This window comes from Spermophilus citellus (assembly GCF_964194105.1).
Source record: "Spermophilus citellus genome assembly, chromosome: 18".
Classification (NCBI taxonomy): domain Eukaryota; kingdom Metazoa; phylum Chordata; class Mammalia; order Rodentia; family Sciuridae; genus Spermophilus; species Spermophilus citellus.
Window position 1 is genome coordinate 38,151,926 of NC_138200.1, and position 144,179 is coordinate 38,296,104.

Below are 144,179 nucleotides of genomic sequence, written 5' to 3' on the forward strand. Positions count from 1 at the left end.
TGAAGGGACTCAAGAAAGAGCCTGAGGACTGGTCATGAGCCAGCTTTCTCCTATCACCCTCAGCCAAGGCAAAGAAGAGACTCTATTGTCACTGGTAAGTGCCAGGCATTTCCAACCCCATCCCTGTCCCTCCTGTTCCTCTCCAAACACCTCCTGCCCTTTCCCTCTGCGTGTATAAATTCCTAGTAGTTGTTCATCTTTAAAGCCTGATCTCCTTTGCATCTTCATAGGAAAACCCAAGACTCAATCTATTTGCTGCTTTTCTCTCATCCTGAAGGCTTCCCGGAAAGGCACCAGGCTTTATTGACATCCCCCAAGAACCTGAGCTGGGCCTCTTCTCTGAGCACTGTCACAATGAAGCATCTTCCCGTCTCGGCTTCCTCATCTATCTGTTTCGAAGATGTGGCACCAGCCTCGAGCAGCAGCCTACAACAAGATTTTCTTCTCTGAAGCCTCTGGCTGGGCCACCTCCCTGTGTCACTATGGTGTTCGGACCCCTCCTTCCTGTATTCATCCCCCTCTCCCTGTGGAGATGACACTGAATCTTTCCCCCAAGTCTGGCACCTCATTCAGGCTCTCCCAGGGCTGTTGGCCTCTTATGTCCCCTCTGAAGGTTCCGCTCCTTGTTAACCATCACCCACAGGATGCAGACTGTGGAACGGGAGCTAGTTAGTGGAAACTGACTTCCTCTTTGGAGAAACCCTTTCCTGGGGTTGCCAATTTACTTCTATCTCTTGGGATCCATCCCTACCCGAGCACCTGAGCTCTTTGACTTGGGTCTATATTTTGTGCCAATTCTCTACATAATCGCCTTCAGTTCTGTCCTTCTGAGCCATCTTGCAAACTCCCCTGCTACTAGATTCCAGGATTGACACCCTACCAGGGACATCCTGGGGAGGGAGTTAAGAGAACAAGGCGTAGGGCCCCAGTACAGTGTCTTAGTCTTGTCTGCCAAGTGACTTGTCTCATCCCTTCTGTGCTACTTTAACAGATTACTTGAGATCTGATAATTTATAAAGAAAAGAGATTTATTTCTGACGGTTCTAGAGGCTGGGAAGACCAAGTTGAAGGGCTGCCTGCCAAGGGCCATGGCAGAAGGTGGAAGGGCAAAAGAACATGCAGAAAGAGTAATTAAGAGAGGACTGAACTCACTTACAATAACCCGCTCTTGGCATAACGAACCCGCCCCAGGATAACAACATAAATCCATTCATGGAGGCAGAACCTATAGGACTCAATTGCTTCTTAATTAAGAGGCCCCACCTCTCAAGGTGTAAGCTCAAGGTGCCTGCATTTCTTCATATACAGGATGGAGATGATAAAGGTACTGGCCTCTGCCTATTTATCTCAGCCTCTAGGGTCTCTGTGGTCTTCTCTTTGCCTCAGGATCTCAGTTGCCAGACTCAGTTGCTTGGTGTGACTTTTCCCTCCTGTCCTTCCCGGCCCTGGAATGTCACCCTCCTCAGGACAGAGACCTCTTCTCTTCCTCCCCAACATGCCTGGCAAATGGCTTGGCTGAGGGCAACTGCCCAGGAATAATCGAATTAGCTCAATCATGGTGACTAGCTCTTTCCTAGGATGGGGAGAGCTTTTTAGTCTCTTTATCTCCAAGAGTCTATTAGTACCGGCTCCCGTGACTTCCTATTTATGTGGGTATTCTTTAGTTGGTCTCCCATGCAAATGATAATAGTGAGTAAGTCATGAACCGACGTCGCCCACCCCCTTACAAAGCCAGTCAGGCACCAGAATGAAGCCTCCATCAGCCTGCCCCAGGTGGGAGCTGTCATCCATGAATTTTGAAAAATGTGTGCCATGTCCCTTCATCTTCAAGCTTTTCTGTGTCATGCTGCAATGTCCTCAGTCATGGGCTTGCTGGGGTCATGTGTTAGCTTTCATTAAGCCACACATATCCCTGCTGACATAACCATCCGAGAACTATGTGAGTGAGCCTGAGAGTGGCCCCTGACGTGCTGCTTGTACTTAGCTTTGTAACGGATGGCCAGGCCTCAGGATAAAGACAGCTGGGCTGCCCTGCAGTTGCTCAGGGTAATGTAACAGATTTCCCAAGAAGCAAATGCATCTACTGGCTGATTCTCCCTAAGAGTCAGTGTGGTGTGATGGAAGCAAGAGTAGGCTGGGCGAACGGCTCAGGGGTAGAGGGCTTACCCAGCATGCACAGGGCCCTGGGTTCCATCCTCCCCAGCCCCACATAGATTCATATACTTTCAAGTAACTCATACGTCTATTCTGCACATAGCCACAACTACTCTACCGTTCCCTTTTGTTTTACATCGGGTCTACCTCATTCATTCTGCTAGTCTGCTTTTCTCCTGAAAATATTTGGTTCTACAGCCAAAAGCTCAGTGCCTCCTCTGTAAATATGTCAACTCCTCACAGGGACAGACAACCATGGAGTGGAGTGCTGAAAGAGAGTTTAATGACGTTTTAGTTGTAGACCCACATTTCCAAGTGGGACTAGGTGGCCGAGAGAAGAAACGTGAAACCATCTCCGATGCACAGGTATCTGGGCATCTGTGTCCTTGTCATGTGGTCTCCCGGGAGGTGAAGTGTAAAGGCTACAGAATTATAAGAATCCTGGTAGCATTATTAGTTAAGGATGTGTTTTGGATACACAGGACCCAAGTGGCAGCGGTCATCCATGGGGGCTCTGCTTTGTCCTTGCTGAAGCTGAAGGACTTCTCAGATCACCGATCTCTGCAGATTTTGCTGAAGATCTTGGAATGGAGACGGAAGCAGGTTCAGGGTGCTCGGGTCTTCTTTTACACTCCCCCAAGCACATCTTGCCTCTTAGTCTTGCTCCTCTGCCTACCACCCATCAGGTCCGTCTCCTAACAGCACTTTGCATGAGCCTCTTCAGTCCCTTCCCTGGGTTTTTCAATCTTCTTTGCTTCTTCTGAGCTTTGCCACTCTCCCCTATTTCTCCCTTTGCCACTTAATACTATTTTTAAGTGTAAGGATAGAAATTTTGTTTGTGCTCAGCAAACTAAAGATTCTTCAGTTCCCATGGCCTATCTCCATAAATGGCAATGAAGGATTATAAATTACATCAACAAACTATTTTTGGTCCTCTAAACATATATGGTCTCTAATCTCCACCACAGCTTTTGAAATGAGATAGGTACAATTTGCACCTAATAAGTAGCAAAAGGAGCAGAATAGAATTAGGATCAGGGAGGTCAAATCACTTGTCCTAGGTGACACAGCTTGTAAGTGCTACATACAGACAGGATTTACTCAGTCCTCACTCAGATTCCTTACTCTTTACCAGCTGGGAACTGAGTTGATCAATTTGTTTGACGATTTCTAGAATCTTCCCTTAAAGGTTTATTGGGAACTAATAACTTAGCAATGGCAATTTTGGCTAAATACACTCTTCTAAAATAGAATTCACCTGCAGGATGGTTTTCTGTACTAAGAAGAAAACTCCTAACAATGATACTTTCCCCACTTTTTCTCCTCCTCCTCCTGGGAGTCCTATTATTATTCAAGACTATACATTGCAATTGACAGTGGTCTCTTTTCCTTACATCTTTAATTAGTACTGTCATTTTTAATCCACTGGAAAGAAGAGAGGGAGATTGAATGTCCCAGCAACAGATGTGTTCTTCTGAAACTTCAATTGTGACAAATTCATTAAAAAAAATGATAACTTTTTTTTTTTTTTTCCTATTTGCTCTAAGCAGAGAGCATTAGGATTCTTTTTCCTCTTTGGTGGCTAATTCGGTGCCATTTTTGGTTATCATGCGCAAGATGTTTTTAAACTGAGTTGTCAGATTGTTAAATGTCCTCACCATGGAGTGTTCCCGTAATTCAATCCCTCTGGATTGCTCAGAGTGTCTTAAATGTTTTGATTGCAAATACAGGAGGGAACTGGCCGGCCCCAACGGGTCTCCCCTGAAACCTTCTTATGGATAAATTTGCTGGGTGGCCTGAAATAGGTCAAAAGGTTTCGGTTCACAAGTAGAATTCTAGACATAATCACCCTGTGGATGCTGTAAATCAATCATAATTAATGCACTTGCCCGGTCCTGTCAGCTGATTGTTGCTAGAGGGCGAAATAAAGAGACCCTTTCTAATACAATTTGAAAAGAGATCAAATCTGTCATTTCGTGTAATAATTGAGCCAAATGAGAAAAGAGAGGGGTCAAAGTTCACCGGGTGACCTTATGTAAACCCAATAATACATAATTCATTTCCTTTATATGGAACTTATAAGCTGCTGTAAATTGTCAGGACAGAATCCCTGGCTTCTGCCAAACTCTCCTTGCTTATCCTGAAATGCAGCAGAGCTGCCCAAACTTCTAGGCAGCACATTCTCGCGGAATAATCCCCGAGCCTTCAACATGGACCGGTATTTAATTCATTCTCCCAAGCGTGTGAAGTTAATAACTGAATAAATCACTGGCAGCTCTCTCTGAATGATATAAAACCTGTAATTTATTTATTGAGTGTTACAAATACAGTTGAAACATGTTTTCATGCAAAATGCTTTCCCTCTTTTTAATATTATCTACAGGGAGGACCTGGGTTTGGAGTTCTGGGAGTGAGGGTTAGAAGACCGGGCACCTGAGACGGGTCCATTCTTGGCTTGGGAGCAGCGGTGATGGGAAATGAGGCCTCTTCCCAGCTGTGCAGCATCTGGGGTGGGGAGGAGTGGGACAGAAGGAAAAGGTGTTTGAGAAAACCTCCCAGCAGGGGCTGGGGCTTCCCAAGTTCACCAGGGCGCAGGACCCATGGAACCCAATACCTGCCAGAGCTTCGTCTCCAGACCCCTGGACGGGCGCCAGCCAGGACCCCTTGTTTTGAAAAAGTCTGCTGCATCAGAAGGTACTGTCAAAGCAGCTGTTCCTTCTCCCATTGTGGGTGACCCTCTGGGAAGGACGCGGGATGCCTTGGCTCCTATCAGCCCTGGTGAGTTCCGGCGCTGGCTCCTCCATCTCTGTGCGCACTGGGTGGAGACCCCCCAGGTCCAGGCCCCAGCGCGCTTTTTGGCACACACGACATCTGCACAACACTTGTCGTTCGTTATCTGATGCTCGAATCTTCTACAACACCATTTACTCTTTGGTTGTTTTTGTGACATATATTGCCCTGCACCACTAGTAGGTTGTTCTTCGTTAAATATAGATGCCCTCATATTATCCTTTTCTGCTGTTGGAAACTTTGGTGCCCTGTGAGAGGGCGGTATAAATGGGTCCAATCTTTCCAGAAAAAGGTTTGATGTTATGTAACAAGAAGGACATTTTACTTATTCCTTGACTTCCGAAGTTTCCATTTTTGATGATTTTTCTCAATGATGCTTAATTTTTCTTAAATATACATTATTGTGTGTGTGTGTGTGTGTGTGTGTGTGTGTGTGTGTACTTGTAATACATATGATATGTATCCTGATTCTAAAACCAAAAACAAACCAGTAAGGAATCATTAAATAAAACATGAAATTTGGGGGTGGTGGTGGCTGGGGTTATGGCTCAGTGGTAGAGCGCTTGCCTAGTATGTGTGAGGCACTGGGTTCCATCCTCAGCGCCACACATAGATAAATAAAATAAAATATCCATTGACAATATATATATATATACACACACATATAGATTAAAAAAAACCCATGAAGTTTCCAAAACAAAGGAACAGTCTACAAGTGTTACCAATGATGGCCTTAACCACATGGAAAGATACCTAACATGTTATTCACTGAAAAAACATGTCAAAATACACATTGAGAAGTTATGACTTTATTTTGTTCTTAAAATATCCTTTGCAATGACCAAAGAGAAGAAAAGTGAGCACTTAAGAGTTTGTCACAGAACAATGCTACAACACCAGGAAGAAAGGACAGTGATGGATGCGACAAGGAAACCCAGATTATAACTCAGAGAGCAGCTGGTTCGTGGGAAGGATGATAGGCTTAAAAATAAACCATGCTGCTGCTGAGCACAGTGGCCTGGGCCTGTGATCCAGGGGTGCAGAGGCTGAGGCAGGAGGATCACAAGTTCCAGGGTCACCTAGGCACTTGAGCAAGACCCCATCTCGAAATAAAAAATCAAAGGGCTGGGGATGCAGCTAAGTGGTAGAGCAACCCCAGGTTCAGTCCCCAGCACCACACACACACACACACACACACACGCACGCACACACACAAGCGAAAGATACTGGAATATCGATAACCTATAAAGAAAAAAAAACTACATAAAAATTCCAGGTTAAAAAGTTTTCAGTATATTTCTTATGGTTTGGATATGAGCTATCCCCCAAGAGCTCCGATAAAAGAGGCAAAATGATCAGATCATGAGAGTCATCACCTACTCGGTGCATCAATCCAATTGATGGGTTAATTATTTTTAGTGTTTCCCCCCCCCCCCCCCCCCCAGGGGGAGAGGGCTTGTGGCAGGGATTGAACTCAGGGGCATTATTACCACTGAGCCACACCCCCAGCCCTTTAATTTTTTTTTTTTTTTTAATTTTGAGACAGGGTCTCACTAAGTTGCTGAGTCTGGCCTTGAACTTGTATTTCTCCTTTCTCAGCTTCCTGAGTGGCTGGGATTATAGGTGGGCCTGCAGGCCTGGCTGATGGGTTAATAATTTGAATGGTTTACTGGGTGGGAACTGTAGGCAGGTGTCTGATGGCTGAAGGAAGTAGGTCTCCTGAGCGGGCTTTGGGGATCATGTAGTGTGTCCTTGGCTCCCCCCACTCTCTCTCTTCTTCCTGGCTCCCGTGAGCTGAGAAGCTTTCCTTTGCCACCTGCTGCCCCCCTGATGTTCTGCCCTCACCTCAGGCCTGAGCAATGGAGTCACCTAACTATGGACTCTGCCACCATGAACCCCAAATAAACTTCCTCCTCTGAGCTGTTCTTGTCAGGTCTTTTGGTCACAACAGTGAAAAGCTGGCTAGCACAATCTGTATTCTGTGTATGTTATTTGTGTGTATATGCACGGGTAAACACACTCCTACACACACACATACACACATATACATGGATAGGGTTACCAACATTGAAATTTAAATCTTCAGTATGCTGTAACATATCAGAAATAAGGCTAAGACAAGCACAGAATGTGCTCAGAGCTAGAGCCCTTGCTTAGCATTTGTGAGGCCCTGAGTTCCACTCACCATACAGGGAAAAAAAAAAAAGTTAAAACAACTCAATAGAAAAACATATCATAAAGAACACACTCTGACAATTCACAGAAATGCTTTGTGTGTACCTAGTTATCGACCCTGGATCACAACTGCTAGATTATATAGTAATTGCATGTCTAGTTTTTGCAGGAACTGCCAAACTGTCTATCAGAGCCACAGTTACACTTCACATTTGCACCAGCGATATAGAAATGGTTTGGTATCTCCGCATTCTTGCTGGTATTGGACATTGCCATCCTTTTAAAAATCATATTATTAGAGAGATGAGTAGCAGTATCTCACTGTGGGCTTCCTAATAGCTGATTATGTGGGCCACTCATGGGCTTATGTGCCTGTGTCCATCTTCTCTGGTCAAAGGCCTCTCACGTCTCTCGCTGATTTTCTAATTGGATTTTTTTAAAACTGTTGACTTTCTTTCTTTTTTTAAAAAATTTTAATATTTATTTATTTTTTAGTTTTTCGGGGGACACAACATCGAACCCGGGCCGCACGCATGCCAGGCGAGCGCGCTACCGCTTGAGCCACATCCCCAGCCCTAAACTGTTGACTTTCAAGAATACATTACGTAGTCTACATGATAGTGATTTGTCAGGTAGATGGTTTGCAAATATTTTCTCCCAGTCTGTAGCTTGTCTTTTCATCATCTTAGCAGGATCTTTTTCAGAATAAAATATTTCTTAGTTGGATGAAATCTAATTTCTGCTTTTTTGTCTTTCATGGTTCATTGCTTTGGGTATCAAATCTCAGGATGTTTTACCAAGGCATAGATCCCCCAAATGTACAGTGTACTTAAAAAAACCCAAACAACAACAACAACAACAACAACAACAAAAACTTTGTAGTTTTTCATTTACACTTAAGTGATTTATTGTTTTTATAAACTTATTAATTATTTATTAAGACAAAATTCACAAAACATAAAATTTACCACTTCTAATTCAGAGGGTTTTAATATATTTACAAGATTTTTCAATAATTTCTATCAAATTCTAGAACATTTTCATCACTCCAAAATAATTATACCCATTAGTAGTAACTCTCCATTTTCTTTATCTACTTCCTAGCAAATACTAATATGTTTCCTGTCTATGAATTTGAGAGAGGGTCTCAAATTCATAGACAGGAAAATGTATACTTTAAATAAATGGAATCATAAGATATGTGACCTTTGTGTCTGACTTCTTTCACTTAGTATAATGTTTTCAGTGATTATTCATATTCTAGCATGTATCAATATTTTGTCCTTTTTCATGGCCAAATGACATTCCAACCCCATGAATACATTACATTTGCTTGAACATTCATTGGTTGATGAACATTTAAGATGTTTCCACTTTTTTGTTTCCTAAGTAAGTCACTATGAACATTGTATACAAGTTTTTTTTTTAGTTTCTAGAAGTTTAATGTATTAAATGTACAATGATTTTGAAAACATTTAGATCTACATTTTTGCTATTCAGTAATTAGAAAGTAGAAGTTTTTCAATGGATAATGTCAAAAATCAATGTTTATTTTTATAGATCTCCTACTAGGTACTGATTAGTATATAGTAAGCTCTGTGCACAAATGAACTCATTTAATGTTTATAATAATTATAATGAGGAAATTGAAACACAAAAACCAAAGTGAGACAGATAGGATAGGGAAGCTAAGCAACCTCCATTTCTACAAAGTGAGAGAGTCCAAGCTATACTGAACCAGTCTTATTGTGGTGTCCGGGAGAGGGCCATCAAACTTATTCCATATGCTTAATACAGAACAGTATTTAAATACACATCCCTGTCCCTTGGAGAAGGAAGCATTGGTGGGTCTCTGCCCATCCAGAAGAGTCTCACCGAAAGGATTTTCATAAAAAGTAATTGGACACATTTTTTTTTTGCCTGTTTCATAATTATGTTACATTTATGTTTTTATTTATGGGTTACATTTCTAAAATTTTAGTCACATAGCAACTTAAGACATTAAGGACTAATGTAGCTTAGTTTAAAACGTTCCTTCTGTGACTCGTCAGCTAAGCATCAGGACTGGAGCAGACTAAACACCAACTAATGTGAGCAGAGAGCCTCTTTGGCATCTTACGTCTTCACAAAGCTCATCGAACTCTTTCAAAACACATCTTGATGTATACTTAAGAACCTACCACAAAATAGGAAAATATATATTTATTTGTTTACTGATTAGAGCTAAAATTCAGAGTATTTTGAATTTTTATGATTTTATAATGATGAAGAGTTTTAGGTTCTGGTTAAAGGGGGTAGGTTCTCTACCCCCTGTTTTGAAAGACAATCTCCTAATTTCAGGTCTCATATTCTTTTATTTATTTATTTACTTTTGCATTATGATTCTTCATACACTTTTTTTGTGTGAATATATGTTTGCAATCCTCTTGGGTCTACATCTAGACTCATTGCTGGATATCATATCATAGGATCATTCAATCTTTTGAAGATCCACCAAACTGTTTTCCACAATAAGAGCACCATTTTACATTCTCATGAAGAATGTGTCAGGGCTCTATTTTTTCGACATCCTTTCCAGCATGTGTTATTTTCTGATTACAAATGTTTAAATGGCCATCCTGGCAAACACGTGACGTCTCATCAGGGTGTTGACTAGCATGTTTCTACTGATGTGCTATTGAGCACCCTTTCATGCTCTTCAGTCATTTGTAAATCATCTTTGAAGTTTCCTCAAATCCTTTTTCCATTTTTAAAAGTTTCTTCTTTTTCTTCCTCCCCTCCTCTTCTTCCTCCTTCTCCTCCTCCTCCTCCCCCTCCTCCACTTCTTCCTCCTCCTCCTCCACTTCCTCCTCCTCCTCCCCTTTCTCCACTTCCTCCTCCTCCTCTCTCTCCTCCACTTCCTCCTCCTCCTCCTCCTTCTTCTTCCTTCTGTGTCATTTTGTTTTTTGTTAAGTTGGAAGAGCTCTTTAATATATTCTGGCTACTAGTTTGCTATCACATTTGTGATTAGAAAAATTTTCTCATCTTTTGGATTGTCTCTTCACTTTCTTGATAGTGTCCTTAGATAAATAAAAGTTTAAAAATTTGAAGAAATTCATTTTATCTATGTTTCCCCCTGCCAACTCTCTTGAGTTTTTGATGTTGCATTTAAGAAATTGTTGCCTGATCCAACAATACAAAGACACTTATGTTTTCATCTTTATCTCCAATGAGGAGGGAGGAGGAAGAGCGGATATTCAGTAGGTTAGACAAAGGGGAATGAAGAGAAGGGAGGGAGAATAAGAAGAGGAAAACAGTGGAGTGAATCAGAAATAATTTTCCTGGGTATTTATATGAATACACCATAGTGAATCCTACTAGCATGTACATCCATAAGAATGGGGTCCTAGCTAGAATAAGATAGATTTCATGCTTGTATTATATCAAAATGAATTCTACTGTCATATATAACAGCAAAAAAGAAATACAATAGGCTTTTATATATTACCATCATTTCCTACAAACTTGCAGAAAGCATATATTAGCTGTTATAGGTTTTTGTAGATTCTTCATGATTTTCTCTATATTAAAAAATCATTTCATTGACAAAGAGATAATTTTGTTTCTTCCATTCCAACTGGAATGCCTTTTATTTCTTCTACCTGCCTAATTGCCAGGATTTGAACTTCCAATACGATGTTGAGTAGAAGTCATAAGAGTGAATCAGCCTGTCTTGGTGCTGATCTTGGGGGTAAAATTTTACCAGCATCTATGATATCAGCTGCAGAGTTTTCATAGGTGGCTTTTATCAATCCTTTCCCTCTTTTTACTATTTTCATAAATTATGTCTTTATGCATTGTGTTCCCATCCTTAGATTATAAAACAATTGTGTTGTAAAGTTGTCTTTTAAGTCAGGTTAAAAAATAAAGAAATAATAAACAAAAATATATCCATTCTATCTTTATATTTATTTTTGTAGTTACTTTACCAGTGCTCCGTTTCCTGTGGATTTTATTAGATTTGATTTTGGTTAAATGATTTCTCCTGCCTTTTTTTTGGAGGGTGGGGTACCAGGGATTGAACTCAGGGACCCTCGACCTCTGAGCCACATCCCCAGCCCTATTTTGTATCTTATTTAGAAACAGAGTCTCACTGAGTTGCTCGGTGCCTCTCTTTTGCTGAGGCTGGCTTTGAACTCGCCATCCTCCTGCCTCAGCATCCCAAGGTACTGGGATTACAGGTGTGCACCACTATGCCTGGCCTGATTTCTTCTACTTTACTGTTCGTCTCAAAGTTGTTTTAGCTATTCTAATTTCTTTGAATTACCAGATAAATTTTAAAATAATCTGTCCATCTCTATAGAATCTATTGTTGCTTTTTTTAAAATGGAAATTAAGAATCTATGTATCAGTTTGTGGAGAACTGACACCTTCCCATGCATGTGCATAGTTTGTGTTGACTTAGATCTTCTTTGATTTCTTTTATTGGCATTTCATAGTTTTCAGCACTCAAGTCCTGTGCATATTTTTTAGATTTGCACTTAAACATTTAATTTATTTTTGAGCAATGGTAAATGGTACTGTATTTTTAATTTTGGTGTCCATTCATTTATTATAGTAAATAGAGATAGTTACTTTATGTGTTCACATGTTGTATCCTACAATGTTGCTGAATTTACTTACTGGTTATAGGAGATTATGTTGTTTTTTTTTTCTTTTTTGGTCAAATCATTGGAATTTTCTAGAAAGACATGCTATTTGCAGGGGGACAGTTTTGTTTCTTTCTTATATTTTTTTTTAATTTCCTTTTCTTGCCTTACCGCCTTAGCCCTCTGTTGCATGATAGTGGTAAGAGTGGACAGCTTGCCTGTTGTTCCTGATGAGGGGGAACACATCCAGTTATTCACAGTTACGTATAATGTGACATATGTAGGGTTTTTGCATATGTTTTTTGTCAGTTAAGGAAGTTCCCTCTGTTTCTAGTTTTATGAGAGGGTTTTTTTTTTTTTTTTTAAAGTCAGGAATGGGTATTGAATTTTGTTAAATACTTTCTTTTCTTTGACTGTTAAAACCATGTGAATTTTCTTCTTTGGATTTTTATTGCGGTGAATTTTGATTGATTTTCAAGAATAGAGCCAGATTTATTTCTCTGGAATAACCCCCAGTGGTATATATATATATATATATATATATATATATATATATATATATATATATATAATATATATATATGAATTTCATTTCTTAATATTCTTTTACTGATGTTTATATCTGTGTTCATAAGGGACACTAATCTGTAGTTTCTTGCTGTTTTACAGTCTTTGGTTTGGATATCAGGGCAAGACTAGCTTTATATGATGAATTAGGAAATGTTCCCTCTTTTTCTATTTGATTTTTTTTTTCTGGAAGAGATTGGGTAGAAATGGTGTTAATTCTTTAAATGTGAGTTAGAATTTTCCAGTGTAATTATCTGGTACTGAAGATTTCTTTCTTGGAAGCTTTTAAACTATTAATTCAATTTCCTCAATAGCAATAAATTTATTCAAATCATCTGTTTTGTATTGGATCACATGTGGTAGTTTATATTTTTGAGAACTTGCTCTATTTTATCAATGATGTCAAATTTATGTGAATAGAGATGGTTGTGGTATTTCCTTAATATCCCCTTGGGTTAGGCAATCTGAATGATATCCCCTGTTTCATTTCTGATTCTGGTAAATCTCTCTTTTTTTTCCCTTGGACAGTTCTGTTCTTTCACTTTCTCTCTTTCTTAGACAGTTTGTTAGAGGTTTATCAATTTTCTTAATCTTTTCAACGTATTTTGATATTTTTTTTTTTTTTTGTACTCAGGATTGAACCCAGTGGGCTTAACCACTAAGCTACATCCCCAGTTCTTTAAAATTTTATTTAGAGACAGGGTCTTGCTAAATTGGTGAGGCTGACTTTGAATTTGCCATCCTCCTGCCTCGGCCTCCCAAGGTCCTGGGATTATGAGAGAGGGCTGATCATGATTTTCAATAATATTCCTTTCTGTTTATAATTCCTTGATTCTGCTGTTATCTTTAATATTTCATTATGATGCTTTGGGTGTATTCTTTTCTTCTGATCCTTGAGGTGGGAGTTTAAATCATTTGCTTTAGACTTTTATTCATTTATTTTTCCTAATATATAAAATTCTGAAAAGTTCCCTCTCAATGCTGCTGTAACTTATTTCCACAAATTATGTTATGTTTTAGTTTTACTTAGTTCAATGTTTTTTTTTTTTTTTTTTAATTTCCCAGGAGAATTTTTCTTTGATTCATGGACTAATTAGAAAAGAAGTATATCTTTTAGCTTCCAAATGTTTCATGATTTTCACTTTTAATTTCCTGTTGTTGATTTCCAGTTTGATTTCATTGTGGCTGGAAAACATGCTTTGTATGATTTCAGTTTAATTTTTTTTTTTTTTTATAATTTAGGGTATCATTGATCTTGGTATGTATTTCACAGCCACTTAAAAAGAATGTGGATTGTTGTATAAGTACATATTGTATAAGATAGGGCTATTGGGCTATTGAGTTTTTATATTTTTTTCTTTCTTTCTTTCTTTTCTTTTTCTTTTTCCTTTTCTTTTTTTTTTTTTTTTTGTGCTTGGGATTTGAACCCAAGACCTCATGCAAGCCAGACAAGCACTTACCACTAAACCACACCCATCCCTTTTTTATATTCTTTCTGATTTCTGTTTAATTACTGATTTTTGAGAGAAAGATACTTGAGTCTCCAACTATTTTTATTTCTTTGTCTATTTCTCTTTTGAGTTTTTCAGATGTAGTCCACACATAATTTAGCTCTGATGCTAGGTGACATATTTAGCATAACTGAATCTTCTTAGTGGATTGACCCTCTTATCATTATACACTGCAATTCTCTATTTTTGATAATTTTCTTTGCTCGAAAGTCTAATTTACACAATATTAATACAGCTACTCTTCCTGTTTTTAATATTTGCATAATAGATTTTCCCATTAATTTAGATTATAATTGAAGTGAGCTCCTGTAGGCAGCATGGAATTTCACCATATTTCACAATCCACTCTGCCATCTCCGTCTTTTAATTGTTATTATTAGACCTTTTACAATTAGTGTAATTATTGACATGATAGGGGAATTGAAAAAAACAAGGTCTGTCTTTTCTGTTATTTTCGCTTATTCTATTTTTATTTCCTGTTTGACTTTTCATGTTTTCTTGTAGGTCACTTAAGCATTCTTTTTCAATTCTACTTTATCTAATATTTGAGTCTTTTTGTATAACACATTTAGTAGTTACTTTGAATATGATATTATATATACATGTGTAGAGTCCACTAATGTCCTTTTATCAATATGAGTGAACAATAAAAGTTTAAAACGTTTACCTCCATTTATGTCCCTTCACTCTCCTTATTTATAATTATGTTAAATATTTACATATATTGACCATGACATCAGACAGTGCCATAATCTATATTTATCATACACAATTTTGACAACTCAAAGGAGGAGACATCTATTGTAATTACCCAGATTTTTGTTTAATGTGTATTTGTTTCCCTCTCTTTGTTTCAGTATTTCTTCTATAATTTCCTTTCTGTCTAGCTATTCCTTTAGGATTGGTCTGCTTGTGACAAATTCTCTTAGCTTTTCTTTGTCTGAAAAGTCTTGATTTCTTCTCCATCACCAAGGGATATTTTTCATTAGATATAGAATCTTAGGTTGATGATTCTTTTCTATTTACCTGCTGAAAAATGTTTCACCATCCCTTTGTGGTTTCTGAAGACAAATCAGCTTCACCTAAATTGTTTTTTTTTTTTCTCTGTAGGTAAGATATTCTTTCACGGCATTCAAGATTTTTCTTGGCTTTAATTTTCTGAAGTTTAACTATGTTGTGTTTTGGTGCAGATTTCTTTGAGTTTAACAGAATCTATAGTTTACCTCTTTTGCCAGATTTGGAAATATTTGAGCTATTATTTCTTAAAATGCATTTCAGCCCTTCTATCTTTTTCCTATTCTTCAAGAACTTAGATGACATGAATGTTAGATTTTTTAAAAAGTAATTTCATTGCTTTCTGAGATTTTGTTTTTGTTTTTTAGTTTATTTTCTCTGTTTAGATTGGGCAATTTCTATTGTTCTGTATTTATTTATTTGTTGGTACTGGGGATTGAACCCAGGGGCATTAACCATGGAGCTATGTCCCCATCTCCTTCTCCCACCACCCCTTTTAAAAATTTTATTTAGAGACAGGGTCTTGCTAAATTGGTGAGGCTGGCTTTGAACTCACCATCCTCCTTCCTCAGCCTCCCCAGCTGCTGGAATTACAGGTAAGTGTCACCATGCCTGGCTATTGTCTTATGTTTTAATCAACTTATTCTTCCACCTATTCCCTTATTTTGTTATTGAGCCCATCTATTAACTTTCTCATTTTGATGATCATATTTTTCAATTTTAAAATTTCCATTTGTTTTTCTTATATATCTCCTGTCCTCACCCCACACTTGAGATTTTTCTTTTTTTGCTTATAATTTCTATTTTTTTAATAATAACTTTGAAGAATTTTTATAACTACTCAAAGCATGTAAAAAATCATGCTTGCTTAAAAACATTTGTCAGATAATTTTCTGACACCTTGGTATTGACATCTACTGATTACATTTTTAAAATACAATTTGAGACCTCTGTTCTTTGGTATGATAAGTGATTTTTGATTGAAACATGAAAATTGGGTGTATTGTGTGATAGATGTGTGGATATTGTTTGAACCTTCCATTCTACCTAGTTCCTCTGACATTGCTCTAGCAGAAGAAGGGATGCTACCTTGTTATCACCAGGTAGGAGTAAAAGTCCAGGCCCTCAGTGGCTGACACTGACCCCAGAGGTGGGAGGGAATTCTCCTCTCTGCAGAGTGAGGCAGTTCCAATTCTGTTAGACCTTCACTGATACCACGATGGCTGGATGGGTAGAAGTGCTCCGTCTCTGCTTCCCACAAGTTCTCCCCAGACATCAGGGTGGAGCTGGTTGGCCTTGTTACTACTAAACTGTGGTAAAAGTCCTTATTCTCCATGAGGTCTCCTTTGATACCATCCCAGAGGGAGTGAATGAATTTCCTTCTTCCTGCTGGGTGAAGACACAAGTCCAGGACCTCTGTGTGGTCTGCACTGACATTGTGGCAGAGTGGGAAAGAGGGTGGCCATTACCACCCACAAGGATTAAAAATCCTCTCTGCCTTCTTGATATTCTCTGACACCAGTCCTGTGTGAGTACTGGTCTGCCTCATTGAATCTACCCTTATTCCTCACTTAGTCCTTGCTGGTGTGGACAGGGTGGAGTCAACTGTTTTAATGGAGTATAGTGTTTATTATTTAAAAGTCGTTATCTTTGGGGCTGCCACTTTTCCTAATCCTTTGTATTGAAGTAGCAGACCGTTTATTATTTCATTTATTTTTATTTTTTTTTTTTAAGATCTGTGTCCCTTGGCCATTCCAGTGTGGTGGATTCATTAGCTTTGAGTCTGAAATACATGCGACAAAAAGGTGGCCACCATGTTGTTCCTTAGGTCCCAAAGTCTCTAACTGGTCTGGTTTTTTTTTTTTTTTCTTTAACTTTTACAAACTCCTCCTGTTGGTTTTGCTGAGGATGCCCAAGGTTTCTTTTCTTTTTTTTTTTTTTTCCCAAGGTTTCTTCAGATGCACTTAGCGACAGGAGGAACAGGTGAAAGTGTGTCTACTCCATCTTCTCTGCAGGAGGGATTTCCTAAAATTTACAAAAATGTATTTCAAATGTTATATAATACACATAAATACTTAAAAGTGAACAATGATCTAGGGGGGAGGGGCTGCTGCTAATTGGGGGAAAACAACAGAGTGGGAGACAGGAAGCCAGAGGGAAGGAGGAGCTGGTGAAGAGACATCCCATAACAGAAAAAATGGGCATCCCCTTGCCCCTCAAGACCCACTTTAACCTCACTTCTCACCCTTTTGCAGTAACGTAAGGTGACAGTAATAGTTGAAGCCATTGTATTATTTGGGAGTGACCCCTGACCCAGAGGTCAAGCTTTTTGCTTCTTGGTCTGATTAGGACATTCCATATTTTTTGAAGGAACTCATCTTCAGGCCTTTTCCATTAATTAGACCAGAACTAGCCGATCCCTGAGCAGGAAAAGCCCCGTGTTGAAGGCTCTCAAATCTCTCTTTGGAGATCGGGAAGTGAGATAAGGAAGGGAAGCTTTTAACAACATGACAGTCATCTTGCCAGCCCCAGAGAGGCATCGCTGTGCAACCTGAGAGGACTCCAGCCACATGAGAAAAGCAAACAAACACAAATACCTTTGTGATGCGTGGGTTTTATAAACTCTGATATCTTGATGGCTACTTGGCCTAGCCCTGGCTAGAGAGGACAGTGTTAAATTGCCTTCGATTCTTGGGCAACTTAACTTGTCATGTGAAGCCTGACTGCATCAGAGCCTTTGAAATCAGAGCAGGACATACAGGAAAAGTTGTCTTGGTCCAGGTTTGGTGAACTGTGAGCCAAAGGAAGCGGCCTGAGTTTTTCAATGAAGCTTCTCGAGGTGTGTGAGCTCTCAGCACAGCAGCAGTGTGGTGGGGCAGAAGAGCTGTGAAGTCGAGGGAAGTGAAGTCGGTGGCATCTCCCAGACCTAAGCCCCTTCCACAAGGAAGGTGGGGTGGGACAGAGGCGCACATGGCCTTTGGATAAACTCAGACATCTGCCACTGGCCAGCTAAGTGATACTGGAGAGTGACTCCCTGTCTCCAGCTTCAGTTTCTTCATCCATAAAATGGAAATAATAATGGACCTTGACTCACAGGTTTGGGTTAAAGTTTAAATAAGAGGGTCATCGCTTTATAAATAAATGTGAGTTTTCGATGAGTTTCGGTATTCTTTTTAACACTACTGATCTTATAGAATGTTTAAAGATAGAAAAAAGCCATTTCAGAATCGAATCTTTTCATCTCATTTTACAGCAGGTGTGGCTGAGACTTAAAGATGTTTCCCATTATTTCCCCCACAATAACCCAAGCTCAACAGACCTGGACAGCTCCCCAATGATACCAGTGCCTGAGCTCTGTGGTCCCCTCTTTCTGTGTTTTCACTTTCTCCACCAAATCTAAGTTATATTTTGCACTTGATGAAAATGTGATCTGCATTTTTGAGAGTTTTTTTTTTTTCAAAGCATGCATCTCAAAGACAGTTGTACCAAAGAAGGAAGAAGAAACAAGAAATGATAGCAATGGAGGAAAGAGAGGAAAAAACCCAGATGCAAACACCAGAAGCCACGTCCCAACACAGGGTCACGTGTCTTGTCACATAATCACACTGTGCCTAATGTCGGAGTCTTCTCTGTCTCCCAAGGTGAGCGATCCCAAGTGCATTCTAATGCATGTTTTATTTCTCCATTGATTTTAATTAAAAGGATATTGTCAAGGTTGCTAGGCATAAATATTGACTGATTTTGACATGACTGTTCCCCCAGAGGGTCAGGCTTGCTATTTCAAGGTTCTTGTGTCTCTTTCTTTCAGTTTCTTAGGTTTCCTTTTTGTTACATTGGCAATGTCGATGATGGAAATACTCAGAAATGCCTGAGACGCAAACCAGGTTGAAACTGAAAATAAAGGTCTGATAACTTGGAATAACTCTGAAATAAGATCTTGGGCACTGACTTAAAATGATCGTATACATGGTAAAATTTTCTGAATAATGATCTGATGCTTCAATTTGGTCAGTGTGTACATACGCTTATGTAGCTCCAAAACCCCAAATGGATGTGAATAGTGCTTTTTTTTAAAATATATTTTTTTTAGTTGTAGATGGACACAATACCTTTATTTTATTTGTTTATTTTTATGTGGTGCTGGGGTTCGAACCCAGTGCCTCACACATGCTAGGCAAGTGCTCTACCACTGAGCTACAACCCCGGCCCATAGTGCTTTTCATAAAGCCAAAAGGTATGATTATTTTTTTTTTTCAGTGCTGAAAATTGAACTCAAGATTTCATGCCTGTGTAGGCAAGTGCTCTACCACTGAGATACAACCCAACCCCCTGGAATGATATTTTAGAAGGTATTTTTACCAAAAGAGATTCTTATAGCCCATCCCTCCCAACCCATTCACCCCAGGACTGAGTTTCATCGTAATTTTAAGTGATCAGGCTGGTTCAGCTGCACCGTTTACATTTATATGCATCAGGAAAGTGGGAAGGCATAAGAGGAAGCTGGCACATGAGGGTTAATTCTAGCAGAGCCCATAGCAATAGGAGGTTAAAGAGGCCCAACTCCGTCACAGGAGGAGGTGGACTGCTGAGAACAAGTGGTGTGAAAGGCATTACGAACATTCTCGGCACAGAGAAATTGTCTTTTTCTTGTGGATAGTAGAAAATCAATACGGTTGTTTTCTGTTCAGTTTTCAAGGGCACACGTTGCTGTGACTTCAGGCTGGAGAAGTTCATAGGGTGGTTAACGAAATGTCAGTGGTGATTGAGCAGTTCAAGTAAAATTGACATCCTGGGCTCTCAGTCTACCCTCCACGAACTGGGGGCCACGGGGGAGGCAGCGCTTGTGGGCAGGCACGTCAAGCTAACAAGGAATTGCTGGCTCTGTACAACAGGTGGAAAAGGGAGACCCGTCGTCACCCTCCTTGGCATGGGCAGCTGCTTTAAGGAAGGGGGAAAGATTCTCTGATGGGCCACGGAGATGCTCAGAAACCCATAAAATATCAGATACCCTGTGAAGGTCTGGAACATTCCTTTCCAGATCTGATCCTGCAGCCTGAGGAATTTCTCTCTCAGCCACACAGACTCTTTAACTTCCTCCTACCCAGATACCTTTCTTTCCCTAATAGTTCCATGTCCTTTCTCCAACTGCTTTTCCTAGACTGCAGAAGGTCATTACTCAGTATTTCATAAGGTAAAGGCAGAGCCTCAAACCAAAAAGCCCACAGTTTAAAATCCTGGAGTAAAAAATAAATAAATAAAAAAAGAGAGAGAGAGCTCATGTATAATGGCATAATTTGGCATGAACATACTTTATATACAGAGTTACGAAAAGTTGTGCTGTGAATGGATAATTATGAATGTGATACATTCCACTATTGTCATGTATGTAAGAAATAAATAAAATAAAATAAAAATAAAATCCTGGAGTGGGCAGGAGGTAGGAAAATTTCTTAAATGGCTTCTCCAACCTGTACCCTCATTTTCTCCAACTGTGAAAGTTGTGATCATTTGTCCCCATCTTATAAGAATGTTGTGAGAATTAAATGGGATTACACACCTGGAGAATCTCATGCAGGGTGTTTTAAACTCCTCTTTTCCAAATGGGCCCTTCTGATAACTCTAAATTTCCAAGCATAACTTTCTCTTCATTAGGAATATAAGCTGATATGTGAACTTAGACTGAATGCTTGATGACAGCCCCCCTCCCCAAATGCTCTTCCTTAGTCATAAAGTATTATTAAAAAATTTATATAACTCACCCTCCTGGGAAACAGAGAATGGAGCCCTTTAACATACTGGTTCTTTGAAGTGTATTAATACCAAAGTGATAACTTTAATTATGGGGTCTTACCAGCTTGTCAGTCAAGTTAGAAAGATGTAGGAGACAGGAGACACGAGTTTCCCAAAGGCCCTCAAATCATCACCAGTAAACATCTTTATTGTCTCTATAGTACGTCAGGCTAACTGTGGTTAGAAAAATGGAATTATCTACTTTAAGCTGAAGATTTGGGCAATAGTTATATATTATATAGGACAGATTAACTAACTGCTATATACCACTCTACCTTCCAATACTTGTGGCTTAAAACAAAAGTCTATGTGTCTTGCTAATATTACGGTCCCATCAGGGTAGTGATGGAAGTAGGGCTGTGTTCCATGTGGTCATCTGGGGACCCAGGCCCTTTCCCTCTCTGGGTTCCCCTCCCCTCTATCCTGGCAGTCTTCTTCATTAATTGTGAGGTAAATGAGAATGAAAGTTTGCAGTAGGTAGTTTCATGGGCCATGTGTAGAAGTGGCCTGTGTACTTCTGCCCACATTGTATTGACCAGGACTCAGTCGCAGGCTATGTATGAGCACATACATACAATTCACAATAGCTAAACTATGGAATCAGCCTAGGTGTCCATCCATGGGAAAAGAATATGTGGTGTATACACACAATGGAGTTTTATTCAGCTATAAGGGAAAAAAAATTATATCATTTTCAGGAAAATGGATGGAACTCAAGATCATTATCCCCAGTGAAATAAGGTAAACTCAGAAGGTCAAGGGTCACATGTTTTCTCTCATATGAGAAAACTAAAGACAGGAAATAAAAAATATGTGGGGGGACTCTCATGAAAATCAAAGGGGACAAATAGAAGGAGAGAAGAAGAGGGAAGGGAAAGTGATAGAGGGATATCAGCCAAATTCTATTGTTATATTTTGTATATGTACAAATATGTAACAACAATGACACCATTATGTACAACTATAATGCACCAATAAAAAAAAATGTGAAACAAATTTTCCAAATGTGATGACTTGGCCTTGACTAGAAGGTGCCATTTTGCAGCAGCATGCTGTATACTCATACGTCTGTTTCTGGAGGAGCACTCATAAGTTTCTACACATTATATAATGGATGGTCAAGATTTTAATGCAAACTGGCTTCAACAGCAGGGTCTCTGCCTGGCACAAAATCCAAGACAAAAGATTCCCTTGGATCACCCGAAAGGCCAATAGAAGTAAGAGAGAAACAGAAGTTCAAAAATCACCTTTTTTGTCACAAATATCTTCTTCTTTAACCATTTTTCTGTGCATGTGACACTCCATCCTACCACCTGACCCCCTCCCCTCATGAAAACATTTTGGAAAGAAGAAATAGATGGAAGAGACCAGTCTTGAATGAAAATAAAGACATTCTCAAAAGACAACCTAAAGCAGAACCTCATTGCTGAAGCTCCTCTGATGTCTTCTTTTCTTACCAAGACACTGTAATTTAGTCAGGGAAGAAAAGCCCTGAGCAGTCTCCCTAACTTTTCTGTGGCTTACAAGCATTTCCTTTAGTTTTTTTTTTTTCCACTCTTGTTGGGTGTGGGGAGGGAGAAGGTTTATCTTTGGCTTTTCTGCAAACCCAATTTTCCGTGACTAAGAAAAGGGACATCAAAGGGCTCATTGAAATAGATAAAATGCCCCATCAAATAGCTCTAATAAAACAGCATCTTGATGGTTTTTGAGAAGATGGATCAGAAGCATATGGACTCAATTTCCCTTGGAAAAGCCTACTGGGAAAAGGAAAACCAAGTGGTGTGAGTAAAGTGTTTCAAGTATTTTATTCTATTTCTAATTCTGAAGCATAGCTCTAACTCTCTTTGTCAATTAAGAAAATCCATTGGGAGTTGATTCTAGCTCTGGGTCCAGATTAGATCTTCAATGCCCAAAGAGTCCAACAATATAGTGGGAGATCCAAAAGGATGATAACCTAGCTACCGAATACCTTTTAAAAAATCTCACTGCATTTTAATCTCCAAACCCAAGAACTTCATTTTGGTATGGAGAGTGAGGATGGAAGACAGGGGTGGGCTTGCTAAAAGGACACCGATTCTTCAGCTTGTAACCTCACGTTCGAAACCTTCCATCTTCAAATGTCCTGGTCAGCTCTGGAATGGTCACTAATCTTCACTCTTTCCCTTACAGTGGTTGATCATTCTTTTATTGGGTGTCCATTAGATAAGAAAGAAGTTTCAATAATCCAATCATTCTATATTAAAGGTCAGCCCAACCGTACATAACTTATCCCCACAGTTATCAATTGCTTTTTATGGAACAGCCTGACGAAAATCACTTGGCTAACTCGCCATCCATCCATCAGGGCTTAGATTCATCCGAGTAAATGCAGAGTTATGATTTAATTACTGAAAGGTTGAGTTCAAATGCAAGGGAATGAGACTTGTTTCTAGAATGACGGCTTGTTTTTCTCCGTTACTAATCATGAGCTTAATTTTTAATGGAAGAGCATTGCTAGCATAATTAACACCCAATTTACATGTGCATCCATAGAACCAATTAATTAAATTTTATTGATGTCTAGTTGCTCTTTAAAATGCCTTCCAAATGCCTCCAAATTGATTTTAAACTGTTGGTCGTCGAAGTCAGTTGACACTTTTCTTGGGTTTATGAAATACTAACCTCTCCATTCATTAAAATATGCTTTATCTACTCGAAGCATTCCATAATTTGCTAAAGATATTTTGCCTGGAGAGTTCAGTGTGCTCCAATAGTAACATCAGTTTTAGCAGTGCTTGAAACAAACTCTACCGTCCTTGGGGACCACAGTGAGGTGGCCACGTGGATCTCAACATGAAGAAAGGAAGCATGCTTTCCACAACCAGAACAGAGACTCAAAGTCCCCTGGAAAAGACAGAGAAGGTTCCTGAGCAGCTGAATGAGATTGTAAGTCAGTGGGGATGCCAACACATCTAAAGAAAAAGTCTTTCACTCCTAAAAGGCTGAGCAGCAAGGCAGCTTTAAACAAGAAGGTCCTAGAGTGTAATTTATGTTGCAAAGACTTGCATATCCATACACTGTGGGGCTAAACGCGAGCATTTTGACTTTCAGTGCCTTAGGAATGATAGTCACTGCTGAAAATGAAACTCTTTGGCAGTCTCAAACCAATGCCAATAAATGTTGAATTGATACAAATCCTCCCCTTACACTCACCAAGAAGTCTCCCAACAGATCTTCCATATTTTGACATGCATACATTAAGAGAGAAGAAATGAGCAGGCTACAACTACTCCAAGTGTTTTTGAGTCTCAGCCAGAGTCATTTTAATACTAAATTAATCAAAATGCATTGGGATTAATTAAAACATATTAAGCTTGTAAAGTATGACCAGATATCTTCGACAGCCCCTCTCCCTGTGAGCCCTCCATATAAAACCTTAAGTGTGACTCTGATCTGATCCTTTCCTCCACTCTCATAAACTTATCAAGTTACTATGATGTCCTGCCTTGGCTACAGCGAATGGCTTCTAATAGTTGGACCCCCTCCATCCTGAATGCCACCTGTCTGTTCTCTGTTTGGGGGTAAAAAGATCCTGTGGACTGCCAACCTCTCCTCCCCACCTGAATGTTCACATATGCTCACATAATTATTTCATGACTTCTAATGCTCTCATTTTCAATATAACCCTTCTCAACATGCCAAGGAGGCCTGACTTACCCACCCATCCCCAGCTCCACATCACATGCCCTCTCGGCACCAGCCATACTGGGTCTTTTTCAATGCCCCGTGTAGGACAAACTCCCAATTACTATGGAGCCCGACAGGCATACTTTTTAAAAAGTTATGAACAAGGTTCTTATACAAAGTTAAATAAAGATTTACTTAATTCATTACTGAGAGAACCAACAAGATACGGAGTTTGGGAATTAAGCATTTATCAGCCTTGGAAAAAGAAAGTTGGAATAAGATTGCTAGTTTAGATACAAAAGTGGTTAACGGACACAGCACAATGAAATTAACCTTGAATTCTTTTTCCTACCAGCAGAAATCATTTGCATCTGGCCCAGACCCAAAAAAAAAAAAAAAATCCCCAAGTTAACTGTAACTTTCCAGAGCCTGAGCCCTAATCAATAATAAAGAATATGGCAAACAAAGGTAGGGTCACCTAGAACAGAGGTTGGCAAACCCTACAACAAGTAAACTGTGGCCTGCTTTTGTATAGTTTGAGAATGAAGTTCTTTTGTTTTTGTTTTTCATTTTTAAAGGGTTGTAGAAACCATGCCTCCAAACAAACAAAAAGAATACATGACACTATCCATGAACCAATTTTAAAACAAAACTTAAAATATAAATGGCCCAATTTAAAAACAAAGCTTAGAATATTTATTATCTGGGCCTTTATTAAAAACGTTTGCTGGCTTTGCCCTGGAAAATTAAAACAATTCTCTGCTGGGGCCTTTTGACAACAATCCATTGTGAATTTGAAAGCCAAACAGCCATCCTTTGCCTTATTTCCAAATTTTTGAATATTAGAAAAAAAATAAGCTTTCAGTGATATACTTTCTGCTTAGAATGTTCTTCCTTTCCTTTCCGATTTCGGCTCCAAGGTCATTTCCTCAAAACATCCTTCCCTGACTTGCCTGACTGAGCCGTATTCCTTTATGATTTTGCTGTTTTGGCAACACAAAACAAAACTCTCTGCAACAGCACCTGTCGTTGGGAGAGTTCTGTTTGTAGGGCCATTTGACTAATACGGCATACTCCCCTGGTGAAGGTCTCTTTTGTTTTCTCTCATATCTCTAGTGCCTAGCATGCATGGTACCTGCTTGTCGGTTGTACGCAGATACTCAACGAATAACATAAAATAATGAAGAAATGTTTAACATTCTCACAGAACCAATTAGCTGGTGTGTACCTCTCCATGTATCAGTGAGCATGACTCAATTTCTTACCTGAGAACCCCCTAGATATTTATGGGTGTGATTTGATAGGCTTTGAAATAGAAGATTAGAGAAGGATTCTGTAAAATAGTTGGGTATTACCCAGTGAATTCTCCCTCTGTCCCAGCCATCTTCACATAGGCTTAGATGATTGGCAGTTTTCCCCTACAAACTGCTGATGGTTATAATTGGGCGAAGGTATGAGCTGGGATTTGATGGAGGGAACTTTTATGGTATGATTTTGCTACTATTTTATAAAAGAGAAACAGCATCCCTTATTAAGCTGTGACTAGGAAGTATTATCCAGTGCACTAAGAAGCTCTGGCCTGGAAATGAAAATTGCACAGGTTAATAGGGAGACTTCCAGGAGTTGTTCCACCATAAGGACACGTGTGCACGTCTTTCGGGCCATTCTGAAGGCAAAGCTGATGCTTGTAATAGGGTCCCACTTCACCATGAGATGATTTAGAACTTTGGGTAAAGCTACTGGAATGTAAGTTGGCTTCCTTTGGCTTAGCACTAGGTATCATTCTGAACTTGATAAATTTCCAGAGACTTGAGAGTTTCCTCTGATGTTATATTTGGGAGGTCAAAGACCAATGAAGTTTGATAAGCTCATGGGATTTGGAGGTGAGAGGTCTCTATTGAGAAATTCTGTGGCTTCAATGGTTAGCTCATGTTGGCGACTAGAGGATGGTGACAGCATCAGGAACTTCTGCTGAAAGTGAAGTTTAGTTGGGAGACTGCGACTAAATCCACGAATCCCTTGAAAATCTCCCTAAGGAACCATTGCATTGCTTTGCTGAGTCGATAGCTCTTTTATTTAGCTTTTTCACTGCTGTGACTAAAAGAACCTTCTCAGAACAACTGTAAAGGAGGAAAGGTTTATTTAGGGGCTCATAGGACTTAGTCCACAGAAGACCAGCACCATTCCTGTTGGGCTCAAGGTAAGGCAGAACATCATGGCAGAAGAGTGTGGCAGAAGGAAGCAGCTCACATGGTGATCAGAAGGCAGAGACAGAGACTCCACTTGCCAGACATAAATATACCCCAAAGCCACACCTACCTCCTCACATCCAAACTATAATGATGGCCAAAGGAAGAAGGAGCTTGTGTGACTCAGTTGTGGGTTTTGACTCCAAAACACAAGAAAGACATAGAAATAAGATGGTGAAGACAAACAGCTTGCAGTATGATAAATCTGGTTGTATTCCTGCTTCTCATACTGTGATGTTGGACAAGATACACTTTGAGGTTTGGTTTTATAATTTGTAAAATAGACATGATCATAGCACCATTACAATATCATTGCAAATATTTATGGAAATAATTATGTAAGGCACCTGACTATAAGTATGTTTCATTAAGCTCTTATTATGTGTTTTCCCTTGTATTCCTGACTTTAATAAATAAAAAAAAATCAACATACTAAGTGAAGATACGAATATGACAAGAAAGAAAATTTTATTAATAGCATTAAGGATGGTACTATGGGAAAGTTTGAATTTAAAACTGTTTCCAAAGCCATTCCTCTTGTGCTGAATCATACAACCACTTAAGAAATATCAGTGTATTTCTTTTTTAACCCTTTATCTTAAAAAGCATGTGTTCTGGAATCTCAGCCCTAGAACGAGTTGGCTTGCTACCTAGACTCATTTCTAGCAAGTCCCCAGGGACCACTCGTGGAGAAGCTTTGCCCTAGGATATGGTGGAGCAAAAGTGCAGGAACCTGGGCCCCTGAGTGACTGTGTGGAGCAGAGCGACTCATAATATGAGATGATCAACTCTCCTGTGGACTTTCATGTGAGAGAATAAATATGTCTTCTTTAAGCTACCAAATATGGAGGTCTTCTTTTGTGTTGTTTTTTCCAATATTTTGTCCCAATTCTACCTCAGATTTAAAACCAGGTTAAGTTCTACCTTCTCTGATTGAATCCCAACACTGAACTTTTCTCTTCATTGAACTTCTGTCCCACCTGGGGTCTGCATCACCAGATTCACTAGTTTCTTCTCCCATTGTTCTAAAAATGTTAACATAATTCTTAAATATAATTTTCCTACATCTTTCACTCTGTTCAGCACAATTCTAAGCATATGGTAGCTGGCCCGTAAATTGTTATCAATTAATATTTTAGTAAATTGAGAATTCTTATATATATGAAGCATTTTTTTTGTGTACCAGGAATTGAACTTAGGGATGTTCAATCACTAAGCCATATCCTCAGTCCATTTTTATTTTTATTTTTTTGTTTTGAGACCCGGTCTTGCTAAGTTGCTTAGAACCTCACTGAATTGCTGACTCTTTCTTTGAACTTGCAATCATCCTGTTTCAGCCTCCAGAGCCACTGGGATCACTGGTATGTGCTGGTTATGTGCACCCAGCAACAAATAATTAAAAAAAAATAGGTTCATAGAACTCACTAAAACTACCTTGAATCATAATGTGAGCTTCCTTTAATGACTCAGAGAGCAAGAAATAAAAGTGTTTTGTTTTTATTTTATATGGCATCTAATTTTTTATGCCTTGCCTTTCCAATGCACAAACTGGTGATGAGAACCCTCCTCAGGATATACATACATACTATGTTCCTATTTGGATGACAACTGGCCTTGAGATAAACCTCCACTTATTAGTGTGAGAATATACACACATTTCCCATGCATGGTTACACATAGACCCTTTGTATAACTGTACTTAACTTCAAAGGCTCCAATTGTTAGAGTTGGAAAAAGAACTTTCAACCTCCTATTTGAATTGACTCTGATTTTAATCTGCAGAACATTAGCCCAACATAATGGAAGTTCTGGTTAGTAGAACATCATCCCCTTTCCATGAGGGATACATTGTTGGAGTCCGTCATTATCGTAAATATAATCTCACAATACTTTTCATGGTAAAGGAGACAAATATTATTTCATGATAAAGTAGACTATGTAAGTCTGTTTTAGTCCGTTTTTCCATCCCTGTGACCAAAAGACCTGAGAGGAACAACAGAGAAGAGAAAAAGCTAATTTGGGCTCAGGGTTCAATCTATGATTGGCTGACTTCATAGGTCTGGGCCCAAGGTGAGGCAGAACCTCAAGGGGGAAAGACGTGGTAGAAGAAAGCAACTTGGAATGTGACAGACGGGAAGCAGAAAAAGAGTTCCATTCACCAGGGACAAAAATAAATGCCAAAGACACACCTCCAGTGACCTATGACCCCCAGCCACACCATAGGTGCATACAATATGAGCTTCGAAAATGCTTCTCATCTTAATGCATAAAATTTCATGTGTGAATAGAAGCACACAGACTGAACGCCCCACTCCGCTGTACTCTCAGAACCAAGCATCATGAGATGTGCCCTGAAAGTGGTTGGGGTCAGTGCAGACATGGAAGTCTGACAACCAGGGTTCAGATCTTCGCTGTGTGATCGTGAACAAGTTTCTTAACTTGGGTTTCTCGGTTTTCTTCATCTCATGGACATAATGTGGCACAGCAAGGGTGCCTACCTCATGGGGGTGATGGAGAGCAATAAAGGAGTTAATATATTAAAAAGCTTTTAAAAGAGTGTTTGGCATATGTAAACTGTGAGGCAGGAGGAAGTACCAGGAAGTCAATATTTGTTGAATGAATTAGCCATCACCCTGCTTTTAATAGCAAAACAGAAATAGGTGGAGAGAGGGAGGGAGAGAATGTTGTCAGCAGAGTCTCAGTGGCTGAGCAAACCAAAAGTCTTTCCTTAAGTGAAGTCCTAGGGTCACCCCCAAACATTCTATTCCTTCCCTTCCCGAGGTGGATGGTATGGAGAGGAGGAGGCATAGGTCTGGGTGAGCATGCACTTGTGTGTGTAAAAAGTAGGGCCTAAAAATGGTTGCTGAAATATGAAAGAAGCTCCTTATTTTTCGACACATTATTTGGCTGGAGCTTTGGGGAGACTTTTATCACGACAAGCTGGGTTCAAGGAGATTTGTGGGTTGTGAGTACTCAGGACACAGAGGGCAGATGCGAAAGGCGTTGCTCCTCTGGGGTCCATCTTGCTGGTGATCCTTTTTGGCAGGAGCCCATGGACGGCACAGGGAACATATTGACCAGCCAACCATGGGAAATATATCAAGATTTATCATCTCTTGGAGTAAAAATTGACCCCAATTTAACCTCTATTAATATTTATTTCTCAGGTCAATAAATCTAGAATTTGTCTTAGTGAAAGTCAATATCAGTTGAATTCTGCCTACTCTTCTTAGGGGGCAAAGAAGAAAAGGGAACTGTAATTTTAAAATGTTATAAATAACATAGTAAAAGCACATACAAAATCCCCCAAGGATGGGAGAAGGGACACAACATTTCGGCCACTTCTAATCTTAAAACAAATAGGAAGAAAAAATAGATAGTCAACCTCGGAAGTAATCTGTCTTGATTCCCATCAACACTTGTGGTGGAATGAAAGTTCCCCAACCTGAAAGAAGAGATGGGGGGCTCATGTTCCAGTCTCAGATAACCTTGAGCCCTTCCTTTCACTTTTCTGAACCTATGTTTCCTAAACTTGAAAAAAAAATACACATTTCTACCTATAATATTTTGTTCACTATTTTCAATTTCAGCTGTATTATACTAAGTAGTCAACGTTTCTTTGCATACATTTTTGCTGCCCTTACTGGAAAAAATAAAATTATTTCATGATATATTTTATAGAAAACAAAAATAATATTAATTAAGGTTTGATATGCAAAACAAGCACATCTTTCTCCCATCCTTCCTTTACACTACTTTATGTCCCTAAAATGCTTTGTGTTGGGGGCGTAGCTAGAGCTCAACTACCATGTATTTAGTGCAAGGCTTTCAGGCCTCTTGCCAACATGCAAAACCCTCTCTACCTTTCTTCCCTTACCTCGACTTATTTTCCTAGTCTCCTGGAGTGTAAATTTTGTCCCCTTATATCTCAGACCTATTTGTGTTGTGATAACAGAATATCTGATGCTGGGTGATGTATAAAAAAAAAAAAGAGGTTTATTTGGCTCAAGATCCTACTGGCTGGAAAGTCCAAAGAGCATCTGACAAGATCCTTCCACAGCATGACAGATGGCATCATGTGGCAGAAGAGTATTAGAGAGAGAGAGAGAGGTGTCACATAGCTGAACAGGAAGCAAAAGACCAGGGAAGGGCTGTACTTGGTCTTTCATAATAACCTGCTTTCCTGGGAACTACCCCTTCTTTTGAGAACGACATTAATTCCTTCTGAAGGTTGTGCATGAGAGCCTAATTACCACCCTTAAAAGTCCCACCACAATATTATTACATTGAGCAGTTCAGCCTCAACATGAATTTTGGTGGAGACAAACCATACTAAGACCTTTGCACCCTGGGACCTCACTTCCTTCAGAGCATCACAGGGTGAATGTGGATTGGATCTCACATGTTGATTCCTAATTCCTACCCAGCCTACTGTCAAGAAACTCTTTGGGGCTGAAAGGTAAAAGAGTTTGAAAAATACATTGTAAATATAAAACATCAGATAGCTATGAGGACTTGCACTATCTTGAATTCTCTTGGATGAGACAGTGTGTTTCAGAACCTCTGAAACATTAAGCAAAATAAACCTCTTCCCCCTTTAATTGTTTTTCCTCAGGTATTTTGTTACAGCAATGAAAACCTGACTTACACACTTCTTTGCATGTACTTTGCTGTGCCACTTGGAAGTTTCTCCCACACAAGAGGAGGAGTATGTTTTACCAGCTTTGGCTCTTGGATTGGTCACATGACTAACTCCGGTGACAGCATAAGATAGAGGGATGTGGTACACCATTAGCCTCACTGTTTCCATTTGCTCTCTTTTACCTCTGCCAGAGCAATGAGAAGTGGACGCCTGGGTCAGCCAGGAGGAGAGGACGAGACACTTATGGAGAAAGTGGAGCAAATGTAGACACTTATGGAGCAAGAGCTACCTGTCGTTCATTAGTCTAGATCAGCTAAATCCCAAAGCCTGAGAAATACAGCTCAACTGTAAGGCGTTGAAGGAAGCGGGTGTTAATGATATAGCAATACTAATGATATAACAATAACATGACTGGTCATCATACTTATGTTGACTTGGACCACAATATCCAAGTATCAAACTTGGTAGCTGGAATGCAGATCAAGCAGACAGTTCTAGAATTGTAGTTTTTGGATAATGTGCTTAGAAGATCATGCCAGAAATGCACACAGACTTAGGAAGCTTTAGAGGCAAGTGGGGAGAGTCCTCACCTTCTCTCCTTCTCTTTATCTCTCCCCCTATACACATACAGATGCCTTAGGGATGGGTATTATGTAGCAAGATCCAGAGATGGAAAGTTTTAGTGGGACCCTGCATTACTCAACATGAAAACCAAATCTTTCCCATTAAGCAACTAAGGGAAAACAAATTGTGCTTTGCTATTTGTGTTTTTTTGTTGCATTTCTTGCCATTTGTGAGACTGAGCAAAGTTAATTTGACAGACATTTATTTATCTTCTGTAATGAAATTGAAAAGAATGATGTGAATCCCTTCCCGCAGGCCTCTGAGAACATCATTTTCTAAATGTGTTCTTTTTTTTTTTAATCACCTAAAATGTTTATCTGCCCCCGGGTTTTAAGACAGAAGACTTGAAATTCCAACACATCATACAGAAAAACTATAATAAATTCATTATTAATTGGAGCAGCAGGAAAGTCAATTACAGAAAAATACCCAATCTTTTTTTTTATCAACCTACTTATATTTCTTATTACCCTTCATCCAACATTTGTTTTCCAAACACAGATAATGTTAGAACTCATGCATTTAATTTAATTTTGTGGGTTCTCCTTTTTGTTTGGTTCTGAATGTATTTTTTAAAATATCTCTGACTTCCATTTAAACAGGTGACATTTTAAAATTGTAGAGCATTTTAATTTCACTGATGTTGCTATGACGATAGTGATGCTTCTGAAATGATTTCCTAATTTTCGGAGTTCAAAAGGTAAAAATTTAGGAATAAAGTCACTCAGTGATTGGAAGAATAGGACAATATCCAGACTAGAGATGACAACTGATACATCTCTTAGAAAGTGATGCTTATGTAGGTGAAGAGGTTAGAAAGTCCTCCAGCAGTAGGACTAAGCACAGCAAAAGAAAGGCCTCTTGTGAGACAGTGTGTGCTAGACAGAACTACCAAACTCCAACATGTTATGCACATGCAGAAAGACTTTTTACTGACAGCTGTTATCAAAAATCCCAGACTTGGCTTTTATTGGTTGGTCTTAGAGCACATGCTCCTCTCTCAGCCAATCAGTGGAAAGAGGATAAATAACTCTGATTGGCCAGTCCTAGGGGTTCAGGTTTTTTTTTTTTTTTTTTTGTTTTGTTTTTGTTTTTTTTTTTTTTTTTGAGGAAGAGGAGATCAGCTCTATCTGGGTTATGTATAGAAAGGGGTCAGTTTCTCAAAGAAAAACTATTATGAGAAATGGGCAGGCAGAAACTCCAGCTAATAGTTTTTTTGTTTTGTTTCCATTTTCTGGGTCTATAGGAAAACAACTACAACAAATTATATCACTATTTGAAGAATTCAGGCCCTCGGTGATAGATTTAATTATTGGTCTTATTTCCTCATTCCTCCAGGCTGTGAACCGAATGTTCGTGACCCCTCAAAATCCATATGTTGAAATCCAACCCCCCAAAAGTTATTATTAGAAAGGTGATAAGGTAATGAGGGTACAGCCCTCCTGATTGGAATTTGTGCCCTAATAAAAGAGATCCGAGAGAGATCCTTTGTCCTTCCTACTGTGTAGGGGCAAAGCAAGTCAGGGCTAACTCTGCACAAGATAGCAAATCTTGATTAGACACTGAATCTACATTGATCTTGGACTCAGAACCACAAGAAACAAATTTCTCCATCCAGTTTATGTTATTTGGTGATAGCAGCCAAATGGACTCAGACTTCCATAAGAGATTAGTGTATCTACAGTCTTGCTTGTACTCATGGTGGATAGACCACACATCCCAGCTTCTGAACCTTGGACTTGATTGTGAGATTTACTTTGACTGATGAGTCATTGGGAGGTGGGACATGGTGGAGATTTAAAAAGTGGCCATGTGTTTGGGTTTGGTCTCTTGACTTCTGCTACCACCATGTTGGCCCCCCAAGAGTGACAGACATGGGGAGCATACCGGAAACTGATTGATCACCTGGAACAAGGTTCAGCTAGCTTCAGACAGTATCAGCTGACCCCCAATTGAACCACAGAGGCATGAGTGAGAAGTGAAGTATTGTAAACTGCCAGTGAGAGTTTATGGCTGCTTGTTACAAAACAATATTTAAAAAGGACACCTTTCACTTAAATCTCACTATGTGGAGAAATGACAGATGGGAACACAGCTGGTTGTTTCTACTAGTTGCAATTACAGGAAAATCATCCATATTCTTTCTCCTTTGTTAGTCGGAACATCATCCACAAAGTGAATTAAAAATGATTTCACTGGGCATAGTGGCACATGCTTGTAATCCCAGTGGTTTGGGAGGCTGAGGCAGGAGGATAGCAAGTTCAAAGCCAGCCTCAGCAATTTAGTAAGTCCCTATCTCTAAATAAAATATTAAGAGAGCTGGGGATGTAGCTCAGTGGTTAAGCGCCCCTGGGTTCAATCTCTGGTACCAAAAAAAAAAAAAAAAAAAAAAAGATTTCTACTTTGGTTAGGTCATTTCTTACCACAATTCCCCCAAATTCGATCTTATTTTCATTGCTTCTCTTTTTATCAACTCGCCCCAAACTCTAAGCATCTTTAATTCATGTCCCAAAGTGTTTAACATTAAACATGGTGCTATAAATAATCCACCATTCTGAACAAGTTTAATAAGAATTACAACACTATTATTATGACTAAGTACACTTAGGCATTTACAAATTTGCCTTTAAATGGAGATTTATCAGGGGTTTCAGCTGCTCAGCGATGAAACAATATTAATGCCTCTGCGAAGACAAGTGAGTTAATCCAATCTTTCTATATGCTTGGACACTCTAACGATCTCAGTTTGGACAGCTGGGTTACAACGTACAGTAACTTCTCTGTTACATGGCAGGGCTGGGAGGATGGGCTGTTTTCATGTTTCCCTTTTGTATTATTATGCAGGGCTTTGGATTGTAGAGAAAGAACTACTGAGATAGGCTTCCCATTTATCCTGAGGTGCAGACATTCAAAGAAGGCAAGAAAAGGGGCACAGGCATGGTCCCTAAGGGAACATCATCTGGGCCCATGGTCCTGGCCTGACAAAGTGGTGTTTTCCTTGGTAAACTCATTTGGGAGGGAGGCAGAGTATTTACAGAGTGGATGTAGTAATCCAGCCCATCTGGGTTTGAATCTTACCTCCGAGCTGTGAGGGTCTGGGAGTTTACAAAATTTATTTACTTTTTTTTTTGGAAGGGGAGTTTACAAAATTTATTTACTTTTTTTAGGGGGGGTAGGAATCTACCTGGAATTGAACCCAGGAGTGCTTAACCACTGAGCCACATCCCCAGCCCTTTTTAATAGTTTATTTAGAGACAGAGACTGCTAAGTTGCATAGGGCCTCACTAAATTGCTGAGGCTGCCTTTGAACTCACAATCCTCCTGCCTCAGCCTCCCGAGCTGCTGGGATTACAGGCGTGTGCCATCGTGCTTGGCTATTTACACATATCATTTTATTCACTAATTCACTTATTTTGTTGTTGTTGTTGTTGTTACATTCCATAGAAGAAGAACCTGTCAGAAGGATTAAGAAGTCCTTGACTGATTGAGGAAATGGTCCTAAGTAAAACCTGAAAGGAGGTGAGGAACACAGGATGTGAAAGAGGAGAGAGCTGAGTGGGGTTGGAGTCTTAGGTAAGGTCTGAAGTTGGCCTGACCTGTGGGGGCCTCTGGAGCGCATGGTGTACCGTAGAGATGTCTTTGTTTTGGGGCAAAGAAACCTCTTTAAGAGGTGCTAGCCCTTGTTAAAAATTTCGATAAAATATACATAACATAAGATGTATCGTTTTAACATTGGAAGGTGTACAATTCAGTACCACAAAGTTGTGCAGTCATTACCACTATCTAATTCTAGAACCTCAAAAGGAAACCCTGTTCCTATTAGTGGTCAATCCCATTCCTCAGTCTCCCCAGGCCCTGGTAACCATTCATTTGTTTTATCTCTCTGTAGATTTACGTCTTCTGGAGATTTCATGTCCTTTGGAGTTTGGCTTCTTTCACTTAAAATGATGTTTTCAACATCATCCACATTGTTCCAGAACCTCATTCCTTTTTACGACTATAAAATATTCCACTGAATACATGTACTCTGTTTGGTTTACCTATCCGTCAGTTGAGGGACCCTTAGGTTGTTTCCATATGGTGAATAGTGCCTCTGTGAATATGTGTGTCCAAGTTTCTGTTTGGACACTTGTTCTCAGTTCTCTTAGGTATATCCATAGCCGTGGAATTGCTGACTCATAGGGTGATTCTATATTTAAGTTTTTGAGAAGCTGCCAAATTGTTTTCCACAGTGAATGTCCTGTTTTATTCTTCCAGGTCCCAGTTTCCTCTCATCCTTGCCAACACTTGTTACTATCATTTTTTTTTTATTATTGCAATCATCCAGAGGATGTGAGGAGGTTCCCATGGGGCACCAGTCTTTTGGACACTCGTATCATCATCAGTCTTTCGCTGCAGGCTGCCCTGGGGAGTTCAGTCTCCCAACTGAGGTGGATCCCTTTAACCAAGGAAGGGCTGCATCTAGGAGCAGTGAACAGACCCCACACATAGCCACTGTTAAAACATGTCTGCTACCTTCATTTGTTCAGGAGAGATTTCTTGAAAGTCTATGCTATGCTGGGCTAAGGATGCAAAATAGAGATTCTGTTTTACCAGAACTAATACCATACTGGATCATTTCAACACTGATCAGTTCTTAACCCCAAAGTAGAAAAGCAACTTTGGCAAATGTAGGGAAAAGATTTGACCTTGGCAGGATGGTGAAAGAAGTCTTCCATGAGGCAGTAGTGAGGGAGGATTGAGGTGTCTTCTGGACAATAAGTGCAATGGAACTTGCTGACAAAAGCAGGTCCAGGGAAGTATTGCAGAATGGAAAATCAATATGGGCACAGGTCTTGTGGTGGGAGGGAACATGGTAGGTTCTAGAATCTGACATTACCTGTGGCTGAGGAAGGGGATGGAGTGAGCAGCTGCTCCTCACTATACCTGGTGATATAGGTAGGGTCCATCCCTGTGGGAAGTGGATGTTTATTTTAAGAGTTGATTGGAGCCAGGTGTGGTGGTCCACGCTTGTAATCCCAGTGGCTTGGGAGTCTAAGACAGGAGGATCGTGAGTTCAAAGCCAGCCTCAGCAAAAGTGAGGTGCTAAACAACTCAGTGAGACCCTGTCTCTATAATAAAATACAAAATAGGGCTGGGGATGTGGCTCAGTGGTCCAGTGCCCCTGAATTCAATCCATGGTACCAAAAAAAAGAAGTGATTGGAAACCTTTGCAGGAAATTAGGCAGAGCTGGGATGTGGGAGACACCTGATCACCTGATAAATGTTTTTGAAAATGTCAGTCTGTCTTTTGTGTGAAGAAATGGATTAGGATTATAGGAAAAGAGGAATCTTCAAATTAAAGGCTCACACACATCGTAGGTTTTTTTAGGTTTTTTTTAGATTTTTTTTTCCCTTCTCTCTTGTGATGGTCTGAATATTTCCCTAACATGTTAAATTTTAATTTCCATTGTAACAGTATTAAGAGGCAGGACATTCACTATGAAGCTGTGAGACTCCTATTCTCTGGGGTGGGATTGCTGCCATTATAATGGAGTGTGTTTGATCCCTCCCACCTTGCTCTCCCTTTTAGCTCTTTGGCTACATGATTTTATAGCAAGAAGGACCCTGCCAAGTGTCAGAACCTTATTATTAGACTTCCCTGTCACCAGAACGGAAAGCCAATAAATTTCTGTTCATTATCAAGTACCCAGATTGTGGCATTCTGCTACAGTAACAGCACAAAATGGATTGAGACATCCTTAACACCACGAAAGTCAATTCTCTCCTTTGTGGCACACGCTGACTCTTCCCCGTGGTGGTTTGTTTCCTCATCTGCTGGTGGATTGTTCTGAGGTCACCTGTGGCAGGCGTTTTTATGCACAATAACCCTAAATGCCATGGACTGTGAAGTGTTCCTGTCAATGCTGATTTGTAAGCTTGAGGTTCCTGCATAGTATGGGAAGGAACTTGAGGTGGGCACTAGATAAGACCTCTTTTCTCTGAGTTCAGAACCAATTGACATAAACAGAGAAGTCACACAGTTTGACATTGACTTTGTCACTGCTGAAGTTGAACCTGAATAACATGGCTTAGCTGCATGAACCCAACGACAAGAGGCTTCCCAATGCCCATCTAGTCGTGGAGGATGGACTGCTACATTTCATCCACACATACTGACCCGACCTTCACTGCTAAGCTAAGTACAGAGTCAAGAGTAGGCAGGCCATGCTCTTCACAAGAAGAGAGGAAGAACATAAGAGCCAAAGTTGAAGTGAAAAATGTCCTGGGACCCAAGGGGGAGATGAGAGTGTTTCTTGAAAGATGTGAGATTGAACTGGGTTATGAATGACAGGTTGTTTATCAAAAGCCCACCTATTGAGTATTTCCCATGTGGGAGGTGACACTAGCAACAATGCTTACAGATTGACAGAGGAAGAGGTGGTGTCCCATGATGAGCTTATAGATTAGACAAAAGTACAGAGCCCTTTCTGATGTAAATACCAAGATAAATGGTAGCAAATTACTTCATGTGCTTGTTGGTGCTCTCTCCATATAACCTTGACACTCATCATTCCTGCTAACGATTTCTTGCTGGTGGCATCCCTCTGATGAAGGGAACAGCTGGGGGCTTGTCAAGGGCACACTGGAAGTGCCGGGCAATCGATGTCTCCAGGACCAGCCTTTAGCCAGTGGTGAATGGAAGTTGGTGGACATGCTCCGATCCGGGCTCCTCGGGTGAGTCAACTGTGGGTCGTGTTATCTATGTCAACACTGACCACGTAGTCCAGGGAATAGCCCCACACATCAGTGCCCTTTGGACTGGCTTGATTCCCCTCTTCTCTACTGGTGTTTCCAGAGAGCACCTCCCAAACTAAATACTTGACACCCATCCTTTATCCCTATTTCAAGATCTTTTCCTGTATCGGCCATTTCTTCTTCTGTGAAGTAAAAGTCCATATTTATATGACTTAGATCACAAGAGTTCATTGTGTGTGATCATAACTAAATATCAAGTCAGAAACATTCTCCAGTGGATATTTGTGTGATTATTCATCTATTGCATATTATTGATCCTTTATAATTGAGAAATGCTAGACATTAGGTTCAAAAAAAAATAAATAATAATAAACTGCCCAGGGAGAGTGCTCACTGAATATTATTTCAATATGAATATAATTCATGTCATTACTTTGACTGGAATAGCTTTTTTTTTTTTTTTCTAGAATAGTTTCACCTTTCTTCTATTGCATCCATTCTGATAGGTGGATGACAACCAGATGTACTATTGACTCAGCTGCCTTTCAAATGCCAAATACCACCCATAGGCTATCACAGGATGCTAACCTTGAACCAAAGTGCAAATCTTACCCAATTATGAAACCATATCGACTTGGTATTGACTACCCACTGCCACTGTGAGGTTGAGGTTAGGACTTGGGCAATCATCTGGGCAATTTCATTTGAGATCAACCTACTTTTGAAGAACAGATGAAGATCAATAACTTTGTGCAAGATACCCTTGGTTGGTGGTACCATTTTGTTTTCCTTTTGTGTTCTTCTCCATGTGCATACACATACATACATACACACGAACAACCACGACCATCAGTAGGTACTTATAAATATTCAAATTCTAGTAACCTGTGTTGGCCTTTTAATATTCTTTCCTAGTCTTTGGCTACAGACAAATCATTTTTATGTACTTTTTAAATTTTTCTGTATTTTATCCATTTCTTCTAACATTGCTTTCTTAGCACTTTGTTTTCACCAAGGTTTTGCCCAATGCTTTCGAGATATCAAGAATAGAATCTTCCAGGGGCTGGGGATGTGGCTCAAGTGGTAGCGCGCTCGCCTGGCATGCGTGCGGCCCGGGTTCGATCCTCAGCACCACATACCAACAAAGATGTTGTGTCCGCCGAGAACTAAAAAATAAATATTAAAAATTCTCTCTCTCTCTCTCTCTCTCTCTCTCTCTCTCTCTCTCTCTCTCTCTCCTCTCTCACTCTCTCTTTAAAAAAAAAAAAAAAAGAATAGAATCTTCCAGCTGGAATGAGTTTGTACTCTGCACGGAAACCACATTTGATGGAGCAAAGAAAGAGCTACTTTTAGCCTCTTGTATCTTCTCCCTTAAGTAATGAAGTCCTGGTTTTGCTGCTTCTTTCAGGAATTAATGTGTTTGGATAACTGTCTCAAGAGGGAGCCAGCCACAGGAGAGCAGGTGTGGGGGTCTTGGCACTTGGCAGAGATTAGTTTTATTTCTCATTTATTTGCTCCTTCCTTTCTTCACCCCATGATCACTAGATATCTGCTGGCCACCAGACAATGCTCATGTTGCTATCTGTAGGCAGGTGATGGAGGCCTAAGCTGGTGGATCAGGAAAAGATCCCAGAGATAAGTGATCAATAGAACCCCGGGTGAGGAGCCACATCTGTCTGTACCAGGTGAGCAGATAAGAATGAAGACTCAAAGTGAGTCCTGTCACCCAGTCAGGCCCACAGACAAAAACCAGAAAGGGAGGACATAAATGCAGAGCAGACATCCCCAGATCAAAGCAGGGGATGGCCAAGTACCAAGAGTAAACATTTAAGGCAATAAAGACAGGGACAGATCCTGAAAAGGACAGCAGAGTACCACACAGGCCCAACTGGGGTCTCTGTCTCTGGGGAACACAGTGGAATCTGTACCCTTTGTATCCAAGCTCTGGGGCTGGAAACTCTGAGAGGGACCATATCTAGTGATCATGGGGTGAGCCAGGCCACCTGGGCTTGAATTCCATGCGGAAGCTGAGCAACTTCAGGTAAGTTATCTAACCTCCTATGGCCACAATCTCTGGATCCATCAAATAACGATGACATTTAAGTGCTGAGCTCATAGGGTTGTCACGAGGCCCACATGAGTTCATACTTGTAAAGTCCTTAAAACCGTGCCTGGCACAAAGTGAGTGCTTATATACCTTATTAAATAGAGTTAATAGGGATTGGAGAAAGCATTACTTGATAATGACTTAATTCTTTTCTGTATCCATAACCACTATCATTTTTAGAGATTTACAAAGCCAAATGATACCAAGGTCTTTTTTTCTTCCTGATTATCTCACATGGTTCCAGTGATGGCTTCCTTCCCCACCGTGGTAACTGAAGTCGCCAGCCACCTTCCCCCATTAACAGGGTGTCCTCTTGGCTGGAAAGCCACGCTGAAGCATCTTCCAGGTGCTGGGCCAGGGACTCACCCCTCACACATATTTTTGGTCTGCTATGTATCCTTGAGTACTGGCATTGAATGACACCTTTCAGTTTCCCTAAAACAAACCAGACCTCTACCCTGTTAAATGCCAGCATAGTCTGGTTGGGAGTCACCTTCCACCCAGAAAGCCATATTCTACTCCAATCTGGCAAAACGTTGATATTTGATGCAACCACTCTCCCTGCTGCTGAGCTGTTCAGCAAGGCTTGTGCCATCCCGGCCAGAAGAAGATCATCTTGCATTTTTTAGTTGGCCTGCCGTGGTCACGTTGGTCAAACACAAGAGGCATGCCTTTCAAAGAGCAACCCGGATGTCCTATCTCCCTGGCCTTTCCTCATATCACAAGCCTGGGAAATCTTGTCATGTGTGCCCCATCTCCTTGGTTGAAGGCTGCACTCCAGGGATGATGCCATCCTCTCCGTGGTTAATAACCAGCCAGACAGAAAGACAGACTGCATGGCTGGTGAGGCCCAGGAGCGAGGATTTGGCAAGGACGAAGGAAGAGGGCACAGAGTCTACTTTCTTTCTTTTTCTTTTTCTTTTACAGAAAGACTCTTTGTTTTTGTCATTCTGTGCACGAGCTAAGCAGATTACAGTAAAGAGAAATGGGGGCAGGCCCAGGTATCTAGGAGATGGGCGAGAATTTGCATTCCAATTGTAGAACATGTCAAAAGGCTATTCTTCCTGCCTCCCTTGGAAGGTAGCAGTTCAGTTTGGGGGGCTATTTAAACAGGACCATATCTCTTCCCTCCAATTTGCTGGAGAGTTTCCAAGAGTGGCCCAGAGCATCCTGGAAGAAAAGGGCAACGGGCTTTGTGGAGGTAGATGTTTCCTGCCCCTGTAGCCCTTGAAGATTGAAAGCAGATCATGCTTCCTCCAGTTTTTAGGCTTTGCGTGTATTCAAAAAAGGAAGAAATGTCAAAAGACTATTGCAAAAACCCAAATTTCACATGTTAAATGTTGACTTCTGGCAAAATAATCCATTTGTGTGCACACACACACACACACACACATGCACAGGCACACAGCGAGGATGGTGTGTGTGTGTGTGTGTACGTGTATGTGACTTCATTCATGGATAATGTCCAAAATTTGTATCTGAGGAACAGGATGAAAATGAGGCTCTTGCTGATGGTTCTCATGCCTGCCCTCTCCCCACCCCCATCAGCATCAGGATGCTTCTCAGGGAGACTGTCTCCCCCTACCACAAAATACACCCCCTTGCATAACCTCATCCCTCCTATGCCCACCTCCCCAGAAAATACTGTATCTCAACCCCACCTTTTTTTCCTTTAAAAAACCACAAACCCCCAAGAGACTACACTTAAAATCAAAATATTCTCTGGGGGTTTAGAGTAAACCTGAAAATGGAAGCCTCTTTCCACCCATCTTCAAACACACACACACACACACACACACACACACACACACACACACACACGTGCACGGGCACGTTGAGACCCACCTCCAGCTCTCTGTCTGCAACGTCCCCTCTGCTGCCCCCTCCACACAGACTTATTTCATAAAAACGTCAGCTATTAAGTTAACATTATTTAAGGGGCTTTGGGTTTTAGTTCCTGAATGCAACCTAAGCTGGATCCGTAAAGGCCTGACATGAAGCCCCGGCTGTATAAAACATGATCCACAGAGGTACTAAATAAATAACCCGGCTGCAGGCTTCCAGGCCTCTCTATTTATCACTGCAGTAATGATAAGGATCTGATTTAGAGTGAACCCTACTGAGGGTCGAACCCGGCATAAGCTGTAATATGATCTGCAGGGGAGGGCTGATAACCCGAAACAATGTGAAGAAACCCTGTCAGATAAATAAAACAAACTGTCCATTAAATAGCGCTGTCAGGAAGAGAACCGGGAAGCCAAACAGAGCTAAATCCAATTCTTTTATAGCTGCACAAAGCGGGGGGACACCTGAACTAAGCTGGAGAAATAAGCTCACTTCCAATAGGTTCTGAGGGTAGAGGTTGGTGGGGGGAGGGCACAGTGATTTATGGAAATCATTCTGTAGGGAAAAGTTGCTCCTCTATCCAGGGCAAGCCCTGCACCTTCTCTGGGTCTTGGTCTGTCTGTCTATGCAAGGGGACCCATTGCATGGTCCAGAGACCACATATTTGTAGTTGTCCCTCTTTCAACTTTCTTGTGTACTTCTCCCAAATCCATACTGCATCTCACTGGAGACAGGACACAGAATCATCAGAGACAAAGATTCTCTTCTATTGAATGTGTTATAACTGTCTGCTGATCCCTGATCTCTCTCCTGGCCAGTGTCTCCCACTGGGAGTATCCCTGGCCTTTTTTGACAGGCACTCAGCTCCCCCTGAGGCTAAGGACAACCAAAAATGAATGGTCCCACACTTGAACAATAAAACCCTCTGATGCTTCTCATATGTGGACAACAGAGAGCTCATTCTGGGTCCTTGAAGAATGAGCAGACCAATTTGACCCTGAAAGTTATCAACATGACCAGTTGCGGTCTCTCGGCCCTAGGCCTCCTGAGATAGCCTGGAGTGTCTTTATTTTGGGAGGGCTCAGGTCCAGAGAGCAATGAGACCAACCTCTCCAACGGGAACAGAGGTTATTCTGGAAGGTCACCTTTGGTTCCCAGCGCTGGTTCTGAGCCACCAGTGATACCTCTGGAACAGGCATGTTCTAGGCGCTTATCCTGACAAGTGTGAGGGAATGGAGTAGGGATGTTTATTTTCATAGACAATTTCACTGGTGAATCTAGGACATTTTTCAAGTCACTGTTTTAACAAAAGTATGGCTGTTTCCTTCCTTTAAAGCTCTGGTTGCCAAACTTGCAGAATCACCTGGAAAGCTTTCCAAATTGTGACTCCTGTGTAACCAGTCTAGAAGAATGGGTTGACTTGGACTTAGTCCTTGCCAAATTTTTACATAACAGTATTGATTCAAGAAAACTACATGATGGGGCTGGGGATGTGGCTCAAGCGGTAGCGCGCTCGCCTGGCATGCGTGCGGCCCGGGTTCGATCCTCAGCACCACATACAAACAAAGATGTTGTGTCCGCCGAGAACTAAAAAATAAATATTAAAATTATTAAAATTCTCTCTCTCTCTTAAAAAAAAAGAAAAAGAAAACTACATGAAAAAGTGACCATGAAATTTGTGGTAAGTATACTGAAAGGTTTGAGGAATGGCACGAATTTTTCCTGCTTCCTGAATGTAGAGAAGGAGCTCTTGTATCTTTGCTATGCAATTGAATAAGTAGGTCTGCTTATCCATACATTTAGCAAAGTTGAGATACAGAAATGGAAAATCATTATCATCATAGACCTAAGGCCTGAATAAGATTCCAATGTCTCGTCTTTTTCTGGAAGATATTTCCATCAACTGTTTGTGCAGGATCTGAAGCCTAGTTTTCACATTCAAGCCATTCATTGTTGGACTGAAGTTAATTTTTTGAATCAGTTGCAGAAGGCTTTTTTTTTTTTTGCATTAAATTCTGTCTTTTTCTTTTACTTTGTGTGTATGAAATAATTCTCCTCCCACCTCAGGCAGGAAGCAGGTTCTGTGTTTCGTTGGATGGTTTGTGGCAGAATGCTCTCATTTCCCAAATCTCCTGCTTATTAAGGATCCTATGGTACAAAAATCAAGTGAATACCTTTAGACCAAAAAAGCACCCCCCAGAGACTTAGAAAAGAGCAGATGGAGGTTCAGAATAAAAACTAAAAGGATTACCAATACAGAAATGTAAAATATTTTGCTTCATAAGTTGTTTTTAAATAAAAAAGTCATATATACAGTCTTTAATTCAATTATAAATAAAATATTGACATTTTCAGTTTGAATAAAACTCAGAGAAGGAGGTTAGTATTATAAACGGAGATTAAAATTATAATGGAAAAATATGCTTTTTTATTTTAAGGGATTCCTTAAGTGAACAAAATGATTTAGATTCTTTCAAGTGAACAAAAAATACAACCTAAAGAAATTTAAGAGAAAGAAACTAAAATAAAGAATATATTGATTTATGGAAGTAGAAATTGTAGGAGTAGTATGACTTCAGGTACAACTTCATCCAGAGCATCAAGTGACATTATCAGGAATCTCTTTACTTCTCTCTGATTTAACTTCTGTGTTGATTTTACTTGTGAGGCAAATCCTCCTATGTGGTGGATCTCCCGACCTTCATCCTCCCACAATGGAAATTCTAGTACAGCCAAGATGTCTTCTTTTTTTTTGACTCATGTTGGGGTATGTGCCCATCCCTAAATCCATCATTATGTGCAATGGAATATGTTTATGGACCATCCCGGATGCAGGAAGGTAGGGTCCATCTCTCTGACTTACCTGGATAGATAGCAGAGATATAATGTCTCCCGTAATGGGGGAAAAAACTCAGGACTGTTAAAGAAAAAAAAAGGGGAAATTGATCCTGGTCAAGAATGAACAACAGATGTTTTCTACAAAGGGAGACAAGATGGATGTAGGGAAAGAAACCAAGTCCATTTTCTCTTTTCTGTCTCCCATTAGCATTCATTAAATAAAAGCAGGAAGTCAAAACAGTGAAATAAACACCAACTGAGAATAAAATCAAGGAAAGGACCCTTCTGTAATAATGAGAATTCTGACTTGATATTGTTTTCAAGAAAGCTCTTTTTGTCTTTTTTTTTTTCTTTTTTCTTTTAAGAACCTACTGTAACTCAGCTTGGCTAATAGAGTGTTTGCCTAGTACATTATGGAAGTCTTTTGGGAGACTAATGAATCAATTAGAATGATTTGTAATTAGCACACCAACCTAATGACAGGGTGTCTCTATATTGCTTGAAAATAGTTTGGTCTCTTAAGGGACATGCATGCCCCTCTTGTGAACTTATTTACGTTAATGATATGCTTACTAGTTTTTTAAAAAATTTCCAGAGAATAAATTTTTGCCCAGATTCTGTATGAAAGTCACAAACTCTGGATTATGTGATTTTGAATAATTGGTAAGTGTTCTGTTAATTAGAAAGATATCCTCCCCCCATCATAGAAAATTATCCACTATCACAAAGAAGCATTTTTGAAAATTCTGAATGGTAGGAAGAAATCCTGTCAGGATCCTGAAGTCAAACAGATCAGAAGCTAGAAACAGTGGAACTGCTCTTCCAAGGTGTTATTTCCTGTCATCCTAAGGATATTTACAAATGCATAATGATGTAAAATAACATCTTATTTTTTTCCCCCAAAAGGTTTGCAAAGTTGCTGGGAATTATTGACCTGTTTCAAAAGTTCTATAGACACCAATGGGCAGGTAGCCATTCATGACACACAACTTAATTATTTTTTTCAAATTTATAAAGCCAAATTTGGGAACAGTGGAAAACCATAAACATATAGCATTTGGGGCAACAATATAGTTTTTGAAGTCAGGTAGAACCTGGGTTCGTGTTCTCATTCCTTCCCTCTGATAGGTGGGGGATCTCAGGCAAGTTGCTTCTAACGTGTCAGAAAAATAGGCATGATGGTAATCATAGCATTTCATGAGGAAATATGGAGATGATAACATGGTGGGTGGGATGACATCATATTTAAGGTGCAAAGAGGTCTCCCTAACAGGGTAGGCAAAGGTTGAAGAGTATAGAATATACAAGAGGGGAAGTGTGTTTTCAGTCAAATCTTGTTTCTAGTGCCTCCTGAGAGTCAGTGATTTTTATTCCTTCACTCATTCATTTCCTTGCCCCATAGAGACTGGTGCTGATAGATACTAATTGAGCCCCTGCTCGACACTGGGAAGTCAGCAGAACTAACAAACTTATTTTCAATCTGTCACCATGTGTTTTGATTTTTGTCATAACTGACCAACCAAAATTGCAAATAAGTAAAAAAAGAAAACAACCACTTCATGATTGTGGTTAATAGATGGGTGATGTGCTTAACACAGGGGTTTGCTCGTTAGACAGATACAGCTCAGTACAAATAATGACTTCGGCCCATTGCAAATTATCATTGCATGATTGTTTTCAAAAGTACTATGATATTGTTGGGTGTATGAAGCGTAATTTGGTTCAGATCTGGGTCTGCCTTATAATAGCTGATGATCTTACACAAATTATCCGATATCTCTGAGTTTCAGTTTCCTCATCTATTAAATAAATGTAATATTAAGTGACATATTGTCTATAAAGTGGCTGGTGCGGCCCCTGAAATATAGGAAATGCTCACAGAATAACTGAAGCTTGTGTTATGATTTTAAGTGGACATAGTACTTTGATGTACGCAGTCTTATGCTCAGAGAATGACAGAATTGTCATTAATGTTGTCATTGCTAGCATCATTATACCTATATATAAAATGAGGAGGGTTTGGTGACTTCCCCAGATTATAGGGTAGTGACAAAGACAGTCCCCTTAGTCCTAGAAGGCATCACTGGTTGTACAAGTGATTCACAAAGTGATCCTTCAGCCTGAAGAGAACATCTCTTTGTGGACATTTGTACAAGGGATTCTACAGTGACCAGGACAGGTCTGAGTTGACTATTCTATATAAACATTTTGGCGGGAAACATAAACTAAAGAATCAAGCATAAGGCAAACTAAGGACCCAAGGCATGTCCCCCTGGGGACAGTCCCTGGTGTCAGGAAGAAAATCTCTGTCCCTGGGTTTCAACTTTAATCAGGTCAAAAACACATCATTGCTCCATCCAATACTCAAATAAATTTTCAGCCTTTCTTTTAGCATCATTTACATCATAGGCGTACTAACATATTTTCTTTTAAAAACTGTCGGAAAGATGTGGTTTTGAGAGAATAATCCCTGAAAGGGGTGGTGAGGTTTATCTTTTAACCAAACCTTGGCAGGGTGTGAGTTCAGCCTTAGCAGATCTTGTGATTTTTAAAAGAACTGGTAATCTGCATTTTTATATAAAATATACACAGTTTTAAGACAGAGACTTAAAACCAATACAAAACACGGCCATTGCCTAGATGAGATCTAGGGATTGCCATATGCAAATGCAGCCACAACCAGGGACATGATCCACTTCAGAGGTCAGGGATGAGCTCCAGGAACAAGTGACTTTTAGTCCACAACCAGATAAATAAGTAGGCACTTGGTAAAAGAAGACAGACAGGGAGCCACCTCCTATAGCTGGAGTATAGACTCTACGAACTGCTATATGGGGGAGGTGGGGAGAGGTTAGATCCTTCCAGAGATTTATGTGTCCTGTGAAGAACACTGAGGGATGGTGATGTGGGGGATCCAAAGAGTTCATTAAAAACATGGTGCCCTGATGGGAATTGAGTACAAGTGGCAAGAAGGGAACTAAGACATCGTTGCAGTGATTTAAGCAGATACTTCCTACTCTCGTCCCTATCTCCTTCCCTGTTGGGTGCAGTCCCAACCCTGTACCAAGCTAAGTTAATTTTCTGCTGTACTTTACAAAATTAAAGATGACTAACTTTGATCTCTATAAGAATATGAGAGATTTCCAACTTCTTTCAAATCCTGATGCCTCTGACCTAGTCTGCTCTCTGTTCAGTTCTCATTTACTTTTCTCGCTCTTTTCTCCTTGTATTTTCCTTTTACACCTAAATGCCCATTTCCAACTCTCATTGAATAAGAATTAGGAACAGGCTACATTAAAAAAAAAAAAGCTTATCAGTAAATCAAACCTTCTGGCAAGCATTAGGGTGGAGGTACCCAGTATCATTTTCTTTTATATCGACATAAGGAAACATTGTTTTTTCTCTCTCCTTTCTCACTGCTGACATATATTTTGAGAAACACAGCCCTCAGGTTGTTGTTCTGCACTCTCTGAAGTCACTGTGAATGGAATCAAACTAGTTTGATGGCAAACCACCATGAGAATTTAAACAACTTGGGTGAAGAGATATTGATATGCATTTTTTTTCCCTGTCATTGTAAGTTCCCTAAGGCCATTCACCATGATGGTGGAAACAGGTCATAGTTAACCCCATGGAACTGTGGGAAGTAGTGGTTAATCCCGTGGCATTGTGGGAACAGGTAGTGGTTAATCCCATGGAATGATGGAACCCATAGTGGTTCATTGCTAATTGTGGGCTCCGACTCTTCCAAATCCCAATGTAAAATCTGTGAGCGTGGAACCAATTCTCCTCACCCTACAATCAAAACTTCAAGATCATCCTGTTGACTCAATGACTTTAAAAGCGAATGGATGGACATGAACGAGGATATTAAGTATTAAAGAAACTGTCTTTCATTAATTTCAGCAAAGCAATGCTTTTAGTATAGGACGCAGTGTGCTGTATTTCACAGGGTTGTTTATTTAGATTCTTTGTGGACAGCTCAGTGGTGCTACCTTTCGAATCTTATTATTTTCATCACCCTTTATTTTTCTCTCCCCTTTTTTTGTTCTTACTTTCTGCTTTGGAAAACAGAACAAACCTCTACCCTAAAGAAGCTAAATGTCCGAACTTCTGTGCCTGTGGTTCGTGGCGGTGGGATTCGCATTCAGATGAATCACTTCATGTGGTGCCCGCCGGGTGACATCCATGTCGCTCTGTTTGCACCATCATGAGTTTTTTTCTGGTGAATCAGAGCCTGCATCTGGTCACTTTGCTGTTCCTCGACATTTTTTTTAAGATGGCAAATAAATCATTTCTTTCAGATTGGATAAAAAATGGCTGTGCTCTTTGGAAGTAGAAGACTTCTAGATAATTCCATGTTTGCACTATAAACTATACCAGTCAATTGTACATTCAAGTTTAGATTTGAGCCAGATTTATGCCCCTGAGAAAGTTCTATTTTTGCATGATTTAGACAAAAAAAATGTGTCTGAACAGCGTTACCCAGCCTAATTTATATGAAACTGGGATTCTGCCACCTGGAGTTTCGGGTCTGCTCTGTGAGACGTGTCTGGTATGTGACTAAAGGACCAAGTGAGGAGGAGGCGGTGGAGGGGGACGAGAGCCCCCTTGAAAGGGAAATGGCCACCCCTGCCAACTGAATGGGGCGTGCACGAGGGGCTGGAAGGGGGCCTGCGCATTGTGTTTTTATTATTGGCTCTTGTGTACAACCAGAAAGGCGCCCCCCTCCTCAGGGCATGCTTGGTTGCTATGATCTATTCCTGGAGGCTGGTGTGCATCCCAATGGCAGTCCCCCTCCTCGCCAGACAGGCTTGGGTTGCTACATCACCAAAGCCTGCAGCATTTTGATCCCAGACACTTGCAAATCCCACCTGCATCTGAGCCTGCGTGAGAAAGGAGACAGCTGAACAGGGTTCCCTGTCTCCACCCTCCAGTTGACCAATGATGCTCATCCCTTACCTGGGCAAGGGGTGGCCAAGCTGTTTTGGGTTTTCCTTGTTTTTGACTGTCAAAATCATCCTCTAAGCCTTCGGCTATGTTCAGGGGCCAGACTCATGAATCTCTTGGAGGCAAGGAAACTGTTTCCACGTCTGCACATTTCATAGCCATTGGGGGCTCTACAAAGGTTTGATAAGTATTTTTTTGAGCATTGAATTCATGTCAGGCTAGTCTGGGGATTCACTGCTGGGAATGGGGTATAATGATGAATAAGGCAAATACGATTCCTACTCCAAAGGAGTTTATAAGCTAAGAGAGCCGTAAATCCAACAATCACATAAAAAGTGTGTAACTCATGTGAAAAGTGCAGTCCATAATGGGACCTGCCTTGATGGGCAGAGGGGATGGGTTGAAGGGTTTCCTGAGGAGGGTCTCTTTGATCTGAGAACTGAGGGATGGACTCAGAAAACTGAAATGCCAGTCCTGGAAGAAAATAGGATGTCCCCTAGCTCAAGAGGGCTACCTTACAACCAGACTTGGGACAATGACTTGCCCAGGGACATTCGGCAGGCCGGTAACAGGGTTAGAGCAAGACCCTCCCTGCACTCAAGGAAAACGCTCAAACACAAAGGCTCTGCCTCAAAAGGGCTACTTAAAAGTTCATAACTTATTCTTCTGAGTTTTTGCTTCCTCATCTGTGGAGTGGGGGTTATAATAGCTGCTTCTACACACGGATGTTTTGAGACGTGATTAGGATAAATACATGATGTGTTTGAGCAAAAAAAAAAAAAGGTTAGTTATTACAACCATTTACTTCTATTTGATCTTTCGAAGCAACTCTATAGGGTTGAAAGAAAAAGAACTACTCCCTGATATCCACCCACAATCTTTTATTATAAACAGATGAAGAAAAAGCCACCAAGGTTTTCCAATCCTGCACAAGTGAATCTATTCAAAATATTTATTAAGTTCTTACTACAGCGAAGGCATTATCCAAAGTGAAAGAGAACTGGGAATGCAGTTCCTGACCTCAAGGTCAAATGGGCTCTCCCAGGAGAACCTGGGTTTCAGAGAATCAGCTGTGAGGGCTGGGACGTCACCTGGATTATCCACCTACTTCATAAACAGGGAATCTGAGGCCGGGAACAGGAGGTTGGGACTGGTGTTAGCACCTCAGACATTTTCCTGGAGACCCCAGGAAGCAAAATCTGCTGTTTCAATCTCCACCGACTCCACCTTGCAGAGTTGTCAAAAGGTACTTTGTGCATGCTTGGAGAAAGCTCTCCTCCCTGATGCTTCCCAGGAAGAGCAGGGAGGCTGAGCTCTTTCGGTAACCTTTGAGATAATGTTCTGAGTTCATCCACCCAGGGAAATGGTGGGTAGGTGAATTTTAATGTTTTTTTTTTTTTTTTTCTTTATGGATGTTTCTAAGTGCCTCCCAGCCTCCCTGTCCTAACTCAGGTGTCTTATAGAGTTACCAGCCCTTCCCCCACCTTGCAGAATGTGGTGGGTCTCTGGGCTTAATTATCACAAGTGGTACTTGCCCATATGGTTATAATGCATGTTTTATTCTCTTAAAGGAGGGCATGATGCAAAGACAGAGCTGCGTTGGGTACCTCCTGGTGAAACCCACTGCCTGAAAGAAACCACTTACAGACACCCATCTGGAGTCTCCCCAGCCAGATCTGACTTAGCCGACGGTTTGGGGGTGCTTATCATCTTTCTCCAGGCCACGATTGTTAATTTCCCAACAGCATGGCAAACACAACATTTTATTGATGATTGGTTTACTAATGAATTTTCAGCGGCTGGACTGAGGGGGAGCCCTCTTGGACTGAGGTGGTAGGGGTGCTGGTCAGCCCCCCAAGGGGCACAGTGCTCCTCGGAAGGGTCCTCTTGGGGAGCCACCCAGCCCCCTGACTCAGGGGCAGTGTTTGGAGATCCTGTTGAAATGGCTGAGAGCTGACTTCTGAGCCTGGGAGGGAGGGCTCCGGCTCCCTGTGTTGCTTTTGGGCAATTACTCTGGAAGTCCTTCCTGTAATTAACCCCAGCTTCTCCGACACTGCTATTTACACATCAGCCCTCCTCTAAATGCGGCTTCCTTGCCATTATTCCCTGGGAAGATGAGTCACCGTAGAAGATGCCTTATCTCCATGCAGTTTTAAAGTAGCTTTGGTCTCCCAGAGATATGTGTCAATGATATTTAGGACATTTTCAACCAGGCACTTCTTCCCCCGCCCTGTCTCCAACTTCTTTTTTTTTTAATAACATTTTCTTCCTTTCTACTTTTATATTTCTTCCTCTCCCTCCCATAGCCTTTCATGCATTCAGGATGTAAGAGAACCAGCATCAAAGCCCAGGGCCCAGCCGAGTCCCCTCCCCTGTGGTAAGTGTGCCCTTTCCCTGTCTGATCATTGACTCGTAACCACAGGGCTTCCCAGGCACAGGATGGGGAGAGGGAGGGCTGAATAAGCAGGGACCACGGTCTGCAGCCCCGGGGGGAGACAAAAGTTGAGGATTTGTTGAATTTTTACCCCCTTTGGGGATAATTGTTCAGGACGATGTGAGCTGACCCAGGTCTAGGGAGGAGGTGGGGGGAAGCCAGCCCCCACCCCTGCCCCATCCCCTGGGGAATCCAACCAAGTGAAACCCATCTGGTCAGCCTCCCAAATCTGAAGGCCAGGCCAGGCCAAAACAGACTCCCTGGGCAGCACCCGGGACTTTCAATGGCATTTACTTAATACTCCTGCCATGGAACACATATGTATTAGTTACCTACTAAGTGCTGAGCTTCAAGTTGACAAATGAAACCAGGGGCTTAAACCCTGTGGCAGTTAATGTCCTTGTCTTTCAAGACAGAATTTGCAGGCCAGAGACAGCTCGGAGCTCCCCCCTGGCCCAGGCCCTCCCTCCCCTCTGTCTCCATTATGGATGAATGGGGATCACATCTGTTTCTTTTCTTGTTGGAAACCAGGAGGCAAAGACCCTAAAATGGGGACAGACCAGCACACACCTGGGTGGTCTTTAAATTAGAACAAGTTTTTTTCCCCCCTCTGGAGAGTTCCTCATTGGGGCCCACAGTCTCCATACTTTCCCTTGCTCTCTGCCCCTGTGGGTTGGCAGAAATGGTGTGGTATAGGGACGCCTTCCGTACCATGTCCCCAGCAAGAGATTTCTCATTGGGCTCAGCAAGCCTGGCCTGGTTCACTAACCAAGCAAGGACAGAAGCCCAAGTCAGGTGGGAAAAATAGAAATAAAAAATAAAAATAAAAATAGAAATAGATTTTAGCATATAGGTAGGTTTTCTTGAAAATGAAATGGTTTATGTGATGGTTGGGTAACATTGTTATTTTATACCTGGGATCAGGAGCCAGACTGTGTGGGCTGAGATCTTGCTTTGTAGCTGTGTGGCTCTGGACATGGTGCCTTAGTTTCCTCATCTGTAAAATGGAGGTAATGAATGTTCCACCTCACAGGGTTGTTGGGAGGATAGTGAGTTAGCACACCAGGCTGGGCGTAGGCTCTGGCCCTTCGCTGGAGACATTCCAGGAGGGACTGTATCTGCCTTATTGGCCCTCACTAGGACACCTTTCTCAGAGTTGCCCCATGCACTGAGCAACCTGAACATCTGTGATTTCACTCAGCATTCCCTTTACCATTTACAATTGCAAAGTAAGAAATAAGATGCCCACCATGGGTCACTAGGAGTCACTAGGCTCAGGCCTTCTTTGGGTCCAGGGTTGCCAGGGAAGTATAAGGATACTCCAAATTTTGTGTGGGGACATACTTAAAAAAAATCATTGCTAACTGAAATTGAAATTGAAATTTAACTTGTTCTCTTGTATTTTTACTTGCTAAATCTGGCAACCCTACCCAGGGGACATTCTTCACTGGTGATTGGTTAGCTATCCTCTATCTGTAAAGTGACCAAAAGTGACCTAGGTTTCTGGAGCTGGCTCTGCTCAGGGATATTTAAAAGTTCCAAAGTAGATGGAAAGAGAAAGGGGTGTCAGTGAAAACTCTAGTCTTCCCTAGAGTTTTTATAAAGGTAATGAAAGAAAGTCACTCCAGAATATGCATTCAGGAGGCTTTGAGGATTTTTTTGGCTTCAGTGTAGTGTGTGTGTGTGTGTGTGTGTGTGTGTGTGTGAGAGAGAGAGAGAGAGAGAGAGAGAGAGAGAGAGAGAGAGAGAAAGAGAACATGAATATGAATTCAGAGACAGGGACCATTGGAGTCACCCACTAGTGGCTTCCATGCATCTGAGCTTAGATGAAGAGGCCCGTGAACTCTATGCTATATGACATATATGCCTTTCATTTTGGTATAAACATAAACAATGTCTAGTCAAATGGTTAAACTGTTTGGTACAATTCACAGAAGCTTTCCAAGTTCTTTTTTTGCTTAGTTAACTTTTTCTGAGCTACTGAAAGTTCTAATTCACTCATGAATAGGAGAGATTAAGCGGGGGAGGGTGAGGGGGGGGGCTGCTAGCATGTTTGTCCTTTAGAATTTGCCAAGGGAACCATCCAGGGAGCCTGGCCAGGCTTTTGTGTTTGTATTTGAGGGTCAGCTGATAAGAATTATTATTATTACCACGGTGAATAAAAAAATCAAAATTACCATCTTATGGATTTATTTAGAGTGTTCATTTTTATCAAAGATGCTTCCCACTGAGTGTAGCTGCAGTAAAAAAAAAAAAAAAAAACTGCTAAAAAAGTGTGTGTATGTGTGTGTATGTGTTTGTATGTGTGTGTGTGTGTGTGTCTTGTTCTTTTTTTTCCTCCAAAGAGAGTGATGAGTGAAATTAAGTCTCTGGCCACAACAGTAGTGTGATTCAGATCCCGGTATTTATAGAGGCAAATTAGCTGATGCACCAGCATACTAATGTGGCAGGCACCAGCCTGAAGGGGCCAGGGGGTCCCTGTAGGTGCCTGGAGCCCCCAGGAGGGGCCTTCAGGGTGGGGAAGTCCCTGGTCTATTGAAAAGTAAGTTTGTGTGATTCTAGTGTTTTCCAAATGTTCTTCTCGTCATTTGCAAAACTATGAAGAAATATATAGAAATAAATTCTCTCTTGGTTATAGGAATAAGTCCTCATCCAAGTACCCACAATAAATAAATAGCTACATAAAGACATAAATAAATGCGGTCATAATTTCTTATTAAGGTCTCTAGAAGAGAGGACTAGGAAATATTTCACTAAAATTAAGATTCCAGTCTCCGGGTAGAGTTACAGGAAGATATTTCAGCCACTAGTGCCTAATCTTCTCCAAAGCAGGCATGAGTTCCTTTGCCTATTAATTCCACGGCTTCCCTTTAAAAGAACAAGGGACTAAGTGGCAGGCTTAAGTTTGTGGTGTGGCAGGAAATCAGGGACAAACTCTGGGAGATTAAAGGAGCTGGGACTTAAGAGTAAAAATCTAATGGAAGTCACTTTTTCACCAAAGCTGTCTCCACCGCATGTGTGTGTGTGCCAAAGGGCCACCAATAACAGAATTTACATTTGCCCACTTTACCTGCAAGAAAAGTTGCTTCCTGTCCTTAATGAGATGGACAGTGCATCCTATTTTAAATTATGAAGCGGCTGGGTTTTTAAACATCCCCTTTCCTCCAATCACAACTTTTCTAGGATTTTGCAGTCCAGCTTTTGGGAGTAAGTTGCTTCAGTTCTGCTTCTAGGCATCGCGCCCCGCACCCCCATCACCTGCAGCTGGGTTGCCCCCTCCCCCACACCAGATTTCTTTCTTTCTTTTTTTTCACTTAATTACAAGGAGATGGGATCTCCTTCTGTCAACAAGTACCTGCTGGCTTGCCCTTTTCCCTCTTACCCAGGGCCCATCCTTTTTCTTCTTAAATCCTATTTAATTTTTTGCATTTCCTGATTTTTATCTTGGGAAAACAAAACCCAGCTGCAGTCAGTTAAGGAAACAGCTGAGGGATGCTGGCAGGTAGAGGCCTCGCAGGTTTCCAGCTTCCAATGGTGAGAACTGAAATGCAGCGCGGTGTCAGGTTGCGGTGACTTCTGCGTCTCACCCGTCTGCTCCCTGCTGCCTACGCGCGCGTGCGCATACGCACGCACGCACGCACACACAGACACACACCAGCGCGTGAGCATCCACACAGCACTTTTTCTCACCCTTTGCCCAGGGTCCCCCTTGCTTGCTACAGCTGTATTTCCAATCAGCAGAAGATACATCTTGCTTGCAGTCAACTCTCCTTCCCTCCGCGCATTCTTAACCTCCTATCTTATGCATGGATCACTGGTTAGCTTAGAAATGCGTGGACACAAAGGAGAGGCTGACATGGGAAGGCTGACGGCCGTAATGGCTGTTTATAAGCCTAATCCATCACGTTTAGTGGACACCTCCATTTTTGTCCCTCTGAAAAGGTATAAATAATAAAATGGGATAGCCCCAGCTCGGAGGTGCTTTGGTAAATATTTTTAACTATTTACAAGATCACACGAATAACAAAAGAAGCATCTGTACCATCCACAGAGGGGCCCTGGTCATTAAGAGAGTCCCAGATGGTTCCTACCATTCAACTGACAATAACATTTCTTGATGACAGAGCTTTTGTAACACGGGTTACATTTTTTTTTCCATATCACATTGTGATATTCTGATATATATATATATATATATTTTTTTTTGGTCATCACTGCCCCCAGCAACCCTTCTAAAGAAAATCTCTCCAAATAGCCATTCCCCCAAGGAAAGAATGAGACCTTGGAGGAACGTGGGCAAATGTATGTTTCAAAGCCCAATTTAGAGACAAGTCTGAACAGTTATGAAGTGGGGCCTTCTCAAAGGCCAAATATTGACATGGGCCCACTCATTCGGTGGCCGGGTTCAAGGGGAGCTGTGGGTAAACACCCCAGTTAAATCCTGAATATGCCATGCCAACTCACATTTAAATGTGTGAGTCTGCCTCATTTGGTCTGATTTTATCTTTTTCATGACAGGCATCAGCGGAGTGAGGGGGAAGGGCATCTGCAAACTCCAAGGGTAACTTTTCGAATCAAAGGTACTTCTCCTTGGAGGACCCTGTGCCTGACCACAGTAGGGTGGGAGTGAAAATAGACGAAAGTGCAGATGGTGGGTAGCTTTGGAAATCTTTCAGTCACTCAAGCTTCTCTCTCTCTCTCTTTCTGTTCTGTGCATGAACAAAACAGGGAGAAAGACTCTTCAGAAAGAATCTGCAGCCCCTACCTGCTTCAGAACTGCTGAATCAGGGGAGACCCAGTTTTGAGTCTTGACTTTAATCACACTAGCTGTGCTGCCCCTTTCCCAGGGCTTCTCTACTTTGGTCTTCCTTTCAAGCCATAACATGGGGCGATAAGGACAAGAACTTCCCCAGGGTAACTGTGAATTACAGCAGATGATATATTTAAAGCAGGCAACTAAATGTGCTATGAAGGCTGCTAAAATGAATACTAAGGAACCTACCCCAGAGAGATAAAATGCCTTGAAACTAGCACTGGCATCTGAAGTTTCCTTCAGGAAAACAAAACAATAACAAAAAGGGCAGCTGCTCTTCAGGTCTTTGAGAAACCCAAATGTTCATCTCTTGTCCAAAGGCTCTGTTTAATTTTGGAGTTCCCACTTTCCAAATTCGGTCAATAAAATTAACAGCCTCCTTTTGAGTGGAACATCACACCTCCAAATGAGCTCAAGCTGGCCGGTGATTGTCCTGGGGAATGTGAGGTTTACATTTCACAGCTCCTCGCCAAGGAATGAATGAATCGGAGCTCGTAAACAAACGATCCTTGGCTTCCCTTGTTCTGTGGCCCCCAACGTGGGGTGTGTGCAGCAAAGAAAAATATTTATCCTGTTTGTGTGGCGCTGGGTCCCTGAATGGCCCACCAATAAAACAATACCATAAAGGGCATTTCACAGCTGAGCTCGCAATTTAATAAACAGATGCAAACAGAAGGCCTTGGAGGTCAACAATTAAAAATAAACCAGCCTAGGGTTCTCCTTGGAATTCTCCTTCTATAAAGTAGGGAAGACCAGGCCCCTGCAGCTGTGGCCTGGAGGGTGAGGGGTGGGAAAGGTTTCCCAGCCCCTGGGAGCTCAGTGGGGTTGTACCTGTTCTAAGTGATTATTCCAACAACTGCCTTTCCAGCAAGAGAGGGAAACTCTCAAAGTAGATGCAATTCCCTAAGTGAGCTAAAAAAAGCCCAGAGGAACCTTCCTTGACAGCAAACACTAAATGTCAATCTCTGTTTTCTGCTACTAAAAGTAAATATCAGAGCAAATGATCTGAGTTAGTGGAGCAGCAAAGAATCACTCTGTACAGTGGGTTTGGAGTGAGTTTTATACTTATATTTGAACGTGTGTGTGTGTGTGTGTGTGTGTATTATATATGTTTGGACACAACAGAAAAGCCATTGAATAAAGGTGATCAGGGTCCCCTTCTAATTTCTTCCTGGACATCTCTAATCACTGCTTACAACAAGCCTGTCCACCCCATGGCTACACCTGTTGACTTCATCCAACTCTAGTCTGCCCATGTGACCTCAGGCTCTGTGTCACCTCTCCCTGCCTCAGTTTTTCTTCAGTTACACAAGGTAATAAAAGTACTTAACAGTTGTCCACATAGAGCTCTGGAGAGCTGGGCGCAGTGGCACACACCTGTAATCACAGCGGCTCCAGAGGCTGAGACAGGAGGATTGTGAGGTCACACCAGCCTCCGCAAAAGTAAGTAACTAAGTAACTCAGTAACTAAGTAACTCAGCACTAAGTAACTCAGCACTAAGTAACTCAGTGAGACCCTGTCTCTAAATAAAATACAAGCACTCAGTGCTTGAGTGCCCCTGAGTTCAATTCCCAATACAAAAAAAAAAAAAAAATAGGCTCTGGAGATAGTGTCTGACAAGAGCAGGGACTCAAAAATGTCAGCTCTTGGGCAGGGAGTGCAGCTCAGTGATAGAGTGCTGGCTTAGCATGTGTGAGGCCCTGGATTTGGTCCCTAGCACTGCAAAAGAAGAAAAAAAAAAAAGGATTCTTATTAGTAGCATCTGTGCGGTCCCAGGGGATCATGATTCCTGTGGGACGGATCGGTCCCCAGGGTAGGCTGTGCTCGCCTGATGTGGGAAGGTGTTGAAGCCTGTTGGCCTCCCATCCTGCCAGGCTTGCCCTCACCACGTCCCAGATACTACAACCTAATGCCTACAGCCTCCCACATTCCTCTGCAGATAAGAGGGGAAATGAAGGATGGGTTTCAAGATAACCGTTTGCTGTGGGGGGCAGACCTCCCACCAGGCCTGGCTTCTTTTGGCAGGCACAACAGGAGGAGCCCTGGGTCCTGGGGCAGGGTCCCGCCATGCGCTTCTATATCAGTGCTTGCACCCCAGAGTCACCCTGTGAGTGCCCAGCCCAGAGGGCCGCTGCCAGGGGTATGACTGACTCAGTGAGATGCTTCCCAGGGCAGCAGAGGCCATGAGCTCAAGAAATCATGGAAGCACTTGGCATTCGGGGGACTTGCCAGTAGACCAGGGGCTCCCCTGCTGCCTTGTGGCAGGGAGAGTGCCCAGGCTCATTTTGCCCAGGAATTTGGGTGTTGGGGCTGCTCCTCTCTTCTGGATGAGCTACTTTGCAATCTTGGGCTCAGATGTCTCCGCTGCTTTGTTTTCCCCGTAGAGATAAATAATTTTGGGAAATACAACTGGCACATTAAGGAGCAAGCTCAAGGATTAAACTTTCTCTCTTCTCTAGACGTCCAATATTTCCCTTCTCTGCTTCTATTTTATTAATAAAAGGGGAATCTTCTCCTAGGCATCTTTTCACCTAATTCTACAGCCTGCATGGGGCTGTGATTGACCTACTCTGACTAAAGAAGACCCAGACCGTCAGAGATGCAGCAGCTTCTTCCTAATCATCTCATGGCTCAACCTGTAAATTTCATTATTTTTTCCTACTGTTATCTAGAACCTATCTTAAAAAGCCAACTGCCCCCCCCCAAAAAAAAATCCAACTACAGTAATCCAGAACCATTAGACAGAAAAATGCCTCAAATATAAATGCACACTTTAAGTTACAAAGAAGCTTTCTGAATAATCGCCATCCAGATCAAGATCTAGAAAGTTCCATCTCCCCTGTTCTTTTCAGGAAACTCAGAATATATGGAGCCAGTAGGTTGGCATTTCTGATAATCCTTTCCTTCCCGAGTGTGATGATTTGACTCCCTGAGTACCTGTAACCAATACAGTTCAGTTTTGTCTCTTTCTGAACTTTACAACATTGACGTATACTGCAGTTACTCCTCTCCGTTTTTCTGCTTTTTCTCAATCCGAGGTCTGTAAGATTGATCCATGCTGCTGAGAGAACCTGTAGCCCATTCATCTTCTTTATTGCTGCAATGTATTCCACTTTGGAACTGTACCCTGATTGATTTCTCCACTCTAAGCTGCTTGGCATCTGCACTGTCTCCAAGTTCACTTGGGAGGTAGACTGCAGACATGCCTCACAGCCTCTTTATCCACACCCTCTGCCAGGTGGATCCGTTTGGCTAATAAAAAGAAGCCATGATGTGCCAGGTGTGAGCCAAGGTCAAGAGGTTTCATGTATTTCTGCCTATCTTCTCAGGCCTCTGTTATCACAAGGATAAGGACATGGGTACACAGGGCCACAAGAAAGAGGCTAAGAGACTGGGGCAGGGTTAGTGTGGGAAAGCTTGAGCAAGCCCAAGCAAGATGCACCGGATCCCACGATGAGTCACTGTTGCTGTACGCTGCCCATGCCTTGTGGTGGACTGCACATTATTTAGCAGTAGTAATGATACAAGCTGCCATAAGCCATATGCTTCTAAGTATCTGTGTCAAAGCTCACCATTTCTACTCAGGTATTTTCCAACTGCAAAACCCGAGTTCTTTCCATTGTATTGGACCCTAGACTTATTATTTTTTTGTGTGTGGGGGTGGGTACCAGGGATTGCACTCAACCACTGAGCCACATCCCCAATTTTGTATTTTATTTAGAGACAGGGTCTCACCGAGTTGCTTAGTGCCTCGCTTTTTGCAGAGGCTGGCTTTGAACTTGTAATCCTCCTGCCTCAGACTCTTGATGAGCTGGGGTTACAGGTGTGCACCATTGTGCTTGGTCCTGTTTTTATTATTATTATTGTTATTATTATTTGTTTGTTTTAACTTGTTTATCATTTATCTATTTATTTATTTATTCTACTTTTGAAAATTTCATCTCTTAAAAATCTCTTCTTAGGCTACCAGGATTACTTCGTCCTATGCTTTCGTGCTAGTCTTTTTATGTTTGCACTTCTGAATCCTGCTGCAAAAATTGTGGAATGATCTCATAGACTAGAGGTGTTCAGAAATCCAGGGTGATATCCTGGTTCAACTGGAATACAATGGTCTCACCTTGATGGCCCTGAGGACATCCTGAGTTCGCTCATAGACCCATTTTGTTTGGCCTGAAAAGTTGAAAATGTTTTGAGCCAGCTTGAACGTCGAAAACGAAAAGCAAAAACAAAACAGTAATTTTATGTATAAATACAGATTTTAAGCTTTCCTAGAGCCATAGGAATATTTGCTAATGCAGGCCTGATGATTCCTACATGCTAAATAGTGAGTGAGTCCAAGAAATTGTAGCCCTCTTTTGGAAGGGCCTTCAGTCCCCTCAATTCCCTGTTGACACCAATTCTGACTCTCATTTCATAGCCTGTATAATGTGATTTTCTAATGATAGGGAAGTATTCCTCTAAAAAACATGGAACCCTGAAAGAGACTGAAAGGGAGTTCTAATTTATTTTTTTAACCACTGAGGCTCTAATAAAAATCTTTAGTCAATGACGAATGTACATTACACCTTGTGACTCAGTTCTCAGTTTCAAAACCTCCAGTGACTCCCCATAGTCTATTGAATGAGGTCCAAATCCTTTAGAGGGCATTTGATCCCTTCACAGTCTCAATTTAAACTTCCTGGAAAGCGATGTCTCCCACCCTGTATATCTGTGAATTTTAGGCTCTAGAAACCCTGTGCACATGAATGAAAACTTCTGGAACTTCTGGATCCCATTCTTTATCTTACATCTTCTTCTTTTAGTCTATGCTGTTATCTCTCTCCTTTTTTGGGGGAGCAGGGGGTGTTACCATGGATGGAACTCAGAGTCACTCAAAGTCACTGAGGCTGACTTTGAACTCACGATCCTCCTGCCTCAGCCTCCCGAGCCACTGGGATTACAGGCGTGTGCCACTGCACCCGGCTGCTATTTTCTCTCCCTAAGATGTCTTTCCTTCTTTTCTTCCATTAAGTCTCACTATATTGGCCTGACTGGTTTTTTAACTTGTGGGTTCAAGTAAACCTCCTGCATCAGTCTCCCCCGGAAGCTGGGACTACAGGTACCTGCCACCACCCCTGGTATTTTCTTTAATCCTTAGCTGCTCATCTGCTAAGGATTAACCCAAATATGTCTTCCCATACAAAGACTTCTCTGGGTCCCGTAGTCACTGTCAATTTTTCTGAGTTCTATTGCATCTTAAAATGTTGTCATTTCAAGACATAATTCCTTCTGCCCTGATTTATTATCACACATAAAACAGCATCTTACTCTTAACCTCTTAATAAGTACTTTCTCCATGCCAGGCAATATGTCACATTGTCACATGCTTCCCATGTGGTTCATTAAACCTCACAGTTGCTCCCTAAGATAGCTCTGATCATTATTCCCATTTTACAGATGAGAAAACTGTGATCAGAGAAGCTCAAGGTCTTAGCTATATGGATCATATAACTGGGATATTCAACCTGGCATTTTGGCTTCAGACCCCAAGTGTCTGACAACTTATGCAAATCTGCCCCTCTAGCATCTCCTACCAGATGACCAGATAGGAACTGCATATCATTTACTTCTTTTTCCCATCTTAATACAATGCTTTGAACATAATCAGTAAACAAAGAGTGTTATTGGAGGGGCATCGAAAATGGTGATGAACTGTTTAACATCTCACTTTTCTCTTGAGAAACTGTTCTGCTGTATCTCCAAAGTCTTTGTTGGTCCTCCGGTGGTGTCCATCTGAGAAGCCTAGCCATTTCCTGCTTTCACTGGGTAGCACTGGCATTGGGCAAGTGGTCCGAGTTGAGCCACTCAGAGTACTTCTCTGGGACTTTTCTGTAACCCAGAAAAATGAGCAGTTTGTCATCGCTCATGGGAACGTTAAGACATCAAACATCAAAGTTCTCGGCTGGAGACAAGGACATCAGCCTGTAGATTGTCAAAATTACAAGAACAGGCAAAGAGAAGCTTAAGTATAGAATGAACAGAGATTCTAAACTGCATTCGCATCACTATTGATGATTGTTTTTGTTACTAAAATTTGTCTCTTTCCTTGATCTTCTCTCACGTGGGATGAGCAACTTTCCCTGGAGTCTTTGAGCCAACATTTTCCCCTGGGTGACTAAACAGCGTGAATTGCATGTCTGTTACCTCCACCCAAAATAGCTTTAATAAATATGGGCAGTAGTAGAGCACAGACCCAGATATAAAGAAAACGCATCATACGTTCATCTAAGACTACAAGTCCATGGTGCTTGGGAATTTAAAACATTGACTCAGGTGCTTTCTATCGATAAACTCACAAATGATGGTCCCATGCCTGGCACACAGAATGAATTCATTAATCTTTGCCAAACAAATGAATGGGATGCATGGATTATGGAACATTAACCTGCTGTAATGGAGGCACAGAGGATGACACTGGTAATTCTACTAAGCTGAGGGAGTTACAGATGGATGGTTCAGTAAGGGTTCCCAGAGGAGGATGTATTTGAGCCAAGCCTTAGTTAGTTGGTAGTAAAGGAAATTCAAGGTGGACATCCAGGCGGAGGGAAATGTTTCTATGACAGTGCCTAGAGAGCATGGTACATTCCAGAAGCCAGAGTAGCTCAAGGAGACTGGATTCTGGTGTTAGAGAAGGTTGGGGGGAAGAGGCGGGTGGGTGAGGTAGGTGGGACTGAGCCATGAAAATAGACAAGATTAAATATTTACATAAGCTCGTTAGTGACACTGTGTGTATATGACAAGTATGATTTAGTTGGAACCTCTAAGGTTTAAATACCTTAAGTGCAACGGTATCTTTTTGAAATTCGTTACATGACATTAATAGGCTCTTTCTCGGCTTCAGTGGTGATTATGTGCAAGATTTACTTCCATCCTTATCCCTGGAATCCAGGTCAGTCCATCCTGACCCCTATCCATCCTCTCACACCTTCCTTGGGAACTGAATATTGGCTGTTAGAACACTCCTGGGTGATTCCTCTCTAAAGGGAAGCAATCTTGCTTGCTTCCAAAGTTTTACCAGGGAAATTTTCATTATCAAGAAGATCAGTAAAAAAGGGCTTCTGATCAAAAAGCTGTTTTCTTCATCCTCTGCATTATCCATTAAATGCAATTCAACAAGAATTCTTTAAAAACTATAAAGAACCCTATAATATGGTAGGCCTATGCTAGGAGTATCTAAGATCTCCTAGTGCTCAGAGACAGAATCCCTTTCCCTAAAGAGCTCACAGATACATTGAGAAGGCAAGATCAATAGCATACACTTTGACAGAATCACTTGCTTTTCTAAAGTGTTTATAAAAGGTTCACAAGCACTTGTGTCTATATTCTTTCATCTAACCTCATCTGCACAGTAGATGGTATTAATGATTATTGTTGTACATTAGGTAGTGACTGAAGAGAGATGACTTTGGATCCAAATCCTTAATTTGATGTTTATTAACCTTTCAGTTATAGGCTAAGTTTTTCTGCAAATACAGAGAACCCTGGGCTCTCAGTGAATGAACAAAACAAAAGTTCATTTGTCTTGTGTCCACTGAGGGGTAGCTGTAGGCTCTGCTTCTTGGGTCCACACTATTAAGACTCAGGGTGATAGAGCAATCACCTTATCAAGTGTTGCTTACAGAAGGAAAGAGAGCTCACCCTTGACCTTGGGTGTGGTCACCTGACTTGTTTTGGCCAGTGAGATCTTAGGATACAGAATGAGCAGAGATTTGAAAGATGTTGTGTAGTTGGTTGAACGCTCATGAATATCCACCATCACTGTGAGAAAGACCTACCCAGACCAACTTGTGATACCTGGAGGACCATGCTGTTGGCCGACTCGCAGCCCACATGCTGATTCAGTGCTTATTGCTCTGTGAGATTTGGTGGTCCTGGGTTTATACAGCTCTAGCTAACTACTGGGGGAGATGTGGGACCAAACAGAGTCAAGGGCTGGAGAAGCCCACCAAAAGTCAGATTGAACTGTCTTTCCTGTTTTGCTCCAAGGTAGTTGGAGGATTGGCTAAACTTCCAGAACATTCTTTTAAGCATGAAAGAGACCCTCCTCAAAACAAAACAAAAACAAAAAGAGGTCAAAATGGCTGAGGATAATCCTAATGTTGTGCTTTGACAATGTATGGAACACTCCTATGTGCCAGGCTTCCTGGTGGAGGTGGATTGTCTGGTTGAGTTCAGGTATCCCCAGCCATCCTTCCCAGGCCCTGTGATCTTTTTGGAAAACTGTGAAGCCCAGAGGGGGCCCCTAAGCAGACTGTGTGTGCATTTTTTGGTTCCTGTCTAGACCATTCAGCCCAAAACTGAAATAGCTGAACTAAGCAAGGAGCTGAGCTGTCGGAAGCTGAAGTAGGGGAAAGGCAAGGCTTGGGGCTGGGGCTGGGGGGTTGCAGGGGACGGATGGAAAGTTAAAAATAGTGGGAAACACATTGCTTAATGGCCTGTAGATAAACAACGCAGTCCTTACAGAGTCTCTTCCCATGGCTCAAGTCATGGGCCTGGGGAGTGTGTGTTGGTTCTTCTGAGTAGGGAAGGGGTACTTACTTCCTGGCAAAAGTGAGGGTCGCACGTCCAACATCCTCTGGCTTCCTTGTTAAAAGGCCACAGCGGAGGTAGCATGGGACTCTGTCCATATCCAGAGAAGAATGTCAAGCCGGCTGATGAACACTGAGCTTCGGTGCTGTGTGTGTCAGGGGACAATGTGCGTTGTATGATTATATCCCCCTTCAACAACAGAGGCGTGTGCAAAGTACCCCCACTTCATCCCCAAGGACACCCAGGTTTGGGAAGCTAAATTGTTTCCTTAGGTAAATAGCTTGAAGGGTTAGAGTTAGGACTCAGGGTTTCCTGAATTTCATGACACGGTTAACATTTATACATTGAGAAACAATGCTTTTTAGCCCCTGAATAATTCCACGTGGAACATCTGTTTCTAAGGAATAAATCGGGAGAAAGTCTCCCAGCAGAAGGTAAGGCCACTGCTGGGATGAGGTGGAACTCAGCTGTGTTTCACTTCGCTTCGTCTAATGAGAGAATCTCTGAGTCACTGGTGACCAAGCCAAGTCTCATGTCTGACAGTTGTTTTAGGACAAAAGAGAGGAAGCAGGCTTCAGATGTGTCCCCAGCTCCTCCACATCCCAGGATCTGATGGACGAGGTGTGGGGACAGCCTTGGGACATTGAAGTGGCTCTGAGCACTGGCAGCCCCTTATTTTAGTGAGTGAGAAACTGAAGTCCAGGAGGGGAAGTGACTGCCCCCAGGTCCCTGAGGAGAAAGCAGGGGACCCCCACCCCAAAGCCAAGTGGCACCCACCGAGAGCAATGCTCTTTCTGATCATCACACTGGTCCCACCCTAGTTATTTCCCGGGTGTTATTCAAGGTGGGAGCTTATCCTGGGACTCTGTTCTTCCAGGGGCTCTCCATAATAAATGTCACTTTCTGGTTTTAAGGGAAGAGTTCCATGCAATTACATATTTATAAACTGGAACACTTTGTGCTGTTTCCTACCTTAACATCTCTTGGTTTTTTTGGGGGGAGGGGGTGGAATGAGGCTCACACCTTGACCACTGAAAAAATATCAAATCCAGAGCTATGGGACATCTAGAGCTTTGTCAACCAGAGTAAGCAAGAAAAAAAGAAACACATCCTTATTATTTTCAGTGGTGGTGAGGGAATTCTAAACATGTTTTTCCACACATGAGCTTTGCTGTGTTCTGTCTTTGTGAGTGCACACATGTGCGATGGTGAGGAGACCCACCATTTCTTGAACAGGTGTATTTTCTGCACAGCTCTAGTATGTGTAGGTATTGAAGAGACAGGATTTGTACCAGTTCCTTTTCTATTGCTATAATAAAATACTAGAGGCTGGATAACTTACAAAGAAAAGAGGTTTATATAGCTCACAGGTTTGAAGGTTCAAGGACATGTCGCTGACATTAACTTGGCTGTGGTGGGGACCTCATGGCAAATGGCATCACAGTGGCAGGAGCACATGTGAGGGAAAGATCACATGGCAAGACAGGAAGGCATAGATCAAGCTGCAGGGGTTGAGATCAAGCTTCTATAACAACTTGCTCACATAAGAACTAATTCAGGGATGTCATGAGAGCTTCCTTTAATTTTTTCAAGGGCACGTTCCACAGTATCCTAAGACAACCCACCCTCTCAGATGACCTCTTTAAGGTCCCATGAAGGTCCCTCTTAACCTTGCCACACTGGGACCAAGACACCAACAAATGAACCACTTTCCCTTTTCTTATATCAAACTATTGTGATAGTGCAGTGCATTCATGTTGAAGCCTGGCTTCCTCAAGACTCTTGCCTACAAGGACAGAAATGCTCAGACCAGCCCAAGTGTAACAGAGACATTATTGAAAGGATACAGGCAAACCAGAAGTCCTTTGTTCTTCTCTTTCTGCATATCATGGTGTTCTCTCTCTCTCTCTCTCTCTCTCTCTCTCTCTCTCTCTCTCTCTCTCTCTCTGTCATTTTCTTTCTGTAGACGATGTGTCAGACCATCCTCTCAGTTGCAAATATGAGATATGGACCTGTATCAGGAGGACCCTGGGCCGTGTCATTTTTCTTCCAGTCCAGGCCGATGGATTCACCGTGAAGCCAGGAACGAGGGAGTCCGCACTTCTCCTTGACATTCCTCAGGATTCCATTCTGGACCACCTCCTGCCAGTGCTTTTCGAATGTCCAGGCAAGCTGCCCTTGCAGAAGGAGAGAGAACTGGAGTGAGTAGAATGTTAAATTTGGGATGTTTCATTTCAGGCAAAAAGTTGATTTTATGATGAGCCGGTTATTTAGAAAGTGACAGCTTTGCCACTGGGAACTCTTCTCACCACTCTCCTATAATCTTAATTGCTAACGCTTTTCCCCTACATGCTCATTTAATCCTCATGGCAAGAGGGCATCACAGTTTTGGGCTTCCTCTTACAATCCAAGAAATGAGATGAGGTACAGGGAGTTTCCCCGATTTACCCAAGACAGACCTGGAATTTGAACTTTGACAGTTTAGCTTCAGACATGGTGCTTTTAATCACGCATCTGTAAGGATTCTGGGATACTAGTGTATTAGCTTTTTGCCTGGCATGTAGTAGCACTTTGTATATATTATCTCATTATCTCTACACAAAAACCATGACTTGTAGTCAAAATTAACCTCAACAGGTGAAAACTGAGGCTCAGTGAGGTTAGGTGACTGATCTCAAGTTGCAAAGCGAGGAGTGTGGACCATGCCTTTGGACTCAGCACAGAGTCTGGACTGGTGGCCACTGGGATTCACTTGTTTTAGCTTAATTCTGAACATTGGATACTGGAGTCCTAGCTGGGAATGTGCTAGGGAATGAATAGTAACGAAATAAAAAAAGAAAAGTTTGGCAGACTCAAAAAGAGCAAAGCAAAAACAGTTAAGTTTGGAGCAATTTTCTGCACAGAAAAAGGAAGACTTAACATACATGTAGAGCAAACCCTCCAAGTTCTTTACGACCTATCTGAAACGGATGCATCAGAGAGGAAAAAATCTGGTAGATATTGAGCAAGTTACAAGTTCCCAACAGCTGAAAAGAGTTCAACTTCAAACCGATCATTGTCAGAAAAGCAAATACAAATTTGCCCTGGGGCAAAAGTAACTTTCAGAAAATCAGGACGAGTAAGATGGACAGTAAGTTATGAACATAAAACTCTTTGTACCTGACCCAATTAACCCCAAGCCAAGGCAACCCCGTGCCTCTAAGCTATTCATTTAAGGGTTTTACGATTTATAGGCAGCCTTTCTCAGGGGAGGTCCCACCTGGCTCTGATTTCACGTTTCACAGCAGCACATGTGTAATCCTGCTGCGTCACAGATACTGACTGAGCCAAGACCAGAGAATGCACGTTTCACAGGATGGAGGGAGACCTAGGAGACCTGCTTCTTTCCGAGTGGAAGGGGAGGGCTGGGTAAGGGCTGTGCCCTGGAGCCTGTGGGTTTCCACTTCCTGGACAGGGTTACGGAGCTGGGGCTGCTCCACCCTCTGCCCTCAAGAGTTCGTTTGCTAATGGGGCAGGTAGTATCTTGTGAGCATCAGGCACAGATACAAAGTGAAGCCAAAGTCATGGTCATGACCTTCAAGGAGAGAGGAAGACCTGACCAGAGCATCCAGTCTGTTTTGTGGACAAAGATGGAGTCTAGGACAGGGAGGGCTTAACATCCTCTATTAGTTCTTCAGGCAGAATGTCACAGTGGACGAGGAGGATTTGTCACAGTATACGTGGATGAGCAGAGGAAGGTGACTTCTAAGAGGGTAGCAGGTGAAGGTTTCTCTACATATATAGATAGATAGATTGATTGATTGATTTATATGCATATAAATACATGATTATATTAGTATATACACATATATTCTAGTGCATATAATACATGTAGTTATATATATCACACACACACACACACAAACACACTAATTGTGATATTGCAAAAATGATATGTGATCTTCCTCCCTGTCATCTGGCACACATCTACTTAAATCCTTGGAATCTCTGGAGTGATGAGAACATCTTTGTCTTTTGGGGAGTAGGGTACCAGCGATTGAATTCAGGAGCACTCGACCACTGAGCCACAGGGTCTCACTGAGTTGCTTAGTGTCTCTCTGTTGCTGAGGCTGAGCTTTGAACTAGAGGTCCTTTTGTCTCAGCCTCTTGAGCCATTGGAAAGATTTGTACCTTAGTGAGTTGACTGATGGTGGGCAGCCCCTAGGTAGCTTCAGAATGGGGGCTGGTCACCAAGAAGACCAGGGTATGATTTGAAGGTTGGGACTTTTAGCCCTACCTTTCAAGTTCTTTGGAGGCCTGAAGGCTGATTTAGTCAAGCATGCCTATGTAATGAAGACTCATTAAAACCCAAAAGGACAGGGTTTGGAGTGCTACCTGGTAGCTGAACACATGCAGGTTAATTAGGGTGAAGCCCAGAATTGCCACATGCCTTGCCTGTGCATTTCTTCTTCTGGTCTGTTCACCTGGATCAAAGGTGTAGAGACTGAATATCACTTATGCTTGGGGCCAGTGGGTCAGATTTTTTTCAGATATTGGAATATCTGCATTTATATAATAAGAAATTTTGAGGGTAAGATCCAAGCCCAAACATAAAATTCAATTCTATTTCGTATGTACTTCAGACTCTTAGTATGGAGATAGACTCTGACCGGCTGAGGTCAGGGGTGGGATTTTCCATGGTGGTATCATGTTGGTGATCAGAAAATTTCAGATTTTGGAGCATTTTCAGATTAGGAATACTTAATCTATAATATTCAGTATACTAAATGGGCAAACATAAGTGTTTCTGGGATTCTGTGAGCTACTCTCGCAAATTAATTGAACGTGAGGAGTGGGCTGTGACACATTGATTTCTAGCCAGTCAAAAGCACAAGTAAGGCAACCCAGGGCTTACAGGTGGCATCAGAGGTGGAAGACAGTCTCCTGGGACTGAGTCCTTAGCCTGGGGGATGCGATGTTCTCTCCAGATAGCCCATGCCAGAGTTGTATTGAATTCGAGGACACGCAGAAGGTGTCTGCTGCAGAATTGTTTGTCATGTGGGGAGACAACTGGTATCCACATCTGGTACCTGGAACACTCTGTGTTGTATTGAGTGAATGAGTCTGAGGAGAATAGGAAATCTCTTTATATATATATATATATATATATATATACACACAGATATATTTATATAGATCTATATTTATCTTTCTTTATAAGTAAGTAGGGTGTGTGTGTGAATGCTTGTGCATGTGTGGTGAATAAAGATGGTCTCAAAATTTCAATGGTTTTACTTAGAATGCTTTTAACTTTAAAATGCTGAAAAAGCAATACTTTCGCAATGGAAATTGTACTTTGATTTTTGATCTTTTCCTGGGCTGAAAAATAGGCAATATAATACTCTCTTGTGATGCTCAACTATAGACCAATATAAGTGCACTGAGCATGTTTAAGGTAGGTGAGACTAAGCTCTGATGTTCTGTAGTTTAGTATACACACTTTCAATTTATGGTGAATCATAATCCCATCGTAAGTGTGTGTACACATACTTACATGTATGTGGAGAATATCCACCTTGTTAGTTGCACAGTTTTTCATTGCTTAACAATGGGGACATGGTCTTATGAATGTTGAGAGGTTAGTTTATTGTTGTGTGACCACCACAGGGTGTACTTGCATAACCTAAGCTGGCTACAACATCACCAGGTGATAGAGTCTTATGGGACCACTATTGTATATGTGGTCAGTTGTTAACTGAACCATCATCGTGCAATGCTTAACGTGTGTGTATGTGTTTGTATATGTCTATGTATGGATCTGTGTCTATATCTATATCTACATTTACATATACCATTGATTCTGTTTCCATGGAGAAAGCTGACTCATGCAGATTTTGGATTTGGGGCACACAGGGAGAAGGCCATTTGATGATTGTAGTTATGCTGCCACAAGCCAATGAACTACCAGAAGGTTGGAGAGAGAACTGGGACAGACCCTTCCCTTCATAGCTCTGTTGGGCCTATGTTGGGCTTCCAGACCTGTGAGAAGGTAAATTCCTGTTGTTCTAAGCCACGTCGATTGTAGCACTTTGTCACAGTAGTCCTAGGAAACTTATATAGATTCTGGTGCATTACTGAGATGGTAGTTGGGACCGTGGGGTTTGCAGAGAATTTGGAAAGGACTGGATTCACTTAAATTAACTTTGGTGTGCTCTGGGAAGGCATGGGAAAGGGCAAGGGTTAGGGTTCGGGTTAGGGAAAGGGGTGAGTAGGGGAGAATTAACCAGGTTTATGGCTTCCTCTATTCTGCTGCCTCTGAAGCCCTGTCCCCTCTGCCCCTCCATGCCGAGCTGCACATCAAGACCTGAGAATTTTATCTGTCTCAAGCCCAGAATTCTTTATCTTCTTCTCTGCTGAAAGTGCTTGAGTCAGTATTTGGGGCTGTGTGTAGTTATTTGAGAATCCAGGGTATTTATTTCTAACGTAGACCTGGCCACAGAGATTCAGGTCTCTGCCCTGGGGTTTACATGTGTTGGTAATCAGGTCCCCTTGGAGGCTCTTACAGAAAGAGAGAGCACCTTCAAGGTTTCTCTGCTGATTGGAATGCACCTGCCTCTTCTGCTCCTGAGTCAATCAATTCTTCTCCACACTGGCCACTGAGAACCACCACAAAACTCGCTGGAGCATTTTCTTGAATGCAGCCACAACAAACCAGCTAACATTTGGTTGGCACTTATCGTAGACTGATCACTGTGTTCAGCATTTCATAAGGATTCAATCCTCATGGCTAACACTTCACTGAGTCCACATATTACCCCTACTTCAGAAATGAGAAAATACTGACTGTCTGAGCCCTGCTGAATTTATTAGGTTCATCCTGTTGGGACATGGTAGATCCAGGGTTGGCCTCCAGGTCTACCTGGAGCAAAGCAAGCACTCTTAATCATCTTTATGTCCTCTCTCTCTCTCTTTCTCTCTCTCTCTTTATCTTCTTCTACACACACACACATACACACACACACACACACACACACACATACACACACATACACTCACATTCTCAAATAAACCCAAGGTAAATGGTTCAGTCTTTTGGGCTCCAGCATTTCCAAAATGGTGTGAGTCTAAATGTCCATGCTCCGTTTAAGCTGATCTTAGAATAATTGAATTTCCTCTACCATTGGGCACAGAGAGCGCTGTTAGAGACAGAACCTTTTTTTCCTTCTGCCACCTCCAGGTTTGTGCCCTTGCAGGCTTTTCTTCCATCCGTTGTTCTCCAAGAAGGACCCTTGCTGGGCTTCATGGTTTGGATTTCTCACTTTCTAGTCTCTATCATGGAGAGCTGGCTTTACCTCCCCCTGGTTTATAGTTTCCATCATGCTCCCTGGCACTTTTATTAGGGCTGTTGGGGATTGCCATCACCACCATACTGGGTTACAGAGGACAAGAGTTCAATTTTTTGAAACCTTTCTACCCATTCCCATGTCCTCTTTCCTAGCCTGGCTCAATATGGCCACCATGTGAAGTAGATCAACTGATCTTTGACCCTCCCTCCTCCTCCTCTGCTCTCACCTTTTCTAGTGTGTTTGTAGGTTCTGTGAGCAATCTGAGCTGGGGTTTCTCAATCTTGACACTGACTTGGAATGACCAGATAATTCTTTGCTGTGGGGGACTGTCTTATGCTCTGTAGTATGTTAGAAGCATCATTGGCTTCTACCCACGGAACACCAGTGGCATAAACCTGAGCTGTGACGATCAAAAATGTCTCTGGGAAGCAAATCCGTGCCTGGCTGAGAAGCGCTGGTCTAAGTCAATGTCCCCTCGTGCCTCTTTGCCTGTGCAAGATTCTCTTGCAGTAAGATTTAGTCACCTGTCCCTCTTCTGGCTAAGGTAAGGCCTGCTGAGGAGTTTGAATGAAAGATTTCAGCCAATGAAAAAAGGGGAAAATTTTTAATGACACATGGCTCCTTTTTTTCTCCCCTTGCCTTGATTACAAACAGGAGATGCTTGGATCTGTGAAAGTCTTATTGTGATCCCCAAACCCAGGGAAGAAAGGTTAATATTCAGAAGAAGATCTGGTAGACTGGGCTCATTGGTGTTGTAGAGACACCTCAATATCAAACCTGCAGTGGTTGTGCACACCTGTAATCCCAGCGGCTCCGGAGGCTGAGGCAGGAGGAGCTGAGTTCAAAGCCAGCCTCAGCAAAAGTGAGGCGCTAAGCAACTCAGTGAGACCCTGTCTCTAAATAAAATACAGAATAGGGCTGGGGATGTGGCTCAGTGGTCGAGTGCCCCTGAGTTCAATCCCTGGTACTCCCCCATCACCCCCTACAGACAAAAGAAAATCAAATCTGCAATCAGCAAATATACTTGCTGTGGACTTCGTTATGAGAAAATGTAGTAAGGCAAGGAGCCAGTATGGACAAATAATTCTGTGAAGGAGAACAAATGTGGAAGACCCACCCCATCTGATTTTGAGACTTTGTGAAACTATAATAACTCAGAGTATGAAAGGATAGAAATGCCAATGACTGAAACAGAATAAGGAGTCTGGAAATAGACCCCCACAAACAGAGTCGAGTGATTGTTGACCACAATACAAAGACAACTCCGTGGAGAAAGGATGGTGTTCACGACAAATAGCACTAGAACCTTTAGATGTTTGAATATAAGACAGTAATAAGTATAATGACAATGATAGTAATCAACCTTGACCTACACATTTCATACCTTATATAAAACTAAACAAAATAGAACATTAGAGACCTAAATGTAAAATATAGGAGAGATTTTGTGCAACATGGAGTTAAGCAAGGAACGTTTAAGAGAGAACAATGAACTCATGATATCTTAAAGAAACAACTCAGTAACCTTCAACCAGCAAATGGACAAACACAATGTGGTAAATCCACTCAAGGAAATGTAACTCAGTCGTGAAACGGGGATCGATCGAGCTCTTGAATGACACACCAACATAAATGCACCTTAAATGCATGAAGAAGCTGGACTCCAAAGATGATATACAAAGGGTGAGTCTCACCTTCTATCATTTTGTTCCAAAGTCAGTCAGGATGTGGGAAGAACCCAAGATGGAATGTAGCCTGTGACAAATGAATCAAACTTTGTCACAAATAAATAATAACCACATGGAAGGGAGTGGGGAAGAAAGGAGGGGGCGTAAGTAACTTTGGGAGAGAGGGTTGTGACTAGCTTCTGTGAGGCTAAAAGGAATTATACACAAACACTGTATTCAGCTGGATAATTTTTCCCCCCAGGGGAAGGGTGAGTGATTCTGAAACTACTTTATATGTCTACTCGGGTTGGAAGAAGAAGTAAATATTTTGTAGATAATGAAAAACAGGCTTATCATGGTCAGAGAAATAAATTACAACAGAGGAAGTGAGAAAAGCTAGAATAGATCCCGAAGTGCTTCAAGTCAGAGGTCATCAGTGTAAATTTATGATTTTGAAAACATACATGCAATAAGCTGGTTGCGGTGGCGCACGCCTATAACCCAGTGGCTCTGGAGGCTGAGGCAGGAGGATCTCGAGTTCAAAGATAGCCTCAGCCAAAGCGAGGTGCTAAACAACTCATTGAGACCTTGAGACCCTGTCCTTAAATAAAATACAAAATAGTGTTGGGGATGTGGGTTGATGGTTGAGTGTCTCTGAGTTCAATCCCTAGTACCCCCCCCCAAAAAAAAGCAATTGATAGATTTAAAAAAAGTAAATATGATAAATGTATATGTATGTGTTAGCATGCTTGCATAGACTTTCCTAGGTCCTTTTCTTTAGAAAGCATAAAACCACTAATACTCCAGTATAAGTGATCCTAACACCTAAATATCATGCCCCAATAAAATTAAAGGAACTGTGACTCTTTAGAAAAATGGTCGATGATAGGAAGGCTGAAGTAGATATAAGCCCGAGATGGACCCGAGTACCTGTTCTGCTCAAAAGTAGTCAGACCCAAGGAATAAATGTTAATGATCTGTTGCACAGTTTGGTGACCATAGTTATGAATAATGCATTGCATATTTCAAAATGGTAAAGAGAGTAAATTTAAATGCATTTAACCCACTCACATATGATGACAAGTAGGTGAGGTGGCAAACGTGTTACTCAGCTTGATTTAATCATTCCACAGTGTACATGAACATCAAAATATCACATTGCACTCATAAATGCACTCAATTATCATTTATCAATTGAAAGGCATTTAAAAGGGAGTATTTTTTTAAAAAGGCATACGTGCATGTTTAAAGAACATGATGCAACTTGAAAACATTCCCAATCACCTGTGCATTGGGAAAAACTGGAGCAATCAAATAAATCATAGGATTGCTATTACCTAGAGAGTAAAATAAATATCCTGAGTCCATGCTGATCAGTAAACCATTGAATGAGTAAAGAGATGGGGTGGAAAGGACAACACTGCTTTATAGAAGAATTCCAATTCCAAAATGAATTCCAATTCATAGGAAGAATGAAGAAAATTAAAAATCACCGTGAGATCACCATAACAATGATTACTGTGGACAAGATTCACCAATGGCAAAAGTTTCAGGAGAAATAGGATATTTCCTTAGTCCATCAAAACAATGTTTACTAATGGTAGCTTCACAATGGAGAAAGGCAGAGGTTGCCTCTTCCCCAAGTGACCAAGGTTAACATCACCAGTGACAGCACGTCATCATGTGCCGCTGATGTAGACAAAGCACTTTGTCTTTATGATATTTTCCCCAATAAAGTATAACTTTAGGCTAATCGTGGAAAAAGACCACACAGTCTCAAATTGGGGACCATTATACAAAATAACTGGCTGGTCCTTTTCAAACATTTCCAGACCATGAACTGCAAAAAAGGCTAAGTTGCTGTCCCAGACTGGAAAAGATGATATGGAAATTGAATGCAGTGTAGGATGCTGAATTGAATTTTGGGGTAGAAAAAGATTTAAGGGGAAAAAACTTGGAATTGTACATTCATGAACAATGTAAACCATATATATGTAGACACATGTATACATGTGTGTTAGCATGCACACACAGACTCACTGTGGTTCTGTAGATGGGAATTCTCTGTTCTGTGCTTGTTGTCTTTCTGCAAATCTAAAATAATCTCAAATAGTTTTGTTTTCTTAAGTGGCTATTAATTGATATTTGCTGCTTGCAAAAACATTCTGAAGTCATATAAAGATCTATCCCAGAGAATGAGAATGGTGGAAGATATACTCAAGTCACAACTAGTAAAAGAGAATTGGTGGGAAAATCCCATAGGAATGGTCAACCCAAACTCCCATTAGGGGATTCAAACGTTGCCTTAGAGTGCAAGAAGTCTTCTTTAAGCTTTTTCACATCTCCAAGTTGTGAATCATCGGTTGTATTTTGATGTAAGATGCACAGGTTTTGCAGCCAGCACCTACCACTAATTTCTAAAATATGGATTGCAATCTATTCTGAGAGGGGAAACGGTAAGCAGAGGGATATAAAATGCAAACAAATCTATAGTTTCCAAAGAGCCTAGGGAAGCTGCCAAAATTAAAGTTGTCAGAAAACAGTTTGCTAAATCTCTAAAGAAGTAGAAGAAAAAAAAGGTTATATTACAAATCCCATAAATATTCCAAGAGTGGTAGGTAAAGTGTGTTTAATGCTGATGAACAAAGTTTTAGCATGTATTGGAAAAACAGTTCCTAATATAAAATTACCGACGACTGGAAGTTATCTGCAAAATTTTATACCTAAGTACTTACAGATGTAATTTATTTTTCTGACAGCACCGCCTGTGTAATGAAAGTTGCTTTTAATAAAACATGAATGCAGTTAGGTTTTGCCAATTAGGTTCAGAGGAGTTGTAATCAGTCTGATTCAAGTTGATATGTAGCTCCTTAAATTCAGCACTGACCCAGAGAACGGTTTCAGTATTGCTAAAGTGTTTGTGAAAGATGAACTTCCAAAGTTCTGAGGGCCCTGACAGAAGGGAGGTGACCTTGGCTAACTCAGTACGCTCCCCAGTCCCAAAGGGTCTACACTGGTGTTTGCTGTGGTATGCCATGTGTTCTGGAATGAGTGCCAACCTTGGTGGCAAACTAAGATCATCCTCAATTTGCATTTATTCATGAAAACAAGGGCAAACACCTAATATATGCAAACATCTAATAGCCGCATATCAATTATCATTTATAAATCAATCAGCCAGAAAATAAATGTTTGTCTCTATTAATTCTGTCAGCATGCTTCTTGGTGCTGTGGGGGGAATTCAAAGACTTCATGAAGACACATCTTTTCCTTTAGAACACCTTAATAAATTATCATCAGGGGGAAAAAGAACACCCAACCCAATGCCCTTTTCTAGTATAGGATGAGAACATCTGTATTTTGAATTTTTCATTTGGGTGGCTGAATTGTATATTCAACAGATATTTATTGAGTCCCTATTATTTGCAAAACAGAGAGGACAAAGTAGTAAAAATATTATTGGACTCGGCCTGATTACTTGTCTTTTACCAGTTGCTCCAGTTTTCACATTTAAAAATAGCGATGATATTTCTTGCCCAGCCTGACTCATTGAGATGTTGGGAAAGCACAAGGTAATGGTTTCAACGTAAAGGGTTTTGAAGCTTTAAATGCACTGATGCAAATCCAAGTTACTGCTAAAGGGAGGGCCCCCGTTTTATGGACTCTTCTAAGTTGCTTGGGAAAAATGGCTCTAACCTCCTCCTAGGTTCTGGGTTTCCTGCAAGGTCATATATTAAAGGCATGATTTTGTGCCTGGCCTGGTGCAACATTCAGGTAAGATCATTCAGCTAATAAAAGTCAAGATAGGTGCCCATACCAGGTCTGTTATCCCAAGACAATACCTGTTCACCCACAAAGCCCATGAAAACTTGAAGCACTTAGAGAACATTCTACATGAATGAACAGCATAGACAGAAATGCCATGGGAATATCGAGGAGTTGCTTCCCCAGAGCTGCGGTTCAGGGCACACTTGTGTATACTTCCTTCCAAGTTCCAGGCTGCATAGAGCCAGCAAGAAAAGCTAGCATTTTTTGGGTATCTGCAGCTGGTACTCCCAGACAGGAACTGAAACACGCCTAATGGTGATTCATTCATTCCCAACCCAGTTTCTTCTTTCCTGTACCCTGGGGGTACTTCTAGGTTTCTGGCCTGAGACAGAAATTGTCGTGTGAAATAGACACACAAAACTATTTTGGTCTCAGCTATTTGGTCTCAGCCAAGGTCCCATTTCAAACCCATGTTCTCTCTGAAGGTTACTGGAATTCCAAAGCAGAAGAATAATTAAAAAAAAAAAAGGTTTTATTCCTTAATCCTAGCTCCAATTCTTGGTTTGGCTTTCAGAAACCTCAAGCAGATAATGGGGTGAAGAGATAGGAATCCGTTGACTTCCTGCTTAACCAGAGACAAAAGCAGTAAATACATTTACTTGTCCTTTATCCTGCTTGGTCAAAGCATTTTGAACCCTGCTGGAGTTGAAATGAAGAATTTTTCCAACTTGAAAAGCAATTTTTTGTTGTTGTTGTTGAATACATTTTTATAGGTTTGAAAATATACTTCCTGGTTAGTGGCTTTTGAGGGACAAGTTTATTAACAAAAGACAATGGAATATAGAAATATTCAAATTGGCATAAATAGAAACAGAGCTGGCATTAAGAAGAAGACAGTGAATTTTGAATGCTTTGTTCATTGTGGGGTATAATTTTCACATTAATTTTGATGTTTTAAATCATTGCATTTAAGTATGGGTGATCATAATCACTCAGTGTTTTGGTACCCACTTAAATTTTTGCATCTGAAGCAACTGCTTTACTGACTTTCACATAGTTTTGGCCCCGTGTAAGACATGCCTATGGCTCCACAAGGGACCTGAGGACTTCAGAAGAGTCCTGGTGGCCCCTGGTGGAGCCAACTCAAAAGAGGGCCTATTGGAGAGGAATATGCCCCTCATTTTCTCCTAACAACAATCAGAGCTCTACTTGGGTAGTGGAAAAGTGTCTCTCTGTGTGTCCTTTCCGGGTATAGAGGGTGAGATTATGCAATAGAAGCTCGGTGTGGGAGGTGCTAGAAGCCATAGGTCTTGAACTTTAACATGGAACCAAACATCAGGGCCTTGTCCAAAAAAAAAAAAAAAAATCCTGATGCGGCATGTAATGTGGTTTAGAGATGGGTTGAGTGTGTCTCCCAGAGTGTTCACACCCAGGTGTAGTCATGGTCCCCAGAGTGGTGACATTGCTGGGGGGAGTGTGAAATCTTTAAGAGATAGGCCCTAGTGGTAGGTGATTGGTCATTGATGGCACTGCCCACAGAGGGAAGTGTGTCAGCTCTGCTGAGAGGGCTGTAAAGAGCAAGATTAGCTCCTTCATGTGCTCCATCTTCTTGTCTTCCTTTCAATCTCTCCTTCTCACACACTCCTGCTTTTGTGATGCCATCTGCTAGAATATACTGTGCCTTGGGGGAGCCTTCCTGGAGTTTGCACAACGCTGTTTGGACTTTCAGCCTCCCAAACTATGAGCCAAATACACTTTTTTTCTTTGTAAGTTATCCAGCCTTAGGTATCCTGTTATAGTAAAGAAGAAAAGACAAAGTGAGCTTCATATTCTGCATTTATAGCAAGTTCCCAGATGATGCTAATGTTGTTGCTCCCTGGAACAGACTTTGAGTAGCAAGAAACTGCCAACTGGTGGGTCATGAGCTGGGTGTGTCTCCCATAGACATGGTTTTCTTGGCCTTAGAGTTTTTTTTTTCTTTTAAAAAAGGCCATTTTTTTTAAAGAGAGAGTGAGAGAGGAGAGAGAGAGAGAGAGAATTTTTAATATTTATTTTTTAGTTCTCGGCGGACACAACATCTTTGTTGGTATGTGGTGCTGAGGATCGAACCCGGGCCGCACGCATGCCAGGCGAGCGCGCTACCGCTTGAGCCACATCCCCAGCCCCAAAGGCCATTTTTTTTAACTTTTCCTTAAAAAAATCCATAATATCTGATAACCTTGGCTTAGAATTCTTGCATATAACAAAAACTAGAAGTAGGTGGGAATTTATCCCTTTAGATAGAAAATGGATCCTTCATTTAACAACCTTCCCCACCATACAGACATGCACAAACCTAAATCTTTCTATTTCATTTGCTATTGGCCTTTGCTTTTGCAATTTTTATCTATTTTTGAATTACTCAATAACATTAACTGACATTCATCAAAGTCACAAACTAGCCTATTGTTTCTTTCTTGACTTTTGTTCTCAAACTGTAGGTCTATGCATTTTTGTGGGATTATTAGCAACTTATAGCATATCAAAAGGCTCTGCTCAAAATTAGTCTTTGAATAAGAGGAAACAGCAGTAAAATTAACTCTCAAAAAGGCTCCAGACCTTAATGACCCTTGGAACTTGAAACCATTGGAAAATTTTATATGTGATTAAGTTGAAAACTAAAGAATTAATAGAAACACCATCTACTAATTTATGTTTAAATTTGGCCAAGATCTGTTGTAGCATTTGGAGCAAAAATCATGGGATTATTACTTGGGCTTGCGGACTAAATATAAAAATTGTACTCAAGCTTATATGAATGGAATGGTAATTACCATATAAATGACATTTGGGGCAGACGCATTTCAACTCCTGTTGTTTTTGGTGAATTGGTAGCTGTGTTCCTCGCTCCCTAGGTCCTGCCGATTCTATCCCTAAACTTGTTCTCCTCTACTCCTTCCTCTTCCCCGTCAGCCTCCACATGACATCATCTGTCACATAGGTCATTACAAAGAGCTTTTAAATGTCTTCTGGACTTCTGGAATTATCCCTCTGCACGTGATCTCTTACATGTTTGGGCCTCTTCAACGATGGTCCATCACCCACAAGACAAAATCTAACATCCTTAGTGGCATGCCAGCAGACTCCCTCTCATCTGGACATTATGTCACTCACCTCCCACACTATACGGACCCTTGTGGTCTGTCCCTATAGCCCTAGGAACTTTCCACATTGTACCAACTTCTTTGCAATGTGCTTGCTGGTTCCTAGGCACAGCTGGCCACCCCACCAAGGTGTTTTCTCAGAGCTCTATGATTTGGACATGGCTCCAGTGTGTCTCCCAAAGGGAGAGATGTGGTGGAAGCTTGATCCCCAGTGTGGCAATGTTAAGAGGTAATAGGACCTTAAAGAGATGGGGACCAATGGATGCTCATTATGTCATGGGGGGCCTGCCCCTGGAAGGGATATAGGCAGTTCTTTCTTTTTTTAAATATTTTTTTTAAAGAGAGAGAGAGAGAATTTTATATATATATTTAGTTCTCGGCGGACACAACATCTTTGTTTGTATGTGGTAATGAGAATCGAGCCCAGGCTACATGCATGCCTGGCGAGCCGCTACCACTTGAGCCACATCCCCAGCCCCTATAGGCAGTTCTTGTGTGAGGGTTATTATAAAAGAGCAAGCCTGACACTCCCCAGTCACTCTGACTTCCTGTTTCACAATATGATTTCTCCTTAACATATTGGCTACCACCATGATCCAGCCACCATGAAGCCTTAACCAGAATTGAATCAATGATGATGACATTGTCGTTGAACCTCCAGAACTATTAGCTAAACATTTTTTTTTCTTTATAAAGTATCCTGATCCAGACATTTCATTTTAGTAACAGAAAATGGACTAATACAGTGGGCACTAGGATCTAATTATTAAGAGTCTGTGGTCAAAATTATCTGGGAAGCTCTTTATATCACCCACCATATAGAGTATGTGCAGTGTAGGTATTTTCCATGTGGAACAAAGGACTGTTTCTTCAGTTAATTACTCATCGAGGTAGACAGCTTATACTTAGAAATTCTAGAGATATTAAATTTCTGTGGGACCTCGGTTTCCATAGCTACATAACAGGGATGTTAACTAAATAGTCATTAATTTTTTTTTTTCAGGTTTAACATCCCAGGCTAAGAATCAAAAACAAGTGTTAGGCAGAGAAAATAGGTATTGCTATCTTTTGGTTAGTTTGGAAGATTTACAAAACACATTAGTGAAGCAGGATGGAGACATTTTTGTTTTAGTAGAACTTCAAGGACCTGGAAGTTCTAGGCAGACCAACTTGGAAGGTCTATTTCCACCAAGGAAATGAACGGTTCAAGCTACTTTCCTCAGATATGTGTCAGAGAGGGCCACATGCAGGAAAGCGGGATTTAGGAGTCTGCAGATCCTGAAGGTAATGGGGACAGCAGGATGGGGGACCTCAGTGTGCTACAGCCCGGCACCTCTCCATAATTCCTCAAGGCTTCAGGGAAGTTCCTGACCTGGGTCATCCGATGGCTGTTGTTTCTGAGGCAAATGTCTCAAAGTGTGGCTTAGATCAAAACCCAGAAGGGAACTGGTTGAAGAAATAATTGAAGAAAAATCCTTTGAAAACAATCATGCAAGGAAAATTGCAAGGGATGAGAGGATGCAAACCTCCTGGATTCCTGGAGGAATGGATTCCTGTGGATTCCTGTCAATCTCTCACCTTCTCTGGCCTCTTCTGAGAAATGGTTCTGGGGCACAGAGTGGAAGCTATCTATGACTTTCTCACATCTCGATGAATTGATTTTCCGGAGTAGTGAGTTTCAATTCCCTCCAGACTGTGTCCAAAGGGCTCTTTCTGTTCATAAGAAATCATAGAGCTGGAGGGAACTCGCTTTGACTTTTTTCTTCCTCCCCCTAGAATTGTCATCTCGGTTTCCATTGCTGTATGTTTGGTGTCTGCCTCCTTTTATCCACTGAGCTACATTTCCAGTCCCTTTTTATATATTCTTTAGAGATGGGGGTCTCACTGGGTTGCTTAGGCCTTGCTAAGTGAATCAGGCTGGCTTTGAACTTGCCATCCTCCTGCCTCAGCCTCCTGAACTACTGAAATCTCTCTCTCTCTCTCTCTCTCTCTCTCTCTCTCTCTCTCTCTCTCTCTCTCTTCCCTCGAAATATTTGCTAATCTTCTAGGCCTATCTTTTATCTTTCCATTTTTTTTTTTTTAAGTAGGGACATGAATGTAGAGAACAATTTCTTCATTAAGGGAAGAAAGACAGATAAGCAACATGACAAATGGAAATTGTAGCCAGGCTCTGGGCCAGGGAGAGCTTGAGGATAGTACAGACTGCAGCAAAGGGTCTAAGGGGACCCTCAGTACCCCACAAAAGTTGCTGTGTTCACATAACCATGGACTAGTATCACAAGCTACTGTGGTTTTTCAAGAGAAGTTGGAAATCTGCAGCGTTGGCAAAATTTGCTGATTTCTAAAATACTCACCATCTGCTTGTGCAATGACACGGGACAAACAGAATACACCTGTCTGAGTGGATTCTACATGGGAGGGGGACCTGCCAAGAGGAGCAAGCACAAGACTCAGGGGTCCTGGGTTCAAATCTCAGCCCCATCAGTGCCTCGCCCTGCATTCGTTCTCAGGTTGGTCTCCCCGCAGGAAGCTGACTCTGAGGCTCTGGGACTTGCAAGTGGGAGATTTTTCCAGAATATTCCCAGGAACAGCATCTGTGAGGAGTGAAGGAGGTTGGTGGAAAGAGAAGTTGAGCTTCTGTTAAGTTGTGCCAGGGACCCTGGCTGAGGCATGGGAGCTCCTTCTGAAATTGCCTGAATAAAGCAAGAGGGAACCCTTTCCCTGTATCAATGACTCATAGGATTCAGGTTCCTCCCCTAGGCAAAGTATTTCCCTCCCATTTCCTGGGGAGGGATGAAAGTGTCAGCCTTTATCAGTCAATACACCCTGCAGCAGAGAGAACAAATGCCTTGATTCTAAAAAAGCATGTGGTCTTGGGTAGGCCAGCTCAGTGACCACTATAGTCTCTGAAACTCAGTTTCCTGTTTGAGCTAACAGGGATAAGAATATTTATCTTCCTTGGGTATCATAAAGGTAAGGAAATATACTATTTTTGAAGTTACCCAGAATAGTACTTGGGACATATCCAGCATGCAATAAAGTGTAATTAGCAGGCTATATGGTCATAAAGTCATTTTAAGAAAAGGGTCAGAAACTACAAACAAAGGTGTGAAGGTAGGAACAGTTATGACAAGGTTAATGTATTAGGAAAAGCAGAGAGAAGAGTAGTAGGTTTAACATCAGTGTTTCCTGAGGACATATCATGGGTTAAATAGGGATAAATCCCATAATAGGGTTCTTCAGACTTAAGCAGGGGGTCAGGACTTGTGCAGTAGGCAATGAGGTCCCAGATGGATACAGCTTGCTGCAGGCCGGTCAGTACTTAGATTGAGTGTTTTTGTAGTGGGGCAGAAGATGCCCAGTGAACAACAATTTTCTCTGCCTCTGGGTTTAATGAGATATTAACTGCATGCAATTTACAGTAGCTGTCAAGAGGAAGTTACTTAGAAAGGATCACAGAAGAATGGTGACACTGTGTCTCAGGATGAGACATCAAGTATTGTAGGCCTGGGATTGGCCTGCAAGCTGCTTCATCATCCAGTGAGTTAGAAAAGCAACTTGAACCTCAAGAAATTTGGGGTCTCAGACTATTCCCATTTGCTTGGGGGAGATCCCTATAATCTCCCATGACTCCCCAAGGATGTAGAAGGCTGGGGGGGGGGGCGGAAGTCACTGCCAGCAGCAAATTCATAGAATTCACGAAGAAACGGGGAAGCTCAGTTCTACAAAAAGTTCTGGGAGTGTGATATGCAGAAAGAGGTCACCTTAGAGTGTGGTGAAGCATCCAGAGTCAATGTGCAGATGGTGAATAAAGGTGTGCTTTGTCCCCATCCAAGACAGAATGCAGTGTGCACTGCTCAGAGCGGGCAGCGCCTGGCAAGGTGGGCCACATCCTGTTTCGCAGTGGCCACTGATGCTTCCTGGTAGAGACCTCAGGTTGGTAACCCATGAGCCTGAGGTTAGTCAGAGAACTCATGTAAGGACACAGAGCTTTGGAACCTGTAGTAAGTCCTCCCCTCCTGCCCTCCCCCTCCTCCTTCTCCCCCTTCTTTCTGCTAGCCTTCCTCCCTCCTCCTCCACTCTCCCTCCCCCCCTCCTCCTCCATCTCCTCCTTTTCCCCTCCTCCCCTCCCCCCTGCTCCTCCTTCTCTACTCCCTCCTCCCTCTTCTCCTGCTCCTCCTCCTTTTCCACCTTCTCTCCTCCTTTCCCCCTCCTCCCCCTCTTCCTCCTCCTCTTTTTTTTTTCCCTTTGCCTTTTGCATTTCCTTTAAAATGTCATTTTTTTTTTTAATCTAGGGCTAAAAATTGATCAGCTTGGAATAACTGGACCACTTGGTCCTCCAAGAAGGTTTCCACCCATTGAAGACCCTGCTGGCTGAAAGCACTGGTTTTGTAAAACCTGAGAGGAACTCGGGGGATTCCCACCACCTTGGAGCCGCCCCGTCCTCTCATAAGGAAGAAATCACTTTCACGATGTTCATTCTAAAAGAGGGAGTGGCTTGGATCTCTCTTTTTTGGGGGACTTCCATTTATCTGGACGCTTCCCCTAGTGAATTGGCTGCACTTCTGGTCAAGACTCCAGGTGATGTAGACAAGGGAAATCCTAAGACATTAAAAAAAAAAAAATGCTTATGGATCTTTAACCAAAATCCGGGTGACTCTTTGGGTACTTAATATATTTAGTTGAGCAAATAAAGAAAATATTGATGAGGAATTCCCCAGGGGATGGCTGGGGATGACATTTCCAACTCACACAGATACATCTAGAAAGTTAACTAAGATATTTCAGTGAGGAATAATATTTGCTGTTATATATCGTGTGTGTGTGTGTGTGTGTGTGTGTGTGTGTGTGTGTGGTGTGTGGTAGTTGTGTGTGTGTTTTAAGTGGACATGGTGATGTTTCTGTCCACTTGTGGCCCAGCCAACACTGACCTGGGTATCTCCTGGTTACCTAAGGTGTGAAAAGGCAAAACCCCAGTTGGGGCCTGAGCTTTAGGAAAAGTGTGTCTTTTTTTTTCTTTCTTTCTTTTTTTTTTCTTGCTGAGCGCTGATCCGCTTGGCAGGCAGGGAAACAGAAGCAAATGTTTTCACTCCCTTCCCTGGATAGCCTGGAAAGATAACTAAGCAGCAGGTAGTTACTTAAGGGGAAATGCCGGTGTAGGGTTACTGGACTCTTTTTCCTTTTAGTGCCCAAGGGCAAAGAGCATTGTTAATGACACCTACACCGGAAAGCGGGTTAAGAGGGCTGACACGGAGCTGTCGGTGGTATTACTGTTTAACACTTGGTGTCCTCTGACTCAACGTGGTGGAGATGCCAGTTTATGCTTTGTAGCTTCTTGGAAAACTGAAATTTAGACGTCTGTGGGCGGGAGGAGTGGAATTGATGAATCATCTGTAGGGAAAAAAAAAGTGAAATACATCTTGGTTTCTTTGAACTCGATAACACCCAGTGCCTGAAATGCGAATGTGTTAATTACAGAGATGGCAAAGCCAATCCCGGCTCCCAGAGGGGAGTGTGTTCTTGCTGTGTGCACCCACCTTACCTTTGCACCAGGTGATCCCAGGCCTTGAGCAAAAGGGTGTTTATGGAATTGAATGAGGACACTGTGTGAGAAGCTGAATCATAAAGAGCATAATATAAAAAGCCCATGGAATTGGTATGGTTCAATTTGAGAGATTATTCTTATCTGCCCCTTTAAGAAGATGCTGTTTTGTCATGGGAGTCAAAATATAACCTCCCCTAAATACAGAACACAACATTTTACTGCAACACATGCTTAATTTTAGATAGAAAGAGAACTTTGCCTCTTGTTCTTTCCTATGATGAATCTCATGGGCTGCTTTTAATGCTGGTTGAAGGGCGCTCAATTCCTTATGGATATAGGACCCTGTGATGGGTCAGTGGTTGGTTTTTAGGATCTAAACACTCTTACTTCTCATCTATTTCCTTATTTGCAACATGGAAGTGACAGTACTTACCTAAAGGACCAAATGAGGTGCCACACAGAGGCTGTTTAGTATCCAACATCTCGTAGAGGTTCTGCAAATTTTATATTTTAAATATTATTCTTTTTCAGGTATACAGGGGGAAGTCTGGGCAAGTCCTAACAGAAGGAGGGCCACATTTCTTTCTGTTTGTCTACATTCCTATGCAGAAGAATCTGGAAGAAGTCTTGAGGCTTTTACAGTAAGTAGATTTTCTAAGATCACCTGACTGCTCATCATTTCACACACAAGACACAAAGACTAAGGGAGGTGAAGGTGAACTTGCTCAGAATCACTGCAAATTCATGGAAGAAAGAGAACTATACCCTAATTCTTTTTTTTTTTTTTTTTTTAGTATCATAGTTTTTTTTTTTTTTTTTTTTTAAGAGAGAGGGGTGGGTGGGAGGGAGGGAGAGAGAGAATTTCAATATTTATTTTTCAGTTTTCGGCGGACACAACATCTTTGTTTGTATGTGGTGCTGAGGATCAAACCTGGGCCGCACACATGCCAGGCAAGCGCGCTACCGCTTGAGCCACATCCACAGCCCCTAGACCCTAATTCTGATATCCTTCCAGACAGCTCTCCATCATCACACCCTTGTACATGTCTGAGCATCGAACTATATGGAAACAGGAAGCTCATGCTGCCGGCTAGTGGAATATGGAGTCTAGACCACTCTTGGTAGTAACTGGATGAGTTTTTTTTTTTTTTTTTTTTTTTGTACTTGAAATTGAACCACAGAATGGTTGCAGTGGCTCCAGGCACAACAGCTGCCCTTCAGTAAGTGAATGACGCAGAGGCAAAAGACCTTTCCTCATAAGCCTCAATTTTTCTTTCTTGGAAGAAAATATTTGCCTGGAAAAGCTAGTCTTTTCCTTAGATTAGTCCACTTTTAGCTTCAAGCAAGGCTGCAAATGAACACATTTACTGAGGAGAAATGGAATGGCCTTAAGGACATGGGACAATTGTGGTTCAGTCCGTAGAGCTAGATCCCAACCAAAATCAGGGTAGGCTTCGAGAAGAAAGTGAAGACAGGTGGACACTGGGTGGACAGTGTTTAGAGGAGGCTGTATCTGCTTTCTCAGTCTTCTCTTAGAGCCTGGGGTCAGAGAAATCCTGGAGGCCCCTGGGGGTCATGAAAGCAGAGTGGAGAGGGACAGAGGAGAACAGGATATTCTTGCAAGTTAACTATCCATGATGAGGGGGGACATTTCTACCTGACCAAAGTGACAAATTTTCTCCAGTAAGACAAACAGAATGCGGCCAGCTCCCCTGTTCTTTCTTCGCCTCTAGTGTTTCCGAGGTGTGTTGAATTTCAAGATCCTCTCACTATAAAATGCTCTGCTGAGCTGTGACCCCAGAAATCAATCTCTGCCTTCCAGCCAGCAAGCTTTTCTGTGTAGAGAACTTCACCAAATCCTACGGGATGGGTTTTGGGGAGAGAACCCAGCTTCTAACGATTCTTGTAGGTTTGGCAAAAGCTCACTTTCTACCAAAGGTCTCAGGAACATGGTTCCAGAGTAGGGCCCTTTTTCTGACTGATCCTAAATCAGAGTTTTGCATTTTTTCCATGTATGTTGGTAACATTCTAATGACTACAAAATTGGATAATGCTGAAAAGGAAAAAAAAAATCAAATTTGTTCTGAGAACACAGCATTTTTAAAGCCTTTAATCCATTTTTTTCTGGGCCTTTTATTTCTCTATGAATATATTTTAGAATGAAACCAACTATACCATATACATATACATATAAGATATAGATACACATACATATACATCTTCTGGGTGATATTGAAAATTGTAGTAATCTTTCATTTGATTAAAACATTCCTAGAAAATCTGATATTTAACCGATGCTTAGAATATCATTTGAAAAATTGATATATCTTAAAAGTTTCCTTTTGTATTTTGTAGTATATTGGTGGTTTTTCTAAGTTTCACTCTTGTGAGTTGCACTGTAAAGGAAAGAGGTTGTACATGCAAAACTTAACTGTATGTCTTTATTTCTAGGATGATCTGTAGCAATGAAATTTCTGGGTAACTTCTTGAAGCAGTTGGTTTAGGTCTAGGTAACTCATACTGATCAATAGACTTTTTTATGATTCAGAAAGAATATTAGTTCTATAAGGTTTTGCCATCTTTTAAAAACTGAGGTATCATTTATAGTCAGGCATGGTGTTGCACATCCATAATCCCAGTGGCTTGAGAGGCTGAGGCAGGAGGATTGAGAGTTCAAAACCAGCCTCAATAACAAAGCACTTAGTAAAGCACTTAGCAACTCATGGAGACCCTGTGTCTAAATAAAATGTTTAAAAATCCTGGGGATATGGCTCTGTGGTTGAGTTCAATCTGTATGTCTTATTATCTGATTAAAGACTATTGTAAGCATTTTATTCTTTGTATTCAAGAAATGACAGAGTTAGCCACATTATGCAGCTTATTCTGCAGTTATACTCTACAGTTGCAATGTGCAATGTTAGGAGTTTTGTGTAGCTCTCAAGAAAGTCCATGTTTAAAGTTACTGTTATGCAGGCAGGTTCAGGAGCAGCTGAGCTGGTGAAACATTGTGGTTGTGTTGCAAGAAAGTTCCTCTATTCCCAGGAACTGTGTGCTTGAGATCAAGGTCAAGGCTGATAAGACTCTAGCACAGAGCCTCCTCATAGAGGGCATTACCACAGCAGCTAGGCATTCTGCAATTTTGCACAGAAATTTTCTCAGGCACTAATTTTGCCACAGCCATGAAGTCATAAGAGACCCCAATATCAGACACTACTCTCCCATTCTCTGTCACTGATCTCCACAGTTGGGTGTATGAAATCCTTTTTTGACTTATGATACTGTCAGTTTGCAATGAGTGTTTGTGGACACCATCCCATTGCTAAGTTAAGGAGATTCTTTAGAAATATTTGTCTGCTAGAGAACATAGGCATGGACATTTTTATCACTATTGATGATGTATTGCAAGCCACATTCCAAGAACATTGTATCAATTCACATTTCTTTTAGCAGGACACATCATCATGACTCCCAATAAAAGCTTTTCAGTATTAGCTCCAAACGCCTTATAATATCTGACACTTTGTTTGACAAAACTATTCTTTTTTCTTGCATGTCATTTGCTCTTAGTATTTGTAGCATGTGATTGAAGACTGGCGTATTAGTGGCATCTCAGTTTTGTAAGCGTTCTTTAAATTAAGGTTATTACTATTATGGCCTTTTTTTAAAAAATAAGTTTTTCCGTTTGTTGTTTGCTTTTTAAATTGCATTTGTATCATTGACTTGCAAATATATTAAAAAAATTCTCAAATGAGAATTTAAAGATTCAAAGATTCTTAATTTTTGCTTTCATGATTTCTTTCATTATTTGCATGTTTGGGAATCCCTTGCCCATTTTGAAATAAAAATCCCCTGTCAAGAAAAAAAAAAAAAGGAAATGTAGATGATTATTTAAATGTTTTGAAGGTTTATTTATTTATTTTTTGGAAACTCTTGTTTAGTTTTCCATTCTATGCTTTAATCCACCTGTAAATAATTTTAGTAATGGAATAAAAGTACAGGTGCCCTGGGATGCTACTTTCCAATACACACTGAGAATTTATATATACTGAGAGCTGGTTCAGGGCTTTCTCTTTCATTGTTTTGAACTTGCCCTTTTAAATTATTGCAGTTTTTTTTTTTTAAAGCATTGCAATAGATGGTAGGCAAGTCTCCCTCGTGGGTCTTATTTTTCATGTTTTCCTACACTAATCTTGCCCAATTATCCTTCTAGATGAAGACTATATATATATATATTTTTTTAGTATTCTTAGTTGTAGATGGACAGAATGCCTTTATTTTATTTATTTTATGTGGTGCTGAGGATCGAACCCAGCGCCTCCCATGTGTGAGGCAAGCGTTTCACCACTGAGCCACAACCCCAGCCCAAGACTATGGTTTTTATTCATTCATTTTTCTTAAAACTCTGGTTCACAATAAACATATGCTGCTTAGTCGGCTTTTTCACTGCTGTGATTAAAGGACCTGATGAGGAAAAGTTTGAGGGCTCACTGTTTCCAGAGTCTTGGTCCATAGAAGGCCAGATCCATTCCTTGGGGCTCGAGGTGAGGCTGACCATCACGGCAGGAGAGTGTGGCAGAGGGAAGCAGCTCACATGGTGATGGGAGGGCAGAGAGAGAGAGAGAGGTCTCCTCCACTTGCTGGATACAAATATATACCACGTCCCAGTTCCCACCTCCTCCAGCCACAGCCCACAACTTTAGTTTATCACTCACTTAATCCCTATCAGGGAATTAAATCACTGATTAGGTTAAGATTCCTACAACCCAATCATTCTCCTCTGAATCTTCTTGCATTGTCTCACACGTGAGCTTTTGGGGGACACCTCACATCCAAACCATAACATATACAGTATCATCTTCCCAAACAGAAGCATTATTCACCTGATTTCATGAGCCAAATGGAGTGTGGCTGAGATACGTGATGCTCAGAAGAGCAGTTCTCTACATCCTATTAAGTAGGCTTAGGTCTAGGATCTAATGTTGGACAATGGGCTGTAAACAAAGTGACCTGGGTCCCTGAAAGGACAAGAGATTTCCAGCCTGGAGCACCCTTCTCTTTTGTTTTTGCAGTGATCTTGGAAGTCACCTGAGTTGAGATGGCAGAGTCATGTGATGGAGAACGCCCGGATCCTAGAGTCAGACCAAACCAATAGCAAGTTTGGCCTGAATACAAAATAAACACTTGTTTCATAAACAACCAAGGTTAAGAGTTTATGTTACTGTGTCAGACTCCCTTATATTTACCTCTTATCCTAAATATGCCTGGTACCATCTTGGGCTTCCTGTATCTCATTCCTATCCTGTATCCAGTGTATTACCAATTCTTGTACCAAAACCTTTAATATTTGTGTCAATTCTCGCCCATTCTCATCATTTTCATTGATGAAGCTACAGACCAGTGGACTTGAAACTAGGGATTTGACCTCTTTGGGGTTACATGAACATTTTTCCATGGTCTGAGGAAGAACTAATTTAAGGTGATTAATTCTACATCCTGAGCCTCTCTTTTCTCTTTCCCTCAACTCATCTGCCTTAGAAGGATCCTATCCTGGTCTCTTCTCTGTTGCTATAACAGAATACCAGAGATAGGGAAATTTATACAGAAAAAAAAATCTTTATTCATCTTGCAGAGCTTGAAGTCTGAGAGCATGGCAGAGGTGTTTGCTTGGATTGTGGTGAAGGAATTGTGCGGCATCACATCATGGTGGAGAAGAAGAGAGGGGAAGCAGCCGTGGGCAGCAGAAGCAGAAAGAAACTGAGGAAAAGAACCAGACTGACTTTCTAACAGACTCTGCTCCATTCCAGAGCGAGAATTTCATGGAGACTGCATAAACCACCCATGAGGCTTGGGCCCCATGACCTTTAGGGCCCATCGTCCCCGGGGCCCACCTCCCAACATGGCTGCACTGAGCTCAACATGCGCTTTGTGGGGACAAAACATATGCAAGCCACAGCAGAACCTGAAGCCATTTCCATACGTGTCTTCTCCTCTCTTACCTTTGCTTTCATAGTTACTTTTCTGTGTTAGTCGGCTTTGTGTCACCGTGACCAAAATACCTGAGAATAAGGACTTAGAGGAGGAGAAGCTTATTTTGGATCACGATTTCCGTGGTTTTCAGCCCATTGATCTGGACTTGAGGCGAGGCAGAAGGACATGATGCAGGAGATCTGCTCAGCTCATGGCAGACAGGAAGCAGAGAGGAGAGAGAGAGACAGAGAGAGAGAGAGAAGAAAGAGGCAGAGATACAGTCCCCAGGGTCACACACCAGGGACCTGCTTCCTCCAGCCATGCCCCACCTGCCTACAGTTTCCACCAATTCCCAGTAAACCTATTCAATTTTTCAGTTTATCCAGTGAATGAATCCATAAATCAGGTCAGGAATCTCATCATCCAGTCTTTCCCCCCTCTGAGCATTGCGGTATAGCTGCATAATTTGGGGGAACCTTCCAAGATCTAAACCATGACACCTTCTCACCCCACACAACAGAAAAGCTTAGGCAGCACACCTTCCTGAGCTGGCCTCTGTCCCTCCTCTGGGGTGGAGACCTTGGGGGGTTCCTTGGAGATAGGAATGAAAAGAACCCCCTCCGAAGAACAGGAAACCTCCCTCAGCAAGACAGGTTGTTTCCAAATCTTTGTGCTCAGCAAAATCGAAGGAAGAACCACTGGAAATGATACGAATCATTGGAACATATTTTGAAGAGAGATTAGCTTGTCATATTTTGGCATGTAACTCAGAAGGAGTTCAGAGTACTGACAGATCTTGCCACAATAGAACTCCTTTAATTTCTACTTACATATTTTTAAGAATAAGTTTTCTCAGCACTTATATCAACAAAAATAAAAATAAAAAATACAATTGTTACTGAGTCCTGTTTCATTCCTACAGTAAATAACATCCATTTAAGAGGGATTAAAACACAAACATCACACACACACACACACACACACACGGAAAGACCGTACCCCATAAATCTCCCTAAGAGAGGTATTTCCTAATAAAACTATTTTTATGTTTAATCATTATTCAATGTGTTTGCTATTTTGATCAATTAAGTGCTAGAAATTATTATTATAGTTCAATCAGAAACAATTAGTAAAGCTTTATAGCCCCAGGAAGGTTTAAATAACCAAATTCTAATTCTTGCACATATTTTTGATGCAGAGTAGTAAACCAGTATAATCAAGAAAAGACCTTCACATATTAAAGTATGCTACATTAGGATCAAAGTCTCTGGAGGAAATAGAAGTTAAAAGATTAATAAAATAGTTGACTGTCATGAAAGAGCTTATTAATGTATTTTTTAAAATGAATGGAGGCATTAAGTGGTATTTAATAAGTTATGATATTTAGATTGAAAAGACTACCTTGAAAAGAGTTTTATTTTAAAATGTCATTTATAATAAACAGAAATTACATTTTTATAACTATTTAGACTGAAAAATTCTAGATATCATCTTAAAAACGCAGGAAAGACTCCTAATCTTTCAAATTCCTTATAAGGATGAAACAGAGAAAAATGTTTGCAAAATTATTGCCCCCAAGAAGAAAACCCCATTGCTGGGCACAGTGCTGCCAGCCTGTAATCCCAGTGACTTGGGAGTCTGAGGTAGGAGGATCACAAATTCAAGGCCAGCCTCAGCCAGTTAGCAAGGCCCTAAGCAACTTAGTAAGACCCAGTCTCAAATAATAATAATAATAATAATAATAATAATAATAATAATAATAATAAATGGGCTGGGGATGTGGGTCAGTGGTAAAGTGCCCCTGCATTCAATCCCTGGTACAAAACAAAACAGAAAGGCCTATCACTCGTCCCCCTATCATTCCCCTGTTGCTGTTTCCTAAGCTCCTAAACCTCCTTGTCCACTGGTGATTCTTTCCTTTCCAATTGTCCTATCTCCCTGCAGCAGGGAAAGTGGGCATTTGTGTTTGTTGCTGAAGCTAAATCGAATAACCTTAGTCCTCCACTTGCAAATTCTCCAATATCCACCTACTCAATACTGACTTCTCAGGGCTGGGAGTGCCCTTTATAGCCCCGCATCTGTCACCTTCTTCCCCCTTCTCCACCTGGCTCTGGTCACCTTGGATGACTCCTCCCAGACTAGGCTTAGCTTGCACTGGCCTCAGGGCCTGTGTACCTGCTGTTCATCACAAGTCCTCTTCCTTCTGTCTTTCAGGTGTCACTTACTCCAAGAGGTCGTCCCCAATAACTCTGTCTGAAGTTGTTCCCTTATCCCTCCCCTCTCCCCCTTACCTGCTTTGATTTCCTTCAGAGCACCCAGGATCACTGGGATTAAGATTTACCTTTCTGCCAGATGTGGTGGAACACGCCTGTAATCTCAGTGGCTCCAGAGACTGAGGCAGGAGGATTGTGGGTTCAAAATCAGCCTCAGTAACTTAGTGAGGCCCCAAGCAACTCGGTGAGACTCTGTCTCAAAATAAAAAAAATATAAATAACAGTGCTGGGAATGTGGCTCAGTGGTTAAACACCCCTGGGTTCAATCCCCAGTATCAAAAAAAAAAAAAAAAAAGAGAGATCTATCTTTCTAATTTATTTGGGTGTTTCCATCCATAGCATACAAATTCCATGAAAGTAGAGATTTGTACTCTCTTTGTGCCCAGACCCTAGAATAAAACATGGTACATATTAGGCAGGCAATTAATATTCATTCCTGAAAGATGATAAGAAGTTAGAACAGGCCCTGTGCCATGCTCCCATAGTTCCAGCCACTTGGGAGGATAAGGCAGCAAGGTCACTTGAACCCAGGAGTTGAAGGCCAGCTTTCCAAACAGAGACAGACCCTAAGATCCTTTAGGGGGAGAGAGAGAGAGAGAGAGAGAGAGAGAGAGAGAGAGAGAGAGAGAGAGAGGAGAGAGAGAGAGAGAGAGAGAGAAAGAGAGAAGAGAGATATCTAGAAATAGATAAATATTTCTTTTTTGGGGGGGGGCGGGGGGTACCAGGGATTGAACTCAAAGACACTCAACCACTGAGCCACATCCCCAGCCCTATTTTGTATTTTATTTAGAGACAGGGTCTCACTGAGTTGCTTAACACCTTGCTTTTGCTGAGGCTGGCTTTGAACTGGCAATCCTCCTACCTTAACCTCCTGAGCCTCTGGGATGACAGGTATGCACCACTGCATTCGGCCAGATAAATATTTCTTGAACATAACAATGTATAACCATTAAAATCGTGTTTTAAAATTTATCATGAGAAAAAGCTAAGGATATACCATGTAAAGGAAAAAAAGAGGTACAGACATCTGTATATCCATGTCTATCTAAATATCACCATACGAGAAGAGGCTAGATATACTACCATGAAGACACCTCTGTAGCCATGGGTTATTTTGTGCTGCTGTTGTGAAGGTGATACTCATATTATGTAGGGAGTTGGGAAGTTTGGGAAGAAAGAAGGGAAAAGAGACTACTTGGTGATCCTGGGTGCTACTTTGCAAAGTATCGTGATAAAACACAAAGACCCTGGCTTGGATGTTCCAGTAGCCACTAAGCCCCATTCCTAGGAAAGGGCATGAAGCCTCTTTGTTCAGTGCCAGTGACACTGTCTTCAGTCTGTGGTGTGGCAAGTGCCACTCAAATTGAGTCTGCCCTGGTGGCTTTCCTGGGTGTCACTGATGGTTCAGTGTTGTGCCTGTGATTGGTGCTGGGCTGGTGTCCAGAGGGAATGGCTGACACCTCTTTGTTCCCCTCCCTACTCTCTCAGGCTGTTTCACTCCACTTGAACCTGGAGCGCCCTGCTTGGTAGCAGTGCAATCTGGCTCTGCCCTGTCCCGGTGCCCTGGGTGTGGGCTGCCCCACGCATCTCTTACTCTCCAGGGTCACCTGCAGCAGTCCGTGTGGCTTGGCACCACACATTGGAAGGGGATTTACATTTCTGGGGTAATCTTCGATCAGTGGAAAGGGGAGGCTTGGATAAACATTCCTTTCCTCAGGATGAAGAACATTCTAGAGGCTCCTCCACAGCTTCTAAGGGAATCAGGCCTGTAGCAGTAACCCTGCTGAGAAGACAGCTTGGCACTGACTTTTTCTCCCTATGTTATTATTTCTAGACCCTCGTGAAATTCCTTGAGCTCACCTCCCATAATAAACTAGCTGCACACAAGCCTTTGTCTCAAACTCCTTTTTCTTGGGGAAACCAAGTTAAAACAAAAGGCACTCAATAAATGCTGAATAACAGAAGGAAGGACCTATGTAAAAATTGAGGGCTTGCAATTTGCCATGATGTGGTCCTTCCTGGGAGCCCCCTAATACCAGTGGGGAAACTGTGATTAAAAACATCAAGAAAACCTGGGGATGATTGTACATTTCATAGAGAAAAAATAGGTCTCTGTAGGATTATGCCAGCAGAATAGATTCCCATCAAACCAGGTACCCCTTTTCTTCACCTCCCTTCAATGCCTTCCTTACCTGTGGATAAGGAGCCACGAGGCCAGTGATAAAACCTAAGTATCATCTTAGGTACCAATTCCAACAGGTTGGTCATGGCTCCTGGAAGGGATGGGGAAGGATTATTTTATTTTTAAATTTTTCTAATTATATGTGACAACAGAATGCATTTCATTTCATTGTACAAAAATGGAGCACAACTTTTCATCTCTCTGGTTGTACAAGATGCAGAGGGGGCACCATTTGTGCAATCATACATGTACGTAAGGTGAAGATGTCTTTCTCATTCCACCATCTTTCTTACCCCCATGCCCCCCTCTCTGCCCTCCTGCTTTGCTCAATTCAAAGTTCCTCCATTCTTCCCATGCCACCTCCCCTCATTATGGATCAGCATCCACTTATCAGAGAAAACATTCAGCCTTTGGATTTGGGGGACTGGCTAACTTCACTTAGCATCATATTCTCCAACTCTATCCATTTACCTGCAAAATGCCATAATTTTATTCTCTTTTAATGATGAGTAATATTCCATTGTGTATATAGACCACAGTTTCTTTATCCATTCATTTATTAAAAGGCACCTAGGTTGGTTCCACAGTTAGCCATTGTGAATGGAGCTCCTATAAACATTGATGTGATGATGTCACTATAATATGCTGATTTTAAGTCCTCTGGGTAAAGATCGAGGAGTGGGATAACTGGGTCAAATGGTGGTTCTATTTCAAGTTTACTGAGGAATCTCCATAATGCTTTCCACAGTAATTGTGCCAATTAGCTGTGCCACCAGCAATGGATGAGGGTTCCTTTTTCCAGGATGGGGAAGGATGCTGAGGCTGCTGGTGGACTTGGAAGGATGCTCTGATCACTGAGCCTTGTCTGTGACACATGAACAGAGAGAGGAGACTTATCACCACCGTGCATGAGGCTGTCTCCTGAGTTTCTTAACTATTGTCCACGCATGTGGTAAACACTGTTGCTCAAAGTGGAGTTTAGGATTATTTTTATCAAATCATATCTTTTCAGTTCACTAAGGACAACTTAGGACCTAACCCATCCCAGCATTTTGGCCTTCACCCCTATCATTTTGACATCTCCCCCAGTTCCATAGCACCACGTGAACCACGTGAACCAGGTTTTTTTTTTTATGATCCCTAAAACAGTCTGCTCAGCTCAAAGAATTATAGTACTTGGTCCAAATAACCCCGGAAGATGCCACAGGCATTTATGTGTGACAGAAACAGAGCCTCCTAGAATAGCATGCTTAGAAATTAGAGATGGCAGACAGCTAACAGGTCATTGGCAGCCCTGTACAATTTGGTTAAATGTCTGGTATTTTTACAGAATTTCTTTTAACGTTCTCTATCTTACTAACGGTTTCAGTCACACCTATTAAGAAACTCAACTTACATCTCCTTTTCAGAAAGAGTGAGAGGGCCACTCTCTCCTTTGAGCTCATGCCAGTTCCCTACCTTCATCGGAGTTGTAACAATGCCTTCTAAAGTAGCCCCAAGTTATTTTGTTTGAACAGCCGCAACAATAACACTTGAACCCAAATATTTACCCAGAAGGTGGTTCACCCAAGCAGTTTACAATACACCACCAAAGCTGGAAGTAGTCTCCCTGTCGAAAAACAAAGAATTGGTTAAATGCGCTTTTGTACAGCCATGACATGTAATACTAGGCCATCATTAAAAAGGATGTAGATGCAAATTTATCAATTTCAAATAATGCCCACAATAAAGACTCTGAAGTGACAAAAGGACATTACAAAATACTATGTGCTCCACTTAGTATGTATTATATTGATTTTTTCAAGTCTGAAATGTTATTTACCATAGTTAACAGTAGCTAATGCAGGATGCTGAGATTACAGATGATTTCATTTTTAAGGTTCCTCATTTGTCTCTAAGGAACATACCCTGCTTCTGAAAATAGGAAAATAAAATCATTTTAATAAGAAAAAAAGAAATACCCTTTTTTCTTTGGTACTTAGTTAAACAAAAAGGGAGGCGGGGTCAATCTCCATTTCATTCATTCAGAGACAACCACTGAGGTAGGAACTTTACAAATCAATATCTGCCTTACCGCTCACCCCAGCTTGTGCTAATTGACAACTCTTCTGAAGAAGAATTTTCTGGAGCTAAATTGCAAATGCCTCCCTAAGAGTCTTGCCAGCTTCAGGAAAAGTGACTTCTTGTTTTGTTAATTCTGCCATATTCTGACTCTTGCAAGCTCTGGCAAGTTTAGGCACACTTATGCACCTTATAGCCAGGTGCCAACCGGGTTAATAACTGTCCCTGAAATTGGAGGCAAAACAGGGTAGAGGTCCTAAGCTATTTACAAACCCAGTCCCCCACTCCAGGGACAAAGGAGACAGCTTCCCCTATGAAGTCTCCCCATGGGAGTGAGTGTTCACCTAAGCTCTGTTTATATCCCTGCAAACAAAGGTGCAGGAAGCCACCCTAGCAGCACAGCACACGGACATTGAACATTTCTCAAGAAGCAGCCTGCAGCCTGCAGGTAATGTAACTCGTTCCCATCACCTTGACCCCCACTTTAAAACACACCTGATTACAAGTGTTGTTGAAGGTTACTGAACTAGAAAAACAAACCAGGCCATGCTTGGTGCATTCCTAATTACAGGAGGGAGTTGCATTTGGAACAATTGTTTTTGTACCTGGACATTTCTCTAAGCCCGGAGCAGGAAGTGGGCTGTTTCTCTTTGGTTACTCCTAAGAAAGGATTACTGACAATCTAGAATCTGCTATCATCTTTCTTTTTCTATCCTGAACTAATATGAAACCATTTCTCAAGTATCAGCTTTTCCACCCCAAGTCTTTAGAGGCTGATTGCATCATCAGAACAAACTCAACAGATTTGACCCAGAGGTGTGTACACTCTTCTGATCATATTCCAGCTACCACTTCTGCCTGTTGCTGGTGGAAGAAGCAAGCCAGGCTTGTTCAAAATGTTCCCACCCTGAGCAGTAGCCTGCAAGTTAAAACCACCCCTTCCTCTCCCTGCCATTTCTCACTGTGTTTCATGATTAAGCAACTTAGTGAGAGCTGCCTGTTAGGTCTGCACCTAGCTCCTAAATTAGTTTTGTTTTTTTTTTGTTTTTGTTTTTGTTTTTTTTTTGTGGTGCTCTGTTGAAACCAAGGCCTCTAGCAGGCTGGGTACATGCTCTACCACTAAGCTCCCTCCCTAGCCTTTCTGGAATTTTAAAATGAATTGATTGGAAAAAACAAACAAACAAACAAACCACATCAACAAAAACAACGCACCTTGAGTGGACAGAATTCATGGTATGATCCTTAGTGAAATGAATTAGAAGTTATTTTTATGTTGTAAAGCCTCTGTCTAACCTCTACTACCAACAGAAGCATGGCTACTGTCACTCAGGCTTTCTGTATGTGACCATCAGATTGTACTTGTGCCTCAACCTTCAATGCCTTTGAAATATCAGGCCACCCGCCACCTTTCCTGGTCCTGGGTTTGATCTCACCTAATTGTTAAAAGGAGAGAGAGAGAGGTGTGTGTGTATGTGTGTGTTGGGGAGGGGGTGGAGAAAGAACCCCGCCATACTCACACATTAAAATGAGGCATGGAAAATAGGCAAACACCTGGCCTGGTGCTTGCTAGATATTTGCTGTGGAAACAATCTGTTCATATTTAACGAGAAATGACATCATAAAGCATTCGCGGCCATCACTACAGCCGGTTAATCTCAAGAGTGGTGCTTTCTCAGATTGGAATAACACTTGAGGATTCGGGGAGGAAGAGTTCTATACAAAAGGCAATCAAATTTTTGGAGATAAAACATGGCCCTCGGGATAAGGCTTGTGACAACTGCATCCTCACCATCTTGTCCTTGTGCCAAGCCTCCATCTTCGCAGAATATTCCATCCCTGCCAACGGGGCCAAGGTACTATAAAATACTTTAAAAACATTATATTTTAACAATGCCGAGCAGCAAAACGGTTTGCTTTTAATAGCCATCTGTATAAAGTCTCTTTTTATTTAGGAAAATCTATTTTAAATTAAATATCATAAGCCCACAAGCCATAGCAAACAATATTTTGGACCATATGCTCTGAATTAATATGCCCGACATTGCAACCTCTCTTTTCTTCATAGAAAGCTGCCCCACCCTGATGTGGGCACGGTGAGCTGGAGGGAGGGAGGGGAGGAATTTTCAATAAGGCCACTGAGGACTGAATGATGGCAAAGAACCAAAGAACCAGGTTTCTCCAGAATTATCCCACTGTGCACCATCTTCAGGACCCAAGTTGCTTGTTAAGAAATTCCCTTCAACCCACTCTTCTCCCTCATCTGGAGACGTTCCTAACAGTCCTCAAATTGCTGTCTCACTTTATATCAGTTGGCGAAATGGTTGTCATTCCTTTCACCTGGTTCCTCTCACCAAGTTCTTGGGTGATATGGTCTGAAAGTCAGGAGCTTTCCTCAGGTGCTGGGAAGAAGTGGAAAGAAACAAGGTGGTGAGGTCCTGCTGCTCCCTGCTCTAGGCAGTTCCACTCCCTCTCTGAGGGTCAAAGAGCAGCATGGATACACCCTGGGAGCCTGAGTCCAGGGTGACCAATAACTCCATGCATTGTTTGCACTGGGTGAGGTTAAACTAAATCACTTAGAGGTGGTCTGGCTGCATTCTGTCTTGGCAGAGTGGGCATGGGATGGTTTGGGACCTAGTTTCCTGGAAATTTCAGATGCTCTGAGCGTGAACAACTGGTCCTTTGCAAGACTGTAGGGTTTGCATGCCTGTAATCCCAGAGGCTCAAGAGGCTGAGGCAGGAGGATCTCGAGTTCAGAGCCAGCCTCAGCAACTTAGTGAGGTCCTAAGCAACTTAGAGAGAACTTGTCTTCAAATAAAATACAAAAAGGATGTGTCTCAGTGGTTAAACACCCCTGGGTTCAATCCCTGGTGCCAAAAAAAAAAAAAAAAAAAAAAAAAAAAGACTAGGGCTTGACTGCACATGGCTGGCACCCCCTGCAGGGGTGGTAGTAGGAGTTCCTTTGAGCTGTAGCATAGCTTTCTGCTTGGAGACTTAAAAACCATTCCTTGTGAGGCTTGGCTTTCTTTGTTCTTGGCTCCCACTCCAGTCATTTCTTTGCTTTTTTGTCCCTTTCTCCCTATCACTTACCATGCTTCCTATATTTACTCCCCACCTTTTATTGTGTGTGGGGTCTCTGTCTTTTTAACCTTGAGTATTGTGACCATTATTTTTGATAGCTAAGATTACTTGTGAGCATGATACTTACTGAGTGCTGTCTAATTTACAAGTACTGTCTTCAAAGTTCATGCTTTGAGAGTTGGGTATTAGCATGCCCATTCTGGAGATGAAAAAATGAATTTTGAGGGAGGGACATCCAGGTGGTTCCAAAGCCAGTGTCTTTCCCCTGTGCTTTAAGGACTGCCATGGTCCATGTCCCAATTTTTGTAAAAGGGGGCTCTGACTCCATCTTGTTATCGAGTGTTTCTCCCTGGGTTATTTATCTCTCTGTGCATTTCTCCCTTATCACTCTTTCCATATGCTGCTCTTGGCCATACCATGGACCAGGCTATGCAGCTGACATATTAGGAAGACAGGCCAACATTAGATAGCAATCCCTAAGCTTCAGTTCCATTTCCCCATAAATGAAGAGGTGTGTGAGCTTAAAAATAGGGTTAAACTCTTTTTTTTTTCAATTTGCAGATGAATGAGACTGTATCTATTAAGTTCTTTCACAAGCTTGAGATAATCCCTCTCCAACCTCACATTGAGCCACGGTCCCCTTCCTGCCGTGCACTCCAACCTCACCCACAGTTCTAATTTTATGGTTCTTCCCTGAATCAGACCCTTCAGGACCACCACAGCCTTGGTTTTTGATAGTTCTCTTCTCACCCTTTGCCAGGGCTATGTATCAAGGTTCTTTGGTAACAGGAAGATAACCCAACTTTGCTTAATTTAATGCAACTAAGTTAATCAAAAGGTTAGCAAATAGTTTATAAAAATGAACTGAAGATCCAGGACATGGACCCATGGAGAATCAAAATTGGTCTCCCAGTAGGCAGAGCTGAGTGTCCAGTCACCTCCAAACTTGATGGTCTAAAACAACAGCCACTAACCATCAAGTTGGGCATAGAACAGAGGGAACGAGATGTCTCTGTACAGGTGGCATCACGGTGTGAGCTGGAGAGGGGTTGGAGGATCTACTTCATGGTTTACTCACATGGTGGGCAAGTTGGTGCTGAGAGCTCCAGCAGAGTGGGGAGAGCAAAGGGTGAAGCTCTTGGTACTGTCTCACTGATGCAGCTCTGGAGGCTGGAGGCTCAGATCAGGAGCAGTTAAGGTCCATGGCAGCTTGGTTCCAAGAATGAGTATCCCCAGAGAACCAGATGGACCTGTGTTGCCTTTATGACCTAATCTCAGAAATCCTGGAACAGGCTTTCTGTCATGGTCATCAGGACTCTCTGATCCAAAGTGAGAAAGCACAGGTGACATGTCCATGGGAGGAGGAGTCAAAGCCACACTGTAGGAAGAGCAGGTGGGCTGGGAGATTGACCTTAGCAATCTGGAAAACACAGCCTTCCTCGACTTCTCGAAACAGGTTCCCTGAGCAGTTCTCGAACACTGAAATCATAGAGCTCAGCATGCACTGCCCCTGGTCCTGTGGGTCTGACTTAAACTTAAATTCCAGGGTGGCTGAGACTCCCATGGTCACCAGATGAAGATATGCGGCAGGCAAGCCCTCAGAGATGACTCAAAGTGGGACTTTGACAAAGGAGGAATACTGAATAGATCAAAACAACATATTTCCACTACCCTTGCTTAACAGTCACCTTACATGTCACCTCTGCACCCTGAAGGCGCCCCATCTTGTCTGATTTTGGAAGTTAAATGTCACCTGTGCAGGGAGGGCTTCCTCTTCACTTTGGTCCCAGGGCTATTTCTCCATCACAGATTTTGCGTTTTCTTTCATGGCATAGATTTAAGTTTCAAATTAAAATTATGTTTAACATCTCTAGTCCAACATCATCACGGGCAGAACCAGGTCTGTCTTATTCTTGTCCTTCATTGGATATTTCTTGGTTGCCTCTTGAGAATCCTCTCAGCCCTACCTCTTGTCCCAGCTCTGGTCAAAACTCACACAGACCTCCACAGACTTATATGAATCCTATTGGGTATGGTCTCTCCTTGGGCCCTGGGCTTTGGACATGTGGGAGAAACATAGTTGAATTTCTCAGGAGAAGTTTCCAGGCTCTTGCATTAGCTGCTTCCTCCTCCTCCTCCTCCTCCTCCTCCTCCTTCTCCTTCTTCTTTTTTAGCTATTTCAGCCAGCAGAGGACACTGGTGGGAGACTGAAGGGCAGGAGGAAGGGAGAAGGCGGGTATCACTTCCTTTTCTCTCTGCCTCTGGCCATAAGGCAGTAACTGGATAGAAGAGTCTGTGGTTAAGGCTCTTGCCTCAGTCTCTCCCTCCCTGGTCCCAGCTTCTAGGAGAGAGGAGAAGCCAATGTTGGAACCCACCCTGGATGGCCTTGGCTTCTCATCAAGAGCTTATCTGTGGTGGGCTGAATCTTCTCTCCTATGAAAAGAAAAGTTCAAGTTCTAACTCTCGTACCTGTGAATGTGACCTTCTTTGGATCATATCAGAGTAGGATGAGCCCTGATCCAATATGACTGGTGGCCTCCTAGATAAAGACCGATGGAGAGAGGCCTGTGATGGTGGAGCAGCAGTTGAAGGGACACCTTCCCAAGACAAGGAGTGCCCAGGATTGCTGACCCTGGGCAGAAGCCAGGACCAACCCTGCTGAATCTTCAATTTTAAAAATCCAGCCTCCAGAACTATAGAAGACTAAACTTCCATTGTTTAAACCACCCAGTTTGTGATCATATGTTAAAGTATCCATTCCAAGTGCACAAACACAACCTCCTTTTCACTTTGTCCCTCAGACCTCAAGGTCAATAGCAAGGATTCTGTCTAGCTGCTCACCACTAGGGCGGTTCACTCTTTCTCTTTTTCTCAGACTTTAAATGACCTGTGGAGCCAATCCCTTGTCATAAATTCTCACCAAAGTGACTGGAATAGTTTGTGTTTTCCTGATGGGGTTCTGAGATGCTGTGGTCAACCTGACCGACATTCAGACCATGCTCATGAGACGCGGGGCGTTGGGGCAAGTATGTTACTTCATGTAATCCTCATATCAACCTATGACAGGAGCATGATTTACACGCACAGAACAGATGGAAAAAAAATGAGGAAAAAGTGCAATTTAGTGAGGCCACTTAACTAGGTAGAGACAAACGGAAGATTCCAACCCAGGCTGACGGTGGAAGTCAAGCTCTTGTACACTCCCCCACTCCCTAGATTGGCTCTAAACGCAGTGGTTGAGGTGTTTGGCAACCCTTTGCCTCTGGTCCCCTCAGCATTCTTTTAGGAAACAAAATGTTACAAAGTGGAAATCCTAGTGTGTACTTCTCCAGCCACCTCCCCCTTCTCCCCCCTCTCTAGAGGTTCCCCCAGCTTTCCACCTCTACACCAAACACCGAAGAGAAAGGTGTGTTGGGGCTCATGGTTTGGAACATTCCGGTACCTGACTCGGTGGATCCACTGCATTAGGCCTGTAGTGAGGCAGCAGAATGTAAGGGAGCTAGTAGCAGAGCAAAACTGCTCCCCTCATGGACACGAAGCAAAGACAGAGGGGTCCGAGTCCCAGCCTCTCCCAGGGCATGGCCCCAGAGACCCAGAGACTCCCGCTAGGTCTTGACTCTTAAAATTTCCACCACCTCCCAATAGCACCACACTAGAGACCCAGCTTTTGACATATGGATCTCTGGTAAACCCTTATCCAAGCTGTAGTAAGAGATTGCCATCATGCTGAATTAGTATATATCATCTTCATATTTTCAGCATCTGCAAAACATCCCATAAGTAATATCTAATTTTGCATCTTAAAAGAACTTGCTTACAAGTAGTTTCATCTCATTTCCTTCTCTAAGGATTTTTTTTTTTTTTAATCTTGCACCAGGGATTGAACCCAGGGGTGCTTAACCACTGAGCCATATCCCCAGCCCTTTTAAATATTTTATTTAGAGAAAGGGTCTCACTAAGTTGCTTAGGGCCTTGCTAAGTTGCTGAGGCTGCCTTTGAACTTGCAATTCTCTTGCCTCAGCCCCCTGAGCCACTGGGGTTACAGGGGTGTGCCACCATGCACGACTGTAAGGATTTATTGATGCTGATACATGCAGCTCTAATTCTGTTATGAAGATATAAGATATTGTATTTATCCATCCTTCTATTAATTAAGTTTGTTTCCACAAAGAATGCTGGAATAAAGGAAGGGCTGGAAGATGGCGGCGAAGGGAGTGCATCACCCCAGTGTGCCGCGTCACTGTGTGGGAGAAAGACGAGGTGAAACAGCTGAAGGCTATCTTGTTGGGAATTTCCAGTGAAATTGAGGTGCTCCAGAATCTAGTGGACGGATTTCCATTGCGCGAGGTTCGGCTGCGGGGGCTCGGAGTCTGCGGCGCAGCTGCAGCTGGAGTCTGCGGCGCGCTGGGCAGCGGCGAGGTGCCAGAGCGGGGGTGCAGCGATGCGGATTCTGGGGGCTCCTGCCAGTGGTGCAATGGCCGTGCTTAGTGCTGAGTTCCAGCTTTGAGACAGAGGAGAGAAGCGGTCCAGTTTGGTTCTCAACACCAGTCGGACCACGGAGGAGGACAGCAGCCGCCATCTTGGAGAGCTGATGTAATCATCCCTGTTTTCTACTGATCTCAGGTCATTCAGCTACGGAACAGGTGATTTCAGGCTAGTATTTGCCTGCGTCTCGCAGACAGATCGCTCAGGCTCGGGGCTGGAGAACCAGTGGAGAATACTCCTAGGGGCTCGCTCCTGGCAAGGCGTGCGCCGGGCTCTGAGCGGCCGGATTCTGGTTCCACGGGCTGCTTTGGCCCAGGGCTGGGGAACCTGCGGAGACTGCGTGTTGAGGCCAGCTCCAAGTGGAGCGTGCGCTGAGCTCGGGGCGGCTGTGTTCTGACTCCCGGAACAGTTTTGGCCCAGGGATGGGGAGCCCGCGGGGACTGCGTCTTTGAGCCTGCTCCCAGCGGAGCGTGCACCCAGCTCTGAGAGCTTGGAGCAGCCGGGCTCTGGCTCCTGGAGTTGCTTTGGCCTGGGGCAGGGGAACCCGCGGGGGTCGCTCCTTGGAGCCTGCTCCTAGGGGAGCGTGAGCCAGGATCGGAGAGGCCGGGTTCTGGCTCCCGAAGCTGCTTTGGCCCAGGGTTGGGGAACCTGCGGTGACTGCTTCTCGGTCCGGGTCCTGCTGGGTGCTGTGGGGGCCAGGGGGGCAGAGTGGAGCTGCCGCCTGCGCCCAGAGCAGGCCAAGTGACCCGCCGGCGTGGTATCACGACACCCCAACTGCAGCTGGGGCCAAAGAGAGTAGCCGCCCACGCCTAGAACAGGACCAGCAACCCGATGGCGTGGTAGCCAAGTCACCCCATTTGGAGTAGGGGCTGTGCAGAGCCGCTGTCTGAGCCTGCAAGGTAGGCAGACCTGCGATCCACTGGCAGGACAGGCCTGGTAGCCAGCCAGCGTGGTGGACACGAAGCACCGAGGCAGTCACGTCACACTGGTTGGAGTGGGGGTGGAGCAGAGCCGCTGCCGTGTCTGGAAAAGGCCCAGCGACCCATTGGAGAGGCAGTCAGGTACCCCCATTGGGAGTGGGGGCTGAGCAGAACTGCCGCCCGAGCCCGCAAGGTAGGCAGACCTGCGACCCACTGGCGGAACAGGCCTAGAGGCCTGCCAGCGTGGTAGACACGTCACACCAATTGGAGTAGGGGCCGAGCAGAGCCGCCGCCCACATCCGGATCAGGAGTGCGGGCAGAGCAGAGCTGCCACCCGCGCCCGCAGGGTGGGCAGACCTGCGACCAACCAGAGTGGTAGACAGATCACCCTAATTAGAGGAGGAGCACAGCCACTACCCGCCCTGCAAGGGAGATCTCCCAACTATACAAGAGCAATATAAATAAATAGGGGAAAATTTCAAAAACACAACAGTTTCACCAAGCAGAAAGAAACGTGAGCAGTATGAAAAGACAAGGAAAGAAAGGACCACAAGCAATGCAGGTCAACTCAACTTTAGAAGAGGTAATAGCTGCAACAGATGGAATGTCAGAAAAAGAGTTCAGGATATACATGCTTCAGATGATCTGGAGTCTCAAGGAAGACATGAGACAGCAAAATCAGACAATGAAAGATCACTTTGACAAGGAACTACATAAACAAATCCAGGAAGTAAAAGATCAATTACACAGGGAGATAGAGGTAATAAAAAACAAACAAATAGAAATCCTAGAAATGTAGGAAGCAATAAACCAACTTAAAAACTCAATTGAGAATACTACCAGCAGAGTAGATCACTTAGAAGATAGAACATCAGAAATGAAGACAAAGTATTTCAACTTGAAAAGAACATAGACAGCTCAGCAAGACTGCTAAGAAACCATGAGCAGAACATCCAAGAAATATGGGATAACATTAAAAGACCAAACTTAAGAGTCATTGGGATACAGGAAGGCACAGAGCTCCAAACCAAAGGAATAAACAATCTAGTCAATGAAATAATACGAGAAAACTTCCCAGACTTGAAGAATGAGACAGAATCCCAAATCCTAGAAGCCTATAGGACGCCGAATGTGCAAAATCATAAGAGATCCACACCTAGACACATTATAATGAAGATGCCCAACATACCGAATAAGGAGAGAATTTTAAAAGCTACAAGAGAAAGGAAGCAGATTACATTTAGGGGTAAACCAATCAGGATAACAGCTGATCTCTCAACACAGACTCTGAAAGCTAGAAGATCCTGGAATAACATATTTCAAACACTGAAAGAAAATGGGCTCCAACCAAGAATCATGTATCCTGCGAAATTAAGCTTCAGGATGGAAGATGAAATTAAAACCTTCCGCAATAAACAAAAGTTAAAAGAATTTGCAGCTAGAAAACCATCTCTTCAAAAAATCCTTGGCAAAACATTACAGGAAGAGGAAATGGAAAATAACAATGAAAACCAACAGTGGGAGGTAGGACAGTAAAGGGGGGAAAGTAATCAAAGAGGAAAACAAATCAGGTTTAGTAACATTAATAAACAAATATGGCTGGAAGAACAAACCATATCTCAATAATAACCCTAAATGTTAATGGCTTAAACTCACCAATTAAGAGACACAGGCTAGTTGAATGGATCACAAAACAAGACCCAACAATATGCTGCCTACAGGAGACGCATTTGATAGGAAAAGATATACATAGACTGAAGGTGAAAGGTTGGGAAAAATCATACCACTCATATGGACTGCGGAAACAAGCAGGAGTGTCCATACTCATATCTAATAAAATAGATTTCAAGCCAAAGTTAATCAAAAGGGATAAAGAGGGACACTGCATACTGCTCAAGGGAACCATACACCAATAAGACATAACAATCATAAATATATATGCCCCAAACAATGGTGCAGCTATGTTCGTCAAGCAAACTCTTCTCAAGTTCAAGAGTCTAATAGACCACCATACAATTATCATGGGAGACTTCAACACACCTCTCTCACCACTGGACAGATCTTCCAAACAAAAGTTAAATAAGGAAACTATAGAACTCAATAACACAATTAACAACCTAGACTTAATTGACATATATAGAATATACCACCCAACATCAAGTAGTTACACTTTTTTCTCAGCAGCACATGGATCCTTCTCAAAAATAGATCATATATTATGTCACAGGGCAACTCTTAGACAATATAAAGGAGTAGAGATAATACCATGCATCCTATCTGATCATAATGGAATGAAACTGAAAATCAGCGATAAAAGAAGGAAGGAAAAATCATGCATCACTTGGAGAATGAACAATAGGTTACTGAATGATCAATGGGTTATAGAAGACATCAAGGAGGAAATTAAAAACTTCTTAGAGTTAAATGAAAACACAGACACAACATATCGGAATCTATGGGACACATTGAAAGCAGTTCTAAGAGGAAAATTAATTGCTTGGAGTTCATTCCTTAAAAAAAGAAAAAACCAACAAATAAATGATCTCATACTTCATCTCAAAATCCTAGAAAAAGAAGAGCAAAACAACAGCAAAAGAAGTAGAAGGCAAGAAATAATTAAAATCAGAGCTGAAATTAATGAAATCAAAACAAAAGAAACAATTGAAAAAATTGACAAAACTCAAAGTTGGTTCTTTGAAAAAATAAATAAAATCGACAGACCCTTAGCCATGCTAACGAAGAGAAGAAGAGAGAGAACTCAAATTACTAGCATACGGGATGAAAAAGGCAATATCACAACAGACACTTCAGAAATACAGAAAATAATCAGAAATTATTTTGAATCCTTATACTCCAATAAAATAGAAGATAGTGAAGGCATAGATAAATTTCTTAAGTCATATGATCTGCCTAGATTGAGTCAGGAGGATATAGACAACCTAAACAGACCAATAACAATAGAGGAAATAGAAGAAACCATCAAAAGACTACCAACTAAGAAAAGCCCAGGACCGGATGGGTATACAGCAGAGTTTTACAAAACCTTTAAAGAGGAACTAACACCAATACTTTTCAAGCTATTTCAGGAAATAGAAAAAGAGGGAGAACTTCCAAATACATTCTACGAGGCCAACATCACCCTGATGCCTAAACCAGACAAAGACACTTCAAAGAAAGAAAACTACAGACCAATATCTCTAATGAACCTAGATGCAAAAATCCTCAATAAAATTCTGGCGAATCGGATTCAAAAACATATCAAAAAAATTATACACCATGATCAAGTAGGATTCATCCCTGGGATGCAAGGCTGTTTCAATATACGGAAATCAATAAATGTTATTCACCACATCAATAGACTTAAAAATAAGAACCATATGATCATCTCGATAGATGCAGAAAAAGCATTCGACAAAGTACAGCATCCCTTTATGTTCAAAACTCTAGAAAAATTAGGGATAACAGGATCATACCTCAACATTGTAAAAGCAATCTATGATAAGCCACAGGCCAGCATCATTCTGAATGGAGAAAAATTGAAGGCATTCCCTCTAAGATCTGGTACAAGACAGGGATGCCCTCTCTCACCACTTCTGTTCAACATATTCCTCGAAACACTGGCCAGAGCAATTAGACAGACAAAAGAAATTAAAGGCATAAAAATAGGAAAAGAAGAACTTAAATTATCACTATTTGCAGATGACATGATTCTATACCTAGCAGACCCAAAAGGGTCTACAAAGAAACTATTAGAGCTAATAAATGAATTCAGCAAAGTGGCAGGATATAAAATCAACACGCATAAATCAAATGCATTCCTGTATATCAGTGACAAATCCTCTGAAACGGAAATGAGGACAACTACTCCATTCACAATATCCCCCCAAAAAATAAAATACTTGGGAATCAACCTAACAAAAGAGGTGAAAGACTTATACAATGAAAATTACAGAACCCTAAAGAGAGATATAGAAGAAGACCTCAGAAGATGGAAAAATATACCCTGTTCATGGATAGGCAGAACTAACATCATCAAAATGGCGATATTACCAAAAGTTCTCTATAAGTTCAATGCAATGCCAATCAAAATCCCAACAGCATTTCTTATAGAAATAGATAAAACAATCATGAAATTCATATGGAATAATAAAAGACCCAGAATAGCAAAAACAATGCTAAGCAGGAAGTGTGAATCAGGCGGTATAGCGATACCAGACTTCAAACTATACTACAGAGCAATAGTAACAAAAACAGCATGGTACTGGTACCAAAACAGGCGGGTGGACCAATGGTACAGAATAGAGGACACAGTAACCAATCCACAAAACTACAACTATCTTATATTTGATAAAGGGGCTAAAAGCATGCAATGGAGGAAGGATAGCCTCTTCAACAAATGGTGCTGGGAAAACTGGAAATCCATTTGCATCAAAATGAAACTGAATCTTTCTCTCGCCATGCACAAAAGTTAACTCAAAATGGATCAAGGAGCTTGATATTAAATCAGAGACACGGCGTCTGATAGAAGAAAAAGTTGGCTATGATCTACATACTGTGGGGTCGGGCTCCAAATTCCTCAATAGGACACCCATAGCGCAAGAGTTAACAACTAGAATCAACAAATGGGACTTACTCAAACTAAAAAGTTTTTTCTCAGCAAAAGAAACAATAAGAGAGGTAAACAGGGAGCCTACATCCTGGGAACAAATCTTCACTCCACACACTTCAGATAGAGCCCTAATATCCAGAGTATACAAAGAACTAAAAAAATTAGACAATAAGATAACAAATAACCCAATCAACAAATGGGCCAAGGACCTGAACAGACACTTCTCAGAGGAGGACATACAATCAATTAATAAGTACATGAAAAAATGCTCACCATCGCTAGCAGTCAGAGAAATGCAAATCAAAACCACCCTAAGATACCATCTCACTCCAGTAAGATTGGCAGCCATTATGAAGTCCAACAACAACAAGTGCTGGAGAGGATGCGGGGAAAAGGGTACACTTGTTCATTGTTGGTGGGACTGCAAATTGGTGCAGCCAATTTGGAAAGCAGTATGGAGATGTCTTGGAAAGCTGGGAATGGAACCACCATTTGACCCAGCTATTCCCCTTCTCGGTCTATTCCCTAAAGACCTAAAAAGAGCATGCTACAGGGACACTGCTACATCGATGTTCATAGCAGCACAATTCACGATAGCAAGATTGTGGAACCAACCTAGATGCCCTTCAATAGATGAATGGATAAAAAAAATGTGGCATTTATACACAATGGAGTATTACTCTGCATTAAAAAATGACAAAATCATAGAATTTAGAGGGAAATGGATGGCATTAGAGCAGATTATGCTAAGTGAAGCTAGCCAATCCTTAAAAAACAAATGCCAAATGACTGCTTTGATATAAGGGGAGTAACCAAGGACAGGGTAGGGACGAAGAGCTTGAGAAGAAGATTAACATTAAACAGGGATGAGAGGTGGGAGGTAAAGGGAGTGAGAAGGGAAATCGCATGGAAATGGAAGGTGATCCTCAGGGGTTTACAAAATTACATATAAGAGGAAATGAGGGGTAAGAGAAGAATAATACAAGTGGAAGAAATGATTTACAGTAGAGGGGGTAGAGAGAGAAATGGGGAGGGGAGGGGAGGGGAGGGGAGGGGGGATAGTAGAGAATAGGATAGACAGCAGAATACATCAGACACTAGAATGGCAATATGTAAATCAATGGAAGTGTAACTGATGTGATACAGCAATCTGTATACCGAGTAAAAATAGGAATTCATAACCCACTTGAATCAAACTGTGAAATATGATATATTAAGAACTATGTAATGTTTTGAATGACCAACAATAAAAAAAAAAGTAAAAAAAAAAAGAATGCTGGAATAAATACTCTTGGACTTTACCTCCTTATGCATAAAAGTAGGAGTTCCTCTAGGGTATATGCATATCTTAAAATTTTCTAAATTTTACCAAATTGCCCTTCAAAAAATGTTTATACCAGTTCCTACTTTGTGGTAAAATAATAATATTTTTTTTGTCTTTGTCCTTAGTTCCTTTCTTTCTTTCTTTCTTTCTTTCTTTCTTTCTTTCTTTCTTTCTTTCTTTCTTTCTTCCTTCCTTCCTTCCTTCCTTCCTTCCTTTCTTCCTTTCTTCCTTTCTTCCTTTTTTATTTCCTTTCTGATATTATGGATTGACCCTAGAGACCCTTTTCCATTGAGCCTCATCTCCAGTTCTTTTTATTTTTTTTTAATTTGAGACTTCACTAAATTAAATTTTGAGTTGCACTAAATTGCTGACATTGCCCTCAAACTTGCAATTCTCCTGACTCAGCCTCCTAAATTGCTGGGATCTAGGCATGTGCTATCATGCCCAGTTGTTCCCAGTACTTGAAATAGAGTTCCTAATACCTTAGATAGTGTCAGAATGAAATTGGATTGTAGAACACCTACTTGGTGGTTGAATTATTGGACACCAGGCAGTTGGACATTGGTTGGTGTGAGGAAGATCTAATTCATTTAACATTTTGTGTCAGAAGTATGACTAGAAATACTTCATATGTCCCTTTGAATAGTATAAAAAGTGGCCTTCTCCAATTCCATAGTAGCACTTGGTATTTTCAGAGATTAAAATTTTCATCTAATTTATTACGACTTTAATTTGACTTGCATTTCCCTGGTTATTCTGGAGATTGAGCACTTGTTATGTATTTATTGATTATTTAAATTTCCTTCTCATTGCTAGTGAATACCCCTTGTGCCTTATAAATTCTGGCTACTAATGCTTATTGGTTATGTGTATTTCAAATAGCTTCTCATAGGCGGTGGCTTGTCTTTTATTTGGTTTAACATTTGCTTTTGTTCCACAGAAGTTTAAATTTTAATGACATAAAATTAATCAGCCTTTTCTTTTTTGGCTTGTGCTTTGTGTAACTTGTTGAAGAAATTCTGCATCTGAATCATTCTCTTCAATATTCAAAGCCTCTACCATCCAAACACTTTACTTTTAGCCAGTTTCTTTCTTAACCACACTCCATAAAAATACACAAACTCCGAGGGGATTCTCTTATGCATGACTTTCTTCTTATGCTCCCTCCTTCTCCCAGGGTCTACAACTCTGGGTCTTTTCTTAGATCTCTCCTCAAAGTCTCACCTAGTATTTCCCAAGATGTATTACTCAGGGCTACAAAATATCTCACCATAAAAAGGATCTGTGGTCAATTAAGTTTTGGGAAAATTGCCTACTCTACAATGAATATTTAGCATTTTAAAAGCTTTGAAGGATCCCACAGAATAGAAACCTATTTAACTTAATACTTCATTTAACGCATCTTCTCAGGGATATCTATTGGCAACTTACAGAACTAGCATCTTCTTAAATAAATATTCTTTGGATTGTTATAAGCCTTTGATCAATTTCTAGATTTATGAAAATATTGATTTGAAAATTTTGTGCTTTCATGGAGTTGCAGATTTTTGGATTTCTACCAGATTGGAAGACCTGTCTCCTAGAAATAATATTTTCAGATGCACTTAGACGAATAGTGATCTCTCCTTTTCTGTAAAACCATTGCCATCCAATCTGCCCTTCTCACTCCTTCCTTCTTCAGATCTCTTTGTATTCAAGGTCTCTGTTCAATTTTCCTGGAATCCCATGCACCTTGCTGGGCCCATGCATATAACAATGCTGTGGGAAAGATCAACACGATTTGTTCTTTTCTAACCATAAAGTTCAACTCACCTTCCTCCCGAAACCTTTTGGTAGAAGCCAGTTTGCAAACTGATTGTATGTACCGAGTGCTTTTGTGTTAATAAGTGAGTTATTGGACCTCAGGATAGATTTTCTGGTAGAAACAATGTTCTGCAACAGAGCTTATCAAACTTTAATGGGCATGAAAATCACTTGTGGATCTTGTTAAAATGCAGATTCTGACTCAATAAGTCTAGTGTGGGGTACGTGGTTCTGTTCCCTAAGCTCCCAGGTCGTGGCCCTGCGTAGGTTCTGCAGGTCCTCATTTGAGGAATGGAGTTCTGTAGGTCTTTCTACCATGTAGAGTGTCACTGCTATGGAAAAATGAATGAGATTCTATTTTGGGGGAAAATGTGGTCCTAAAATGGATACAGACAGTCCATGGTAAATAGTCTCCAGAGTTACATCAAAACTACGAGTTATCTGCCAGGCACGATGGCGCAGGCCTGTCATCCCAGAGGCTCAGGAGGCTGAGGCAGGAGGACTGTGAGTTCAAAGCCAGCCTCAGCAAAAGTGAGGCACCAAGCAACTCAGCGAAACCCTGTCTCTAAATAAAATACAAAATAAGGCTGGGGATGTGGCTCAGTGGTCGAGTGTCCCTGAGTTCAACCCCAGGTATCCCCCCAAAACAAAACAAAACAAAACAAAAACAAACAAACAAAAAACTGCAAGTTATCCAGTCACCCAAAATATAAATTAAGAAAGCTTTTGTAGGCTGCTATAGGGTCAAACAACCAGGTATTGCCTTAAGCCAGTATTTGTAGATGATATTTATATTCATGTAAGTACTGCTTCTGTTTTGAGTCCTTCCATCTAGCAAGACCTTCTCCTCAATGCAATAAGAAGCACCTTGTGTTCATGATACATAGTCACTATTTTTGGTGCTTAGAATATCTAGCACGATGTTGGGAGGGGTTGCAAGTGCTGGTTGTTTAATTTCTAGATGACAGTGTCTGACGTTGGTGGGCTAAATAGTGCAATAGGCTCTCTTAGGGTAAAATCCAAACGCTTCTCGAGGACTGCCACAAGAGGAGTATTTCATGATGGATGAATCCAGTATTACCACTCTCTTTCACTTCATTCCCAGCACTATATCTTCTCCGGGATATCTATTGGCAACTTACAGAACTAGCATCTTCTTAAATAAATATTCTTTGGGTTGTTGTAAGCCTTTGATTAATTTCTAGATTTATCAAAATGTTGATTTGAAATTTTGTCCCTCCTTGAAAATACTGTGCGTATTTTATACATGTACAAGAAACCGTGTGTCCTGACTTTTGTCCGTTTGCCAACTGCTGTGAGCTTTGATGGCTAATGGCCCACAACTGTGCCCTCTCCCCAAGAATCATTCCTGGTTGACAGTAGGCAGTGGCATGTCGGGAGGCACATACTCCCCTGCCAGGCAGCTCACCAGCAAATACCAAAGCTCAGCCCCAGTGCATTGTCCCAAAGTGGGTCAACTCCGTGGGGACATTCACACTCCAGAGCTCCCCTGGTATCAGATGGAGGCTAAGCTTAGTTTGTCTTGACCTTTTCTCCCAACTCCCCCCGAATCTGGTTCAGCCATCATCACACCTCCTTATAAGTCCCCTCTAAGACTTGCTGGTTGAGCCTTCAACAAATTGCCTTCATGAGAACCCCCATCTCAGATGGGGTTTCTGGGGAACCTAGCTTTAATCAGATGTTAGTTATCTTATTTAATATCTGTCTTCCCCACTGTAGTCTAAGTTCTTTAGCGGCAGATATATATATATATATATATTTTAACCACTGTTTTCTCAGTACAAGACCCATTACAAAGTAGATGCTCATTAAAGATGTGTTGAATAAATGTTGCATGAAGAAATGTGGGTTTATATAATCAACTTTCTGAGTCACGATAGCTCAGTGTTATTAGAGTTACAATCTGCTAGTCTGCCCTTTATCCCCCAAACAGACAGACACTACGACTCAAGAAGCAAGCGTTTCTCCCTGTACATGAAGTGAACTGCAAATTCGCTCCTCTTATTTTTACCCTTGTGCAATGCAGAACCATAAAAGGCTGGGGGTGGGGTAGGGATGTCAGATCCCACCCCACAAATACGCCTCTTTCAAGTATCTGATTACACAAAGTCCTCAAAGAATATGATTAATGTAACTAAGCCATATTCACTCTCTGACATCCTTCCCAGCCAAACACATATTTTAGCCTCACCCAGTTCCTTTCAACAAATAAGCTGTTTTGAAAATGATTTCCAGGGCGATGTCTGTTGCCATAGGAATGACATTAAATGAAAAGGACAGAAAATATAGAGGGTGATAAACTGCATGCCTGGATGACACTCTCTTGACTTGGAAGCCTGTGTTCAAATGAGGCATCCATGCCAAGATTTTTATGAAAGACAAAATTAAAATGTATCGCTATCAAGCTGTAACTGACAGGGAATTGTGTGGAGGCTGTTAACATACTGCTCCATATATTTATTGTTTGTCATTTTACTGGCCCTGACAAAGGTCTCTCAGTGCTGTAAATCACACCATTAAATCTGCCATGAGCAACAGAGGCTGTTGGAAAGAAGAGAAAGAGAGTGTGGTGTTGAATCTGGGTTTGCTGGTACGTGCTGTGTGAGCCTTCACCCCTTCCAAGGAGCCTTCTCCCTTTGGGCTGACACTTTTACAAGTGTCAGATTGTCGGCTTTTGACCCCTTGAAAAGAGAAAACAAAACAAAACAAAACAAAAGCATGTCCCCTTCCCCCCCCTGCCCCCCCCCCCCGATTTTGTGGTTGGGAAAGATGCCCAGATGTGGGTCCCGATCTGCCTCCGCTGATGGCCTCTTTGAACATGAGACCTCAGTCAGGCACTCTGGGGTTGCTCTGTGGCTGTCAGGCCCCGCAGAACCCGGCTCTGCTGTTTCCTTGAAGGCATAGTAGGGCTCCCATGAGCCTCTTCTCTTCCCCAGCCCAGACCCATCGGCCCCTAAAGCTGATCAATTTACAGCCTCTACACCTGTAACTGCAGACCAAGGTGGGCCCACAGGAGAGAAGGCAGAGTGCTGGGTACTGCACCTCACCCAGCTGACTGTCCAATGGCTTCACCCCACAAGCTCCTTCCTCCCTTCTCTTCCAGATGTTCATGTTGTGGACTCCTCCTGGAAGCTGGGTGCTTATTGGGCTGTCCTGGGAAGAACGTGGAAAGGCCACTTAAGATCTGAGTTGGAATTCTGGCTTCACTACAGTAAGATAGGTGATTCTGGCAGGTTTTCAAATACCGTGGTCCACGGTTTCCTCATCTGTTTGGAACAAAATGGGGGGGGGGGTGTTAGATTTCAATTACAGATGATCCTCAGCTTACGATGGTTCCATTTTACAATTTTTTGACTTTATGATTGGGCAAAAGTGATGCCCATCCAGTAGAAACTGTACTCTGAATGTTTAATTTCAATCTTTTCCCAGGCTAGGGATATGCTATGAAATATTCTTTCCACAGCTCCCAGGCACCACATGGTCACAAGAGGAAAGCGTTGATCTTGGGCAGCGTGACGTGGGGCTGAGTTATGACATGTGGCAGGTCAGGTGCAGCAACTGCCCTTGTGACTTGTGTTTTAACTTATAATGGATTTATCAGGACCTAGCCGAATTGTAAGCTGAGGGACCTCCAAGTTGTCTCAGTTCCAGTTTTAAGTAATATCAGGGACTATCGGTGGACATCTAGGACATTCTAACTGCCCCTGGGGAGAACTTGCTTATGTTATCCAGAATATATCTCAATCAGAGGAGAGTCTAAATGCACAACAATCAAGCATGTTGTTCTTCCAGTAGGGAAAAGAGAAAAGCAAAACAGCCCACCTCCAGTGTCTAACTTGGGAGTGGGAAGACAACAATCCAATCATGGGTTTGGAGTGGGGACAGCGTTTTCAGGATTCATTAAATATGGGAGTGTTGCCTGCCAATACTTCTCTGTAATGTCTGAATTTATTTTTATAACACAAATGGATGTTTTAGGCAACAAAGTTTAAAAGAGAAGACAGCTTTCCTCTGTACCCTTATGTGCAGTTTCTCTTTCCTGAAACTTTCTATGCTAAGAACTATCACAATAATGTTTGAAGATCTTCCTGTACCAAAATGAAGAAGTGTGTTCTTAAGGTTTTTTTTTTTTTTTTTTTTTTGGTACCAGAGATTCAACTCAGGGGCACTTGACCACTGAGCCACATCCCCAGCCCTATTTTGTATTTTATCTAGAGACAGGGTCTCCCTGAGTTGCTTAGCACCTCATCATTGCTAAGTCTGGCTTTGAACTTGCGATCCTCCTGTCTCAGCCTCCCGAGCTGCTGGGATGACAGGTGTGCACCATCACGCCCGACATTCTTAAATATTTTCAAGGAGTACCATTTTTTTGTGTGTGTGTCTGAGGTCAGTTACTATCAAAATTCTGTACATGCATGATTCAAATCAGCAACCTATAAATTGAATTTGCAATAATCCTATAATTATAGACTTGAGAGAAAGTTAAAATTGTTTATAATTGAGAAAATGCTGACCGATGAACCATGCCGTTCTTTCATCCACTCCCTGTTAGAAGTGAGCCCCACCCGAGCATTAGCATTGCTGGGAGAAGCTCTTAAGATGCTCTTCTGATAAGAATAGGTACTACAGAAGGCCCTAAGTTAATGTTTGGGGTTGATCCCCACATCTTGGTTCTGGTTCTGAAGTTAATACAGATGTGTGTCTTCTCCAGTGGGGTTGATTAGGGCTGGTTAACTGAGCATGTTCTAAAGTCTTCCAGGCCTGGAGTCCAGGCTTCCTCGTCTATTCACACTGTGACTACTCACATCATGGCCCTGGAGGAGTCATTTTAGTCCTGAGTTTCACAACCCTCATCTGTAAAATGTGTTTGTGGTGACTCAGGAAGATGAAGCACAATAGATCTGATTTATCGCACGCATAACAGGGACCTAATAAATCTTAAGAGTCATTGATTATTTTTTCTTTTCCACTGTGATTTTTAGAAACGTCATGCAAATATTGAGTCCTTGATCTCTCCCATCTATTATAAGTGATGTATGTTCTGCAATTTTCATAAGACTGTATTAAATTAACTGGCCTAACAGGCCTGAGAGTAATTTGAGAGCTGGGAAGTGCAAAGGTAAAGGTGTATTGTGTTCTAGAAATTCTTCCAGAATAGAATGACAACCTTAGTTATCACCAGATTAAGTACAAAAAGTCAGACTGCCATTTACATGTGTTAAGACTAAAAATAAATTATTAGACTCACGACAGCCTGGGCCTATCAATGAAAACTTTGAACCAGTGTTTCTTTTTTCTCCTTTACAATTACAAACCATTTATTGACATTTAAAGATATTTCATTGCCAAATAAGTATTGCATAGATTAAAGATAGACAACATGATAATTTGAGATACATACACAATGGGTGATGATTATCATAATCAAATTAATAACACAATCTTCACATCAAGGTTTAAATCTTTTTGGGGGGGTGGCTATGGTGGTGGATTGAACTCAGGGGCACTCGACCACTAAGCCACATCCCCAGTCCTATTTTGTATTTTATTTAGAGACAAGGTCTCATGAGTTGCTTAGCACCTCACTTTTGCTGAGGCTGGCTTTGAACTCTCCATGCTCCTGTCTCAACCTCCCAGGTCACTGGGATTACAGACATTCACCACTGCGCCTGGCCAGAGTTTAAATCTTGTATGTTAAGAGTTACCTGACATGCTTGGGTGAACCCAGATTCATTACATTGTCTCATTGCTCACTAGGGTGGTCTATTAATGTCCTAAAATTATGTGCTCCCATACAGTTGATTTGATATTAATTTATTTAGAATTTCTTCTAGAAAGCTATTGCCATAAATAGAATTAATTCAATGCCAAGAACAATTTGCCCTGTTTACATTTTAAGGAAAAAAAAATGCAGTTAGGATTTCAAACATTCCTATGGGGACAAAGTTGGATCATATATTAAATTTCAAAGAAAAAAACTTGGATGCACCTTGGAGAACTAGCCCATTAATATAATCTCTTCATTTTAGAAATTTAACATAGTCTAAGTTTATTTTTTCACGTATGTAAGTCCATAGGTGTGGGGGTGGGGAAGAGGAGGCTGCTCCACACAGTCATTCTGGGATCCAGGCTGATAGAGGCACCTGGCATCTTCACCAAGGCATCCAAAGGAATTGAGCGTCCTGAAGAGCCCAACACTCTCTGCCACAACCTCTCATAACTACTGTATTCCATTGCACTATTATTTTAAAGACATCTGTGATGCTCGAAGTATTCAGCCCAGTTTTCCTCTCCATCAGGGTTTCCAAATGTTTCCTAAGTTTTCTATCATTTCCAACTCTCCCTCTCACTGATTGGCCCTGATGCCATGTGAACATCTTCCCCATTCATCTTATTAATGCCTTCCAAAACTTCCCTTCCCATCCTGTCCTATAACCTTGTCAGGTCACAGTAAGAGTACCTCCTTGTGGAATACCTCCAGGTGCTACATTTAGACACATTCTATGCTATTTCATTTGGACTTTAGGGCAACCATATAATATAGGCTTTAATGACATTGTTTTATGAATGAGAAACTTAGGCATAGAAACAATACATCAAATGACCAAGGCCATTACCGGAATGGTAAATGAACCGCCAGCTCTCTAATTTCAAAGAATTTCTGCTCTGTTCTGTGATCCCTCAGCCTCAACTCTCATTTTTATTTTCTACAGATCAATTCTTCTCTCAAGAGAGCCCCTGACTCCTGTTCCCTGCTGTATGTGAACTATCTAACTATTGAGTTGAAAAAAATTCTGATGGCAAAATGTCCTGGTTTCCTCATCAAATAAACTGTCCACCTTTTTTGTTTTGTTTTTTGTTTTGTTTTCTGGCTCTGATTTCTTTCCTCAACCCACAACATGATATTCAATTTTACAAATATTTGCACTGTTCTCATTCTAATAGTAGCATTTATTGGGCTCCTACTGTGTATATGGCATTCCTCTGTTTTCTGTGCATTGTCTGAATTAAACACTAGTATCATCTCCATTTTACAGGTGGAAAAACAGAAGCTTAATGAGCTGTTGCCCAAGGAGACCCAGCTCAGTAGGACACAAGGTAGTGTTGGAATCCAGGCCTTTTGTCCTCAAAGCTCAAGGTTTTGATGTTCTGCTGGGGGCCAATGTGAGGTAGAAGAATTGTCCACCGTGGAGTGAGAAGTTCCCCCTGGGGCTGGCAGCTATAAACCAAATCCAGTCCCCCCCCCCTTATTTTCTCCTAAAGTACTTCAAACAATCCATATGGTCTCTTATTTTCCTATACAATTGAATGCTCAAGTTGGTTCAAAATTGTTTTTATGGAAAACTTTTTCTGTCTAGTATAATTTTCGATATTTCTCAATGGCTTGGGGAAATTGGATCAGCACATCACCTGCATTTATTTTCTTTTCCCAGGCAATTTTGAAAGGACTGTAAAAGATCTCTCCCTCTCTCTCTTTTTTAAAATGTTAATCTTCAAAATTCTTCTGGGGCATATAATCCCAAAGTCAGCTTAACTGCAATCAACACTGAGTTTTAATTTTTTTTCCAAACAAACAAAAACAACCAGCAAAAAGATAATTTACCAGTGTAAATTCCTTTATACTGATCTCTTTTATATATAAAAATATTTTTTTTGTGTGTGTTGTCATAGAAGATTTTGAGAACTCAGTTTTGAAGGGGTTAGTCTTCTATTGAACATAAGAAGATTATATAGAAGGGGGCCTGGAAGTTCCTCTCCCTTGGCACTAACTTGTAATGTCATTTTAAGTTATTATATTTCTAGAGCATGTGCTTAAATAAGGTGCACTGCAGGGCAATACTTGAAAGTATGTCTGTATAAAAGAGCAAAGCTAATTACTTAATTTCTTTAAAAAAAACTCTGAAGTTGTCAAATGAGCATATTAATATACTAACTTGCAAATTATCACATCTTAAAGGTGTCTTGAAAGCTTCCGTGACCTCTAGTATCAATCGAACACCGATATTTTTCATTCATTTTAAACTAGCAAATTTAATACTGTGCAAAATCCTAGGAGCTTTCAGTTGCATCTTCTAGGAACTGGAATAAAACAGATCTAACCAGCAGTTTGGTAACCATGCATCATCTCTATGACCTGGATTATTGACAAAATTTGATTTAAAAGCAAACAGAAGCTTTGCAAATAGTGCTACTTTAAAATCATAAAGAGACATTTTGTTTCAAAGTTCACCTGGAATCTTGATCAAAATGTCAAGATTTTGGTTCAATATTATTATTTTTTAATACATTTCTTATTTGACTGGAATCATTGAAAGGTACATAATTGTTATGAAGCTCAGTAGAGGAAATGAATATTGAGCAGGCATTTTTGCCCCAAAATATATTTCTCTTATCAGGGAAGTACCTCACGCCAGTACCACTGTACACAAATCCTTTCTCTTTATTCACTGATGGTTACTTGAGAAAGAAATTGTCTTTCCACAGGTGTCTCTTCCCCCAGCTATAAATAAGATCTCTTCATTGGCCAGAGGCATTCCTTACCATCTGGGGACGTTCCTGTATTGATCTAAAAAAAAAAAAAGTTAGTGTCTTTTTGGGGGGTGGGGTGGGTACCAGGGATTGAACTCAAGGGCACTCAACCACTGAGCCCCATCCCCAGCCCTATTTTGTATTTTATTTAGAGACAGAGTCTCACTGAGTTGCTTAGGGCTTCACTGTTGCTGGGGCTGGCTTTGAACTTACAATCCTCCTGCCTCAGCCTCCCGAGCGGCTGGGATTACAGATGTGCGCTCCTGTGCCTAGCTATCTGGGGTCATAATCTAATAATATCATACTTCATGCTTTTCACCTGACAGAAATTCTTTGGGACTTAAGACATTTTTTTAAGTTCACATTTTCATAATCAGAATAAAACACGGCAGCAAAGTAAGAAGCCCAGAAAAATCAGGATGTTGAAAATGAAAATGAAATTGAGCAGCATTATTGCATAGCTATTAATTCTGCATGTGTACTGGTTCTCCTTTGTGACTCTTTCTAAATCTATTTCAATGTAAATACAGATCGCCATCATTTGTCACTCTAAATACTACGCTTCTTTCCAACCCTAGACATTGCAATGGGATCTATTTTAACTCTGGGATTTGCTGTGGAAATCTCAATGGGATGACATTTGTCCTGTAGAAGCAACATGATAGAAAAGAAAATGGGGAAGAAAGGAAAATTCCGTAATGGTCCGGCCATATGTTTCTGGGTGACAATGTATCCTGAAACTAGTAATCTCAGGATATGAAAGGAATTCAGCTGAGCTGCCACCTGAGGACAGTGGCCATCATTCTCAGAGAGCCACTTAGAGGGCTAGTTCCTTGTGGTGTGGGCCTGGGGAGAGGTTGATCCTTCTGAAAGGTCTTCTGAAATCTTGCCTCCTTTGTGGTCTAATTGGCTACCTTAGTAAATGGCTGGTGGAGAGTTTTAAAAGTTACAGAACAGGAATAGGCTGAGGCTTCGCAGGAAGGCAGGTGTGAGGCCATTAAACATTCACTGTACCCCAGCACTCTTTTAATCCCTCTGACCAATTACCTGGAATTTAACTTGGAGCAAGTAACAGAAAATGAGGTTCCTACTGAGTCTGTGTGCATGCGTTAAGTGCAGATGTGTAGCATGCTGTAATTGATTGTGAGGAGCAGTGTGTCTTTTTACCTGCCTTCCCTTTCTGACTTATTAAGAATTTTCAGGTAACTCTATTTAACTTACTAGAAAATGCTTCCATCAATAACTTTTTAAGGACGAGTAGTAAGATTTCAAGTTTGGACAGTGATTTAGACCAGACAAGGCATTTTGTATCTATCGTAATGATTCAATGAAGCTTTAAATCAGTCCTATGATCATTTCCCTACTGATAATTGCTGTCAGTGCATCTGTGTTTTGTTTTTTCTGTCTCTCTTTATCTTTGGTGCTTTTATGAAAATATGTAGAATTTATAAAAAAAAAGTTCACTTAACACATGCTCTTGGGCATCTACTACAGATTGAATGTTCCTTATTCAAGATGCATTAGACAAGAGAGTCTTCCGATTTTGAAATACTTGCATATCCATAAAAGAGATATCTTGGGGGTGGGATCCAAGACTAAGCAATGAGATTCTTTTGTTTCATCTATACCTTAACCACGCTGCCTAGAGGTCATTTGATGTGAGATGTTTACTGGGCTCGTGTTTTGAGTGTGGCTTGTCCCATGAGGTCAGTTGTGGAGTTTTCTGCTTGTGTCTTCATGTCAACATCCAAAACAGTTTGAGTTTTGAAGCCTTTCAGAGTTCAGATGTTTGGATGAGGAATGTGCATCTTCTATATGTTTAGACTTTATCAGGAAATAAAAACTAGCACTTGAATTAGGTGTCAACATACCTTATATACAACAGAGATATGAAAAGTTGTGGTATATATGTGTATGAGGAATTGTAATGCAAAAAAAAAAGTACATGTATAATGGCATAAATTGGCATGAACATACTTTATATACAGAGATATGAAAAATTGTGCTCTGTATGTGTAATATGGATTGTAATGCATTATTACACATACTAGAACTAGCATGTGAAGAATAGAAGGAGATTACGACTTGGTCTCATTCATGAGGCATCTGAACACTCCTGTGAGATCAAGCTTGAGGCCACTCACTTGGAAAAGGTAATTAGAAGTAAGTACCAAGCAGTGTGTTATCAATTACCAAAATGGCTAACATAGATGTTCAGTGCTCTGAGACGTCAGAGAGACATGCACACTAGATTATTCTGGCAAGAATAATAAAAGGAGGTGAAAGCTGTTCCCACAGCCTGGAGGAATGGTTTTTGGATGGAAATCACTAGAACAGATAGGGATGGGGAGACCTGAAAGAGTAAAATGGAAATTTCTCAATTTCCATTGAGAAATGGAATCCCCTGAAATCCCCTGAAATTTCTCTCTTTTTTTTTTTCAGCAAAGGGAATAGAGTTGTTTTTTCCCCCCAAAGCCAAACTTGAGAACAAATAAGGCACTGTAGCTTTTTCATTATAGAAAGAAAAAATAAATAAGTAAAGGTAATTGGTTCATTTCACCGGCAGGGCTACCTTACATTGTAAATCTTGGTAAAATTTTAGGGTAGGGAAATGTATGATTTGGAGACCTATGAAGTTGCTATAAAATAACTCTTGAAAGGACAGAAAAGAGAAGCCCATAGAAACCCAGAGTTGGCTGGGACTCCCTAGAGGATGTCATTTGCCCTTGTGCCCAAACTGGGAGCCAAAATAAGACTGGGTTCATGTGTTCAGTGGAAATCAATGGGACTCAGCTAAAGCTCTTCAGGGGAATATGGATATGAACCCCAACAAGGTACCGGGGTCTCTGTCCGTAATGAACGTTGTCCCCTTTAGCTTCTCACGATTATGTTGTTGTTCTAGAAGAAAAGGCACCAAGACAGAAAAGACTAGCAGAATATTGGGAGCTCTCCTGGTTTCAAAGAAAACTGTAGGAGCAAGACTGAAAGCTTTTTGGAAAGAGTAAGGAAAACTTTACAAGGATCTTGACTCTGAAAGCTACATACCAAGTTCAGGGCTTGAGGATGAGAGCTTCCATTCTGCTATGAAGTGAGAGCCAAGGTGCAGGCTTCCCGCTGCCTCTCTTTTCTGGAATCCCTGTCTGGCTTGCTCCCGAGGGCACAGCAGAAGGATCATTGATATTGGGTCAGGAGGTATGGATTTTGGAGTTTTCAAACATGCTCTGAATTGAAGGGACTTATTGGATTTCAGGGCTTTGTTTGCTTGGTGTGTTCATTGAATCTGGTATCAAAAGGGTAGGAGTAAGAGGAATCAGATATTTCTGGAGGAAATGAAAGCAGGCAGTGGAGCTGGCCAGCCAATGTTCACTCAACTTCAGACCCAAATAATCCAGAGTAAATTCAATTACGATTTGAAATCCTCTCCGCAAGGAAAGGGAAAATGCCCAGCCAGTTGCAGAATTCAGACGGAGTAATAAGCCCAACAAATGATTTTCAGTAACAAATGGAGATCACACTTTAAGCAGCACTTTAGCTAACTGCATGTGTACCTATAAAATCTTATTGAGCTGTATGGATCCTGAGCACTGAGAGATGACCTAGGATTTAAAATGATGTTAGAAACCAGCATCTTGACTGGAGGTTTGAAGCCTGTATTTTATTTCTAACTCAAAGACCAAGAATCAAATTTAAAAAAAAAAAATTACAAAAAGAACTTTGAAAAAGACATATTTTGTGCTTAGTTTTTTTTTTTTTTTTTCTTTGTACCGGGGATTGAACCCAGGGGTGCTTATCCACCGAGCCACATCTCCAGCCCTTTTTAATATTTTTTTTAAAGACAGGAGATAGAGTTTTACTGAGTTGCTAAGTGCCTTGCTAGTCTGCTGAGGCTGGCTTTGGACTCCTGACCCTCCTGCCTCAGCCTCCCAAGTTGCTGGGATTACAGGTGTGCACCACCTTGCTCAGATGTGCTTAGTTCTGTAATTATAGTTTCCATTTCTGGAGCGCCAGGTACCATTGTAAAAACTAGACTTGAGCCTTACATCATTTCTTACACAAACACTTTGAAGGAGAAACTACCTTTATCCCCATTTTAAAGAGAGAGATGCTGAGGAAAGTGGGTGAAGTTAGGTGGTCAGGTCTCAGGAAAAAAAAAAAAACAGAGGAGAAGGACAACCCAGGTCCTCTCAACTCTGTAGTTGATGACCAGTGTAATGACCATCATGGACAGCTTCCTGATTCTTCTGCTATAGTTGTGATTAAACACTGAAATTTCTGCCAGCTTCTTGATTCTAGTTTAGGACTGGGGAAAAAAAAATCATTCCAAAGTCAAGAAATGATAACTAACCTCCAGTGGCTATGGAGAGAGAGAAATTAGTTTGTGGCAAAACAAAATAAGACATATACAACCACAACAGCAATAAAAAAAATGAACCCCAAAAATCCAACATAACTCTCATAGAAAATGTGATATGTCCAAGTCATCTTGAAATGCTGTCTTCCTTTCTGATATGACTGTGTAGACAGACCCTTGAAAGAGTCCGTTTATCTTCAGTTCTGTGGCGGGTTTTGTTTGAATGAAAGGATGTCTCCAATGAATGAGAACGACTTATCACAGTTGGTGAATGAGTGAGTCATTTTAGGAATACTGATTTTTTATATGATTCACTTTGACCCATCTGAATACCAAATATAATCACTCATCATAGAAATGTTTTTAAACTGTTCTTATATTGTTATTACATCCTAAAAGAGATTAGACTGAGTTTTATTTTGCTTTTTATTTTTTGATGATTTGTCATCTTCATTAGGAATATCAGCTTTTGTCTGTAGTCAGGTACATTAGACCACTCTTTATACACCAGAGGCCCTATATTGCTTTGGTTTTTATTTCTTATTTTTGTCTTTTGGTGATTTTCTTTTCTTTCCTCTTTCACTTCCCTAATCAACTCTTGCCCTTTCTACTTCCCTTCCTTTCTTCCTCCCTCTCACTCTTCATTTACTCAAAAACCACATTGTGGAGAGCCTACCTTGGGCCAGCAAGGGCTGAGCATGGAGTTGGGACAGTGAAGGAGATGGACTCCTTGTTCTGAGCACTTTGCTGCTGTAAGCTCTCCACATCCTTGGGATCTTGTGCCCTGCGTGCCTCTAGAGGTAGCACCTTCGTGTCCTGATTTTCCATTTTAACCATATTCCATATACTTTTAACAGACATAAGATTTGCAGCCTCAACATGAAAGTTTGAGAGATCTATGAAGATTTCAGGAACATTAGGGATTTAAGATAACTTTAGCATCTGTTATAACTCAGTATTGGAACCAGTGTCATGTGGGTTTTTTTTTAAAAAAAAGAGGTACTCTGTTATTTACCAGCAATATGACCTCAGCCTACTCATTTCCCTTTTATAAGCCTCCACAGAATTATCTGCAAACTGGGAGTGTGTTAAGGATTCATTGATAAAATAAACCTAGCTCAATGCCTGACTTTTTAAAATGCATGTTTTTGTGGCTATAACAAAAATACCAAAGGCTGGATACTTTATGAAGAAAAGATGTTTATTTGGCTCACATCTAGTGACTGGAGAGTCCAAATAACATGACACAAGCATCTGGTGAAGGTCTTGCTGGCTGTATCATAATGTGTTGGAGAAGCAGAAAAGGAAAGCCCCACATACAGAAGTTATAACAACTTGCTTTCTTGAACATTAATCCAGCCACAGAAGACCTGACCCACTGCTGTGAGATGGGCTTTAATCTGGGAATAGAGCCTCCATGACATAATCTTCTCTAAATGTTCCCATCTCCGAAAGAATCCACACCTCAGTATCATTACATTGGGGATTGAGTTTGCAAAACATCAAACTTTGAGGGACCAACCACATCCAAAGGATGGCATGGCCATAATAATATTTCCTAATAGTATTTACAATTTTTAGCTTTTAGAGGGAAACATGCCTTTGTATTCATTTTTGTAAAATGAGACTTGAATATATATAGATATTTTATTTCTTGTGGTACTGTGGATTGAACCTAGGGCCTTGTGCCTGCTAGACAAGTGATCTAACATGGAGCCACATCCCCAGCTATTTTGTTATTTTTTAAATTCTGAGACAGGGCCTCCCTAAGTTGCTCAGGCTGACCTCAAACCTGCAGTCCTCCTCCAGCTTCCTGAGAAGCTAGGATTACAGGGGTGCACCATCGCACCTGCCCCATTTTTATTTTTTGACTATAAGTAAGACAATGACATGGATCGGTTGGAAACCACAGACTGAAAACAAACAAACAAAAAAGGTGAAATGTTTTTGAAATTTTTCTATACATGTCTGTGTTTTTTCAAATAAATGAAATATACTATCTAATCAACTCTGTTGCCTAGATACCTTACAAATAAATTTAAACATATGTGTTGTAAGATATATAAACTTCCCGTTGTCAATGGTGTGCTGATACACCCTAAAAACACAAAACAAAACAAAAAATAAGCCTCTTTTCCAACAGCTGTCGATTAAAGTGGTGTAAATGCTCCTATTATGGCTGATTTCAAGTTACCAGTAATTCAATACCAGTTATTAAAATTTCTAAGTATTTTATGAAAGTCTGTACAAGCAAAACACTCCTGATTGTACACCCAGGAAAAGGAGAGGTTCTTGTTAATTTGAGACATTTTTTTCCTAGTGGTTAACTTGTTATTCTAGCACCACACAAGGGAAAATCATTTTGTATATTTTGGGTATGCTTTTGATATGAATTGTGCTTTTACTGCACATTTCATGCCAATATTTATTAGGATCTCTTCCTGAATTATCTATTTTATTTTTAAAACTCCATCTGTTTCTTCTATCAATCCCCTACCCTAAATTATTATTATTTTTTTAATTTTTAGCACTTAATGAACCTTTATTTTATTTATTTATATGTGGTACTGAGAATTGAACACAGTACCTCACCCATGCAAGGCAACTGCTCTACCACTGAGCCACAACTCAAGGCCCCCTAAATGATTTTTTCCTAACCATCGCAAGACTCTTTAAGGATAGCAACTGTGGTTTTATTAGTGCAACTCTTGGGACAACAGAGGCGTCTTATATGTTATAGATTCTCAGAAAATACATGCTGTGTTTTTATCCTTCACAAGGTAAGTCCTGCAGAAGACCTTGACATTTGAAGGCATGTATAAAGTGGACCCAGAGAGTTAATAACAGTTCCCTATAATTTTGGCCCTAAAAGAAATTTTGGACATATGTATCAGCTATCTATTGCTGTGTAACAAACCACCCGAAAGCCAAGAGGCTTGAAATAGCAAATATTTATTAATTATCATGGTTCTGTGAGTTCCTTGCATGAGTTTCTGCTCGTTTCACTTGGTTTACTGCATTAAGCTAGAGGATCAGTTCTGGTGGTTGGGGCTCTCTCTCCAGGTAATCTTTGATCTTCATCAAAGATAGGCCTGGCTGTCTTACCAGGTGGCAGAAACATTTCAAGAGGGCAATATCCATATTGCTTATCAAATCTCTGCTTGCAGAATATTTACTAATATCCTATTGGCTAAGCCAAGTCACATGGCCAAGTAGAGAGATTATGAGAGAGGAGAACAACAAGGCATGAATACTGGGAGATACCAGTCATTTGGGGAGGGAGACATTAGCATATCCATCTACATCAACATTCCTTTCTCCTTTTCTCATCAGATCAGGTCATGGGGTTGCCCTCCATGTAAATACAATAGTAAACAAGGGCTTATCTGGAACATCCAATAAGCTGATTATAAATGTTATTTTTTTTTAGGCAGATCAACCTTCATGCTTGGCATACATGATTTTATGTACATGTGTTATTTATACACCAGCCCCAAACGACTAGAGGCTGCTTGCAATGAAAAGCAGATATACAATTAAGCATTAAAAATACTCAAAAGCCTTGAAGGCTAACTTTGTTGTTTTAATTGAATATTAAATTTAACATTGAGCTTCCTAGGAATCAAGGCAAAAAGGAGGACGGAACACGATACAGGTCACGTGCTGTTTATTACTTGCTAAGAGAAAGCACTCTGCTTTTAGGAATGATCATCCCTTTCTTGGCTCCAAATCCATAGAGCATCATGGCAGACCATTGAAAATGAAGAAAAGTTCTCCATGCATCCTATAATTAAAGCCTAGGACAGAGAATTACCATGAAATTCCATGGAGATGTTCTATGTACAGGATTAAGGTATGCAGATTTCTGGTGGGTTTGCATTAGACAGATGAGGCAATGCGAATACCTAGAGTTCTCAGTGTAACCTAGGGCCACAGAGACACCAGCAGAGATACCTAGGGACACTTGTTCAAACACACCTCACGTGTCCCCACCACAGAGCTCTCACACTTATTGTCCCTTCACTCTAAAATGCTCCCAAATGTATTTGCAAGGATTTCCCCCACCTCACTTCCTTCAGTTCTCTCCTTGAATATCCTCTCATCAGAATTCTTCCCTGACCACTCAGTAAAATCAGGGTCTCCTTTATGGCCCTCCCTGTTCATGTCATCTCTGTTCATCCACCCTGCTTTATTTTCTCATGGCTCTGGTCACCCTTTGAGCAGCTGCATCCTGCTCTACTGTATCACACCATTGTCCCACCAGGACTTGTCTCTAATTGGGTATTTAACACCAGTTTTGTGGGCGCTCTGGTTGATCACTTTTATAAAGGGATTGGATACATGACATTTGAAACAGATTTCTTGTCCCTAGAGTAGTTGCCGCCTGTGCTCCTGGGTGTCTACACAGGCAGTAACTGCTTTGAGAATAATCACCAAGAGTACAGAAGGGAAGAGAGAAGCCACGTTTTAGCAACCCCTCGATTCCAGGCCCATCTCTGCCATTTACTAGATAAGTTGACTTTTGGAAACCACCTGCCTCTGTTTTCTTAAAGAGGAAATGCAGATAACAATCCCGGGCTTTGGATTCAGCAACAAGATGCATAGAAAGCTCACACATTGTGAATTTTCTCTTTCTAAGTCCTATGCATGTGAAAGAGGAAGATGTCAACAAAGAAAGATCTAACTGCTTTTTTTATTTTTTATTTTTGGAAGGCAATTTATTGGCCCACTATAGGGATGTTTATTTTCTTAACTAGAGGTCACGAGACATAAAGACCACTAATGAATGAGGCTGGTGACTGGCTGGAAGAGCTCAGGGCTTCCCCCTACTTCTTCCAAGTCTCTTCTTAGACTGAAGAAAAAAAAAAAGAAAGAAAGAAAGAAAAAAAAAAAGAAAGATCCCCTGTAAATTTTATGACTGCGGTGTCAAAAGTCTTCTATCCAAATCGCAGTAAATATTGTAATGAAGTCTGGAAAGAAAGCCATTTGTAATGGCTCGGGGCAGAGTATTAAGATAGCCTGTTTCTAGTTAGTCAGTCATTAGAGAGATCTAACATGCATGGGAAATGGTTTCCTGTTCTAAGTGCTTTAAAACCAAGTTTTAGGAAACCCCGTTTCCTGCCGGCTCATTTGGAGACAACAATGTGCCAACTGGTCAGACTTTTCAGATGGCCAAATGGTCGCCTCCTTAGCAGCAATTCGGGAGATTGAGGCTTTGCATTTCAAGGTTCCTAACAAGGACTAGAAAACTCCAAGGTGGAGGGACAGCTGGACTTGGGCACCCCTGGGAATGGTCCTGTACCTCCATTTTAAGTGCACTGGGCTTGAGTGATTCATGATATGAATCAAAAAAAAAAAAAAAAAAAAAAAGCAGGAGAATCTTCCAGCCCAAAGCCTGGATGTATCTGTTCAGGATCTGATTGACAGGGCTACTGAGAATATGGTGGATAAACCCTTGGTTTGGGAGAGGAAAGGCAGCTGATGGGAAAGGAAATTCTTTTGGCTACCTGATGTGTAGTGTATTAAAATGGGATTTTCCAAAACAAGGAAGTCCCAGAGACTTCAATTAGGATGTAGATGAAAGTATTTGCTAATCAAATCCATTTGTTTCTTTTGGTGTGTGAGATGAGGGTCAATACTGTACTTGGAAGCAGGAAATTGATCAATCCAGGAAGACCACACATTTTCTCACCTCCAGGAGACACTGTCTTTAATAGCTGCTCAAATCAAAGAGGGAAAAATCTTAGCCCGCAAACCATCATTACTTATTTACCCCGTGGAGGACCAAAGCATACCCCTCTGTAGACACACGACTCTTCTGAGAGGGCACAACCAATCACCAGCCCTTTATACATACAGCAGTACATGGTGACACATCTTAAAAGGGCTCTGTGTTCCCTCCTGCCTTTGCCTTTTCTGCTGGCCCCAGAAGGATGATGAGGGACAAATTAATAATCACCGACTACCAGTCTATGGGCTGCAGTGAGTCTCTGCAGCCATCCCTGGGAAGCATGAGAATAAAAAACAAAAACAAAAACAAAAAATCCTGCTGTTTGAAGCCATGGAGTTAGTGGGTAGTTTGTTACAGCACAATAGCCAGCTGAGACATCCCCATTTTACAAACACAGAAAGCAGGACTCAGAGAGCTTAGTAATGATTTTCCAAAGGCACAGACCATACAGCTGGTTGAGTCAAGATTCGGAGTCAAGATTCAAACTCAAGATCTTGTCCTTACCCATTATGCTAAACTGCCCTTCCCAGGGACCCACCTGTTAATGGACTATTTCCAAGAAGTTTCTTGGAGCTTGGTTTATCTTTTAAGATAAGCTCCATTGTCATATTTTTGACTTGAGTTGAGCAAAGGGTATAACTAATTTCCCAGCCAGGCAAGAGCAGACAGGGAGAGGATAAGAGATCCAGAGCACCTATCTCATTCAGTGTCTTCAGACCTAACTGCAGACCACCCACTTCATCCACCATCCTAAGCCCTGACTAGAGAGCTTGTCATTGCTCCCCTGGTCTTTCTATTTCTGCCAGGCTTTGGCCCTTTTTCCTACCCTTCCTTTCCTCTCCAGTTGATTTCTAGAAATGGGTACTTTCATTCAAACAAGAGAAACATGATTTTAAAAAGTCTCCACCATCTACTGAATTTTAATCTTATCGTCCCAAAGATTCCCCATTCTATTTTAGCTGTTCTACATTCATTTTGAGTCCCCTTTCATTTATGGGGGCTCACAAGAGATTTCTGTCCCATGAAAAGTAAGATTTCAGCTCAGTGGCTAAGCAGCTGGGACAAAAGGTTTTGTCTTCCTAGAACACCTCAAATCATAGATCAGGCAGGCCCAGCTGGGGGCTTTGGCTGGGGTTGGGAGACCTACACTCATGCTCCTCACTCACTGCCGGCACTCAGAAGGCTCCCTGGCTCTTTCTGGACCTTAACTTCCCCAGTTATTAGTAGAGGAGCTGTCAGGAAGGTGTAATCTTTTGGGACCCTGCAAGTTCTATCCTGCTCTGAATCTCTGCCACTGAGTAGGAGGCCCCCAAAGATCCAGGTGATGCCACAAATATTGAGCTTAAGACAAATTTCCCCCCTTTCAGATCCTCTGATCTGAACCTGTTATTTTCATGCTGTACTCTGAGCAACCCGAGATTTCATGTCACTGCGTATAGCATAGATATAATTTGGGAAAAGAGGAGGTTTCTCAAAAGTACAATAACAGTCCCCATTATTTATTTTTTACATCTTATTTAAATAAAGATTGTGCATTTAAAGTTGTATTTGATTGAACAACTGTCCTTTTTTTTCAAATTTTCCTTGACAAAAGCTATGAATTATTAATTTCTGTCATTGTATTCACTGAACAAATGTAATTGCAAGTAAATGTCTGAAGTTAATGAAAAAATTAAGAAAAAGGGATTTCTTTATAAGAATTAATGAAATATTTCCACAAACCTCTTTGAAATCGTGATTAGGGAGCCTCATGACTCTCTTTTGGAGCTGCATATCTGGAACAAGGGGTTTGAGCTCTGCTCTCTCATTGGCATGAAGGATGAAAACATTCTATTAAGATTGTACCCACTGTGGAAATTAACACATACAAGGATTCTAACCTCAGCCTCCCGAAGATTCCAGTTCTATTTAGGCTGCCTTCCATTCATTTTGAGTCACCTTTCATTTATAGGAGGTCACAAGAAATTTCTGTCCTGTTATCCTGGATGCTGTCATGATTGTGAATATTTTTATGTTCACATAACAGAATAAGGAGTTATGCATTAATTTCTTAAAGAGAAAAAGAAAAGACAAAGGAACACAGGGATTGGATCTGTGAAGTAGGCTGGCATTTAGCCTCAAAGCAAAGAACTAAAGTAGTTTTATGTCCTACCTCTCCTGCAGCCTATGAATAAGTCTTAACCAATATCCAAAAAGAACCAGAAATAGTCTCCCAAAGCGTCTCCACCCCAACTCTCTTTAGGAGAAAACCTACCCTGCCTCACCCCAGGGCTCCTGTCTACTCCTATAATTGAAGTGCAATAGTAAAATCTGGGATACCTGGGTTCTGATGCAAATTCTGTCACTTATTAGTTTTGTGATCTAAGCCACCTGCAGGTTCCTGCTCCCCTGAGAGTCCCATTTCAAAGGACAATAATGCATGTCCAGTCTTCTTATAAGATTGCTGAGAAGGTGAAGGAAATTAAGCCCACTGTCGACAATGAGATGTGATTGTAAAAAAAACAAAACACAAAAAAACTGCTTTTGTTTTACTTCAGTGCCTTTTGTCTCTGAGGAAACCCCAGAGGCAGCCCTGTGTGGTGGATTCTGCACCATGACAGAGGTTGAAAGCTGCTTGTCCTTTTGCAATCACAGCTACATGGCATTTCCCAGCATCCTTTGCAGTTAAGTGGAGCAATGTGATTGAGTCTAGCCAATGGTTCACGAAGCCTCCCATGTAATTCTCCTGGCTTCTCTCTTCTTCATTTCTCAGGCAGATGCACAGCATGGCGCGCACTCCAAGTCTTGGCAGATGGCAGAGTCACCAGTAGAATGAACCCTAGGTAGTGGAATCACTTCGTGTGTTTATTCTTGGAACATCCAATAGGACAACAATCCAAGCAGCAAATAAACCTTCCCTGTGTTAAGCCACTGGGACTGGGGGCTGTTTATTACCTTAGCTGATGTAACTTGCTCTTCATAATTCACTGGAGTGAGTAGAACTTTGAGAAGCTTGAATACAAATCTACTGACATGGTAGGACACTAAGCAAGCCGTTTATTTCTAGGAGAATTTCACAATCATTCCCCCACCCCTGGAGCTAATTGGCTCCCCACTTGCCTGATATAAGGAAAGGTTTATGTTGGGGGAAACTCTGTCCTTGTGGGATAACTGTGGTAGCAGAGCCAATTCATCAGGAATTTCTTGATAGGAAGCTGTCAGGGTGCCACATCCTTGGTCACACCCTATAGCCTACACAAGTACATTGCCACCAAGAGATGCATGGGCTGTGTGTGGCTTATGATTCCGAGTTATGCAATGCAAGATCTTTTATTTTCTCTCTAGTATGTGCCAGAGAAACATCAATGACCAAATAGGGGCAAAAAAAGAACAATATTTTAAGTGTTCTCTCTCTCTCTTTTCTCATGCATCCGCCTTCCACATCTAAAGACTTTTTGAACATAAATAAGAGATTAAGTGAACAGGCATATTTCTATAATTTACCCAAATGTGCGCATTTCAATCTATGGATAACAGAGGCTCCAAATTACCCCCAGACCAACACACTATCCTTATTTAAGGGATCCTCTTAACTCTTACCCTGAAGTCTCCATAAATCTGCCTGATATATAGATGTCAGGCATTTTCTGGCAGTTGAAACATGAAACATGACATCAGCTAGGGATTAAGTTACAACTCATAAAGACCATGTTTATTTGCTGGTTCTGTTTAAAAATTTTTTTCCAACTATCATTTTACTCAAATGGCCTCCTATTTTATGAGAAATGAAGTTAGAACTAATAAAGAAAGCCCTTTCTGAGCTCAGCTAGACATGCAGGCTGTAACCACGTTCATTGTAACCAAATATTTAAATTATTTAGAGACAATTGTGAGCTATTATTATTCCATATGTTGACAAAATGGCACCATGAGCTGACATGGACATTTGTAATGCAAAAAATAATAATAATAATGGGAGGATGAATCAGAGAATTAAAGAGAGACATTTTAAGAGTTAGGGAAAGAAGACAAAATGCAGGAAAGCCATCCAGGCTGAAGACCTGTCACGGGATTTGAGCCACTAGAAAGGGGAGCGACAGACTTAGAGATAGTGCTACCTACTGCAACCCTCTGTCTGTTGCCTGGTGGGGGGATCCTGGCATTACCGACAAGGGCCTCTGTTTCCAAATAGTAGCGGATGATTCAAGAAGAAAGTCCTCTTGCTTGAGGGTTCCAGGGATAGGAGCAAACACGACCGGAACCAAGTTCTTGCAATTAGTAATTCTGGTAATCTGGTATTTATACACTGCTATCAAATCTCTCCCAATATCCAAAACAAAAACAGAAACAACCCATCTCCCCCCCAAAAAAACCCCTCAAAACATGATTTTTTTAAGAACTTAATATCCCCAGTGCTTTACTCAAAATAGAGGCTTAGAAAAATTTGGTGAATTAAATTTTATCCTTCAACAAATCTGGTCATACATGCACAAGGTAGCTGCCTGGCTCATATCATTATCCTTATTATTTTATTTATTATTTTGTAGCACTGGGGATAGAACCCAGGGATGCTCTACCACTGAGCTCTAGCCCCCATCTTTTACATTTTTATTTTGAGCTAGGGTCTCTCTAAGTTGTTGAAGCTGGCCCCAAATTTATGATCTTCCTGCCTCAGGCTCCAGAGTAGTTGTGATTATGATATGATTCAAGTTATATGCCAAAATCTCACCTTGAATCATATTATTTTAGCAGGGTTTAAAAGCCCGTTACTCTTTGACCTCCAAATTTCATTATAGAAAATGCCATTTCTGGTTTTTAGTCCAATTATTCCTAGCATTTTATTTAAGCAGCATTGGAAACTCCCTTTCCCCAAATAAACCTTTCATGAAAATATGCCATGTTATTGTGGTGGTCTTTTTTTTTTTTAATGTCTTTCACTTTATTTGAAGTGTCTGTTTCAGTAAAAATGATCCTATAAGAGATGTTAAAAGGCATTCTTAATATCCTGCAGTGAATCAAATGGATTTTCTCTCTGCCTGGATCGATTGGGCATTGCACTAGCCCCGGGGGCCTGATTGGGTAGAGGGGCAAACTCTCAGGAAGGAGAAATGAGGTCCAACCCCAGGTTTGACTCAGTCACAGAAGGGCTCATGCTGGCTGAGCCACCGACTCTCATGCTTTCCAAGGAAGACATGTCCCACCCGCCACCGAACACTGTCTAATACTGGAAGGGATCCCACGTGTTATCAGCAAGGCATTGTCTCAACATTTATGTGGGGCTCTAGCTCAGACCTGAGCAAATTCTGTTCTAGAGACCAAATCTGGCCCCTTCCTGGATTTATAAGATCCATGGTCTAGGAACATTTTGACAATTTTAAGCTGATTTTAAAAAACACTGAAAGAATAGTATTTTTTTTTCCTATGTGAGAATTAGGTAGAATTTAGATTCACTGTCCATAAACTAATGTCTGCTGAGAAATCAGCCATACTTATTCATTTATGTATTTTCTATCGCTGTTTCCATGATTCCAGGGCAAAGCTGAATAGTTGCAGCAGAGATTCTACGATCCATAAAGTCTAAAATAGTTGCTATCGGTCATTTTACAGGAAAAATTTGCTGACCCTTTTCTAACTGGGCATTTCCTGGCTTAGGGGATATGGTGACTGGTGTACTTACATTTCTAACCATTATTTATTGTTATCATCTTTGCAGGAAACTCTCCTCCTCCAGGTCAGATATTCTTACGTTTGTGTGAAATAAAACAGACATACCCCAAATTTACTATTTTAGCCAAATTTAAATATACAACTTGGTGGCTTAAGTACATGTCTTGGTCCAATTTCTGTTGTTATAACAATATCACAGATTGGATAATTTATACTTTATTTGGTCCTGTAGGGTAGCATCTGGCTAGGGGGCCTTTTGCTGCATCATAACATGGTGGAGGGCACCTCATGGCCAGGCAGAGCAAAGTCAATGGCACAAGTCCCTCCTCCTCTTCCTACAAAGCCGCTAATGCGACATGGGAGCCCCACAACTTCCAAAGGCTACTTAAGTAACTAAACTTAATTACCTCTCACAAATCTCATCTCCAAATACCGCTAAACAGATGGATTTGGGAATTCGATTTCCAACACATAAACTTCTGGGGGACACGTTCAAACCACATCAAGTGCATTTGCAAAATTGTACAGTCATCACCTCTGTCATCTCCAGAGCACTTTTCTCATTCCAAACAGAAACTCCCATTCCTGGTAATCATCCTTCTCCTTTCTGTCTCCCTGAATTTCCCTATTCTAGAGATATCTCAAGAGAATCATACCTGTGGCCTTTTGCATTTAGCTTCTTTCATGTTTTCAATATCCATTGAAAAATATCATCTTTTCAAGATCTATTCACAGTGTAGTTGGATTGGAATTTTATTCCTCTTTAAGACTATTCAGTCTTAAATATTCTTAGAATATCATTCAATATTCTATCACATATATGCAAAAACGTATATATGTTGCAATGTTATATTTATGAGTATATATATATGATATATATACATATGTGTATAATCTCACCAAACATTCTCTTTCAGTGATGGTTGCATTAAGTAAAACACGCATCTCAGATGTGAGGCCTTAATGGACACCCACAGCAAAAAGCACCATACTCACAAGTTAAGAGTGGAGAAAAGCCTTCATTTCTAGGCACTTCCATCCACTTCTGATAGTTCAAGGAATTCTTTGACCTCGACTCTTCTGTGTGTATCTGAAATATTTTAGGAAGTGAACTGTGAATAGAGCGCTTCAGGTATTTTCCTAGGTCTACAGAAAAATCTCTAGGATTTTCTTGTTTTCTGCTTAGAGATGTTCCATTTCCTCACAGAGGAGTATGTATGCATGCCTTAAACAAAGATGGTTCTTCACTAATTTCTTCTAAGTGCTTGTGTGTGTGTGTGTGTGTGTGTGTGTGTGTATAGTAGTGCACAGTTTCTAGCTTAGATCATACTCTATTTCTTGTTTTCTGCTTTCATTAGTGCATTACATTTATACATAAGATTGGGGTTCATTTGGCCATGATCATACTTGCCTGGAATCTACTTTGTTCCACTTCAGTCCCCAGTACTTCCTCTTTCCCTCCCTCCTCTCTCCCCAGTTCCCCTTCCCCACTTTTCTGGTCTTTTGATGATAACCTGTCTGTGGGAAAGTGAGTCTTCAGGGTGGCTGTACACAGAAAGAACCATATGAAAATCAATATTGAAAAGGAAGTGAAGGTTACAGCGTCCAACCTAATTCCAAGCTTAGAAGTTCTGCAGAGCTTAACCGACACAGTCATCCCGTTAGCAAGTAATGGGCATTAGAGAATAAAACAAACAATATTTTTTCTTTCACTTTGTGTGTATTTTTTTAAAGTGCCCACTAAGTTGTTAGAACATGCATACTTGTTGAGTTGCTTAGATCTAAATACCTAATAAATGGAACCGTTAAGTAATTTTTTTGAACTAAGAGTATTGTGAAAAAAATTCCCGAGATACTAAGGGCCCCATGAATTAGGAAAGCCGATGTCCTCTGAATTTGCAAATCAAGTATGTTACTGGCGAGGAATATGAACACTTTTTAAATTAAACAAAAGCAAAGACAAAGGCTATATGGTATGTAAACAATCCAGCAACAAGCAGTGTCGCTGCTGTTATAATTCAAGGGTAATCAATGTGACGCCATCGGCATTAATAACACCGAGTCGATATGCACAAACTTTTAATATAAGCCTAATTATGAGTGTCTCTTTGCATGAAACTGAAAATATTGAAAATGTTGACATTGGGGAGGTGCCCTTGGATCAAAACTCGTGCAGAAGTCAATAATCTATTATGATTTTCATTTTGCAGAAGTAGTGCTATTATTTCAAAAGGTCTCAGAAATCAATTGGGCATTCAGTATATGTGTGTAATAATGACATCCTAATTAAAAATCCCAATCTGAGTAGCACAAAGGATGATGTTTAATCTCTAATCAATGAGCATCAAGTCCAGAAGTTATAGATGCAATAACCCTTTTTAATGAACTTTCCTACTTTTCTCAGATTTGGTCTGCAGTTTGGGAAGCCTTTTTCTGTCGAGAAACATTTGAGGTAGCTGAGACAATTTGGTGCAACACACACATAAATTAAAGCAAAGAAACATCAAAGGAAAAAATATCTTCAGAATTGCATGGGTTTCTTTTTAATTGGAATTTATAATTGCTCCTAATTATAGGACATATTTTAACTGTTACTTTGAGAGACTGAGGGAGGGGGCGGAGCCCTGTCCACTCCAGCCACAATAGCTCTAACCTTGACATTTTAATTAGATATTATTTTGAAATATGTAAAAGGGATTTCCATACTCAGCAAAACGTATCATTGATGGTGCAATTTGCCCAAGAAGACAAAAGTGATACACAATTTAAAAAAATAATCAACCCCTGGAAGGAACGGCTGAAACTCTTAAGAGGGCGCAAGTGGTGAAAATTTTGCTACTGGGAACCCATTCAGGTCTTCTGATATTTTCTCTAGGCAAAGTTCCTTCCTTATGGCAACCCAGTGTCAGTAGCAACACAAGATGAGAGGGAGGGAGGTGACTTCAGGTGATTTATGGGCCCCACACACCCTTCCTGAAGATAAAAAGGGAGGTCAGAGGAGGGTCAAGAATCTTCTCTTTGAAAAGCATTTCTGGTGCCCTATTACCTGGCTACAGGAAGATAATTAAAACAATCCCTTCATGAGATGACTCGCTTTTTATGCTTTGATAAATTAACAATTTGGGACAGAAGTTCTGGGACAGATAAGACAAACTTGTCTTCCAAACTTTGCCATCATAGAGGAGCTGGGGGCTGAGTGAGATGGAATGTATTGTCGCTCTCCAGAAGCTGGGAAGATATGCTTCTGTGACTTTTCTGGAAGGGGAGACCTGGGACAAGGAAGGAAGAGTCACTGTTATCTTTCAGAGTCTTGGGCCCTGCCCAAAGCTCAGTAATGAGGACAGGGAATGGACCTTCTACATTAAATCTCGAAGAGGTTGGAAAGAGAAGGCTGGGTGGTGAGAGGGGAGGTTTGCCATCCCTAAGGTCCCGGACCCCAGACCCTGTCCCAGCTGTCCTAATAGCCTGGAGCCCTGGAAACACTATATGAGCCAGGATGCCTACCTGGGCTGTGGGTTCTCTGGACAAATTTGGAAGGAATTCCCTGGTGGTTAAGATCTACCATTCGAGGAAGGACCTGCTGCCAAAGTCAGCATCTGAACCAGAGCACGTGGTAGCAATTGGAGCCAGAGTGTGCAAGCCCCTCG